The sequence below is a fragment of the Dipodomys spectabilis genome, unplaced genomic scaffold (genome assembly GCF_019054845.1).
Source record: "Dipodomys spectabilis isolate Male_0828 unplaced genomic scaffold, ASM1905484v1 ptg000001l, whole genome shotgun sequence".
Classification (NCBI taxonomy): Eukaryota; Metazoa; Chordata; class Mammalia; order Rodentia; family Heteromyidae; genus Dipodomys; species Dipodomys spectabilis.
Window position 1 is genome coordinate 18,324,177 of NW_024870678.1, and position 123,086 is coordinate 18,447,262.

Consider the following 123,086-nt stretch of genomic DNA (forward strand, 5'->3'; position numbering starts at 1 on the left):
TTCTTCCAGAAAATTTGGAGGAGGAACAAAGTCTGAGAAGAAAATGAGGCTCCAAACACTGAGGACAGAGACAGCAAAGGTGGAGTTCAAGGTTAATATTCCAGGGTCAAATGCTGGTGGCTGGGGAGGTAGAACTAACACAAAGAAAGATAAAGATAAGCTTAGGTTTGGAGTGACTGCCTCATATAGAGAGAGGAATTCTAGGTTGAGGAGTTCATTGAAAATGTTATTCATTTCCTACTTAAAGATTTTTTTTCAATAAAAATAGACTCATTGAAATTTTTATGCAATATTAGAAGTGCAAAGAAAAAACTTAAAAGTCACAGCAGGGAAACATCCCTCTAACCATCTTTCTACACATGTATAAAGGTAGAACCATCTACACTGTCATACTGCACTATTCTACAAGTCACCATTCCTATAGATTGTAGATGACTGAATGGATAAGAGGATGGATGCATGGATGCATGGATGGATGGATGCATAGATGATGCATGGATGCATGCATGCATGGATGGATGGATGCATGCATGCATGGCTAAACTTGTGTTATATGATCTCAGTGGAGAGAGGAAATATGAGTGAAGTCATAATATTAAATGTGCATGCATGGAAATGGAACCAGGTAAATTCAGAGGATGTGTGAGGTTGGGATAAATGAGGGGGACACTAGAAGGCTACCACCGATCAAGATCCATTAAACACATGCATTATGTTGAACAGAAACACTCGTTTATAACTACTCCAAGATAAAACATAATTTTGATTTTATTTAATAAGAGAGAAAAAAGAAGGTATAGTTTGACCTTAAATATGTTTTTCCATCATAAAATACATTCTTTAAAAAAACCTTCACACTAAGTGTAAAAGAGAATTTATTTTTTAAATGAGGCCAATGCTATATTCTTTTTAATTTCAAATAAATGTTTTGGTTTTCAGCATTACCAGTTGGGTGAAGATGGGGATTGGGGTGCTCATGCATCTTCTTACCTGAAATTTTTTTTTCTCAATTTTTCCATGTTTGTTGAGTATTTATACTTTTTGCCTTACCAAGGCTGACTGTTTGCACAATTTCCCAGTGTTCTATCAGGAAATAGATTCATTGCCCAATTTGTATTCTTTTGTCACTACATACTCATTCTTCATTTAAAATTTTTGATTCATTTCTTAACCAATTAGATGCTGTCATTAAATGTCTCTCTCTTGGTGAGAAGAACTCATTGTGTCTTATTCCCTGAGGTCTTTATTATGTGTGTGTGTATATATAGTTTTATACTGTGTATACAGTGTTTATACAGTGTGTATGTGACTTTTTCTAATCTAAGAAAATCTGAGTTTTGTCTGGTTTTGTTTCTGACTTTGATGTATGGAGACAGGGCCTTGTCACTATAGGCCTGGCTGCTCTCAAATTCTTGATCCTGGCTTTTTTTTTTCTTTTTGCTTATGTGGTGCTGAGGAATTGAACCCAGGGCCTCATTCATGCAAGGCAAGCGCTCTACCACTGAGCCATCTTCCCAGCCCCATCAAATTCTTGATCCTGCTGCCTCAACTTCCAGAGTGCTGGGATTACATGCATGTGCCACCTCATCTGGTAGAATTTTTTTGTTCTTTTTCTATTTTACCATCATCTCTGGCATTGAATAGTGCTAGAGGGAAAATGGGATGATGGTATTTTCCCTTATTTTTCTGCTTAGACATTCTACTTTTCCATATTGACATCGAAATATAAATTCACATACACGAAGGGAGGATAGGACTAAGGTTCTAGAATTATATCAAAACCTCCTGAGCCCTGAGCACCTCTGAGGTACACGTCTGGTAGTTTTAGTTAAGAGGTTTCCCCTCCCATTCCTAAAATGTGACTCTAGAAACTGACCAAGTACTGAACAGAGAGGCCATGGCTGGCTTCCCTTGCCTGGCTTTCCTTCACTTTGAGGTTGCAACATCTCTCCTGGGCTGGTATTTTTGCCTGAATCAATGTGAAGGTTTGAGTTTCTGACTCTATAACGGACAGAAGTAGAGAGCAATGCCTTCCAAAGCAAGCCTGTGCCTCTCACAGTCTTGAGTGGGGAGGGGTTCCTATCCTAACATTCTGAGCTCCTTTAACTTAGTACATTAACGTACATGTAGTTTATTTTCCCTTAATGGGGAAGTCAGCCTTGGTTGAAAGGAACTACTCTGATGAAGAGAAATGGACCAGCTGCGTTAAAATCCTTCTCAGTGCCCGGCGCCAGTGGCTCACGCCTGTAATGCTAGCTACTCAGGAGGCTCAGATCTTAGGACATCGTTCAAAGCCAGCCTGGGCAGGAAAGACCACGAGATTCTTATTTCTAATAAACCACTAGAAAACCAGAAGTGGCACTGTGCCTCAAGTGGTAGAATGCTAGCCTTGAGCTGAAGAGCTGAGGGACAGCCCAGGCCCAGAGTTCAAGCCCCATGACCGACAAAAATAAAATAAAATAACATCCTCCTCAGCTTCAGAGGGTAGACATTAAGATATTAGAAAGTTAATTTAGATTAGAGAGGTCAAGCTCTCAGCCTGTGATATGATGAAATCAGTCCAGGCCCATGTTCTATGGCCAACACACTATGCTGTCCTTAGGGTACACAGTGTTTAAAAAAGTTTATTTTTTAAGGTGAGAAATGTCCTATAACAACCAGATTGCCACCCTCTCTTGTAAAATGAGAGACAACAGTCACACTGAGTGTACAGTCCTCATGGCTGCAGAAGATCCTGAACTGTTAAAGAGAACGAGGAGCCAGGTGCCCTTTGACATAGCCTGTGTTCTCTAGCTCACTGGGAACCCCAATACTTCTAATTATTCTCCTGACACAGAAGCCAGCTGTCAGTTCCTATTTATTATTACACCTGAACTTTTGTTTTTCTTAGGATAAAGTCAAGAGGAATGTGACACATTTGCTTTAACTCTACCTCTAACCTGAGCAGAAATATGCCACATACATAGTGTGGCCAGCAAGAGTCTTTTCCTTCACTGGCTTTTCTTATTAGTCTTGCCTGTTGGAGGCTCTCAGTTTATGACTATTGGTTTACATGACAGAAGGGCCAGATAAGTGAGGCAGGCCCAGGTTAGGATGTCTTCTAGTTTATAGGAAAGGGTAATTCCTCCCAAGATACAATTCCACACAGCTGTTGTTTGAACCTATTACTTTGGGGATGTGGATGGGAAGTGTGCCTTGTGGGGGGCGGGAGGAAAGAAGTCAGAAATAATCAAGGACTATTGGATCTTCTTTTCTGTTGTTTTGTTTTTGTGCCAGTCTTGAGGCTTGAACTCAGGGCTTTAGCCCTGTCCCTGACTTCTGTGCTCAAGGCTCATGCTCTCCACTTCTGGCTCTTTTGGCTGTTAGAGATAATTGTCTCATGAACTTTCCTGCCTGGGCTGGCTTCAAACCATGCTCCTCAGATCTCAGCCTCTACAGTAGCTAGGATTATAGGCATGTAGCCACTGGTGCCTGGCTTGGATGTCCTTAATCTTTTGCAGTTACATTAAAGTTTATTTTTAAAAATTTTCCTTCTCAGGTTGTATTATCAAATTAGGGTTTGATTTATTGCAAATTTCTTGCTCACTCACTATGCTTGAATTATGCTAACTAGCAGTTTGTATGAGATCATAACCAATGAGTCTAGGCTGAGCATCCATATGAGCCTTGGTTCAAAAAATCATCTGAGCATTGTCCCAGACACACATTTTGTTACTGTGCAGAATATTATTCATGTATAAAATATAAGTTAACATCTCATTTGCCTTGATGCAGACTGCAAGATACTTATATGCTACAATCATATTAAAACTAATTTTAGAATGACCCTTGGTTCAAATTTAAGAACTAAAAAAAGAGCATATAGTTGAATGTCTTCCTCCCACTCCTGACTCCAACTATCCAGTGCTATTTACTGAAAATAATGTTTCCAGCTTCCATTTTATTAGAACAAAATTATTTTATGTCAATGACTTTCAATTTGTGATCCTTGGATTCTGGGAGGCCATAAGGCATTTTGAGGGAGTCCATGAGATAAAAGCTTTTCTTTTCTTTTTTTTTGGGGGGGGGGGTCCGGTTGTGGGGCCTGAACTCTGGGCCTGGGTGCTGTCCCTCAGCTCTTCAGCTCAAGGCTAGCACTCTACCACTTGAACCACAACGCCACTTCCGGCTTTTTTATTTTTGCTTATGTGGTGCTGAGGAATCGAACCCAGGGCCTCAGGCATGCAAGGCAAACACCACCACTGAGCCACCTTCCCAGCCCCATAAAAACTTTTCTTAATGACAATAAGATATCATGTCATTTTTCAATGTTGGCATTTGCACTGGTGATACAAAAAATGTTGGTGAGTGGTCCTTCATGGTACATAAGTGACAAGAAGCGGTACCAGGAGTCACTTCATTCTTTACCACCAGACACAAAGATGAAGACATGGAAATTTGACTTCAGAGTAATTTTTGTTGTTGTTGTTGGTCGTGGGGCTTGAACTCTGGGCCTGAGCGCAGTCCCTCAGCTCTTCAGCTCGAGGCTAGCACTCTACCACTTGAGCTACAGTCCCACTTCTGGTTTTCTGGTGGTTTATTGGAGATAAGAGTTTCTCGGAGTTTCCTGCCGGGGTTGACTTTGAACCGCGACCCTCAAATCTCAGCCTCCTGAGTAGCTAGGATTACAGGCGTGAGCCACCATCACCCAGCATTCAGAGTATTTTTGATGTCTTAATTCTATTAAGTCTTGACTTGAGTAACTGTGTTGAGAACTCTGCCTGATATGACAGGAAGTAGATGGGAGGTACTTCCCATGCACACCCATGCTGCTGTGAGCTCAAGGAAAAATCTTTGTGCGACTGAGGAAAACTCAAAGAGCTCAATATTCCATGGACTATGGTTTCCTTTTGAGAAAATGATAGACACTCCATGGTTAGGTGAAGGTTTGGCAAATGTCTTTTGAAAAGGAACAAAATAAACCTGTTACCTAAAAATATAATATGAATTGTCATTGATAAAGATGAAGTTTGAACTTTTTATGTGAAAATTAGAAACTTAGAAAACTTGTCTTCACCATGTGAGTTCAATTGCTTCTACTGCAATCTCAGACAACTGTGCTCAATATTTTATCTATTTGTATCTGAAGTTATATGTAAAAAAAAAAATACTTACAGTACCTGTAAGTACCTGGTATTGAATGACATAGCTCTGGTTTGTTTTGTTTAGTTCGCAAGGCTGAAGATTGGACCTAGTGTTTCACATGTGCTAGGCTGGCTGAGGTACCTGAAATCCAGGCCCAATCCAAGTTATAGTTTTGAAGTGAAGGGTTTTTTCTTTTTATTGAAGACTACCACTGGTCAGGACACCATTCCGAAGGCCTGTGCATCACGTGTTGTCATTTGTGGCCCAGAATATCATTGATGGCTGGAGTTAACTTCCATTCCATTCTGTTCTACTCTACAAGTATTTATTGAGTTCCCATTATGTGCAATGAACTGTATTAAGAGCTTTGATAGATTAAAAAATGAATAGATAAGACAGAGTTCTTGACCTCAGGGTATTTTATTATCGCAAAAGAGAGACAAATGTTAGAAGGACCAGACACAATAAGGCTATGATGAGTGTTAACTTAAGAACTGAGAGGGAAGAAAGCTCTAAATTTCAAGCTAATTACCTGGAATTTTCCTGGGAGAAGTAGAATCTGAGCCCTTACTAATCATAGGTGTCTCTCTAGAATGAGAAGTGTTTGTTTTTTGTTTTTGTCTTTCTACTGCCTACCTTGGTCCCTGGTCCTTAGTATGAGCAACTAAAGATGACTTTACAAATTGTTTAAATTGTGGTAAAGCACGACATAACATTTCCTAATACAACCATTTTTAAGTATACAGTTCAGTGGCATTAAATACATTCATATTGTTATACGTCATTTATCCAAAGAATTTTTTTTATCTCAAAAAACTGTCTTAGCCATTATCTAGTGACTCCCTATTCTCCTTCTTCCCTATTTCTCCTCCCTTTTTGGCTCTATGAATTTGTTTATTTCAGGTACCTCATTTAAGTGAAATAAAATTCTACTTGTCCCTTTGTGATTGGTTTATTACACTTACCACAATGTCTTTAAAGTTCATTCATTTTATAGTAAGTTTTTTTTTCTTTTTAAGGCTGGATTATATTGAATATGTGCTCAAGTACACAACACACATATGCACACACCCACACACACAAAAATACTCCTTTTGTTTATATAGTCATCAATCAGTGAACATTTGGGTGGTTCTCATGTTTTGACAGTTACAAATACTGCAGATATGAACATGACCACACAATTTTGTGTTTGAATGAGCTAAAACTTCAAAGGTTGAGATACAGGCAAGAGAGGTCATTTCAAGCTTAGGAAATGAACCAAAAGTCAATGTGACAATGCACTGAGCTGGCTCCCTATAAGTTCTTTTTGGGTTTGTTTGGCATGGGGCTGAAAGTGGAAAAGTTGATCCTCACTAATACATAGGGAAATAAATATCATGCCAGGAAGCAATTAGGAATCATTTGGAATTGAGGCAGGTAACATTACTGACTCCATACTTAAGGAGTAGGATTGTACCAGTAGTTATCAGGACCATCATCCTGGCAGGAGACTACAGAGGATTGAGGCAAAGGAAACAGTTAAAGGGAAGGAGGAGAGTAGAGATGTTACAGAGGAACAATCAATATGATAGCTTGAGTGGCAGGAAAAGGAAGTTGTTGTCATCTGTATCTAAGAGCACCTGGAAATTATACATTGAATATAAATTGAGTTGAAGAATTCAGAAGGATGGAGATGCAGGTAAAAACATCTATTGAGTTTTTAGTGTATGTGGTACATCACATACGTTATCTCATCTAATGCTGACAATGGCCCTGAAAAGAAGGAATTATTGGAAGTGGTGCTGTAGCTCAAGTGGTAGAGCGCTCGCCTTGAGCTGAAGAGCTGAGGGACAGTGCCCAGGCCCAGAGTTCAAGCCCCACAACCGACAAAAAAAAAAAGAAGGAATTATTGCAAGTGGTGCTGTAGCTCAAGTGGTAGAGTGCTTGCCTTGAGCTGAAGAGCTGAGGGACAGTGCCCAGGCCCAGAGTTCAAGCCCCACGACCGACAAAAAAAAAAAAAAATAGAAGGAATTATTGAATATGGGAGGAAATTCAGTTCATGTAGACGAGAAGTTAAGGGTTGGAACTGGTACTCTAAGCCAGGTGTAACTCCAGTGTTTAAACACTGTTTTTAATTTCTACACTAGATTATTCACATGGGTTTATCTTTTAAGAAATGGAAAAGCTATTTTTTTCTCTTTTTTTCTTTGGCAGTCCTGGGACTTGAACTCAGAGTCTGGCATTTGCTAGGCAAATGCGCTATCACTTAGGCCACAACCCCTAACCCATTATGCTTTAGGTATATTCTTTTCCTTGCTTTCTTTTATTTAGCAGTACTAGGGTTTGAACTCAGGGCCTCATGCTTGCTACGCAAGTACTCTACAACCGGACCCAAACTGCCAGCCTCATTTGCGTTGGTTACTTTTGAGACAGGGCTTTGTGCCAGCCCTCCTCCTCTGTGTACCTCCTTGTACCCCTGGGATGACAGGCTCACACTGCCATGCTCAGCCACTGGTGCAAACAGAATCTTGTGAACTTTTGTTTCTGTTTTGGTTTTTTTCCCACAAGATGGCCTTAAACTACAATCCCCTACCACCAGAAGTAGCTAGTATGAGAGGCTTGAATCACCATGCCTATGTAATTCTTGAAGCTCAATAGAATGCTCATAACCAAAGTATAGTCTAGTTCTTCACACAAATATGAATTCAAATGATGCTGAGGAGGTTTATGTTCTCTTGGGAGACAATGTAATGACACAAAGATTGGAACTTAATTCCAGAAACATACTGTGTTGACTCAGGGTTCTCCATGTGGATAAAACTGATAGATGACAGACAGACATGTCTAGTTAAGAATTTATTAGGTGAATTGCTTCACATGATTTTGGAAGCTAAGAGGCCTCATGACTGGCTATCGTCAAACCACAGACACTGGATGTTGATGTGTCCTCAATCTATTTACAAAGACCTCAAAAGCTAAGAGGCCAATGAAGTAACTCTCAATCTGAGACTTAAGGCTTGATATTGTGTAAGCCTTCAAAGATTAGAAATCTCAAAGTACTTATGTCCAGGGACAAGGGAAAAAAGAGTTTATAAGAGCTCCATGAGCTAGAGAAGTTGCTCTTTTTTTCTACCCAGGTCTCTAGCTCCAAGGCACTGAGCCTTTGGAAACATCTTGTAGACATGCTCAGAAACAAGTATTTGCTAGCTCTCTAGGTAATTTATAATCTAGTCAAGCGGACACATAGTTATCAGGTGAGATGAGAAAAAGGGCCTGAGTGTGAAGCACGAGAGAACAACCTGAACAGCAGATTGACAGAGAAGCTGCATGAAAAGCCAGTTTCAAAGGAGAAATTAGTCAGTGCTGTCAAATGTTTGTCACATCTTAACTAGGGAGTTGACTGTGGCCACCAAGTTTGGCACATAGGAAATCACTGGAGATTTTATTCTGCAGAAAACACAGCAGTGTCCCGGAATCAAAGAATGACTAGGAAGTAGGGAAATAAAGAAAGTGCTTCACAAGATTGGAACCAAAAGGAAAAGGGAAATTACTGAACGTTATTTGAAGGCATGTACAGTTGAGGAGAGGTTCTCATCTTTAGGACTGAGACAATAAGAGAAAGTTGGAAGCTGTGAAGAAAAAGCCAGTGGAGAATAATAGATGGAAAATTGAGAGAATGATGAAAATCAATGGTCTAGAGAGAGTATGATGGAAAATGAGTGTGAAAGCCTGGCCTGTGTAGCCTGGATATAGCTCTATTATTTCCCTGAAGACTAGAAGAGCTTGGAAGTGGAATGAAAGAGCCCAAGGAGTTTCCCCTTTGTGAGGGATCTGGATCTTTCCATGCTGGTTAGTCTCCAGAGTAGTCAACAGATGGTCTCAAGATGAAACGAGTCGACTAGGATCAAATGAATAGTTAATCCACAATATTGAGAGCTCCTCTAGATTATTACTTTATTTTAATCTATAGGGATAGTGACCAACATTCTCTCTTTTTCAAACCAATACATTTTCAGACTTTCCTGAAACTCCACAAAGATACTTGATTGGATTTGGGTATTTCCCATATCTCCTTAGCATATGTATAGCCACTTAGGTTAGACTAGTCTTGGCTGATTTCATCAGTGCTATGCTGATTTTCCCATTTCGTTTTTCTCTGTTGACAAAATTGAAGAACATATGTGCGTCCAGAGGGGACCCCTCCCCACCACAGTTATAGACACTAGGAAAGACTACTAACGTGGCTATTGTAAGGAAATATTGGGAAATTACAGAGGTACAGTAAGTATTTCAGTTTTGAATCATAAAATTTATTATTATTTTTTAATGTCAAGAGTTATCAGTTGGGTCCTGGTAACTCATGCCTGTCATTCCAGCCACTCAAGCAGCTGAGATCTGAGGATCACAGTTCAAAGCCAGGCTGGGTTGGAAAGTCTGTGAGACTCTTTTCTCTAATTATCCACTAAAAAAGCTGGAAATGGAGCTGTGGCTCAAGTCGTAGGATACTATCTTTGAGTAAAAAAAGCTAAGGGAAGCCTGGCGCCAGTGGCACATACCTATAATCCTAGCTATTCAGGAGACTGAGATCTGAGGATCACAGTTCAAAGCCAGCCTGGGCAGGAAAGTCCGTGAGACTCTTATGTCCAATAAACCACTAGAAAACTGGAAGTGGCGCTGTGGCTCAAGTGGTAGAGCACTCGCCTTGAGCTGAAATGCCCAGGGACAGTGCCCAGGCCCAGAGTTCAAGCCCCATGACTGACCAAAAAAAAAAAAAAAAAAAGCTAAGGGATAGCTCTCAGGCCCTGAGTTTTCAAGCCCCAGTACTGGCACAAAAAAAAAAAAAAAAAAAAAGAATAGTCAAGCCCATTGACTATAGAAATAGAGCCAAGTGGATGGCACTGATACACAGCAAGTATAATTTAAAGTAACAGATCATCATCTTCTGACTTTCTACTCAGCATTCTATGTGAACAAAGTCATGTCCCAGACTTTATTTTTTATATACAGTTACATTTGCTGTATTTATGTGACAAATTCAATTCCAGATATAGGTATTAGCAATGGGAACCATGCCTCAGTTACCTTCTTTATGAAAGATAATGTAGGAATGTTATAACAAATATTTAGTTAAAAAACTGAAAGGGACTTTGAAAATGGAAAAGTGTAATATAAATGCTAAATAAAGATAATATATTCTGAACAGCAGGCTTCTTTGAAATAGGGCCTATGAATTGCATTAGCACTCTCTGTTTACATGCTTTTAGGAACTTTTAGGAGGATGTAGCCTGGGAACATGGCTGTGACATGAAGTGTGGCCCAGTTACCAGGAAAGGGGCAAGAAATACAGCATATAATAATGTAGAATTCATATAATAATGTTTTTCTTTTTCTGGTCCTGGGGCTTGAACTCAAGGTCTGAACATGGTTCTTGAAATGCTTTCTGCTTAAGGCCAGCACTCTATCATTTGAGCCATAGTGCCACATCTGGCTCTCACTGAGTAGTTTATTGTAGATTAGAGTCTCCAGGACTTTTCTGCTTGGGCTGGCTTTGAACTGTGATCCTTAGATCCCAGCCTCCTGAATGGCTAGGATTATAGTTGTGAGCCATCAGTGTCCATCTAATAATATTCTTCTTTAACTTATGTAATAAGTGCTTATTGCACACTTTCTTCATGCAGGTACTGTCCTGGCACTAAGAGTGAGGGAGATAAAACTCTTGCAATGCACTTGAACAGGCAACTTTCTAAAGAAGCCATGCAGATGGCCAATCACTAAGCAAAACATGCTCAACATTACTTGTCAGGGAAATGCAAACTTTTGCCACCCTGATGAATAATTACCTCACACTGTTTAGGATGGCTATTATCAAAAAGATGAAAGAGAAGAGTGGACAAAGATATAGAATATCTATCCCATATATACTGTAGATGGGAATGTAAATTGCTAAAGCCCTTATGGAAAACCATATAGCGGCTCCTCACAAAATTAAAAGTGAGGCTGCCATATACAGTGCAGTGATCCAGAGCAGTTCTCACACCTGCACCTTTTGCTCCACCTGCCAGCTAAATGTGCTCTTCCATGTAGTGACTACATTTTGTTTTATGGGCTTTGTTTTGTTTTGTTTTGTTCTGGTCCTGGAGCTTGAACTCAAGGCCTTCAGTTCTTTGTTTAGCTTTTTTGCTCAAGGCTGGCCCTCTACCAGACAAGCCATCCCTCTCTCCTTTTGGCTCTTTGCTGATTAATTGGAGATACAAGTTCCCGGAGGCTTTGAATCTCAATTTTCAGATCTCAGCTACGATTACAGATGTGAGCCACCAGTGCCCAGCCCTGTGTTTTTTTTAAGTATAGTATTTTTTTTTGTTTTGTTATTATAAAGGTAATGTACAAAGGGTTACATGTAAGTATAGTTTTTAATACATCATTCGTTTTCCTCCTCTTCCATGCTAGGAATTAAACTTAGAAACCCCAGCATCTCAGGCAAAGGCAGGCAATCTATCATTGAGATACATATATCTCCAGCCCAACCCCATCCTCTTTTTTTTTTTCTTTTCTGTCAGTTGTGGTGCCTGAACTCAGGGGCTGAGTGCTGTCCTGAGTGCTGAGCTTTTTTGTACTGAAGGCTCTACCACTTGGGCCACAGGGCCACTTTTGGTTTTTGAATGGTTAATTGGAGATGAAAGTCTCCAGGGGACTTTCTCCCCACGCTGGTTTAAAACCAGATCCTCAGATCTCAGCCTCCTGAGTAGCTAGGATTAGAGGCATGAGTCACTGGTGCCCAGCTCAATCCTGTCATTTTTTAGAAACAGTGTTTCACTGTCTTACCCAGGGCTGGGCCTGAACTTTCATCAGGGTACTGGGATTAGAACTGGCACAATACCATTTTCTCTCTTATGAATTGTTTACCTTTTCTGATTTCTTACAACCAACGTTGCCTCTATTATCTCCTGCTCATATGGCCAAATGTGTGAGTGTGATTGGCCTTTTATATAAGCAAGCTTTGTTGACTCATGTGCTACTACTACCCATGTTCAGTTCTTGTGTAAATGCATATCCCTAAACCAATCAGTTGTGGCCAGGCCAATTTAAATGGGTGAACATTCTAGAGATAAGGGAACTGAAAGCTATTGTCTCAGTGCCCACTAATACTGTATAGTTATAAGGCTTCTAGATTTTAATTGAGTGTGTCATGGGGAAAATAGTATTTTTTTTTGTTAGAAGCCAATTTATAGCCCAGTATTATTCCACTCTTCTGAATATGTCAGGAATATTTCTATCTCTACCTTCTTTTTTGTATCTAAATGAAATGATAACATTCTCATCTATCCAGAGGCTTTTATGTATCTAATTTCCTTCAGCTGATACATACACATTTACTTACTTGATAATATATTCTTTTTTTGACCCTCAGCATTTCTCCTTTCTTCTTTCCCTTCCCCCTCTCTTTTATCTTCCTTCCTTCCCTCTTTCCTTCTTTTTGTCCTTCCTATTCTCCTTTAAACAGGGTTTTGTCATGTGTAGCTTGTAGTCTGCGTAGCTCAGGCTGGCCTCAAACTTGAGATCCTCCTACTTCACTCTCAAGAGTTCTGGCGTTACAGATGTGTACCACCATACTCCTCTTGCTCTCAGCATTTCAGTCACATTTCATTATCAAGAGTACTGTGTGTTACAAGATAGTGAATTATGAAACCAGGATTCAAATTAAAGTATCTACATCACTCTTTCACAGGAAGATCAAGCTCAGCTCTTATAAATATAAGAATCTTGGCCAATCAATGTTAACATTATTTTATACTTTGAAAATCATGAGGAGACCAGGTGTTGAAGGCTCCAGTCCGTAATTTTTGCTACTTAGGAGGCTGAGATCTAAAGATCACTATTCAAAGCCAGCTGGGGTAGGAAAGTCCGTGATACTCTTATTGCCAATTCACCACCAAAAAACCCACAAAAAACCACCACCAACAAACAAACAGAAGTAGAGGTGTGGCTCAGTGTTAAAAGTACTAGCCTGGAGCAGAAAAACTCAAGGATGGCTCCTAGGCCCTGAGTTCGAGGCCCACAGCCAAAATAAAATCGTAATTATAAAGGCTGAAGAATGTGCAAGTTGACTCACACTTAATACATTAAAAAAGATTGATTTTAGAAAAAGTTTCTAGAAAAACATAATTTTACCTTAAGACCAACAACACGCATTATAACATGGGAGTTATAACATGGGGTTGGGGAAGCAGTTGGAGGCTCTGAAAAATGACCAAATCTAACTAGCCCCCAAGGAATGGAATTCATGACCTTTATCTCATTAGCACTGACTTAGCTCAACTGAATTAGCTATTCATTGATAGCCCTTTTTTATTTTTATTTTTTAAAGATAGGGTCTTACACAGTCCTCACAGGCCTTGAAAGTCCAACTCTAGAGCCTCAGCCTGATAGCAGATGGATGAACCTTCCCTTCTTACTTAAACTTTATTCCCCGGTTCCATATTATTCATACTAACATTTGAGGTGTTCTCCTTATATGGAGAGAGGCAGGGAATGACACAACTTTCAAACAGACATAATAAATTACTGATTGTTTTTATTGTCCAACTTGGGAGAGAATTGAAGTCCTAACAAGTGAGGCGACCTGCTAAATGTTTCCCCGTAGAGACAGGAGAATTGGATCAAACACCAATTCCTTGGACTTCATTCCTGGGCACTTTCTATTTGTGTGAGCCTGGCGCATGGAAGCCATCCCTGAATTCACCCATTACAGGAGTGTGTCCTGTCTGTACAGAACAAACTTGCTACTAGGAACAGAAAGTTTGTGAGTGGGGTTTATGCAGAGTAGAGTTACAGGTTAGAGTACAGTAGGGGTTTTAGATGACCTTTCCTTGGGTGCCAAAGAGTAGCTTCAAAAAAAATCTCTGAAGTGTGAGTACCGTGATTTATTTACAATATTTTCCATGTAAAATGACATTGGCTTTTGCATATTTAGGGATGGAGTAACTTAAAATCATTTTAAGGTGTGCGGCAATTTGGGAATACATACATAACACATAAATAATTAAATAAATAAATAAAGGGATGAGCCACTTCTTCTGGTTGAGATCAGAGAAGATGCAGGCCTGGATGTGAAGGATGAGTGCAGAACACAGGGTAAAGAAAGGTGAATGGGCACGGGTGGGAAGAGTGGGGAGAGATTGTCCAGATGAAGTGATGCTATGAAAGAAGGTATTCGTAAAGACTCATTAACCACAATTGCAGGAGGTTGCAAGCTTCTAGTAGTAAATCACCATTGCAGAAAGATATAGGGGAAAATACCCATTTATATGAAGAATAAAACAATGTTACCTGGATTCTAATGCTATATTCTGCTTCTGCCTCAGACGGTGATGTCAAAAAATTCTTTGTAAAAAATAGTCATTGGTACCCACTTTGGAATTATTATTCTTATGGCTGAGTACCTTTAGGATCTCCATGACCATAATTCACATCTTGAAAACAATGATCTCTTGAGGAGAAAGACAATGTATTGCAGACAGCATCAGGTCATCCTTCCTTCTGTTAGTGAACCTCAGTCAGAACAAGCATCCAGGCAAACATTGTTCTCTAAACCTTTGGGCCTTCTCTGATTGGTTCATTTTCCCAGATATCTTCTGGAAAGGGGAATCACACATCCTGGTTGCTGCACTTTTAGGAATCAGCTGGACCATCATATCTGAAAAACACTTTTCTCTATTGCCTCTGGTGCTCTTCAGTCATCGCTGCTACTATAATATTTACTACTATAATATTCATCATATTGGGCAATAATGACCAGTTCAGTACACTGTCTCTGTCACCTGATTACTTTTGAGACAAGGCCTAGTTTTGATCACTTTATCCCTCTCAGTGTGCGCGGACAGGCAGGTAGGCCGTTCATAGTATTTATAAACCCTTCCCCCTCCCCCTTTGGCCAGTCCTGGGGCTTGGATTCAGGCCTGGGCTCTGTCCCTGAGAATTTCTATGCTCAAGGCTAGTGATCTACCACTTGAACCACAGCACCACTTCTGTTTTTTTTTTTTTTTTTCTGAGTAGTTTAGTTTGGAGATAAGAGTCTCACAGACTTCCCTGCCCCATTGGTTTCAAAGCTTGGTCCTCGGATCTCAGGCTCCTGAGTAGCTAGGATTACAGGCCTGAGTCACCAGAGCCCCACCATTTACAAATACTTAGAAATAACATGCATAAATTATCTAAAGAGAATAAATGAGATGATTTTTTTTTTTTTTTTTTTTGTTGGTCATGGGGCTTGAACTCGGCCTGGGCGCTGTCCCTCAGCTCTTCAGCTCAAGGCTAGCGCTCTACCACTTGAGCTACAGCGCCACTTCCTGAGATGAATTTTTAGAGATAAGAATCTAAAATTAATTTTAATTTTTTTAGGCGGATGGCAAGGACTTACTTGAACAGAAAACTCATGCAAAGACTTTCCTGCTCCCATTTGTAATAGTCTGCCTTTGGCCATTTGGCTACTTATTATTCAAGAGCTAGGAAGAAGAGAGTAGCTGAAATTCCTACTCTTTGACAAAGCTGTTTGGAAGCATCTTTGAGAGAGGTTGGATGTAGGGAGTGAATCCATAGTTAAATGGTGGTGGTGGGATTCTCTACATCTCTAAAGGGAACTCAGCCTTCTTCCTTCACACCCTGAACCAAGGGCTTCCCAACACACAAATTATGGTCTATACATTCATTTCAGCTTTGCAGGGATGGCACCTTTGTTTCAATGTGCATATCATGCCTTGGTTTTTTGTTTTTGTTTTTTTTTTGGTTTGAGGAATTTGGTCACTATACCAACCTAAGAAATAGTGGAGTGGTCTGCTTCTCTAGGGTAATTTCATGGTCCTAGGGAAGAATTTCTAATAGTTTATTTTTCTGAAACCAGTTCAAGGAATATTCTTTAAGTGAAAAAAATTCAATCAAGAATAATATTACTTACATTTCAGAAGAAGGATTTTTAATACAGAATTTCCATCTGTGATATATTTAAATTCTAAGCCTCAAGCAATAATTTCAGCAAAAGGCCTCCTTTACCTTTTATTAGATACAAAATAAATATTCCAATCTGGAGGTGGTAGCATCTTCTTATCTTCTCACCCTGAAAAGTCTAAGATTTGCTCAACCATTTCTGACACCACACATGCTACTTAAAAAAAAAACAAATTCTGGCAGAGGAAGCTCTCTTATTGGCATCAAAACGTTCATCACCACTTTAATTGACTTGAATTATTTTGTCCACACTCATATCTAGTAGAAAAGGAGATTGGTGAGTTGCCCAAAAGACAGTTTGCAGTCAATACGTGGAAAAGCTGTCAATACTGAGAAATCCAATACTCTCTTGATCTAGTTTTGACATGTTGACAAAGACAGGTTTTGCTATTTAGGACCAGATTCTTGACCCTTTAGACCAGATTCTTGACAAGGTACTTTCACAATGATTTTCAAGTGGAGGTAAGGACTCGCAGAATCTCACAACACAGGCCTAACCCCTTGAAGATATAAATACAGATCACACTTAGGAAGTGTAGAACACACGCGCAAGTTTTATTTGTATAGTTTTTAATGCATTCTTCCAGTCCTAAAAAGGGTGTGTGTGGGGGGGGGGGGTGGAAGAGGGAGGGAGGAGAGGATTGAAGTCTATAAAAGCTTGAAACTTTATCTCCTGTGTTTCATGACCTGTAACATACATTTAGCCTTTGGGTAATAGGGTTGGTGTAAAAGTAAGGCCCACTCTTCTAATGGCTGAATACATATATTTAAACAGCAAGCACACCGTGGATTATCTTTTCCGAGAAGAACTGCCTTGGGGAGGAGTAGAAAAAAAAAAGTAAAGTGAAAAATAGACAAAGAAATCTATAACCTTAAAGCAGTTCTTTCACATTTGTTTATAGACTGTTCTGGAACCAGCTTGGAAACGAAGACCAGGAGAGCGACAAGATGCACCTGAGACAGTATCTGCGGGCGGCTGCATTTGCCAAGCGGCTTTCTTGCTGCTGCTTCCCAGCGGCGAAGGCGCAGCAGCAGTAGCAGCAGCAGCAGCGCAGCCAGCGCGAGCCTCCCGGCAGCGGCGGCGGCGGCGGCGGCGGCGGCGGCGGCGGCGGCAGCGGCGGCGGCGGCGGCACCGGCACCAGCGCAGTTTCCCCTCTCCCCAGCCCTGACTCTACGCGCACATGCGCACTGCGCCCGCAGCCCTGGACCATTTGTCAGGACTACTCGTGAGACGGAGAAAAAAAAAAGAGAAAATTTGGGGGTAAGAAGCGGTTGATCGGATCTAATCTGTAATTAATCCGCAGCTCTGTCCGTGCCCCAGCCATTCGTGGGTTTTTTTTCTGGGTGCGGATGAAAGTTAAAGAGCCCTAGAGAGGGAAGGAAGCGCACCCTCGTCTTGTGAAACGGATCAGGGGAGGGGAAGGACAGAAGGGGTTTCTCCCCCACTTCTCTGCGCCTCTGGGAAACAGGAGAAAACTTAATCCCGGGGAAAAAAAGTGGGCAAGTGACTCGGAAACGGCTGGAGGGGGAGTCTCTGGCATCTCACTCCCAAGTAGTGAGTGCGAGTGTGAAAGAGGAACAAAAGAGAGAGAAAAGAGAAAGGAAAAAATGGGGGGAGGAGAGACTTGTATTTTTTTCTTTGCGCGCACACGGGGAAGGGTGTGGGGGGCCGTGCGGAAGGGAGCCGGGGCGAGGCGGCCGCACCGGGCTCTCAGGGGCGCGCAGGCGGGCGGGATGCGTGTGGGCCCCCTCCTCCGCGGCCCCCCTCGCCCCGGCTTGTCACTTTGGTCGCTTTCGTGACACCGGGCGCGGGGTGGGGGGGGGGAAGGGAGCGCGGCGGGCGCCGAGGTGCGTGTCCGAGTGGGCGCCGCGGAGCCCGCAGCCCGGGGCGGGTGAGCGGCGGCGGCGGCGGCGGCCGAGGCTGGGGCGCCGGAGGGGGGCGCGGGGGCGGCCGGGGCCGCGGATCGGTGCGGCGGGAGACGCGAGCCCCGCGCGCCGCCCCTGCGCCCCCCCCCCCCTCCGCCCGTGTGGCCTTTGTGCCGGGCGCGCACCGGAGAGCGAGCCGAGCGAGCGCGAGAAGTACAAGTACGGGAGACCGAGGCAGTGGGAAAAGAGGCCGGGCCACTTTCTTCTCCGCTCGGGCTGCGGAGAATGGACTGGTTGAATGTGCAGGCGCGTCTCCCCGGCGTGTGCTGTGTGTGTGCGCGGCCGAAAGGCCTCCCCGACTCCCACGGCGCACACGCACACTCACACGCACGCACACACACGGACCCGCTGCGGGGCTCGGCGGCCGCCGCCGAGAGTTTGCGTGTGCTTCCTCGCCGCCTGCCCCCCCTTCCCGACCGAGTGTGTGAGAATTTCATATAGATCAGCTCCAATTTCCGCCATTTTGGGAAAGTTGCACAAAAATAAACCCTCCGGTTTATTTCTGCCCGAGGCAGGAAAGTGCTTCGGGGAGCGAGCGAGGCGGCGCGGGCCCGCGGACGCCGTCCGCGCGGGGGAGGGTGCGGGCCGCGGCTTGGGCCGGGAGCCCGCGCCGTCGCGGCGTTCGCCCCGCGCCGTGCCGTGCCGTGCCGTGCCGCGCCGGCTGGGCGCGGGCGTGTGTCGGGAGGTGGCGGCGCGGGGCGGCGGGCTTGCGGTGTGGGGCGCGGGGTGGGGTGGGGGTGGGGGGCTGGAGGCAGGCGGGCGGGCGGGCGGGCGGGTGGAGGGCGCGGGGCTGCCAGCCCTGCAACTTGTTTACGCCCGCCTGGTCTACTAGGCAGGCCGGCGGGGTCGGGAGACGGGCCGCCGCCCGCCACGCACCGCGTGCGTGTGCCATTTCGGAATAATGGGTTTTGCACACTCGCGTCCTGGGCCCGGCCGCGGCGGCGGCGGCGGCGGGTTGGGGGGAAGTAGAGGCCGGCGGGGGTGGGGATCGGGAAGCGCAGGAGCAGAGGCATCCGCCGCGCGCCCCGCGAGCTGCGGGGGGGGGGGGGGTGGGGGGAGGGAGGGAGGAGGGAGGAAAACTTGAGATCCCCGGGAGGGGAGGGGGCGCGGTGGCACGGGCGGGGGCAGGGCGCAACTTCGGCACTGGTGGTAAAACTTTAATTACCTTTAAAGAAAAAAAACAAAACGGGGGGTGAGAAGGGGTTACGCTTTCAATCAGCCCCCCGATTCCGGCCAGAGCTCGGCCCACCGCGCGACCGTGAGAGAAAGTTTAAACGCGGGCGGGTTCCTCCTCGCCTTCCTCGCTCAGGGGTGGGGGTGTCTGGCTCTCCTATCTGCGCCCCGAGAGATTTGGGGGTGCCGAGCCGCACTCCCGGGTCGCGTGGACCGAGACTCTGGCCCCACCCTTCCACCGGGAGGCGAAGGTAAACGGCGCTTTGGTTTCCCTTCTCAGTTCCCCGGCCGCCACCACCCCGCTTCCTTTTCCTCCTCCTCCTCCCCCTTCCCTCTGATAATTTTTTGAGGGGGGGAACCAAACCACCCCCCCAAAAAAAAACCCCGGAGTCTCTTTCCTTATGCAACTTCCTCGGGCGCCTGGAGCCCAGCCCTTCCCCCTCCCGCATCCCAGGCCCGCTCCTTGGCCACCTCGGGGCCATCGCCGGAGGAAAAAAATGCAGACGAAATCATTCAAAGTGCACGGAAGCAAAAATAGATTAAAAAAAAAAAAGGCTCCAAGTAAGGGGCAACTGAGATGAGAAATAAAGACATTTGGGGTGGTGGGCGGAAGGGGGGAGGGGGCGTCGGCCGGGGGTGACGTGCGTCGCCTCTCCGCGCTGATCTTCCCCGATCGTGGTCTGAGCCACGTCTTTATCGGGGTGCGGGGCCCCGGAGTCTCCGTGGCGAGAGCTATCTTGGTCGCGTGGATTTTTTTTTTTTTTTTTTGCGCAAGTTTTTAGAAAAACACTGCCTCGGAGTAGTGAGCATTTCTCCGGAAAGTTTCAAGTGCAGCCACACAGCGAACGTGCAAAAACTGGCCAAGGGGAGACCTCTAGTGGTTAGACGCATCGCAAGTTCGCGGGGCCGAGAGCAAAGTTTGGCCTTTTTACTTGTAGCTACGTAGTCCCTTCGGACGTGGAAGTCATTAGAGGACCTGAGCCGCGAGCAGCAGCCAGATGTGGTGGGGAAGGATGCTGCTGCTCCGCAGAGTTTGGGAAAGAATGAGCTCCGGTGAATTAGGAGCTTTGGGGACCCTCTGATTCTCGCTGTTGTTTCGTGTGGCATTGTGTTGCAGGCCTTCGTGTTGCTTCTGTGGGGGAAGACACTGGGCTTCCATTCTGCGAGTGGCGATTGGGCACTGTCAGAATCAGAAGCAATAGTTCGATTTATGTATTTGTCTCCCTCGGTGTCTTTCACCGAGTTGTCAGTCACGAACAGCAGCGGAGGACTCAATTGTAAAGAGTGTTAGTAAAATACAAAGCAAAATGTGCCTAAAACTGAAAAAAAAATGAGATACACTTTCAAGATTGGCTTTTGATGTGAGCTGGTCACTTTGTTCTGAGGTATTTAAGGCTAACCTTTTGTTTCTTAGCTGTATGACATATATGTATATATATATATGTATATATGATCATACATAAGTAGGCCCTTTTAGTTGTGTGTAATTTTCTTTCATTGGGCAAAGATTAGTTCTGAATACTGAGTACTTGATGTCATCTGTAATTTAAAACACTTCATTATGTGGGTTAAAAAGCTGCTTACCTAACCTACATAACACCCCCCCCTCCCTGTTTTTGAAACAAATCTTTTCAAAAAGTAAAGCATCTAATTAAAGATAAAAACAGCAAGAGAAAGAGAAGTTGTGTCAAATGGTCCCCATAACTAGTTTCACCTACTTGTCATTCAATTCACATAATGGTGTTTTGTTTTGTTTTTGTTTGAGACAAGCCCTTATGAAGCCAGGCTGGCCTTGAACTTCTGATCCTCCAGCTTCAGCCTCCAGAGTGCTGATATTGGCAGCTCTCTCATCTACAATAAGGGATTTTATTGAGTAAATTTAGGCTATGGGAATGATATAAGTGATGAAAATTTCACCTCACCCAGAGCTAGTTCATTTTAATATACAAAGTGATCAAGTCAATATTTGAGAATGTAAATTTATTAATTTTGGATTGCGGATAGAACTTTTTGATGACAATTCTTTTTTTTTAACCCCTACCCCCCTCCTTTTTAAATGAATGTTAGATCCTTCAGAGAAGTCTTGGGGGGTGTTCACCAGTTGTGAAGTCCGTCCGACTGTTCCGACTTTCATTACAACTACAAGGTAAGATCGACTTGTTGATGTGAATCACTTGACTTGCCTTAAATTTTAAAGACCTCATTTGGAAATTAGGATGGAGTATGGGACGGAGTCAGCAGAAAACCCAAGTTTGTGGGGGCTGCTTGGGAATTATGTGAACCTATTGACACCAAGTCTGATTAAGGCTTGAAAAAACCATTAGGAAAAAGGAGATTGCCCTGGATAAATCTTTAGAGTGACTTCTTACTTGATTCTTCATTAGCATTTCAGCACCTGTTTTCTACTGAAAACAAACTGGAATTCAGTATTAGTTTTTGGAATTGAAGAAGTGGGGGAACTGGAACAAAAGAAATTGTAGATGAATGTAACTTTCAGAGATATACAGTGACTGGGAAGATTCTGGAATTTTAAATGTCTTTGGAGTCCATGGTGAGACTTAATAGCTAAAATTTGCAGTGAGTTTGTATACGATTCCTGGTACCTAGCAAGTGCCAGATAGCATGTTGTGTCATAAGGGTAGAATGAATCAGCATAGATTTGTTAACTTTTGAACCAGTCTCCACAGGGAAGATAGCTGTTGTCCAGTAAGATCTTATCAGTAATTTTAGAATGTGTTGGTTTATCCCCAATAATCCAGGACCCATTCACAGACGTAAATAAATCTCTAAGTACCTTTGTGTCTCTTCTTCCCATCTCTTCTGCTTGTTTTCCTACCTTTTCTGTCATGAGCATTAAAGGGGCTGGTAATTCTTATTTGGCAAAAATGAAAAGTAATGAAAATTAGCCTTCCTTTTATGAGCAGGACTAATAATCCTGTTGACTCAGGTATGACTGAGAAGTCACATGGAGTAGTTTTCTAGGCAGGCAGTTTGACCACTTGAGCCATGTTCCCAGTAAGCTTGTTATTTTTCCATCTGGAAAATGGGAACCACAATACTTGCCACGCTTGTTAAAAATTTCTTTTAAAAATAGTTATTATTGTTTTAAAGGATCAAACAAAATAAGATCTTGAGCACTATAAAGAATTACTCATTTATGGCTGCCGTATTATCATTTCACCTTAGTTATGCTTTGTGAAAGGCAGGAGCTAGATTTTCTAGGGCAGAACATGGTGCTTTAATTCCTGGCTAAGATGTTTAGATTGGTTTTGGGCATGTGTATTATATACTCTTGTCAAAACATTTCTAGCAGTATTTTTCTTTCTTGAGAAAAAGTAATTTATCTTTGACAGTAGTGGTTCCTAAGGGAGGGACTGTGTTCTAACGTGGTGCTGGGTACAAAGCCCACAATTCATCTCAAATCAATCATTTAATAAGTAGAAGAGGTAAATGAAAGAAATACTTTAACATGAGGCCTACTTATGGAAATGGTCAGGTGGTGGAAGAAGAGTTGTTGCGAGGGGAATTCATGTGCTGTAATTAAAACTTTGGTTTCCTGAGTCTGCTGGGAGTAGAGGATAATAAAATAGGTAAATGGGATAGTGGTGATTTAAACTAGTGGGAGACCAAGGAAATGATTCTGGTGAATGGCTGAATTTAGGGAAAGATCCACATAAGACTTTCTCCAGCTGCATTTTTAAGTCTTTTTCTGCTATATTCTGTATATAAATATAAACTTATTTACATACATGCATATGCTACATATTATAGCCAACACTCTAAACTCTAGGTAAAAAACAAATCACAAGTACTATTTGTCATGATGATATTGAACTTGACACTTTTTTTTTTTTGCCAATGTACAGTGGGACCCCATTTGACTATTTTGCTCAAGGCTGGCACTCTACCACTTGAGCCATACCTCCACTTCCACCTTTTTGGTGGTTAATTGGATTTTAGAGTCTCATGGATTTTTTTCTACCAAAGGTGGCTTCAAACCATAATCCTTAGATCTCTGCTTCCTGAGTAGTTGGGATTATAGCCATGAGTCCCTGGTGACTGGATATGTTTTGGTTTTATTTCATCTCTCTCTTTTGTAGTTTATCCAATCCATGTTCTAAAAAAAGAAACGTGTCCTATTCAATTACTCCTGGAGGATTTTAGAGTTGGTTCTTGGACAATTTTGACTGGCTTGTTACTTTTAAGATCTATGTTCTATTTCAACTAATGCTGGTTATAGTAATATTATAGTTACTTCATGAGGTGTGGGAAAAGGATACCTTTTAAAAAGAGTTCTAAAGATGAGTATCTGAGTGATCACTCCAGCAGTGTTTCTGATTATTTAACTGGGGTTTTCAGAGTCTTCCTTTATAGCCTCTAACTCCTGATCCTCCTGCCTCAGCCTTATGAGTACTGAGGTTACAGGTGTGCTCCAGCTAGCTGCTGTAGTGCTAACTTCAGTGCCCTTGTGGATTTCCTAGATCTTTACCTCAGGAGCGGACACAATTCTGAGCTCTGCAAATAATACTAAAACTGTTGTGCATTTTGTCAATAGGAAAGATTAAGGGCTTAGTAGTCATGGAATCTAGTGGGCCAAGAAATGATGGTTCTATAATGGTAAACATAGGCATTCCATTTTAATGCCTAGCTTTCAGAAATAAGTAGCTTTTTAGCCCTTATCAAAATACTTGCCCTGCATGATGTAGCAAGGGCAAGGGGTTCAGACTGACCTTCTCTTTGACCCATGTGTTCACATGGAGATGACTTTCTGGTAAAGATCTGCAATACCACTGTCCCTACTTGATGCTGTCCAGGGATTCATCCCTCACATAGATTTTGGGGTTATTATGGTATAGATGCAGATACTATAGAGAGAACTACTTATGTGATTGTATGTGTATATTTTTGTATTTGCTGTCTTCAAGTTCAAGAAATCTGTACAAAATACATTCTGAAAAGGGTTTCATTATCTAGTAAGAATATTCTCAGGATTTCTGTTTATTGTGTTACATTATTTCTTTAACATATATAGATATGAGTCAATAGTGAAAGATCATGAACCGAACTGATTTATATTGATTGTGGCTATTATACCGCAAGCAGATGAAAGGAAAACACCAGGAATATTTCTGTGTACCCATGACATATAATTAAACTTGATTTATAAGGTCTAGGAAATCCCTATTTAGGAGTGAGAAGAATTGGAGGAAAGAACAGAAACATTTGAAAGGAACTTTAGTGAGTTTTGGGAGTCTTGGGCAAGAGACTTTTTCTGATGAATCCACGTTTCTTCTTCTAAAGTAGATTTAGGATTAAGGACCAGGATTGTGATTGTAACATATACATGTTATATGTTATATGTTACATAGTTAAGTATCTTCTGTGTTATACTTTCTCACATATACTGTAAATGAATACTTTGTGATCAGTCAGCTCATACTTATTGAAGCTCTGTTGCATGTAAGTCAGTATTATAGAATGCTTAGAACGGTGTTAGAATGAACCGGTGTACTCTGTCTACAAAGGGATAAAACATCAGTCCTTGGCCTAGTGTTCTCGTAGTCTGGTTGGGTAAGTAAGCCAACCATATAATGGTAATTTACAAACAAAGCCATAGTTCAGTGTGAGCAAATGGTAAAGATAAAGCCATAGGTTTCATGTGGGTGTTAAACTTGCTCCTGTGGTAGGGTGGGGCAGACAGGGAGCCCCCGGCAAGAAAAACAGTTACGTTGTTAAATTGAGATGCACTGGAGTGCCTTCTGAATGAAAAGCATTGAGCTTGTTTTATGTTTTTTAAAAATTTATTTATCAAAAAAATGCTTCATATCTTCTACATACCAAGGTATTAGTCTGTGTGCTGAGTATTATTTCTACTGCTTTCATTAGCCTTGACTAGTTAGTGTATTATTTCTGAATGGTTGATTGAATGACTGTATCCCAGGCTGGCCTCCAAGTGATTGTGTAGCCTAGGTTGGCTATGAACTTTTGATCTTCCTGCCTTAGCCTTCCAAGAGCTGGAATTACAAGTGTGTGCCACACTGTCAACCAGTGCTCAGAGCTACTTAGTAACTTGTCTCAATTCATATTATGCAGTTTGAAAAGGCTAGGACCAAGGAAAAATGATACAGTTCTATCTTTGGGTTTCTGATTTTCAAAACAATAGTTCTTAGCATACTTCAAAGAAGACGAGTAATGTGTTTGCTCTTATAACTTTGCTTTGTACTATAAGGAGCAGCAATGCACATATATAAGAAACATCGATGGGACAAAGGGTCTTTTTACTGTAGTGTTTTTACTCCCTAAACCAAGAATTGAGAAAAGACCAATTATTTTATTATGCTAAAAAAAAAAGACCTCACTTTTTACTGTGAAAAATGCAGTTAATAGCAAAGAATGGTAGAGGTAGTTCATTGGTAGAGCATTTTCCTAATACATAGAAGACCATTGGTTTTATCCTCAACATTAAAAAAAAGAATGGAATTCAAATCTGCCAAAATAGACTTAAAAATGATGGAATTTATTCAAATGCCAGGATTATGAAAAGAAAGGATAAAATTAAAATAAGTGATAAAGATAATAGGTTAGAGAAACTGGAAGCATAATGACCTCAATTCAAAATCAAAATCAAAATGGAGCATAGCTAAAATGATTTTCAATAACAGTACTTTAATTACTGGTGCTTTGTCCTGACCAGAAGGCCATCACCTGTATTTGCATGAAGAGAAGAGTGTTGGGTGGTTTCTGGTATAGTATTACAGATCTTGTCTAGATGAATTGTTAACTGAATCTTTACTATGAGTTAGAAGGATGTCATCATAAGGTAATGGATGGCCCCCACATTGATTGCAACTCTTCCTTTTTTTTCTTGAGAACCTACAACATACCAGGTCTTCCTCAGGTAGATCTATAACTTCATATATCTTTTATTTTAAGGAATAATATTAACTCAGTTTCTACAACATTTTGAACAGGATTGTATAGTCACAAAGATCAGATGAGTATTTTTATCCCATCTCTTACACTGTTGAACCTTAAGTCATGAACTGAAAGGCCTTCGTGGTCAATCTGATCAGGTTACTAGATAATCTAAATAATTCACCTTGTGGGGTTGTGGTTTTATTTGATGGACTTAAGACTTAGCTGTTCAATCTATTGATAAGGAGATTGGCTACAAATTTTATCTAGATAAGCCTAGTGGCATGACTTTGTGGGAGAGGAAGGAAATCTGGTTAAATCTAATTTATTACAAGTAAAAGAGAAATTGAGTGTAAATCTTTTAATTTTATCTTTATGGTCTATAAAAATGTGAAGCAGAAAAAGATACTACTTTTAGCATTTTTAGAAAATTACAAAGTGAAATAAAAAATAAGACACTATTTTTAATTCTTTTTAAATTTAGGCTCATGCATATGTAGTAAATGTGCAGAAATCTGTGTCAGACAGGTTCTTTTTATGGCCTTCAAATCTCTCTAATGGGTGTAAAATTTCTATTATTGCTGTTCTAGTATAGTATGTTGATAGAGACGATAACACTTTTAAGGACATGTCTGCCTCCTATTGAAATATCTTATATTCTGCATGTTGAACATGAACTTCAAATAAAAGCATTTGATGAGAGTGTATTAAATAGGCCATTGGCTCATTAATGTCAGTTAACATGATTTTACTCTCTGTACAAGTTTTTTTTTTTTGTTCTTGAAAGATGTTTTTTATTTTCTGTTCCTCTTCTAGAGGAAGTAAGTAGGTTAGGCCACAGAATCTCAAATTTTTCATCCTTACAGTAACAAATGAGAGGCAGGAAGTTGAGATTTTTGTAAAGGTTACCTTCTGTGGCTTCTTTGCTCTGTGGCAGAACAGAGGGCAAATCAGATAAAGCATTACTAGATCATAAGTAGAGTTGTTCTCACTAAAATACCACGGTAGGGAGAGCGGGAATGTTGAAAAAATACCAGTAAGATGGAACCACTCTAGTAACTGATTTCCTGTATAAAGGACTGATGGATTATTTGACACTCAGATGTCTGCTGTTCAAGGACAATTGAGAACAGAAGGCTCAGATTTTCAAGGATTTGTTCTTGGTTATACTGAGGTTTCACTTGTCACATTGAACTAATCTAGAATTTTTCTTGCCTGAAATCTATGAACTTGGGCCCTGGGGGCAAGACTTTACGTCTCTGAACCACAGATCTCAATTCTAATATGTGTGCAATTCAGAGTTCTTATCAGGTTGGGTGAGTAGAATATCAAAGCTGGTATCTGTCATGCTTGATTTGAAAGGAAATTTTTTTCTTTGTAGCAATATGTGTTTGTTGAGAGGTGCTCAAGTGCGAGTTTGGGTTTTTCTCATCCTTATTGAATAAGTCCTGTTTAAGAGGTTTGAATTTAACTTCTTTTGATGTACTCTTCAGTGATGCTTATGTGAGGAGGGTTTCTTGGAGTGGTAATGTTATACTTCTGCCAAAGAAGTAAATAAATACTTAGCAGATTAGTTGTTAGCTGGGGAATTTTTGCTGAAAATAGGAGATAGGTGGACAAATGAATTTCTTTCTCTGATATTTCTCTCTTTCTCTCTCTCTTTCTCTTTCTGTCTCTCTCTCTTCTACTAGTCTCATTTTTACCCTTCTGCTTTTGGTTTGACAGTGTTGGGGATCAGACCCATAGCCTGGCCATATACAGGGAAATACTCCTACCACAGATATACATTCTCAGCCCTTCCCCCTTCATTTTGTAGAGTTTATTGATACCTTCTATGACTCTTCATAAGGGAGAAAACAATGACTAAATGAACATTTTCTTTTAAGAGAGGAAGAATATTTTCATAATAGTCAAAGTACATATGTGAAAATGGAACCAAATTACTTGAGAGGATAGATGGGAGAGATGGGGTAGAATGATGGAATCGGTCACAATAATCAAGGTGTACTGTGCTCACAAATTGACATGTTGAGTTGAAACCCTTTGACACAACTACTTAAAAAAATAAAAAAACTATATACAAGACCTTCTATTGAAAGAACTCTTTTAAGTAGATGATCTTGACACAGTATAGTAGGTGTTTTAATCAGAGTACATTAGTGATATCTTCCCAGGCTGTCTTCTGGCATTTTATGTGCACATACATATTCCAGAGCTCACACAGAGAGACTCTGGAACCCCTTTGGGAGGTCTCCTAGCTTTTATCTCTCCTTCCCATTGGCTTCTCGCCGCAGTCTGGGCAGCACTTTCTGTTCACCTCTGTAACAGCCCTCTTGAAAGCAGGTCCTGGAACTAGCATTGGTATGTGAGGAAAGTTTTATATTTCTTCAGCACAAATGGCATAGTAAGGTTGCCAGTGGCCTAGTTTAGGATAGTTTTTCAGAAATGGTGTCCTATTTATTTATTTATTTTTGTTGTTAAAACTTTTTTTCTTTCCCTCTTTGGAGAGACTTGGCAGTGTGAACAGTTACATGTGGGAGAGCTTACAAATTCTCCCCAATCTATTTCACAATCCACTTGTCCATGAAATCTCAGAGTCTTACCATTGTCGGTTAACTGCCATTTCTATCCCCTTTTCTGGACTCCTGAAGAATTCACGTTGGGCATTGTGATGTCCGTGTCTGGTCTTTACACAGGTCTCACCCGGCTCCTGCACTGGCTGCTTCAGATACCTGGCAGCCTGATGCTTGCAAGGGTGTGGACGTGAAGAACAGTTTGTTTTCTTTGCTTCCAGTGACTGTAGCTCTTATGAACTGAGTGTCCACTGTGCAGAGCACTCCAACTTGCATATTTTTTTTTAAAGTTCTTAAGTTTCTTGGAAGTAGATATTCCTATCAGTTTCCTAGCTGAAGGAGCTAAGGCTCAAGACAGGTAATTGTACAGCCAAGGTAATTGCACAGCTTGTAAATTGTGAGACTGAGATTTAACTCTAGTTGCCCAGGCTTCCGAGCCTTTGCTTCTCACGATTACAGTTTGCTCTCTTTTCTGTTGACTAACATACAAGATGCTGAGCACTGTCTTGCGAAGTGTAAGTCTTGTTTCTTTGTCTAGGTGATCTCTATTATTAATATTATTATTATTTTATTTTATTTTTGTGAGCTCAGGGCCTGGGTGCTGTCCCTGAACTTTTTTTTCTTTTGTTTTTTTTATTTCTTTGTTTTTCTTTTTTTGTCAGTCATGGGGCATGGACTCTTGGCCTAGTGCTATCCCTGAGCTCTTCAGCTCAAGGCTAGTGCTCTACCATTTGAGCCACAATGCCACTTTCAACTTTTTCTGCTTATGTGGTGCTGAGGAATCAAACCAAGGGCCTCATGCATGCAAGGCAAGCACTCTACCACTGAGCCACCTTCCCAGCCTTGTCCCTGAACTTTTTGTTCAAGGCTAGTGCTCTCCCATTTGAGCCACTGCTCCACCTCTGGCTTTTTGGTGGTCATTTGATGAGATAAGAGTCTTACAGACTCAACCTGCCAGGATTGGTTTTGACACCTGATCCTTAGATCTCAGCATCCTTAGTAGATAGGATTACAGGCATGAGCTACTAGCACCTGATGCTCAGTTATTTTCTTTTATCCATAAAGTGACAATAATAGTCCTTTTCACTCTTAGAAGAAGAGTTGTGAGGGTCAAACAGCTGGTATTGATGGGATCTTTTAAAATGGAAAAGCACTGAAGAACCCCCCCTTTTTTTTTTTTAATGTCAGTACTATGACTTGATCTCAGGGCTCAGGCACTGGCCCTTAGCTTTTTCACTCAAAGTTGTCATTCTACTTGTACAACCACAACTCCACTTCCAAGAAGTACACCATTAATGTATGTTAGGTTCATTGGCTGCTTTTGATTACCCCAGGTGACCTTGTATTGCTGGAAGTAGGAATTTTCTCAGCAAAGGCAGGGAGGGCAAAGAAGTGGTGTTAAAGAAGAATGTTTTATCCCTATTCAAAAGTTAGATGCTTGACATTTTTGAGGAGTATGTCCCAAGTCAATTGAAATCACTAAAGTTAGTTGGACCGTTTCAGTGTTCTCTGTAGACCCCTTATTACTTAGCTCAGTTGACAAGTGATTTTTGTACTGTCTGGAGCACGTCCTGAATCAGATTCACATATCTCATCTACTTACTTCCTTTCTGAGCATTTTGTTCACACAGTGTCTGACTCACCGTTGCGTTTGACATTTCAGTCTTTAATTTATCTGAAACTTCTGTTTTGTGGCTAGGGCTTATAACTTCGATAAACATTTCCATATACCCCGCATTCTGACATCAACACTAGACTCAACTTGAAGTTAATTTTATCTGTTTCACGGTTTAAAAAGAAAGAGTTTTATCACTTTATTTACAGTGTTCACAGCACTAAGTAAGTACTATGACTAAGAGACTCCCTGGACTTTGGCCAGGCCTGACGATGTGTCCCTGCTCCTCAGCTTTAAGGCATGTGTGATTCAGAATTATGTCTGCAAAAGGACAAATTACTAAATGTCATGAGAACTTCAGGTGTCACTCAGGAATTTGAGAAACCATAAATATCACTCTGGGAATGCATACCTTTTGTGAAGTAGCAAGCCCTGCACTTCTTCCTCTCCTCCATATGTTGCGTGGAGACATGTGCGCTTATAGTTAACACCTTCTAGTTAACTTACCGAGAGGTTTGCGTAAGTTGACTTGCCTCTGTGACTTCTAGGCTAGAGTTTCAGTGGTTGACATCAGGGACAAATTATACTTTGTTTTCTTGAGACAGAATCTCGCTCTATAGCCAGGCTGACTATATTGATCATCTTTCTGTCTCAGCTTCCTGATGCTGGATTATAGGAGTGGACCACCATGCCCAGCTCTGTAATCAACTTTTAAATAAGCCTGAAATAGATTCAGAAATTTCTTATTTTTATTTTTTTTAAACTATGTTATTTGAGGGCTGGGGGCATAACACCCAGTTATATGCACATATATGTATGTATGTATATATATATATATATATATATGCACACACACATACATGTTATTTGAACACTCAACAAGTGCATAAGAATGTATAGACAGAAGGCTTCCTTTCTCACAGGGTTGTCTTTTAGCAAATTATTTCCCATTCTTGGACATAGAACTACCAATTTCTGACAAATCTTTACTGAGATTTATGCATGCACAAGCAATCCAGACTTGTGTATACATACATATATATATATATATTTATATTACATAAATATATATATATCCCCTTTTTTCCAGACAAATTGTATTTTCCTGTTTCATAAAGTTAGTAGTATTAGTACAGTACTTTGTAGCTGTTTCTATTTCAGAATGTGAGAATTTCCTTTTCTTTTATGTAGCTTCATGTAGCTTTGTGTTGATCTACTACAGTTGTCCTCCATTGATTGACATCTGAATATGTAATAGTCTTTTATATATATGGTCAAGTATCTACAAGCTAATTCTGTAGTAGTAGAATTGATAAATTGGAGTATACATTCTTGAATATTAACCTCTACAATGGTTGCCCCATTAGGGGTCAAACCCAGGGCCTTGTGCAGTCTGATTACCAACTCTACACGGAGTGGTAATAAAATAGGACGTTTGAATAGATGATATTGATTACCGAACCTAGAGGTCTGGCCTAGGGGAAGAGCATTTTGCCTTGCATGTACAAACCCTAAGTTTAGGCCCTAGCCCTGGAAAAAAAGTGACTCATTTTATTAATACCTAATGGAAGAAAGAAATGTTAGACGGCAGCTACCAAAGACTTATTTACACGATTTCATTCAGTAGAATATCTCAAGGAAGTGTAAAGTTACCCATCTTTGGTTTGGAGAAAAGGAATTCATGCCGGAGAGACATTTTGGATAGGCAATTTGGAGCATGGTGTCCTTTGTCATTTAGCTTGCTCTCTAGCCCTGCTGGAGAATGCTTAGGCCAAGATCATTGTAATCCAAGTAAGTAAAAGCTGAGGGGAACTATTGCATAGAAAATGCTTGAGTATATCTGTGCTGATGCCAACAGTGATGACCCCTGATTTGTTGAGTTGAAAGGATTTTGCCTACAGGTTTGTATGCTGGTGTATACACTTGTAGAGGATGAAGAGGGAGGAGGCCTTGGACTATGGGATCCTTATCCTTCATATAAGCAACAGCTCTTGTTAAAATAATACTGGTTGTTGGGTGTTCTACACGATTAATAGCTAGTGGAAAAATATTTAATTTGTTTTAGTCATTCAGACTTCTTGTGAAAATGAGTTTTGCCAGTGGCTTAAAAATTGTATGGTGGGAAAGACAATGCAGCAAATGTTTTCTGTGATACATGTGTAATATATTGATATATTTTTTGATCAATACTGGGATTTGAGTCCAAGCCCTCACATGCATCCTAAGCAGGCACCGTACTGATGAACCATGACTCCGATTCTTTTCTTGTAGCTTTTGAGGTAGGGTTCTGCTTCCTGTCTGGTTGCATACCTAGACTGTGTTTCTCCTATTTTTCACTTCCCTCCATAACTGGGATGATACTACATGCCATTATGCCTGGGTTTTTCTGTTGAGATGGTCTGAATTATCCTGGAACCATGATCCTCTTGATTTCCGCTTCCTACACAGTTAGGGCAACAGGTGTGTTCCACTATGCCCAGCCATTTTTTTTTTTTTTTGGGTCCGGTTGTGGGGCCTGAACTCTGGGCCTGGGCGCTGTCCCTCAGCTCTTCAGCTCAAGGCTAGTGCTCTACCACTTGAGCCACAGCGCCACTTCCGGCTTTTTTCTTTTTGCTTATATGGTGCTAAGGAATCGAACCCAGGGCCTCAGGCTTGCAAGGCAAGCGTTCTACCACTGAGCCACCTTCCCAGCCCTGCCCAGCCATTTTTTGAGATGAGGTCACGACCACTTCTTCTCAGGCTAGCCTCAAACTATGATTATCCTGATCATCGCCTCCCAAGTAGCTAGAATTATAGTGTGTGGCTTTGTGCCAGTATTTTATACAAAGTATCCACCTTACCTTAGAGTGAAAAATAGTTAACTAATTTTGTTTTTTCTAATTTTAGGTATGGTTTTCCAGGCAGAGTAGACTTTGAAACGTTTATTATTTTGTGTACCCAAAGCATATTTTGCTATTTCCTAAAGGATGTAACATTTACTGCAGGTTTTGTGTAGTGGTAACTTTTAGATTTCTCATCTTAGACATGGACAGGATTTTACTACGAGTATGCTTTTTACATAGGAAAAGATGAACCATTCAGGTTTCATCAAGTTTATTCAGCAGGGGAAGTTACTCTGTCATGGTTTGGGGAAAAGTTGCTACTCCCATGTAGCTTAAGAGGGAGGTAGTTTCACGGCTTATCTTGGCTCACTTAGTTTAAGCTTTAATTTGTCTCATACTTTCACAGTTAATTCTGTCTTAAATCTTAATGTCTAAGTTCCTGTTTGGGGGATTAAATCTTTTTTTTGGGGGGTGGGGCTCTAGTCGTGGGGCCTGAACTCTGGGCCTAGGTACTGTCCTCAGCTCTTCAGCTCAAGGCTAGCGCTCTACCACTTAAGCCACAGCGCCACTTCCGGCTTTTTTCTTTTTTGCTTATGTGGTGCTGAGGAATCAAACCCAGGGACTCAGGCATGCAAGGCAAGCGCTCTACCACTGAGCCACCTTCCCAGCCTGGGATTAAATCTTTTTGAGGGTGAAATTTAAATTCTTCAAATTCAAACGATATATTTTGAAATGTCTTGATGTTTTCTTGGGAAAAGAAAGGAAGGAAGAAAACTGAAGCACCTAGAAATTTTCAACAGAAGACAATTCTCATTCAAAGAAATAGATACTTTTTTCCTATTGATGATTTTTAAATAATTGCATATTTTATGTGTAAGGAAACAGCACTTCAAAAAATCCTGACCTAGTACGGTGGTGCATAGCTATAAGAAACCCAGGCTGAGTGGGGAGGAATTTCAACGCCAGCCTGGGCTACGTAGTCAGACCCAGCCTCAAAAACAATTGAGTACATAGTGTTCTCCTCTCCCTCTCCCCCTCTACCCCCCCTCTCCAAAGCAGTGTAAATAATTTAAATAAATAATCTTTAATAGTTTAAATTCGAATCCAGGCTATCTGTAAATTGTGGTATTGTGATTGGCCACGTGCTTCTTAAACTCCTTTACTCTAAGTTTCACATTTCCTCTTATGTTTCTTACTTTTTTTTTTTAATGGAGGAAGCAAGTTTTATGTTGTACAGAGTGACTTTTAGATATTTTTGGTCTCAAATTTTGTTTATGCTTAAAAATAATGGAAAGTCCAGAGAGATACTGTATTATGGGATATGTATTTATATTATGGTATATATAGACTCATATATGTGTATCTATATATGCACACATATATTGAATATGGTATATATATGGTATATATACATATGTATTGACATTTACTCTTAGAACTGATCATTTGAATGATTGATTTAAGAACAAATGTGGTGCACAATAGTATATATAAGCATAAAGCTTTGAAAGATAATCAGTTCAAAAATAAAACTGAGAAAAGACATTGTTTTACATTTTTGCAAATCTCTAGCTTAATAGGAAATAGCTGGATTCTTAACTGTTTCAGCATTGTCTGTTGCAGTGTGTTGTTTTGGTTGAAATATGTGAAGAAGAAAATCTGGTTTTATGTGTATATGAGGTTGGAAAATAGAATTTTTTTGTTAGCTTTCTTTAGTTTTCCACGGGGGACTTTTACTGTTACATATGCACACTCATTTACAGTATACATTCAAGTCAGACTCACCCCTTCTGTGACTTTCCCTGCCTCTTACTCCCTTCCCAAAACAGTTCTGGCAGGTTTCATTGTTTGCAGTGAATAATCTGTTTTGACCATACTCAATCTCTTTGATCTTTCTTGTTACCTCAAACCTCTCTTGTTAGTACCCATCCCCTGACCATCTGTTTCTCTTTCCCATCCTTTCATCCTCTATTGATCAATAGCTTTACTGAGGTTCATTATATGTTGTTATAGATAGTTACAAAGTAGTTAAAATTATTCCCACTCTATTTTTGTTTTTCCTATTTCCATTCCCTTGTCCTAAGTAGTCTTTTAGTTAGATTAATATTCAGTATTTTTATATAATTATGGATATAAGTGCTGTACATGTCCGTGAGACCTTTTAGGTCTACCTATTTTGGTTTTTCAGCATGTCTTGAGTTGTGTAACATATATCCTCCAATTGCATCCATTCTCTTGTAGATGATATCATTTTATTTCTCTGTAGGGTTGTGTAATATTCCATAGTGTGTGCATGCGTGTGGTTATATGTATATGTATATATGCATGTATATATGTATATTTTTCCATACACAAGTGAGATATCATATGACATACATGACATGATATATGACCAGGCAATCATATATATATATATATACATATATATATATTATGTGGTACAAATATGAGTTATATATGAGAGATGTCATATGATATATATAAGAATCTTTATATATATGAGAAAAAATTTGATATATACATAATGCAAGACTCCATAGTATGTATATGTATGTATATATGTGTGTATGTGTGTGCATACATACATACATACACACATGTATATATATAGTGAGAGAGATGAAGGGAAGGAGGAAGGAAAGAAGGAAAGGAGGAAAGGAGGGGAGAAGAAAAAGAGAGAGAGAGTGAAATGTTTGATTTTTTTTTTTTCCCCCCAGGGCTTTAGCCATGCTGGGCCAAGTACACTCTACCACTGAAGTGTATATCCCAGCCCTATTAATGGATGTTTCTGAAGCAGTTATTGTTTATGGATATGGGATATTATAACCAAGAAAATTAAGAGAAATGAAGTAGTTATCACTAAATGGAACACTGATTTGCATGTGTAATACTTAGTGGTATTTCTCTTTTTCCCTTTCCAGATTAAAAAAGTAATCATGACTGAATCCGCATCTAGCACAAGTGGGCAGGAGTTCGATGTGTTCAGTGTTATGGACTGGAAAGACGGAGTGGGTACATTACCAGGAAGCGACTTAAAGGTAAGCTGTCTTTATCAAATAGAATTGTGTGTTGTATGCATCTTTGTTTTTAAGTGAATGCCTACATGAAATAAGAATTAAAAGCATTAATCCCACTCCTTTGGGCTTTATATAATACTCAGACCTCTACAATAAACTCATTGGACAGTTGGAAATGCAGATGGGTTGGCAGATGCTTTTGTCACCTGGGTAAGAAGTCAAGAGTAATAAGCATGTGCTTATTTTGCAGAAATCTGTCTATAGCTTCTAAGAGGAAATTGTTAGGGATTTTTGTGTCATCAGTTGTTCAAAAGCAGGTCCTTCCTGTAAGTGACTATTTTGGTATGGATGAGAACGCTATAGGAGCTGCCTCATATGTATGAGCTGGCCTTGCCCCTGTTGTCGTCCAAGTTCTGTCCCCCTTCCCCGCCCCCCCCCCCCCCCCCAACCAAATCCCACTTATTTCTGCTGCCCCTTGAAACATGGTTGCGAAAACACCCATCTAGGGAGCCAGCCGCCCCCACTTCTCGTTTCTAATTTGCTTTTGCTCTGCTCCTATCTCTGAGACCTTGAACTGAACTGTGGCCTTTTAGACTTTGTGTTTGTATTCAGTCATTCAGGTATTGGAACTTCCAATCTCCCTAACAGGCTGTCACTTGGCCTGTCTCTCCAAAGCTTGATGTCCTGGGATATCTCAAATAGAAAAAGTCTGTCCCCTCACATAGTCTTGGAGACTATTCCTTTTTGGTGTTTGTTTGGCAAGTATCTTGGCTAATCCTGCTCTATCTCATCTTCAGTGGTATGACTGGGACAATCTTCCTATTGAAACACTGTGAGATTTTTAGTTGGGCTCAATTTAATTAAGTTTAGTGTAACAAATGCTGCAGTAAGATTTTGTGAAATCTGGAGATTTAATGAGTATCAGAATACAGTTAGGAGTATTTAGTTCTAGTATTCTGTGGCCTAGAGCAATGTAGGATATATTTTAATATAACTAAAGGAGAGGATCCCAAAGGTTTCCAACACAGAAATTATGTCAGGAGATGGGAATGTTAATATCTTGATCTGAGTATTATATAACATGTGTATATATATATATATATATATATATATATACACATACATACAATTAACATACTCCAAAAGTGTTCACAAATATTGTGTGTCCATTTAACTCATTGTTTTTTCAAATTGGATTTTTAGTTTCTGTGACTTTGAACAAATCAGTTGATCCCTTTGGGTCAAGTTTCCTCTGCAGTAAAATAAGGAACAGAATGAATCCTGGGGATTTTTGTCTGCCCTGAGAATCCTCCAAATGTCTGTGTGGTTAAGACACAATAGAGATAAAAGACTGAAAATGAGAAAGGAAAACAGTTTCTCCACCTCTGATGATGTCAACCACAGCTTAGCTACCTTGGCTTTGTTGCGTTACTTGAAGTCTCAGAATTTTGGAAGTCTTATTTGTAAAATGGGCTATTCAAGTCTGTAAGATTCCTAATTGTATGGTGATTATGAGTTTTAAAAAAGAATTCATATGAACACCTAACAAACTGTGTATGTTTTGGCTTTGCAACAAATTATATAAATTGTTTTTTTAATTGTTTCATTCCCTTATTTTCTTCTACATTTTTGTCCTTTCTTTTCCTCAATGGCTTTAAAATAACAGGTGGATGTTGAAAATTATAATTGTTATGGTTCATTTAACTGAACTAACTAACTCTGATAGTAGAGTGAAGTTTCCATCCCTAAGAAATTTGGGTTGCTTTAAGGTATTCTGAGTAATTGAATTTAGGAATTAGCCTATTACTTTTTTTTAAGGTAATCGGGTAATTAAGTCATTTGATGAGTATAATAATCTGGGTTACTTGATATGAATTTTAGGCTCATTTAATTGAGTGTGAGCTAATTGTCAGATGTCAAGTCTACTTCATGTCTTGTAGATGGTTTAGAAAATAATATAAGATTATTTTCACCTTTATAACCTTTTTTTTTAAATCAGAGTTTCAGAGACTACCAGGTTGATCCTGATGCTTAGAATTTCTAATTCACCTGCTCCTTATATTGAAATCTTTGTTGTTTTAAGAGATTGAGAAATTGATTTTTCACAAAACAAAATAATGGAACCTTGACTAAATCGTGAAATTTATTGCCTTGTATTTTTTACCTATTGTACACTACCCAAGCCTCTGAATTCTAATGGGTATAGGCATGGGGGGTTTCCAGCAGTGAGTAAGCAACCAGCTCAAGTTCATGAACTTGATGGTGTCGGCTGATGTGTAGAGGTCCGCCTCCCACCACAGGAGCCAGCTTCATATGCTTTAGATTTTGTCACTTAGAACTTTCCTCTGTGAAGACCTTACCATTGCTGACCAGGCATGTTATGTTAAGTCTTCTGCCTAAACTCCTTGAGTGGTTGCCAGCATCTTTCACAACCAAATCCAGGTCTCTGAAGTGTGTGTGTATGTGGGTGTATCTGTCTGTCTGTCTGTCTGTCTGTGTATGTGTGTGTCTATTTCTGTGTTTACTCTGGCTCTCACTTCTCCATACACATCACTCTACTCATTCTTTCTTTTTTTTTTTTTTTGGTCCGGTTGTTGGGCCTGAACTCTGGGCCTGGGCGCTGTCCCTCAGCTCTTCAGCTCAAGGCTAGCGCTCTACCACTTGAGCCACAGCGCCACTTCCGGCTTTTTTCTTATGTGGTGCTGAGGAATCGAACCCAGGGCCTCAGGGCCTCAGGCATGCAAGGCAAGCGCTCTACCACTGAGTCACCTTCCCAGCCCTCATTATTTCTTTTCTACTCACCTCCAACAATTAAAGACTTCATGCCTTGCTCCCTTTTCACTGTGTCTTGTTCCTGGAACACACTTCCATTCTCCAAACTGGATTAACATCCTATGTATAAAAAACAAAGCACAACTCTTCTCAGAGTGCAAAGTGTGAGGAATAATGAACTTACGTTCTGCTAGACTCTTTGCTTGTAGTGTCTTATTTATCCTTTAGTTTGGTATTGTTGAGGTAGTAGTCTTACCTTTTTTTTTTTTGTTGGTTGTGGGGCTTGAACTCTAGGCTTGGGCGCTGTCCTTGCGCTCTTCAGCTCCAGGCGCTTGAGCCACAGCACCACTTCCGGTTTTCTGAATGGTTTATTGGAGACAAGAGTCTCACGACTTTCCTGCCCCGGCTGGCTTTGAACCGTGATCCTCAGATCTCAGCCTCCTGAGTAGCTAGGATTACAGGCGTGAGCCTCCAACGCCCGGCTTAGTAGTGTCTTATCTCTCTTGTAGGGTTCTAGATGGAGAAACAGTGTTCTAGAATGGCTGATTGATTTGCTCAAATCTAACAATTAACAGACAGAACTGGGCCCTCAGCCTGGGTTTCTCTGGTATAGAATTTGACTTAACCACAGTACACTAAAGACAAGATGTTTTCAAAAGAGGAATGAAGGAAATTGCTACAGATGTGGGAGAGGCAAAAACCTCCTTTCAGCTAGAGGGATCTGGAAGAGCAGATACCAATTGGGTCTCCAGTGCCTGTAAATACGTAGGCGTTTCTATGAAAACTTGGGGGAGGATGAGAAAAGAGCTTTCAGAAGTAAAGAGCATCAGCAGGGAGAGCAAGCAGTCTTGAAAATGATCATTAACAAGACATTTCTTCCTGAAGAAGCTTTTAAAACTTTGCTATTGTTTAATTCATTATTTTAAAATGCAAGCGTTTGTCGATTAAATGGCTCAAGAGTTGCTCTGAGGACAGGCAGGCACAGGTGACTGAGTGGTAGTGGAAAGGTGCCTGGTAGTTTCTGTGCCTGAAACTTATTCAGACAAGAATTATTCCTCTGAGTAATAAGGATTTAGTCTTTCCAAATGCTTCAGTAAAATGCAGATACCCTCCAGAGAGTGGTATCCTCTTATCTACTAAAAAATACTGCAATTGACTGAGAGCAATACCAGCAACAGCAAGGCTGAAGCCCAGATGTAAAATTACCACTCTTGTAAGTCTCTCTGGGCTGGCATGAAACCAAGATCCTCAGATCTCAGCCTCCTGAGTAGATAGGATTATAGGTGTGAGCCAACCACACCCAGCTGCCTTATTTTCATTAGTACTTAAAATAGTTTAGTTATCAATCCTCTCTGCCATTTAAACACATTGGGAATTAGAAATCAGATTTCAAGATTGAACATAGTAAAAAAAATGATCTCAGTAGTATCTTTTAATGATCATTTCAGTAAAGACAGACTTTGCAAAAGAGCATTTACTCTTACAAGCAAAAATAAACAAGGGAATTAAATCTGTTAAAGGTAATTCAAGTCAACCCAAACAAACCAAACCTTTTCACCATTGTATATTTCAGACATAATTGTTTTCTCATTGACTGGATATATCTACAGAAGAAGTTGGACATGTCAGCCGATGTGTTTGTTTTGCTTAATAAATCCCTTTTGTGAAGTTTATAATTTGGTTATTTCTGATTGTGGAATGTAACAGTTGACACGTTTATACTGTTTTTAGATGTCTGGGTTGAAAGACTTGATAATTAAAATATACAGATGAAGTTTACATTATCCCAAAGCCATTCATAAAAGAACATTAGCAGTTTCAGAACCACCCACACTGTTTTAATTGGGGAAAAGAAGGTTGGAAAATATATATGTCTATCTGAAATTTCATCACTGGGGCTTCAATGACATTAGCAGTACTTAAAAACATATTCTGTGTAATGTTTTCTTCATAGTGGTATTGTGTAAAACACAGTAAATTAAATCCAAATTGAGAAGTCCTTGAACTTTGGAAATAGGTGGAGGTTATTAATTTTTGAAATAAGTAACTTTGGAAAGAGCAGATGTGCTTCACTTGTTCAGGGTTATAGGGTTTATGATAAAATGTATGAGTCTCCCCACCCCCACCCCGCCACCTCCATCCCCCAATATGTCTATGTACATCCCCTGATTTTTCTTATGTTTTACGCACCAACCCTGGAAGTCTTTCCATGGATCTCTGGTTTAGAGTTTTTCACTGTGTCCCCACGTGATACCATCTGCCACCTTTGTACTTAGACAATGAATTTTAGAAGAAGGAAAACATGATTGATAATAAAGATTGTACTGTGCAGATATTGCCTTTAACTTTGAAAAGGATTGAACCAAATACTTCCAGGTGTCATAATTGTGCATTTTTACTTGGTGATTCTGCTCAGTGGTTTTCTTTCTCTTGGACTCTGCTAGATGGGATTTTGTAGTGAGGAGACAATGTGGACCCATAAGTCACAGGATGCTTGCTGTTTCATGGAGATATTGGAAGCTGCTTCTCACACTTTGTAATTGTCAAATAAGTATTCATTAGAATCACTATAATATCATCAAGGGAAATTTGCTCACCTGAAGTGAATTACCACACTTGCGTCTATTTCTTTTAAAAATCGAAGTTTTCTATTACATTCTTTAATATCATTAATTAATAATCTTGATGGCTTGTTTTTTCTACTCTTGCCCAGTAGATGGTACTGTCAGCCTTATTTTGAAATATTTTGGTTTCAGAGTTGATTCTTAAGAAGAATTTTTATTTTATTTTTAGCTTGAGGTTTCTTTTTTTCCCCCAAGAGTGAAATTATCTGTAGTTCTTTTCCATATAATGTAGACTATATCCTAGTCAGACACATCATGCTATGCAGAATATATAGTAGAGAGAAAACATTGTCACATTTCTGAAAGTCTAGAAAGCATTTAATACTTGTAGAGTATATCTGCAGAAAATTGTTTAAGGCACTCAATCTTTATCTGATGCAAAGAATAATTGTTATGTATTTTATGATTTTTCTTACTTGGAGCCTGGATTTAATGTGGTAGAATAAATAGTTCTGTTGGCATGCTGACCAAGTAGGCCTTGCTTAGAGACTAGATGTTTATGTACTTGTAAGACCTTTAGACAGATCTGAAAAGTTTTATTGACCTTTAACATCTTGAGCCATCTGTCCATTATTGGTTAAAATTGGTGGACCCCTCATGCCATCCATTTATTGGAACCTAGAAGAAATACAGAAAACCTTTGCATTCACAAGTTTCTAAATAAGAGAGTAAGCTATGTGTTTCAGAGAACAGGAAATCTGTACATAAGTAATGGTTAAGCCTTCAAACACACACACACACACACACACACACACACACACACACACACACACACACACACGTATAGAAGGTTGTTACAAAAACATACTTTCCATGAGCTGGGAGGAAATTTTTGAATATTAGAATTGTAAAAGTCCAGTGAAAGCAACCAGAAATTAGGTAGCAAGGATAGATGGGGACATCACTTGGCTCAGCTTGGAACACAAGAAGGGTGGGCAGGCTGTTGGTTCTTTGTCTTGGAACTAGATGATTTTCAGGAGAAAAAAAGCTGATTCCTGAAAAAGCAAAACAAAAACTTGTTCTCCTGTTGCTAGCTTTTATTATTAAATTAGCAATAATATGAGAGAAAGAAAAAAAAGTCTGAGTAAAGAGTAGTGTGTTTGAAGGGCTGGGAAGGTGGCTCAGTGGTAGAGCGCTTGCCCTGCATGCCTGAGGCCCTGGGTTCAATTCCTCAGCACCACATAAGCAAAAAGAAAAAAAGCAGGAAGTGGCGCTGTGGCTCAGGTGGTAGAGCGCTAGCCTTGAGCTGAAGAGCTGAGGGACAGTGCTCAGTCCCCGCGACCAGATCCAAAAAAACAAAAAAAGAGTGTGTTTGAAATGACAATATAAGCAAAACTCAAGTCTGTGGCAACATGGTCTGAGAGCACACGTTCAATGGTGGTTGCTGTTTTGTTCCATTCTCCTTCCTCGATCCCCCAAACCAGTAAAATCCAGCGATTTCACCCTTGGCAGCTTCATCCAAGATGGAATTGTGTAACTTTCAACACATGGTTAATTTGCTTTTAAAGATTGCCTCTATCAGTTATGAAGTAAATACTGTCCTGACCTTTTTGTAAGTCCTGCTCTTCCCTTCTCTGTTGCTGTTAGTTTCGGGTGAATGAGTTTGGAGCTCTGGAGGTGATTACGGATGAGAGTGAGATGGAAAGTGTTAAAAAAGCAACGGCTACGACCACATGGATGGTACCAACCGCTCAAGAAGGTAAGAAAGAGTCAGCCACATGGGATTTCTTGTGAAAAGATTGGAGATAAGAATATCTAAGGTTTTTATGATAGGCTGGCACATTGAGAGTCCTGGATGCTTTTTGTATTTCATGTTCTTAGGTAAATTTCTGTAATGAGCCCAACTGGGGCCAAATGTTAGATTTTAAAATAACCATAAACTGTCTTCTTTCCTAAAGCCAGATCTGTAATAGCATAAGGTTAGTTGGAAATGATCAAGTTAAATCCAAGTTGTCATCACCTGCTCAGGTGATTTAGCCAAAAGCCTGCCACTATTTTTTCTTATCTACTCCGATGGTTGTTAACTAACACCTATATGCTGATGACTCCTAAATCTATATCTCCAGCCCCGACCTCTCCCCCGAGCTCCAGGCCCGTATTTCCACCTGCCTACTGGACATCTCCACCTGGATGTCCCACAGGTACCTCAAATTCCACATGTCTGAAATTCAGTTCATTTTCTATTTCTTCCTCCCTCCCCACCCCGAAAACCTGTTCTTTCTTCTGTAACTCACACTTCAGTTGATGGTAGCACCATCTACCCAGTGGACAAACAAGAAATAGAGGAGTCATCCTGAGTTTGTTCTCCCCATCCCGTATCCTTTCCTTAAAGCTCTTGGTTTTTATTTCCTAAATAATGTCTCAGATCTGGCCTTTCCTGTACTTACTACTACTGCCTTAATTTAGGCCTATATTAACTCCTCCCTGAACTATCTCAGAAGTCTCTTTAAATAAAAATCACTTAGCTTCTAATTTCACCCCCTTCCAACTTATCCTGCCCTCCGAAGTCAGAGTAACTTATGTAGACTGCTTATCTGACACTTTGCTGATTCTCTGTTGCAAAACACTCAAAGGTTGTGTACCCACCCACCTGCTTGCTTTGTCTCCTCACCTTCTGTTCCCTTCTTTGTGTGTATGTTGCAGCTGTGCCAGCAACACGTAATTACATGTCATTTTCTCATTGTATGATTTCATGCTTTCTTGTCTTTTCTCATGCTGTGTTCTTTTTTTCCTCTCCTGGCTCAAAAGCTACTTTTCTCTTTGTCCATTTCTCTGTGGCCTTCAAAACCCTGTTGAAGCTTTGTAGCAGAAAATCCTCTGACCTCATTCTTGGTAGAAGGAAGCATTTCTTCTGCACAACTTCTGGAATGTGTCCATCTTTCTATTATTGCATGCATCACATTTTATTATAAATATTAGTTTTCTTGCCTGTCTTCTCTTCTAGAATGTGAGCTGTCTTGGGCAAAGGTCTGTACTATCAGTATCAATGTCTAGTATAAATTGGTGCTTAATCAATGTATGCTGAATGAATGATTAGTCTAGCAATTCAGACAAAAGGAAATGTGAGTTCCTAAGACATTGAATTATTATGATTCAGGACATCTACTACATTAAAATAGAAATGTTGATTTATTCAGTTAAATCAGAAGTACTCATTAATAGGCTTTAACATTAAATAATATAAATCTTCTCCACCTACTTTTTTGACATAGGGTTTTGCTGTGTATCTTGTGCTGGTCTTATACTTGTAATTCTCCTGTCTCAGCCTCCCAGGTGCTGGGAGTACAGGCTTGAGCCATCATACTCAGCTGTTTGCCATTTTCAATTTTATCCAATATCCACCTAAAGATTCAAATACCGTGGACTGATAGTTGTATTTGAATTTACAGATTTTTTTTCCCTTTACATGGAATTCTGCACAAAAAGCCTGATGCCAGCTTTTCTTTAACCTTTCTGCAGGTTTTTGTTGTTGTTACAGAAGTGGTTTAAGTAATTTTTTTATTTCATTCATTCAGCAAACATTACTCTTTATGTGTGGCTAACAAAAATTATTAGAAAAGAAAGTTGATGCGTATAGTGGAATACCTTCTGACATGGTTTTAATTCTTTTTCACTTTCTAGTCTTTTCAGAGAAGACTGGGGTACCCTTCAGGTTGAAGGACCCAATGAAAGAAGGGCTTCAATTCTGTGAGAACTGTTGTCAGTATGGCACTGTAGATGAGTGTCTTTCTGGAGGAAACTATTGCAGCCAGAATTGTGCTCGGCATGTGAAAGACAAGTAGGTTCTTGCCTCATTTCATCTATAAAATGAGTTTTAGAATAGAAAGGCATGATATCTGAGGCTGCAGAGGGTTAAATGCACTCACTGACATCTGTAACCCTCTTGGTTCTCCAGAGCTGTCCCTCTGGAGACCTATGGACCTAGAACTTGTGTCACGCCAGATCTGAGTTACACTGCTAAAGTTCTTCCCCAGAGTCAGCTTCTGCCTCTGTCTACAGCCTTGTATTCACATTAATTTGATTACTTCCCCCAAAAGAGTGTTTAGATGTTTCTGGGCTCTGCATGTATTTTCATGATACTGATATTTAGGGCAACCCACTTTTGCTTATATTTTGGGACTTCTTGGTAACTTGTTTAAAACTCCACATATAGAACAAAGCTCCCTCACCTTAGGTGATGGGCACTTAACTGAACACAAATGACTGTGGTGGTTAATTTAATGATTGGTACTAGAATGATCTCAGAGTGCCGATAAAGGTCACCTGTGGCTGGCAGTGTTCTGTGGCCTTCACACTTGGGGACTGTCTGCCAGAGTTCAGTTTACGAGCAAAAAGATACGTTTCTTGAATTTAATTACTACGATAAATAACTTAAGCTTTCCACTTCAGTGGAACTCTTCAGATATTTCAACCAGTATAGCCTTAGAAATTGTCTTTTTGGCCTGTTGATGCTTTAACAAAGTTGTAGTTGGGCTCTTCCACTGGATTTGCCATTTTTTAACAATTGCTAGATCCTTTACCTTCAGAATTGCTCCAAAGACAATTATCTTAAGTAATTGATTATTTTATTAGTGTAGATGGCAGAGAGTAGTTATAAACGTGGTAGAACTTATTTCGCATAGATTGCTTGTTCCTTGTAAAATTTCCAATTTTTGCCTTGACAAACTTTCTGTGTAACAGTGATTTTAAGTATCCCTATATACAGTATATCTAATACCCGTGGATTTCTCCTGGTGATTAAATTTTTTTTCCTTTAGAGAGTGATTTTTAAAAATAATTTTGGCATTGACAATCAACATGTAGATGTTTGATAGGTATTGTTTCCTCTCACTGTTTTGGGGTTATAAACACAACAGAGATCAGAAGGAAGAAAGGGACGTAGGAGAAGACAATGAGGAAGAGGACCCTAAATGTAGTCGGAAGAAAAAGCCAAAATTATCCCTGAAAGCAGACTCCAAGGAAGATGGAGAAGAGAAAGATGATGAAATGGTTAGTACTTCTTGTCTGCCCACCCAGGAGCACAGGGGTTCATGGCGGGTGGCAATTCCCAACTCTGCTCTATACCTGAGATGAGTTGCTTGAGTTCAAATGTGGGTTTGGGGACAGGTAGAATGGGAAAATTACCTAACCTTTCCTGGCCTTTATCCCCATATCAAAGTGGTAATCATAATTATACATATCTCGGGTGAGGAAGTTGTGAGTGTACTGGAATTCACTGATGGGCTAGGAGGCCATAACACATTTCATAGATGAAGCTTAAATTCCTATTACCTGCAAAATGCCAAACCCAATTGGTTAAATTACAGACAGATCTCATAAAACTATGTGTGTGGGTGGGAAATGATATGTAAATAGCAAGTATATTTGAGGAAGATTCATTTAAAATGTGCGGTTTAAAAAATAAAGATCTTGAAAAGTAGTATTCCTGGTTCTCTGTGAACAGAGAACTTGGACATCTTGAAGCATTTCACTTATGATCAATATATAACAGTTGTTATTTGCTAGTCACTGCTCTGCGAGCTGGGAATGTAGACATGAGTAAAGCAAGTAAGGGACAGGGTCTTCCCCCAGAGACATGTTGTTCTGGGAAAGGGGATGTATAATAAGCAAACAAAATGAACAGGAGAAATGTCAGCTCATCTTAAGTGCTATGTTGAGACTAAAAATAGGGCTCTAGGATTGGATGACTCTGCATTGAGTTTTCAGGGAAACCTCCCAAAGAAGGTCACCTGACCACTGTAGTCTGAACAGGAAGGAGGAGCCTCCTTTGTGCAGTTAGTGAGGAGCCCTCTGGACAACAGAACTTCTAGAGGAGGGTCCCAAAGGTGTAGCAGGTTTAGTTGTTGGAAATATAGAAACTTGAAGGCAAGGGAATGCTTTGATGTAGTTTATGTTTTTACAGGAGCTAGGGGCTTGTGAGCAGAAGTAGAATCACAGAAACCAGTTAGATGGTTCTTAAAATAGATTACGTAAGAGACATGTCAGCTACAAATTCAATTTTAGAGGTAGGGATGTCAGTGTGTAGGAGGGCAAGAGAAGAATCGGCGATGCTATGTCTTAGATTTTAGGATTGAACAAGTCTGGAATTGGAAGGAAGAGGTGGAGTAGCGGCAGTGTCCTCTTTTAGGCATGATGAGTTTAGCATGGTCACCGGCTACCCTTTGACATTATCATATTAGGTAATTTTTGCTTTCTTCTTGGACACATAAATAACAGTGGTTGTTTCATTTCTATGACTTTCTAGTGCTTAGGGATTTCTCCTAATTGTTAAACATTATTCCTTTGGAGAAAGGCTTTTTTTTTTTTTTTTTTTTTTTTTTAAATGTCAGTCTTGGGGTTTGAACTCAGGGCCTGGGCACTGTACCTGAGCTTTTTCACTCAGGGTCTCTACCACTTTGAGTACCACTTCCAGTTTTCTGGTGATTAATTGGAGATAAGAGTCTCAGATTTTTCTGCCCAGGCTGGCTTCAAACCATGATCCTTAGATCTCGGCCTCCTGAATAGGTAGGATTACAGGCATGAGCCACCAGCACCCAGCCTGGAGAATGATTTTTTATTTAATTTTTTTTTTTTTTTTTTGGGGTCCGGTTGTGGGGCCTGAACTCTGGGCCTGGGCACTGTCCCTCAGCTCTTCAGCTCAAGGCTAGTGCTCTACCAATTGAGCCACAGCGCCACTTCCAGCTTTTTTCTTTTTGCTTATGTGGTGCTGAGGAATCGAACCCAGGGCATCATGCATGCAAAGCAAGCACTCTACCACTGAGCCACCTTCCCAGCCCCTTGGAGAATGATTTTTAAAAATAATTTTTGCATTGCTAATCATCATGTTGAGTCCAACTGAATATCCCAAATAAGCATTGGATGCAGGCATTTGGAGACAGGAACCAAGAGCTGAGGTTGGAGGTTGGGACTCTTCAGCACACGAATGACTTTGACAACTTAAGGACCAGACAAACAAATTGTTAGATGGGCAGTTGTCAGCAGAGTGGCCTGAGAAAGGGGCTAGTGAGCTCTGAGGGAGAAGAGTGGTGTTAAAGGCAGATGTGGGGGTGGGAGGCACATCATCCTCGTTCTTGCAGAGTGTAGCTCTTGGAAACATTCAGTCTTTTTTGCTAGTGACCTCAGGCCAAAAGCAACACAGTTCTCAAATGAAGACAGAACTCAAATAGCCTATATCCTTACTTTCCATAAAAGTTATGAAGTGAAATGGAAGAACAAAAAACAAAAAGCCTTCTGACAGCCCTCTGATTTCTATTGGTGCCAATTTCATGAACTTTCAAAGTCAGTATTTTTCTTTCTTACTGCAGGAGAACAAACAAGATGGAAGAATACTGCGGGGCTCTCAGAGAGCCCGGAGGAAAAGACGGGGGGATCCAGCTGTCTTAAAACAAGGTGAGCTGATGAAAGCAAGGGTGAAATTGAAAATGGTTGATTCAAGTAGAAGTTGTAGTTTTCATTGTCCTGCACCTTGTCAGCATGACAATGTTGCTTCCGTCTCCTCTCCAATTCCATTTTGTCAATACTAATGTAGGTTTTGGAGAAAGACTTGGGATTAGTAACTTCTAAATGCCTTTAGGATAAGTGTGGGACTCTCTTTGTTTATTCATTAAGTAGGTAGTGCCTGCATTTAAACCTTTACCAAAACATCTGTTCTTGTTCCTTTCCCAAAGTTTCAGGTGTTTTGTAAGTTTCTTCTCACAGGAAGTACAGCTCCTGACTTGGTACCTTCTCTTCTTGCTTTGTTCCTCAGGCAGCATTTTGTTCTCAGGAGAAAGCCCACCCTCACTTTCATACTTGGATTGGTAGACCTTGGGGCCTTTTCCCAGCAGCCTCAGCATTCTCCCCTTGGCTTTATCCCCAGGACCTGCTGTGTCTGTCCTGGTTGGCCTTGGTTCTAGGTCATTCTGCTTTGCCCAGCTAGCACTCAGAAAGTGGTCGATAAATCCTTCCACCTGCCTCAAGCATACAGTGGAAACTTGTGTGATTTCTTACGGAAATTTACTTTCCATCTGAGATCAGAGGAAGTCAGTTATATTCCTAGTTACTCTGTATCAGAATGTCTCTTTTGTTTCTCGATTTTTTTCCCTTCAAAGTCTATTCTAGATGAAATTTCAGACCCTGAATCTTTTAGAAGTTCCTTTAGTCATTTCCCCCTTAAAATATTCTACTTTTACTTGTCCTGCACATTCCCCAAGTACTTTAACCACCTTTGCTACTGCTAAAGCTCTTGTGCTCCTCTCATTTCTAATATTGCCAAATTAATCCCAAGCAAAAGTGTTAACTAACTGCTCCCTCTCCTTTTTGTTTTCATTTATTTTGGTAGACAAGGCCTCTTTGTAGGTAGGCTAGCCTTGAACCCACCATCTGCTTCCCTTACTTAGTTCTCTAGTGCTTGGATTATAGGTGTATATCACCATGACTTGCTTTCTTCTCTGTTTTTATTACTTATTCTTTTTACATTTAAAAAATCTGACAAGACAATGTGGTATATATACACAATGGAATTCTGTGCCTCTATCAGAAAGAATGACATTGCCCCATTTGTTAGGAAATGGAAAGACTTGGAAAAAATTATATTAAGTGAAGTAAACCAGGCCCAAAGAAACATAAGTCCCACGGTTTCCCTTATTTGCAATAACTAGTATATGTCTGAGACAAGCAGAAATGGTCAGATAAGTTGATGTTAAGCAAAATGAACCACAAGTTAAGGACTCAAATGTTTTTTCATTCTTGCTATTGTGTCTAACATATTTATAAGATATTTCTTTGTTGCTTTGTATGTCCCTCCTCCACGATATAACCCCTGTTTTCACTGTATTTGATGTTGGTATAATTTGTGGAGGGGAAGGGAAAAAAGAAATTGTTTAAATAGGGATACAGGTGGACCCATTGCAACAATGAGATGTACAAGTCGTTATGTCGAAAAATGAACTTTACAACTTTGGGGGAGGGGTGTGAGATGGGAAGGGATGGGAAGGGGAACCAAAGAAGGAGGCAAAAATGCTTGATAAGAAATGTACTCATTACCTTGCCCATGTAATTGTAATTCCTCTGTATGGTATTTTCACAATTTTAAAAAAAAGAAAGAAAAAAAATCTGACCTTCACTACATTGATTTATTTTTTTTTTCCTTGCCAGCAGTAGCAATCATTTTTTAAACATTCAGTGTACTAGTCTTTTCTAAGCATTTTAATGTCATAGGAAAATGTTTTGAGCATCCTGTTTCTGGAATCTGTTGCTTCCATGATGCTGTTCTAAGTTGGCTTCCTGCTCATCTTCATTTATTCAAAGTTCTGACATTTCTTTCTTGGGGCCTCCTACTGTGGTTATATACCACAGTTCATTTCTTATTTTCCTGGAGGAGGGGCCAGGACAAGAGACACACCAGCCATGGAAGCAGAAGGGCCAGGCAGAGCAGTAGTTGGGGGAAGTGTAAACTCACAACCATCGATTTCTTCCATTTAGTTTCACTTGTCTTTCAGGTTTGCCGCCAAAAGGCAAGAAATCGTGGTGCTGGGCATCCTACCTGGAGGAAGAGAAAGCTGTGGCAGTGCCCACAAAGCTGTTCAAGGAGGTATGGCATCTTCCAGAGAGATTGTCTATGAGGGCAAAAGACAAGGAATGCGGGTCTCAATAAGTATTGCTATTTCTACTATCTGCTTAGGAAATGTGACTTGGGATAATTTCTTATTCTACTTTTTGCGTGTGGGTCATGTGGAGGAGCACTTCCACAGACAGGATAATGCATGTACACCTTCCCCAGGTCATAAACAGTCATATAAACACAGAAACACATACATATACACAAATTTCTCTCAACATTTACTGGGCTTTTCACTCTTAATTTTGAACAGGAATACTGATACTGTTATTGAGATATCAATACATTAAAAAATAACTGGCATGAAATTTAAATTATCATGGTCTTGAGAGAATAAAGATGAATGAATTACTGGTTTTTGCATCCTATTGGTAACTTCAAATGAGTTACTTTATGATATTAGTGAAAAGAAAAATACTTCATCTAAGTAATTTAGAATCAGTTACAGATGTAGATACCAAGAATAGTTTGAAGTAGGAATTGCTGTCCCAGGATTAAAACAAGGCTCAGTAAACTTTTTTCATAAAAGGTGAGATAGTGTTGTAGGTGTCTTTTGCAACAATGTAGCTTATTTGTATAACATGACTTAAACATTTTCTGTAGCCAAGAGCTTTATTCCAGTTTTTCTCAGCTTTATTCCAGAATGATGGTGGGCCAGATTTGACCCATATATTGTGGTTTGCTGGCCCAAATCTTGATTTGTTATTAAATTATTTTGTCATAATCCGTTGTAAACCTTCCATGGATGTCTTTTCTTCTGTGAATGAATGTAAGGAAAAACTTTTCAAAGTAATGAACAATAAATGTTAGAATGGTTACATCCAAGTAAACAATATTTAATATAAATGTAATAGTAACTACATCTGTTCTTGTTCTAGATAATTTAGTTGCACATGTGTGTATGTTTGTGTGTGTATGTGTATATAGAGAGGTAGATATAGATATTGGTTGTGTGTATATAGATATAGATATAGGTATCATTATCTCCTTGGTTCTTGACAGAATAAACTTGTTAATATTTTTTAAGACATTAAAGTATAGCTGATTATATGAGTCTGGATGCATTCATATGACTCAGGCCATAATGTAATTCAACTGATTCAGATCATATGTCAAAGAGTATAATGGATGTTCCTCCTACCCATATCATCCAAAGTATCAAGTTTGCTTCTCCTCAAGTAGCTACACTTATATGTACATATAAACAGCCTTCATTCACAAATCCTCTCTTTCTTTAACCAGTTGGCATTTTAACCACGTGCCTTATACTTTTTGGACTTCATTTTTTTTTAACATGAAAAGTCTGAAGGTTATTCCATTTCAGTTTATCAGAGTCCTCAGACGGTTTGAGGCTTACCAGTCTGACAGGTGAAATACATCTTACTTTTGTGTGACTCTGATCGTAATGTTGACTATCTTTTAAAATATGTAAAAGATAAAGGCTCCAAGTCATTAACTTTTCTTTCTATGACTTCTTTATAGACTTGTCTGTTTTTATTGGGTTGATCTTGTAAGGTTTAGGGGTAGTTTGGCCCTTTGTGTCCATACTTAAGCTGCTGTCATCTTGTATTATAGCACCAATCTTTTCCATATAACAAAAATGGATTTAAAGTTGGCATGAAGTTAGAAGGTGTGGATCCTGAGCATCAGTCCGTGTACTGTGTCCTCACTGTGGCTGAGGTAAGTAGTGCTTCATTTTATTTTTAAGATAGAAGTGATGATGGGGAGTATTATAATGAGACAAACTACTGTTGGTGGAGTATTTACTTCATGCAATAGTGCTTAGTGTTACCGATACGTTATCAACCTGAACTTCCACCTTGTGCAGAAGTCTGACTTGTTCAGGCCATGGGTTTTTTTTGGTTGTTTGTTTTTAAATCCCTGATCTAAGGAGGAGAGAACTAAGACTCAGAGGAGTGAAGTGATATATACCAGGCCACAGAGCTGCAGGATAGGCTTGAACCCCAGTCTTTCTAACTGCAGATCTTGCCATGGTCTCTAATGTAAGGAATGGAGTAGCAGATAGGTTTTTTTTAGTACTTAGGATATTTCTGAAAATTTCAGGCTAAAGTGACGAGGTCACATACAGATACTTTCATATATATTACAAGTCCACTGTAGTACTGAGAACACTTTTTAAAATACTTCTTCCTCCTATGCTGACTTCCCTACTCCTTCCCTTGAACCAGGGTAACACATCTTTTAAAAATTCCTCCAAAATGGTTAAGAAGGCCCTGGACACTGGTTTTAGTTATTATAGTGATTGAGTGAATTTGTAAGAAGCATGATTCCTACAGATCACATAGCATGTACCCCTGGGTGCTGGTAATCACAGGGAATAATGGTCACAATGCCTACCAAGTGCCTCCCATCTCTTAGAGCATATTACCTCTGAATGCAACAGAGTTTTGAAATGGAGCCCAGTCTCCTATCGTTCAGGTAGCCCAGTCTCCAATGCTGCTTGTATGAATGAATATGTATAAGTATATATAAATGTATCTGTTGGGCTGGGAAGGTGGTTCAGTGGTAGAGTGCTTGCCTTGCATGCATGAGGCCCTGGGTTCGATTCCTCAGCACCACATAAGCAAAAACAAAAAAGCTGGAAGTGGCGCTGTGGCTCAAGTGGTAGAGCGCTAGCCTTGAGCTGAAGAGCTGAGGGACAGCGCGCAGGCCCAGAGTTCAGGTCCCATGACCGGACCCCCCCCCCCAAAAAAAAAATAAATGTATCTGTATAAAATGTCTATATCTTGTGTTATATGTATGCAGGTATTAGGGCTTGGACTTAGGGTCTTGCTTTCTCAATTGGGCTTTTGTTTCAGTCAGTGCTAGCTCTCTACTACTTGAGCCATGCCTCCAATCTAGCATTTTGCTGATTAATTGGAGATAGTATCTCAAGTACTTTTCTGCCTGGGCTGGCTTGGAACTGTGATCATCAGATAAACTAGGATTACAGGCATGAGCCAGCAGCACCCTTGCTGAATGTGTATACTTTTGATAATGTATATAGACAAGTATATAACTATACACATGAACTTCCATAAATATCATTTTCCCATAAACTGACTCATCCCGAATAATCTGTTCTGCCACTTGCATTTTAACTGTGTTTTAGAGGTGTTTTCTTGACAGTTACTATTCAGCTCCCTTGTTATTTTGGGATTAATCTCACTGGCTATGCATTCTGTGTCGAACTCCTTGTGTGGGCTTCTGCAGAACAGACACTCCTGGAGTGGGTAGAGGTCTGTGTGAGCAGGTCATTTGGAATTTGTCTGCTCCTGCTAAGAAGGAAGATCACTGAGAAATTGCCTTGTGACCCAACTTCGGTCCCATAAACACAATTTCTCATGTATAGCATGTGTTACAAAGAGTGAGTTCTTACTAGCATTCCAGGGATCCTGTCTAGCCAGCCTGAATAGCTAGAGAGGGTGCTGGACACCTGAGCTTAAGTTCTTTGCAGTACTGCTTTTAGATACTGTGATTTGTTAACTTCTTTTTGTTGCTGTTAAGTTTGGTTTGATGGACATAGGCAGCATTATGCTCAACCTGCTTACGTATTTCAGGTTTGTGGATACCGGATAAAGCTTCACTTTGATGGCTATTCAGATTGTTACGACTTCTGGGTAAATGCAGATGCTCTGGATCTTCACCCAGTCGGGTGGTGTGAGAAAACTGGTCATAAGCTCCATCCTCCCAAAGGTACTGCTGCTTTTGTTTCATGTTTTAAGTTCAGTGAAAACTTAGTTTCCTGGATATTAGTTGGAAAATTGTAAGAATTCAGGTTTTATGATAATTCAAGTAGCCTCAGATCCATGCCTTTTTTTCCATAATGAAAATTACAGATTTATTAGAGTGAGAGAAATCCTTTGATTTTAAATTAAAAAAAAAAAAAACTTCGTGGTGGTTTGTATTTCCAGATAGCTGAAGGACCTAGAAACAAAGTAAAAAAGGAAGAATGCAAGTCTTTTTCTAAATTAACCTCTTATATATCTGGTGAATTATTAGCTCTTCTTATTGCCTTTTGGACTTTAATGATGATCTAAGAGAGGGCTCATTAGCAGATAAAGTAAAATGCTCAATTTCTACTTCTAAGAAAATGTTGACTTGTATGAAATTGTGAAAATTAGAGCAGGAATATTTCTCGAACTGCAATTTGCTGATGACCTTTTTTGCAGTGACCAGCTGAAGAGATTTACCTGCTTTATTACTATTGTTCCAACTTCCCACTGGATTCCATTAGTTAGCCCCCTAATTAGAACAGGTGAGAGAAAATAATTTAACTACTGCCCTTCACTGTCCACACTGCCCAGGAGTTCTACCAACAGACTGATGAAAGGGTTCTGATGATTAGAAGTACACTGGCATAAAATATATTTGTGTTTCTCACTTCTTTTCTTTGTAAACATTACTACTTATTTATTTATTTTGGTTCTGGTCCTAGAGCTTGAACTCAGGGCCTGAACACTGTTGTTTTTTTTGTTGTTGTTTTGTGGTGGTGGTGGTTTTGTTTCGGTTTTGTTGGTTGTGGGGCTTGAACTCTAAGCCTGGGCACTGTCCCTATGAGTTCTTTTCCCCAAGGCTAGTGCTCTCCCACTTTGAGCCACAGCATCACTTCAGGCTTCCTAGTGGTTAATTGGAGATAAGAGTCTGATGGACTTTTGTGCCCAGGCTGGTTTTGAACTGTGATCCTCAAATCTTAGCCTCCTGAAGAGTTAGGATTACAGACATGAGCCACCAGTGCCCAGCTGTCCCTGAGCTTCTTTTGCTCAAAGCCACAACTCCATTTCCAGGTTTTTTTTGATAGTTTAATGGAGATAAGAGTCTCATAGACATTCCTACCTGTGATCCTCAGATCTCAACCTCCTTAGTAGCTAGGATTATAGGGGTGAGCCACCAGTGCTCGGCTCATTACTATTTATTTAGAATTGGAAAAGTAATAATAAACTTCGTTGACAGAAAAATATACCTGTGCCTAAACTACAGGTATAGTTATGGGTTAAATTTTATTTACCAAAGAAATCATGAGATTGCTTGATTTTGTCATGTTTGAATTACAGATAAAAGTAGACATGGGTGATAAACTCAATGTGAAATCCTTTGATATTTTACTAAGCCTGTTCAAATCTGGTTGTATTCTAGGATATAAAGAAGAAGAATTTAATTGGCAGACCTATTTGAAGACATGCAAAGCCCAAGCTGCGCCTAAGTCATTATTTGAAAATCAGAATATAGTAAGTACCTTCAAAATACTTCTCTCTTCAAAGGAAGTGAGTTTTGAGTGTCTCACAGGATGAATTACAAATGATAACAAGGCACTGTGATAAAATTTTATTACCTTGGTAAATAGACTTCTCTTATCTTAATTAAACTTTAAAATTAGCTTAAAATCTTTATGAGTGAATATCTCCAGTCATGGTTGTCTTGTTATAGGATGGTAGAAGACAACACAGTACAAAAGCTAGGTGTGATTTGCAATTAAGATACATAAAAAATAAATTGCCTGGGATATTTTATTGTTGTCATCATTTAATTAGGAGTGCTGTTCACATGGGATTCACACAGTGAGATGAATGTAGTCCCATTGGAGCATGTAGGCAGGAGATAGCGGGTGACTATGTGCTCTCTCCAGCTTGTAGCCTTGTTTGCCATGCAGTGGAGGCAAAGGCTGCATGTATGTGCCTTTTTCTCTAACTTCTTGACTTGCATTGGCATGTCTGAGAGGGCCTGGTACTATTTTATACTATATGCCTCTTCCAAATTCTGATCTGACTAAAAGAATGGTGGAAAACCAAACTGATCAGGACAAGGTTGGAGATCAAGAAGACAAAGGAGCTTTGGATTTGGGGCCTTACAATCAAAGGGATTTATTGCCATCAATCCCAAGACCATGGAGTGCTACTCCCTCAGCAGCAGAGTAGGAACCATGCATCCTGTATCCCAGCTTGCACTCTGCCTCTAACCCAGTTCCTCCTTTCCAGATTCACTTGTCAGCTTAACTGCAAGTAAAAGGTGAGAGTTGGTGATGTCACCAGCCAGGGGCCCCTCCAAATGAAAATAAATATCAGGAGTGGGAGGAAAAAATACCCTGCCACTTGGCAAATGATGCTAAGCAGTTGGTTTGAGGGCATACATCTCATAGATGAAATATTCTCTCATTACATTGAATATAAACCAGCTTGACTAAAAAAACTGAAGAAGTGAGTGTGTCTGGGGGGGGAGAGAGAGAGAGAGAGAGAGAGAGAGAGAATATGCCTTATAGATCTAAGAGCCAGCTTATTACTTTCTAATATGTATCGTAATTAGGAGGATAGCTTAATTGCTGAAATGTAAAGACTGACTTGTCAGAAGGTATTCTCTTATAAAATGTGCCCAGGAGGAAGGCCTTGTAGGTGGAGTTCCACCACTCTTTGTCTGCTCCACCCACATTGCCCCATGTTTCCTAATCCCTATCAAATTCTCTGATGATGACTACTGTCTGGGCTTTGATTTAACTGCCTTCAACTCTTCATGGCCAGCATACAACTTACCTTACCATGTGTTTTGGTATGAAAGAAGCATTTTTTCTGTTTCTTGGTTGTTGTTGTTATTGTTTCTAGATTGTCTCCCTCAGAATAGTCAAAAATTTATTGTTATAATTGATAATTTCAGAATTGAAATGTATGGTGAATTTTTCTGTATTATTTATGCTTGCTCCTTCATTTCATATAGGACTTCTAACATTTTCAGATACATGACTGTCTATAGTGATAACTACATAATTATAGTAAAGTGAATAACATTTGTTTTTTTTCCTAACACAGAATAATATCTGTGTGCTTCAGTCTGAATGTAAAGGTATTTTAGAAGAGGAGAGAAGATGACTTAGTGTATTGTAATTGACATAATTGCTATCTTGAGTGCCTTGCTCTGAGACTAGGGCATTTTTCCTCACAAAATACTGTAGTCAGAGGTGTTTCAATATTACTGCCATTCCAGCACTTACTCTTCAGTGAATTTTCCTTGCATTTGTTTCAAGTCCCAAATAGCTGATCATCTTTAGACTTTCTTTAAATGCAAACTCTCTTGAGTGACAATGTATATTAACAATGTATATTATATCCTCTGCGGTGGATTCAAAATAGCTAGTGATAAGTAAGAGTTGTAATAATTTGCAGCCCTTCATACATGATGACCTACTTTCGGCAGTACTCTGGAGAGAGCCACTCAGAAGTGGGAGTGCTTTTGTACTGACTCAGGCACATTTTGAACTTGATTAAGTGCATATTCTGTGGGAAATAATTCTCATCGCTAAGTCTGTAATCAAGGAAAAGAAGGCCAGAATGTAAACTGCCTGGTGAATATAGCTTGCCTACCTAATGTAGCCTTCTACCCAAGCTAGCAAAATGCATTCAAATTTTCTTAAGCCCTGCCAGGGTGTGGATGTTTTAGTTTTGAGGCTCAGGTTGTTAATTGAATGTAGCCATAAAGCCTTTTTTAAAAAAAAAATATATTTTATTGCTGCTTGTTGGAAAGAAACCCTGCTGTGAAACTGGCACAGGATTTTTAAATTATGTGACTAGAGGAGTAGCTGCGGGGCCTTGGAGCAGGGGTGCAGAGTGTGCTGGGTTTGGTGTGCTCTTATCTCTAATTAAATCTGCATGTTTCTGTAGACAGTGATCCCATCAGGCTTTCGAGTTGGAATGAAGCTTGAGGCTGTAGACAAAAAGAATCCTTCATTCATCTGTGTTGCTACGGTAACAGATATGGTGGACAATCGTTTCCTGGTCCATTTTGACAACTGGGATGAGAGCTATGACTATTGGTAAGACAGTTTCCATTTATGCACGCTTTTTTAGAAGTTAACGTCTGTCTGGGTAAATTTAGGTACACATTTTTAAATTAGTGACAATGCAAAGCTCATAACAAAAAATTACAGCGATTGGCCCTATCTCAAATGTTTTTTTTTCCTTATTGTTCCATTATGCATATATTTCTAAATAATACCCTTCAATGCTACTTCATGATTTGTATTTTTACATGACTTTCTCCCGTGGTATTAAAATGTACATATCTACCGTTCCCAACATGCACTCACGTGTACACAAAGACATTCATTTTGAGTGTATCTTCCATCAGCTTTTAGGAACTTTGTGTGTGTGTGTGTGTGTGTGTATGTGTATGTGTGTGTGTTTGCTGGTCTGGGGGATTGAACTCAGGGCCTGGGAACTATCTCTGAGCATTTTTGCTCAAGGCTAGTGATCTACCACTTGAACCACAACTTTACTTTGAGCTTTTTGATGGTTAATTGGGGACTTTTCTGCCCAAGGTGGTTTTGAAACATAATGTTCAGATGTCAGTCTCCTGGGTTGCTAGGATTACAGGTGTGAGTCACTCAGCTTAGGCACTTATTTTTTATCTCCGGTTTTAGTTTTAAATCTAGTAGCCAATTTACCCATTCTTGCTAGCTGAGTACAATTACATGAATTGAGGAATATTGCTTTTAATGCTTACTATTATATAATATATGTAATATATTATATAATATAACAATATATTATATAATATATAATTGTTATATAATTATATAATATATAATATAGTATGATAATATATTATATAATATTATATAATTAGTAAGAGCAACATAGGATAAAATTATATAATTATAAAAATAGTTGTAGCTGGGCACTGGTGGCTCAGGCCTATAATCCTAGCTACTCAGGATCTGAGGACTGTGGTTTGAAGTCAGTCTGGGCAGGAAAGCCCGTGAGACTCCTCTCCAGTAAACCACTCAGAAAACTGGAAGTGGCCTTGTGGCTCAAGTGGTAGAGTGCTTGCCTTGGGCTGAAGAGCTGAGAGACAGTGCCCAGGCCAGAGTTCAAGCCCCACAACTGACCAAAAAGAAAAAAAAATAGTTGTAATAAAGCTGTCAAGTTTGTTTGTTTGCTGGAAGGTGAAACTCAGGGCATTCCTCTGGAGTATGCTACCACTGAACTACATCCCTAGCTTCTTTTGTTTGTTTGTTTTCAATGAAGTCATTGATGTCTTTATTTACAAAGAGTTAAAAGGTCGTTTGGATTGCTAGAGCTCAGCAAAATATCCTGTGTATGCAAAAACAATCCAGTTTTTCATAGTTTCTTATTCCCTCCACCCAACTCTCCTTCCTGCCAAAATGTAAAGTTCATTTCCACCACAGTGTCTTGTGAGTGGTGCTGTGGCATTGGTTCACCCTTTGTCTTTTGTCTCACCATTTCTGTGATTCCCCTTCCCATCCCCAAATCAGATAAACTTACATACAATACAAAGGGTACGGAAATAAAAACGGTGACAACAGGGTAAAACCAAAGGAAAAAGAAAAAAAACAAAAGAAAAATGAAATAACAACATACAATACACTAAAGAAAAAAATCTCTTGTTTTCATATCTTGCGGTTCATTTCGATTAGCATCATTTTATAAGGTCATATGTACATAGCATAGCTATTGAGCTATTGTGATCCTCTGCTAGATCCTCTACTATTTTGCATTCATATGTTTAAATATTCAGCAGACTCTTCAATAATTCCCATTATTCATTGAAGTCGATTCTTTGACATTCATCAGTTTTAATTGGATTGTTTTACAGTTCAAAGCCATTTACTATTTAGATTTATAAATGTTTTCTACTATTTGTTTCTATGATTTATTTAATTTGTTACATTTATTGTAATGTGTTAAGACTTGTGGACAAGTCATTTTTTGATTATATTACAAAAGATCAAGTTCTTCAGAATATTTAATAATTTCCATATCTTTCTGAAAAGCATAATTTTTTCTCATAAAATGTGTTTGTATTCAGTTTGGAATATTTTTTTTTCTTTTTATCAGTAGTGGCATTTAAACTCATAGCCTTCTGCTAGGCGGATACTCTACCACTTGAATCATGTTCCTAGCCCTTTTTTGCTTTAGTTATTTGATCTCAAACTTTTTGTCCAGCTCTGGCCTGCATAGTAATCTTCCTGTCTGTGCCTCCATCGTAGCTGGGATGATAGGCATATCCCACCACACCAGGCTTGTTGGTTGCAGTGAGATCTTCATAATTTTTTGCTTGAGCTGGCTTCAAATTGTGCTCCTCCTTCTTACCACCTACTATGTAACTGGAATTACAGTTATGAGCCACCATGCCTGGCTGTAATAACAAGGAAAAAAACCTTTTTTTGAACATAGGCATGTACAAAATCAATGACAAATTTGTCCCCTTGAGACCTTACTCAGTACTAACAATGATGAATTTACAGGCAGTATTATTTCCTCTGTATTTCTATTCTCAAAATCCCAACCCTAAGATACTTTGGCAGTCAACTGCATATAACATTTTGTATGTGACTAATCACTAAACATGTGAATTATTTTTTAAAATTACAGTCTAAATTATTTGGGGAGAATTTTTTAAAGCTTTTATGTGATTTTTACAAAATGAGCAGATATTAGTGTATTTGTATGATTTTATAGGTATTACTGTGTTTTAAAGGCATACATTGCTGTTTTAAAATAACAGATATTGCCTTTTAAAATATTGTCCTGGGGAAAATGAGAAATTGTGAGAGGATTTGGCACATCTAGTTTTCTTTGATTCTGAATGCCTCAGGAGAAAAATAGAAAGGGTCCAAGGTTCTTTCTGAGAAAGAACTTAAAACTCTGCACACTTTTATGAGCACAACCTGAGCTATTGTTTTTTAGGATGGTGTGGCTTTGAGGATTATTTACACTTCTAACTATTGACACAAAGTCATATTTTGTTAATTGTCAGAAATCAAGTACAGTGTATTCTTTTCCTTCATATGAAATAAAGGCACCTTGAAAATTGTTTACATATACTGGAACTTCTCTAGTTTTATTAAATGTTATATTCTTTGATATTTGAAGTGGTTTTTATCTACATCAATTGCTTAGGTGTGTAATTGAGGTTGCATATTGGCTAGCCTTACTCTGTTTAAAGTAGCTTTGAAATGAGATTGTTTTTTTCGATTTGAATTGAACAGCGATCTTACATCGCTTTTTATATGCACTGGGGATTGGAGAACATGTATCTGTGTTCTACGTGTTTCGTTGTAATGAAATGTGTACCTTCTACAAAGGAACATGATGAACAGTATGTAGGATTGAAAAATTTGTTTTGTGCACGGGTGTGTGTGTGTGTGTGTGTGTGTGTGTGTGTGTGTGTGTGTGTGTGTGTGTGTGTGTGTGTGTGTGTGTGTGTGTGTATGTGTGTGTGTGTGTGTGTGTGTGTGTGTGTGTGTGTGTGTGTGTGTGTGTACGCGCGCTGGTACTGGGGCTTGAACTCAGGACCAGGGCTCTCTTTCTTGGCTTTCTTAAGCCTAGTTGGTGCTCAACAACATAAGCCACACCTCTACTTCAGGTTTTTTGGTTAATTCGAGGTATGAGTCTGACAGACTCAGTTCTCATCCTCCTTAGTAGCTAGGGATTACAGTTAGAAACCTTTGTTTCCCCTTTGTGTTTCTTCTGAGCTGGTTGATTAAGTTCCTTGGATAGCCTTTGGACTTAGGAGTCATCTTCTATGTTACAAAATATTGGAACTAGAAAGAACTTTGAATCCAGGAAAGAAAGAGAGGAATGAAGGGAGGGCCTTATATCCCCCAGCCTCTGCACACAACCTCTTTTCCCTTCTTCCTTCCCTTGACTGGAGGGTTGGAGTCAGGGGCAGAACATAAAGAGATCAGTCCCCCCCTTTCTCCTTTAAAGCAGACTTTATTTAAAGAAATATTTCTTTCATGTGGCCTTGTCCTTGAGCATCCAAGAAGGCAAAGCAACAGGACTGGCTGGATGTTTAGTACCAAAACCTAAATGAATGAGATTGCAGCTTCCTCCAGTGCTAGATCTGTTTCATTATAGTATATTAATGAGTAAGGGTACCCATCAGTGAAATGTATGCCCATGAAGAAGAGCAGCTTCGAGTTAGTGGTTTAGAATAAACCTGATTGTCTCTACATGTACTGCCAGCTGTTTTCATAGAGGGATCTTTTTTGTTTTTATAAATTGAGCGTGGTAGTTATTGTGTTTTCTTAAAATCGTACTAAAGCATTTGGAAGTGGGAACATTATATGGTAATTGACTTAGAGTGGTCTCAAAGTCAGCAGACTGGTCATCACTGCGTTAAGGGAGAGAAGCTCTGGGTGTTGATGTGAGGGTTCCAGAGCGAAGGGAACCCAGGAAGCTTTCAGCTTAACACAGAGGCCTTATAATGTGGGGTAGTAGAGAAATACAATTAGCTCTGCTTTGGTTGGGTGTAGTTGCTGGCTAGTTAGTGCCTAATTATTAGAGGCAACCACTTGTGGCTTACAAAGATGCATGGAATGAAGGATTGGCTCACCCTCACTGGAACATTCATGGGGAAGGCTTCTGGAAGGACATGGGAGTGAGGTATTCTGTGAAAGAAGAAAGGAATTGATACAGAGATAGGGATGAACTGTTCCTGGCCAAAGAAAGCCTTAGCTTGTGTTGTGACCCACGTGTAGGATATGTATGGACTGGCAGCAAGCTGTTGTTTTGTTTTGTTATTTCCAGTATTTGCTTCACTCTTGTAGGCTTCAGTTGCTTCCTTTCCAACAGGTAGAACAATAAGATCTATATCATCACCTGGCATCAGAAATAAAGTAACTTTTAGGTGCAGAAACAAATGAGAAAGAGAAATCAAGCAGAAAAGTTTGACGCTGGAAGCAAACGAGGATGACTGTTGCCTGATGGGACATCTGCTGCCACGGATAGCTCCCTGAGCATGGCTTGTGGGGCAAGCTATTTGGGGGCAGAAGAAGGTCTCAGCACGTGGAGGGGGGAGAGTGGAAGTATCTGAGACTATGGGTTATCTCAGAGAAAAAGGAAGAAAGGAAAGTTCAACACTGTTGACACCAGGGAATTTAAGATGGTATTTATCACTTTTGTCTTTTTCAAGTCACTGTGGGGTAGAGCTTCCAGCAAGTTAGTTAATGTGCTACTACTAGGGGGAAGGGATTGTCTGTGAAGTAGGGATGGCAAGGAGAAGTAGGGAGCTCACCACAATGAAGTGTGGTATTTGTGGGTTAGTGGTAAAGCAGGGATATTTCTCTACTATGGGGAATCACAAGAGGTGGGCACTGGATCGAAATCTGGCAGTCATGTTGTAGGGTGTGGAAGAGGCCAAGTGGCATAAGGTTCTCCAAAGAAACTCAGCCATTATTATGCAGGTCTGTGGAGCCCTGTATGTGTGCATTAGCTGTGGAAGTGAAACCCCTTTGTACAACTACTTAAAAAAATTAAAAACAACAAGGGGTTGGAGGGCAGGGAGAGAGAAAGGAATAGAGAGGGTTAAATTCTGATTAAAATAGGTTCACAATTGAAATACCATGGTGAAACAACTTTGAAACTTAAAACACACCACCAAAAAAATGAGTGACAGTAAAGTAAAGCAAGTTCTGTGGTTCAGGGTTATGTCAGTGGAAGAGGGGGGACTAATGAAGAGGGTGAATGAGGATGAATATGATTCAAGTTCTGTTTCTTTGCAGTTACATTTCTGCCTTTGAACACTAGGTGGGACTAAGAGATGACTTCTTAGTGTCTGAGTAGAGTTCACAGCCTTCTAACTTTTGAATGAAATAGTGGAAACAGGAAAATAGATAACAGTAGTACTATTTTTATTTTTCCTATTGGCTTATTTTAAATAGAGACTTTGACCAATATGTATTTATCTTTAGTAACAATAATAAGCCAAAGTGTGTTTCTTAATTGCAATTTGTAAAGGAATCCAGTACGATCAAGAGTATAAAGAATATTTATTATTGGGGCTGGAAAGATGGCTCAGTGGTAGAGTGCTTGCCTCACATGCATGAAGCCCTGGGTTCGATTCCTCAGCACCACGTAAGCAAGAAAAAAAGAAAGCCAGAAGTGGCTCTATGGCTCAAGTGCTAGAGCATTAGCCTTGACCTGAAGAGCTGAGGGACAGCACCCAGGCCCAGAGTTCAGGCCCCACAACTGACAAAAAAATATTGTTATTGTTTTCAAATAATCATCATGAGTCTGGCAGATAATTATAAAATATTACTCTACAGTTGTAGTAGACTAAGGAGGAAAGAAATTAAAGAAGTGTGTATATATATTTGTGTGTGTGTGTGTGTGTATATATATATATATATATATATATATTATTCATTGGTTTTTTGTTTTTTGCTTTATTGGTTGAGAAAGGATTTCATTGGGCAGCTCAGATTGGCCTAGAGCTCACTATGTATCCTTTTGCCTCTGCTACCCAAATACTGAGACTACAGGAATATTACCATGCCCAGCTGTTTTTACATTCTTAATGAAGGCATATGCAATCTTTTCCTAAAATACATAATACATAATAATGTATAGTTAGTAACAAGCCATGGTATAAATGATTGTCTAAAAAAATTATTAAAGCAAATAATAAAGCTTCATAGTTACATATAGCCATTTTAGAATGATGCATTTTAAGGAATAGCGCATTAAACCATGAAGATGTATATTGGAAGAACTGTAGTGATTGCCACATGAACTTAGCACTGATAGATTTGTGCTTGTTTTACTTTCATATTTCCCAACTAGTGACATCACCCTGTAACCTTAACAGATAAAAGTAATTTGGGGAAAGAAGGGTTTGAGATAACAAGTCAATGAAGGAAGAAGCTTTTTAACTGAACATCTAATGGTATTTTCTTCTAAAGTAGAAAATGTTGAGTTCCTATGGTTTCCTGTACAAGGCTGTTTTCATGAGAAGGACAGAGTGGAATCTGTGAGTGGGCTGATCTTATTCGCCTAAATTTTTGTTGTCTAGAGAGTTGTTTCTAAGTATCTATGAGACTTTTTTATTTACTAGAAGCAACAGCCATTGTTTCATCCGGGCCTTTTACCTTCTCTTTGCCTACCTGGAGGATTCTGCTGAGGTTTCCAGATCCTCCGTTGTTCTAGAGCAAGCCAAGCCTTTTGGACTAACATTTCCCAAACTGTGTTCTATAGAACACTAGTGTTCAGTGTGATGTTAATAATTTGCTGAATATATGGTGTTTTATGATTAAACTACTTTCAGCAAAGGCTAAGTTACACAACTCAGAACTCGTTTCTTCACAGTCTTGAATATGTTCATGAGTACACTGGAACTCTCTCCTATATCCTATTTTGTTCTGAAATATTTTGACTGTGCCTAATGAGTAGTTTAGCCCGGTACATACTTGTATTTATGTATTTTTAAAAAGTTCAGAGTACTTATTATGTTTGAGAATACATATGGGGAAACGTTCTAACCCGTTTTTTTAAGATGGTAATCTGATATGTCTTTAAGTGCCTATGTATTTATATTAACTACTATATTTTCCTGTGAGTTTCGTCTCCATTTACTTATACTACATTTGCCTGGCAAAATTTCAGCCTGATTGAATCCAACATTCTGTCTACCATGTGCCTGTCCCTGAGTAGTTGAATGGAAATGGAAATAGTCAAATGTCATGCTGACTGGTTTGAATTCCCATTTGTGGCTGCTAAACTCCAATGGACCTGTTCTTTCAGACAATTGAACTTTATTCACCTGGTTCCCAGGCTTCTGCCCTCTTCCTGGCCTTCCTCTCAGTTGTCTTCTTTCCTATTTCAGTCAGAAGGGACTTCCCTGTGTCTGTACCTGTGTTGCCCTCCTTCCTGTCTCTACCCAGTAACTGACTGGGTAATGGGCTCTGCAGGGCCTGCAGGGGGGAGGTAGGGGAGCACTTCTTCAGGTACGGGTTCCTCGCCTCTGCCTGAATCAGTAGGCTACGTTGCTAGTGCATAAAGGGGAGAATTCTTACTTGTCTTAAACCTGCTGTGTCTTGAGCATCTGAGAACCTCTGATCAAAGGATTTGCTTAGCATGTATTTCTTGCCTTAACCAAGGGAATACTTCTCATCTGGTTAAAACTAAAATAGTTTTATTATTTCTGAAAACAGTCTAATTCTCCTGTATACCTTACCTTGCCTCCTGCAACTCCCCAGATTCAACAATAAAACCTCCCTTGTGTCCTAAAAAGCTCCATTAAGCATGGTTTCATAGAACTGTCTCTATAACTTCTTTCATTTTTTTTAAACTTGTTGTGACTAGTTTGTATTTTATGTAGTGGAAGAGCTCTTTTAATCTATATTAGAGATTCTTTTATAAAACTCATTTCCATTGGCATATATTAGTTACACGGGAGGTCTCATTTTGTTATTTCCATACTTGCTCTCCCTCATCCCATCTCCCTTCTTAAGACAATTTCAACAGGTTCTATTGTTGTGTTTTTCCACATGTGTATATAGCTTTAGTCACATTCACTGCCCTTTACCAGCTCCATTCCCCCCACACTGACCCCTGTCCCCCAACAGAACCCGTTTTCCTTCCTGTCATACATTGTTAAGTGTACATTAATTGTATAAAGGGGTTTCACCATGGTATCTCACACATGCATGTATTACATCTTAATCAGATTAACTCGCTCTGTTGCTTTCTCTTTCTTTCCCTGTCATTTCCCATTATCCTCACCACCACCCCTGTGGTCCAGGCCACCAGGATCTACTTGCAGCGGCCTTCTAAATACCCTCTCTCTTGCTCCCTATATGCTGAGCAATTACTTTAAAATATAAATCAGATTAAGTGACTCTTCTGCCTAAACACTCCCCCCCTCCCATCGCCATGATGATGTTCTAATTCACTCAGTAAAACCCCAAGCCTATGGCCATCATGGACCTTTCTCTTCTCTCATTTTCCTGCTTCCTTCTGTTGGCTTTTACTTATGGTTAGCCAGGACTGAGGTTAGAACTCAATACCTTGTGCTTGCCAAGCTGGTGGCTCTACCACTTCGCGATGCCTCCATCCCTTTACTATGCTGGTTATTTTGAGATAGAGTATTCCTTCCTGTCTTGCCATGCACTTCAACTGTTGATCTGCCTACTTTAGACTTCCCATTGTAACTGGGCTCACCACGTCTAGCTTTCATCCGTGAAAATGGATGGCCATGGCTGCCCAGATGGTCTGGAATCACAACCCTCTCGGTCTCAGCCTCACCTGTAATTTGGGATGGCAGACTAAGGATGATATTTAGCTATGGATTGAGCAGAAATCTCTGGAACTTTTCTACCTGATCTGGCTTCAAAGTATGACCCTGTTCTCAGCTTTTCCAAATAGCTAGGGTTACAGGCCCGAGTCACCTGGTGGCTGGCTCTCATGCCTTTCTATTTCTGAGACGATCTTGCTAGGTTACTTTCCATAACCTTTACACTTGCTGTGTCCTCTTCCCAGAATTGATTTTCTTTATATATTTGAGTTGTTCATGTCTTTCTTTCCAGGCTGGGCTCAAATGTTGCCTTATTGAAGAGGTAGCTTAATCATCTTATTTTATTGTTTTGTTTATGGCACTGGGTAGTGAACTCAAGGCTGCCTTACTGTTGTTGGTTTTTTGATAGAGTCTTAGCAATTTTCCCAGCTGGCTGTGGACCACAATTCTCCTACTCAACCTTCCAAGTAGCTAGGATTATAGCTGTGCACCACCATGCCTACCTGAGGTTGTCTTAAAAAAAAAAGATAGGGTCTAGCTACATAGCCCAGGCCAGCTAGAAGTCACGATCCTTCTGACTCAGCCTTCACAGTGCTAGGATTATAGACTTGTGCCACCACACCTGGTAAGAGGTTGTCTTGACTAGGCTGTATGAAGAAATAGACTTTTGCACTCACTCAGTCTGTTCAGTTATTTCCTTTGTCTGCATAGCATTATGCCACCAAAGTACATACACAGTTTTTTTTCAGTACTCATGGGCTCCACATTAGCAGATCACAAACATAGATCAAAAATACAGTTAGGCCAGTAATGGTTGCACCTGTACAGAATATGCACAGGGTTTTCAGGAGTTTATTACCTTCCTAAACAGTATAACAGAATAACAGTATAACAACTATTTTATATATTTGCATTATGTTATACTTAGAAACTATGATCTAGGTATTATAGATAATCCAGAAATAGTTTACAGTGTACAGGAGGATGTCCATTGAGATTGTAGGCCACTGCTACTCTATTTTACATTCTCTGCCTTTGGTGACTGAAGGGATTGTGGACCAGTGCTCCATAGACATAGAGGGATGGGGGGGTGGGGGGAGTCCATTACATTTTATTCATTTCCTGTCTCTCCCTGCTGTACTAAGTGTCATGAAAGCAGGACTCTATCTTTCTTATTGGCTTCACCTTCCTCAGGGTCTGTCCCAGTGTCTGGAGCATCATTTTCAATGAGTGAGCAAAGGAATGGATGAAGTGCATTATGGTTAGGAACATATAGAACAAATATGCTTAAGGGCAAGGAATCATATGCACTCAGTTTGCATGTTGATAAAAAGGCTCTGGAAAAATGTATGCTTGACTAGAGTAAAGATGACAGAGCAGAGAGGGAAGAGAAAAAGAGGCACCTTGTTTTAATACATTCTCTACCATCCCAGTGGGTAATAAAAATAGCATGTGACTTTCCGGGAAAGATTGAGCTTCCTGTCTTTGAACATGCCCTTAGAGAGGCCAATATAATTTTAGCCTGCGTATGCACACAGTCTGTTTTCCCACATGATGTTTATGAATGGAAATTCTGAATTTTAATGATGCTATCTTTGTACTTGGGCTATATGTGAAATTTCAAATATAGCAAATATAGCAAAAGAAAACTGCTGGGTGTCAGATCCATGTGCTATTCTAAAGTAAAAAATCTAGCTGGTATATATATATGGGGACACTGCAACATCCTTTGGCTTAGCAGTTTTGTTTTCCAGTCAGAACTCTGTAACGTGTTCATGGTATCCAGCCTTGTTAAAACATTTACTTTTATTTGTGAGTTTTTCTGATAATTGCAACTTTTTAACTTATATATCCTACAGGTGTGAAGCATCTAGTCCACACATTCATCCTGTTGGATGGTGTAAAGAACACAGAAGAACCCTTATTACTCCACCAGGTTGGTGCCTGACACTGTTCATATACATAGATGCTTGGTGCCCCCAGGGCTTTGGTTCCAAGGAGACTGTTGTAAAGGAAAACAGTGTGCTCAGGATACATGGGTTTCATTGCACATGCTCAGTTCATTTTTCCCATAGTTACACCCAACTTCTGCACAAAACATGCCACCTTTCAACAGATCTAAAACTGACCCTTCACCCCATAAGCTCATAACATTTCCCATGTTTTGGGGTTACCATTTGCTTCTGGGGAGGAATATTTTTACAAAATTAAGGGCAAGGAAACACTCGGTGGATCACACAATTTAAACATAACTGTGATAACACAAAATCAAGGAGTTCTCATCAGATAAGCTGAGTATTGTGCACACAAGCCTTAGTTTCTGAAATTTCCTTTGATTCTTTATTCACTCATTGATGGATTCTTTCATTCATTCATTTTGACCGCTTGCTCAAAATCAAATGTAATAATATTTGAGAATAAAGCAGGCCTACTGTATTTTAGGAGTTGGCAAAGTTTTTCTGTAAAGAGCTAGGTTGTTTTTTTTTTTTTGGTCCGGTCATGGGGCCTGAACTCTGGGCCTGGGCGCTGTCTCTCAGCTCTTCAGTTCAAGGCTAGCACTCTACCACTTGAGCCACAGCGCCACTTCCGGCTTTTTTCTTTTTGCTTATGTGGTGCTGAGGAATCGAACCCAGGGCCTCAGGCATGCAAGGCAAGCGCTCTACCATTGAGCCACCTTCCTAGCCCAAGAGCTAGGTAATAAGTACTTTCAAGTGTTTGTTGTTGTTGTTGCTGTTGTTGTTTTGTATTTGTTTTGTGAATTGGTCATGGAGCTTCAACTCAGGGCCTAGGCACTGGCCCTGAGCTTTTGCATTCAAGGCTAGCACTCTACCTCTTTGAGCCACAGCGCCACTTCACGTTTTTAGGTGGTTAATTGGAGATGAGTCTCATAGAGTGTCCTGCGGGGGCTGGCTTTGAACCATGATCCACAGATCTCAGCCTCCTGAGTAGCAGGATTATAGGCATGAGCCATTGGCATCTGGCTGCTTTTAAGTTTGTGTGCCAAAGTCTGTCACGACCACTCACCTAGTTGTAATGAAAAAGTAGCCATAGACAGTGCACCTAGCAGAATGTGGTTATGTTACAGTAACACTTTATTATACTGTGGCTACGTGTGGTCTTCTGACCCTCATTGTTCCTTCAGTCATTGTCCTAACTTTCCACGAGAGTCTGAAGCATTGTATTCTTTGGGAAAGCAAATTCTGTTTAAATAAATCTTTTATGCTTCAGTTTGAGGTTCATTTCTAGACTTGATTTTATTAGTGTAGTTAAGGATAATTTTAGCCTGCGTATGCACACAGTCTATTTTCCCACATGATGTTTATGAATGGAAATTCTGAATTTTAATGATGCTATCTTTGTACTTGGGCTATATGTGCACCTGCATTGTTAAGCTTGGACAAGTACAGACAAGTGCCTACAGGGGACCTGGCACTGTAGGTGTAGCATGAACAACATATGTCGTGGTGGTTCTGACAGAAGCGAGAAGCTCACCTTCAACTGAGAACCTTGAGACTTTCGATCTCTTACTTACTTTAGAGCTTTCCTGTTTGCTGTCCTTTTTTTTTTCTTCTTTCTGTTGTGCTTTTTGGTTCCAGATAGATTTTGCAGCTCATGTTAGTGCTGTCTCTGTTGTCTGAAGTTTCTGGGTGCTTTAGCTGTGTGCCTGTGGCCATGCAGCCTTCTCAGTTTTTCTTCTGACAGGAAGCAGTGTAACTGCTGATGAACAGTGTCCTTGTGGTATGTCATTTTGAGTTATTCTCATATGCTCAGGGCATCTTCTGTAGCAGCATCCTAAGACTGTGAATAGTTGAGCATGTCACTGTGGAAGGTGTTACGATCTCTGCTGATCGGAATAGATAGGCAGGGTCAACGGCTTACATGAAGTCTCGTTGGTTAGGAGGATTGTTCTGTGGACAGGCACACAAGTAAAACAGGTTTCTCAAATCACAGGAAAGAATGAGTCCTTGCTTTACTGCCAGCTGTTTTGTAGATGGAGCTCCACAGCTTGTAAGAGCAGAGACTCCTTGAGGAGCTTCAGAGACTAGTCTTCATTCCACTGTAACAGCTGGCTTTATTGTATGGCTTGTCCCTGTTCCTTGACACAATGCCTCATTCAGGGTGTGTGATAATTTATTCATTCAAGGACTGACCATTCCTGTGATATGCAAATCTAGTACCTTCCACTTCCTAAATTTTCTTGTATGCTAAAGAGAGTAAGGGGAAACTGGTGGCCTGACTAACATATAGATCTGTTTTAAACATAAAAGAGACAAAAGTCATCCAATACTAAGACAAGTTATTAATAATGACTTGGTGGCCCAAATGTAGTTCTATCCAGAAGATTTCATGTGTCCACTTCTTCCACATCTGGTGGCTTATAGAACACTCAAAGCTGGGAGTACATAGTTGACTCCCTCATTTGGTTTCATTGAAACTACTGTGAGGATTCTTGGATTTTTCTTTCTTCCTGTTACCAGCTTTTGGTAATGATGAGAGACCTGGTGAATAAACATTGACATTCTGTAGTGGTTCCTGCTGATACTGCTGCGTAGGGGTGGTAGCATGACCGCTGACTTCCTGGATGAGACAGAATGATCCCTGTCTCCTTTTAGGTCCTATTGCTGAGCTTTTCCTGTCCAATGCTAGTGCTCAGTCACTTGAACTCTGGCATTTTGTGGTTAATTGGAAATAAGAATCTCATGTACTTTTCCTACCCAAGGTGGCTTCAAACTTCAGTCCTCAGATCTTAGCCTTCTGAGTATCTATGATTACAGGTGTGAGCCACCAGCACTTAGCTTTCATTGGTTTTAATAGAAGAAAAAAATACAACTTCTGGCAAAATTTAAAAAAATTCAAAATTGGGGCTGGGAATGTCGCTTAGTGGTAGAGTGGTTGCCTAGCATGCATGAAGCCCTGGGTTCAATTCCTCAGTACCACATAAGCAGAAAAAGCCAGAAGTGGCTCAAGTGGTAGAGCACTAGCCTTGAGCACAGAGAGGTTCAAAGACAGTGCCCTGGCCCTGAGTTCCAGCTCCAGGACCAGCAAAAAATAGAAATAAAAATAAATAAATAATTCAAAATTACATGTTAAAAATAGCCAAATATATAATAGTTTTTGAATGTTCTTAATGCTATTGAACTGTTTATGTAAAAATGGTTCAAATAAACATTGTAACCTCAATTTTTTTGTATTGGATTTTCAGAAGATATAAGCTGATTTCTATGTTTTTTGGACATGTTCTTTCATTTTTTGAGGACAACTGTTCCTACCAGATTTAGGCTTGCCCTATGCTTACCTTACCCACCCTACAGTTGTCCATTTCCCTGAGAATCCATGTTCTTTTCTGCAGAGGATGATACTTACAAACTAAGATCTTGTAACTACTTATACTTGTTCTACTAGGATCTGTCTGCTTCCAGTCCTCCCCCCATATATGTGTGTGTGTGTGTGTATATATATATATATATATATATGTATATATTTAATATACAAATATGTAAGTATATGTAAATATACCTAATTGTATGTTTATATGCATGTAAATACACCTATTTGCATATTTGCATATGCCTACCTATATGTAAATGAATTAGTCCCTAATGCACAAAAATTTACTTCTCTCTCTACCGATGGATCGAAAGCTATTTGTCTGATTCATATCTAACATCATTAATACCATCCTAGTTTTCCTACGGGCATATTCTCTGTCAAGGAGAAACCTGATTTCCATTGTTACCAATATATTTGCAGATTTGTTCAGTCATCTTCTGTAGCAAATTCCTACTCTTCTGGACCCCCATTAATTCCTGCTCATGCCTATCTAATAGACTTTGAACTTTGAAAGGCAGTGGAAAGGAGCAAGTAATAGCTATTTTTATATATAATCTATAATTTCGGTATATTTCTATATTTCAGCCTAACCATACAGAAGATAATTGAGATTTTTCATGTATTAGTATATATAATAGTTCTATATTCCTTTTAATAAATGATTTCTATTTTGTACTGATTTTTATCTACAAAGAAATCATGGGGCTGGGGAGGTGGCTTAGTGGTAGAGTGCTTGCCTAGCATGCATGAAGCCGTGGGTTCGATTCCTCAGTACCACATAATCAGAAAAGGTCAGAAGTGGTGCTGTGGCTCAAGTGACAGAGTGCTAGCCTTGAGCAAAAGCCACCTAGGGACAATGCCCAGACCCTGAGTTCAAGCCCAGGACTGAAAAAAAGAAGAAATCATGGTCAAGATGAAAAAGTCAATATTGTAAATAATTCTGAACATTGAGCAAGTTTCAAGTTATATGTGTATGAATGTTAATTCCTAGATTATAGCTATAACTATACCTCATAATTTTTTAGAATAGCTTCTTGTTCTCATTGTCATTTAGGTTAAGTTTTATAGGATTTATATTTTTCTTTGTTTCTTAGGTCATCCTAATGTGAAACATTTTTCTTGGGATAAGTACTTAGAAGAAACCAATTCTTTACCTGCTCCTGCAAGAGCTTTCAAAGTGGTAAGACAATGCATTTTGTACTATTCTAATTTGTGTTGATGATACTATTTGTTCATAAAATTTAAGAACAGAAAAAGATGATACTGGCAAACCAGAACAGGAATGAAAAGAGAAACCAACTAAGACATTCTTAGAGTTTCACAAAGTTTTTTCTTTTTTCCAGTTATTTTACCTCAGGTCCTGTGCCTGAACTTTTTTACTCAAGGCTCTCTCCCTACCTCTTTGAGCCATAGCTCCCCTTCCAGTGTTCTGGTGGTTCACTGGAGATAAGAGTCTCAAAGACTTTCCAGCCTGGGCTGGCTTTGAACAGTGATTCTCAGATCTCAGCCTCCTGAATAGCCAGAATTATACCGTTGCACCATCAGTGCCCAGCTTGAGTTTTCCTTTTTTTTTTTCTTTTTCTTTTTTTTTTGTCATTGTAGGGCTTGAATTCTAGGCCTGGGCACTGTCCCTGAGCTCTTCAGCTCAAGGCAAGTGCTTTTCCACTTGAGCCACAGTGCTACTTTCAGTTTTCTGGTGGTTATTTGTAGATAAGATTCTCAAAGACTTTTCTGCCCAGGCTGGCTTTGAACTGCAATCCTCAGATCTCAGCCTCCTGAGTAGCTAGGATTACAAGTGTGAGCCACCGGCACCTGACTGAGTTTTACAATTTTTAAAGTCATAATTTTCAGAATTGTTACCGTAATTTTTGCTGTTGACATATTAAAAATACTTTCATTTGGACTTTAAAGTTTTCTTGAAAAATAATGCTGCTTGAGACTTGAGTGGTTGAAATCTTACAGCTAACCTTTTTTTTATATGCTAACTATTCTGAAAGTCCAAAGACAATCAGGAAAATACTTGCAAGCAAAATTGTATTTGTAATTTCTTCAGATTTGATTATGGCAAGTGGAGATGCTGTCTTTGGTTTTATTGCCACAAATCGGCATATTTAATTCCTAAGTTGCAAGGCCATTTGTGTTTAGTACTATAGTATCTAATCCAGAGTCATTACTTTTTGAGTCAAACGTAGTAGGATTCAGAGTAAACTTTGTTTCTATTCAAGGGACGAGTAGGAAATAAAAAAATATATATATGTATATATGTATATTACCTTAAATGACTATCGAATTCTTAAATAGAGTTTCTCTTCATGCAGCATGGTTTTTGCTCTTTACAGTCTTGATTTCGGTTTCATCCATATCTAAACCCATACCAATTCTATCATTAAAAACCACCAAGTGTTATCAGTTTAAAGAAAAAAATATATCTTTATCATTTATATTTTCTCATGAATTTAAAGGAAAACAAACAAGTTTTAATAGCTAAATGGGGTAGTGCCCACCTTTAATCTTACAAATCTAGAAGATAAGACAGGAGGATGATGAATTCTAGACCTGTCTAGGATATATATGTGGTAAGACCTTGTCTCAAAGAAAAGAAGAATAGATTTGAATAGGATAAAAAAATAGAATGGATAGAAAGGATAGGGTAAAAATATTTTCTTAAAAATATAGCCACATCTATCATAAACAGTAATTTTCTTCAAATGATACTTTTATGTGTATATAATTTTTAGTGATAAAATTCATAGATTTGGGTTCAAGTATAGATGAAAAGAGCATCAAGAATATGAAAAGCAAAATACCATGCTACATGAAGAGAAACAGAATATTTACATGTCCTACCCTGATAGTAAGATCAGGATTTAAAGAGGAATAACGTGAAGAGTTATGTCATATTTACTGGTTTTTATCTGCTGTCTCTACTGTGAGTGGGTCTAATGCAGTACAGAGCTGGCTTTGCCGTGCACAGCTGCATTACATGTGGCTTTAAATGGGATGAAATTGTGGCAGGATCAGCCTCTGTGTCTAGTGACATCTCAGAGGGAACCATGAAGATGTCTCTAGTGCTCCTTTTCCAGGTGGCTTGCATTGATAGTTCTTTCAATTAACTTGTACAGCAACATTTTTATTATATTGCACTCTTTACAGAAAACCAAACAATCACCTTGCCTTCTGCAGCCTGTCACTTATTCACGGGTTTATAGTTCTGTTGACTATTCAGCTCTCTTATCCCTAAGATCTGTCTTGTTTATTTTGATAGCTCATTTTCTTTTTCTAAACTGTCTTCTACTTTTTTGCATCCATCATCTCTTCTAACCTTGGTATCTTGTTTCAGCATCTTCAGCGTTTTTCTTCTCTCTCTCTCTCTATTTTGTGGTTATGGTTTGAACTCTGGGCCTGGGTGCTGTCCTTCAGCTCTTCAGCTCAAGGCTAGTGCTCTACCATTTGAGCCACAGTACCACTTCTGGCTTTTTCTGCTTATGTAGTGTTGAGGAATTGAACCCAGGGCCTCATGCATGCAAGGCAAGCACTCTACCACTGAGCCACCTTCCCAGCCCTTTTCTTCTCTTTTTAAAACTGAATTTCATGCTTTTATTGGCTTTTGCCATGTCACCTCCAGTCAGTGCGAATAATTTCCTACCTTCCCTAATCAAGTGACTGTCATATCTTTGCATCGGTGTTTCTGTTGATTCCTTGGTGAGGTTCTCATGGCATTCTCTTGCATGTGTGTAGGGATTGTGCTTTTTGATTGGGAAGGTGCCATCCAGAGCCAATCTGTAACTCGAGAGTAGTTGGAAAGGTTGGTGCCCTAAATAGCTCATCTGTTTATTATTCTTTGTGCCATGGAGTCCACCTGCTCTTCCCCTAAAATCTCTCTAAAATTTTTCTGTTGTGGCAGAAACCTCCACATGGATTCCAGAAGAAAATGAAGCTTGAGGTTGTGGACAAGAGAAACCCCATGTTTATTAGAGTAGCCACTGTTGCAGACACAGATGATCACCGGATAAAGGTAAGTGTTTTCTGTTTTGGTTTGGGGAAGTGGCGCTGTAGCTCAAGTGGTAAAGTGCTAGCCTTGAGCTGAAGAGCTGAGGGATAGCGCCCAGGCCCAGAGTTCAAGCCCCATGACCGACAAAAAAAATAGAAAAAAGAAATGAAAACTGTTGTGGTTTGGTTTTGGCTTTTCTTTCAAGACATTTTAGCCCTACAATTAAATTAGTCAAGCCATAGGAGTATGCAAAGTGGCTGTGCATAGTTTGAAGTAAGCATTCTTCCAAGATTTTCCTTGGAAGATAATTTCTGTGTGTGTGTGTGTGTGTGTGTGTGTGTGTGTGTGTGTGTGTGTGTGTGTGTGTGTGTGTGTGTGTGTGTGTGTGTGTGTGCGGCATGGCTTTATTTAGTACACATATTTTGAGCCCTTTAGGTTAGACACTAGGGGCCAGAGAATAAATAGAATGTAGCCATTTATCACTTGATAATTTCTTTTTAATTATGAGTGACAATTTAGTGTTTTGAATGTGTACTTGGAGAAAGTGGAGATAGAATGTCTTATTATATTCAGTTCAGAATAAAATAAAATATTTCATTCTCTAATACTATGCTCTTTTAAAAAAAAAATTTAACATCTTAAAGAATCTGCAAAGATAAATTCTCAATGGAAAAATGTAGAGCCCTGATTATAGTAGTTGACACTGAGAATACCACAGTAGCTTCTACTGTATCTACAGTATATCTGCATCATATTAGAATTAAATATTTACAAGAATATTTAATACTGGCAAGTGAAATATCAGGGTATGATATTTTGTTCTTTATTTTTTCTCAAAAGAACAGATGCATAAGCAATTTTGTAAGGAGATACAAAAATATGTAACAAGACCATCAAAACTAAACTCAGGTTTTTTTCTTGTTAATAGTTTGGTTTCTGGAGCATATATTAACTTTGTAATAAAAAATTTAATTAACTCTCAGATTTGACATATGGGATTTTGACACAGAGAGGTCACATATTGTGATAGGCAGTTCACTGAGCTCTTTACTTACAGCTGAACTCTTTCTAAAAAAATAATATCCTGGCCAATCCTTGACATTCAAACTGGAGCTGGCCATAGGCCTTGCAGTGGACATCTTAGTGCAACTATTGGAATGTCTCACAACTGCTGTGCAAATACGTTGATATTTATGATGTCCTTTAAATAAGGTCAGTAAACAAGGACAGCAACTCCGTTCCAGCTTTACCAGAAGCTTTTGAGAATAGAAGATGCTTCCAGCCATATAAGAGAAAGAGGGAAATAATTCATGTAGCTTTCGCTTTATATTTCAAGTTTCTCAGGAATAAACTCAACTCTTCAGCTGAATGAAAACCAGCTTTTAAGTTACATAATGTATAATATTTCACATCTTGAACTAGTACAATAAAAAGTTTTAACTTTTTATAGATTGTACCACATGTTGTTGAAGAAAAATGACCAGAATATGTTTGCCAGAATCTTGCAGGTTTTGGCAACAAAAGAATACAGTCTGCCCCCTTCCTCCTCAGTCCTCCTCCCCCTGGTCTGGCTCCCCAGTGGCAAGAACTTTTATGTCTTCTAGTCATTACTTATATTTTGTGTCCTATTTTGTAAAATATTGCCTATGTTCTTATTTATCTTCAGCTTATCTATTTAAAATTTATTAAATATTATTTTAGGGCAGGTCAGGATTTAGATCTTGCCATTGTTTTGCCTAATAGCCTTCCAGTAAAGGAATGTTGGTTTGCTTTTCTTCCAGGTTATCATTATGAATAAGTAAATCTGTTCACTGCTGAACAGTCTTTCCAAGTTATTTCTCCCTTATTGCCTTTCGTATTTCCTGGAGTCAGTAATTATAGCTTTTTTTCTTTTGTATTTCTGTTTTCTTATTAAAATTTACAAGGTCTCCAATTGACCTGATGTGTTTTGAGTCAGAAACTACAGTATACGAATTGTAGTTCTTAGCAGTTAGTCTTAGTTTCTTCTGTTCTTTAACTCTCTTCCTCCAGTTCAGGCAAGTACTTGTATTCGCCTGAGAGGACAGACGATGCCTTTACAAAGCTTCCATCCTGAGATTTCTTTTTGCTGATATATTCCTATGTATAACATTTTCCTCAAAAGCACGAAGTATAATCATATACTTTCTTTGGCCTGGTATACTCTTACTTTGCTGAAACATCTCTTTTTGTGTCTTCCTAAGAACAGGTGTTGGAGAAACATATTTTTTTGACTCCATGTTTGAAGATGTCAGCAGACTGGCTTTACATTCACTTCATATTGTACCTAGGTCATACATTCTAGGTAGAGAACGTTTCTCTCAGATAATGTCAGCATCATACCTCTGCCTTCTCACCTCTGGCATTGTTTTGCACTTCTAAGTCCATTCTGATTCCTTTTATCTGGGCTGTGGGCCTCTGGTCTCTAGAATCTCTCTGGCAACTGGTTCTAGCCCTGTTTTATGATGGTATGTCTGTGTGTTGGCCTTTTATTTGTCAGGTTCAGTGTCTTTTCACTCAGAAGCCTCGTATTCAGTTTCAGAAAATGTTCTGTCATTGAGGCTTTGATAATTTCATCTTCTTTTTCCTTGCTTTTTGGAAGTCCTGCTACTCTGCTGTTGTCTGTTGAGCTAATCCTCTTACTTTCTTTTCTTGTGCTTCTCTCACTTTTTTTCCCCTAAGTACTATTTGCTTAGGGATACCTGTTTTAGTTTCCAATCCTTCTGTCACATTTTCTGGTATGCCTGTGATTACTCCCTGCCAGCCTCATGTCTTTTCTCTCTCTTTCTCACTGTTTAGTCCAAGATAGCCTAAAACTCACAGTCCACCTAACTTAGCCTCTCTAGTGCTGGAATTGCATAGGTATGCAGTCCTATACCTTGTGAGGATTGTTTGCTTATTATAATTCAGTTTTGTAAGATTTAGTTGGTTATCAAAAATTAGAAAGTCAGAAAATGTAGATTTTTATACTTCAAGTGACAGAATTGTGCTTTACTGTGATTAGTTGATAATTAGAATCATCTAAACTGACTTTAATGCCAAAAATTATGATTCATTGTTATTGGTAGCATTGATGTCACAATCTCATATTTTCAGAAAATTATTGTGAACGTCACTCTCAGTATCTCTTTTAATCATAGAAAAAGAAAGAGCTACTACTTAAGCCAACCTTTTTTTTGTTTTGTCAGTTGTGGGGCTTGAACTTTGGGCCTGGGCACTGTCCCTCAGTTGAAGGCTAGCGCTCTACCTTTTGAGCCACAGCGCCACTTCCAGTTTTCTGGTGGAGACTTTCCTGCCCAGGCTGTCTTTGAATCATGATCCTCAGATCTCAGCCTCCTGAGTAGCTAGGATTATAAGCATGAGCCATCAGTGCCTGGCTAAGCCAGCTTTCTGAAGTGATGTTTTATATTCAATGTATGTGAATGATGAGTAATTTTATTTCCAATTCTTGGATTTTAGGCCTGGTTACTTCTCTAACTAGCTATATGTAAGCTGGCCAGTTACTCTTTGTCTCTTCTCCTTTTTAAGATTATATTCATGATAGGTTAAAATCCTATGGGGCTTTGACTCCAAGCAAATGGATTTCTAAGCTTGAGAGAGTATATTCAATATATCTTATTATATGTACCTTCAATAGCTGCATACAATTTATCGTGTTAATGTAGCATAACTTCTGAAAGTCAGCAGTCTGGTTACTTCTTGTTATTTTCTATTACTGTGAATTATTTTAAGTGTCATAATAAAGTATATTTTAAGTGTTGATTATTATTGTCAAATAGCTCTTTAGAATTATCTCATCAGTTCCTAATCCTCCAATCAATAATCATTTATTCTCTTTTACCAACTCTAAGGATCACTGAAATGTGGGAATTTTTTTTGCTGGCTGATAGGAGAATAATTGCATTTTGTGGTTTTTAATTTTTTGTTTTTTTTTACTTAAAAATAAATGATTTCTTCATATGTTTATTGGTCATTTATATTTCTTTTTATCTTTGGGTTTTTGTTTGTTTGTTTGGGGTTTTTTTTTGAGAAATGGTCTAGCTTTAATAAAGTCCAGGCTGGGGGCTGGGAAGGTGGCTCAGTGGTAGAGCATTTGCCTTGCATGCCTGAGGCCCTGGGTTCGATTCCTCAGCACCACATAAACAGAAAAAGCTGCAAGTGGCTCTGTGGGTCAAGTGGTAGAGCGTTAGCCTTGAGTCCAGGCCCAGAGGACCCAGACCCACCAAAAAAAAAAAGTCCAGACTGCCATAGAATTCATGATCCCCTAGATGCAGCTTCCCAAGTGTTGACGATTACAGGTGTACACTAGTACACTAAGCTCATATTTATATCTTGATAATGAGCCATTTATATGTATTTGTCATCATTCTGTTGGGTTTTCATCCATGGTGTTTAATAAGTTAAGGAATGTCTTGTCACTTATGGTAACTATGTTTATTTTCAAGTTTCTTGTGGGTTTTTCATCTTGCTTTGGTGATATTTGTCACTGAAGCTTTACTTGTTTATTTAATCAAATCAGTCAGTCTTGTCTTTTATGAGTTAAAATTTGATCTCTTGACATGATTATAAGTAAGTTCACTCATGCATTCTTCTAGGTTGTTTATTGTTTAGCTTTCAATGTTTGAATTTTATCTATTTGGCATCTGTTGCCTTGTGTGTAATGAGAGAATCACAGACTTATAAAAACTAATTGGCCAACATGATTTAAAAGCAATATATATAAAGCATTTCAGTAGATCTTTTTATTAGAGAAGGTGAAAAAAATGTATGTATGTAATACCTAATATCAGGTAGCTGGTGCCTGGTAATATTGACTAATAGAGCAACTGCCCCTTTACATGATGTCCATTAAAAATATTAATAGTGACCATCTTAAAACCTGTCTTTGAGAGATGGTATAATTACTTACAAGAATATTTTACAAATTGAATGTTTCTAATAGGGTATTGGATTTTTGTTTTTAAAGCTTTGCTTTGTATTTACTTGAAAGCACTTCCTGTCCACTCCTCCCTCTAATCTCTCCTCCTTCCTCCCCTGTTTTTTTTTTTTTATTACCTTAGCAGTATTTATTGGATGTGTGGTGTTGATTGTTTGAAGATGTTATAACTCAGTTCTTCTTCTCAAGTTGCTCAGTGCTGAAAGATACTGACCCAGCAGTGCCTCCGTAAGGCAATTATTGATGGTTAATTTATTGTTGGGATTCAGAAGTGCCTTTTATTTTGTGCTATGAGCAAAATATTTTAAATAATTGAAATTGTTTACAGAATATTAAATTTTCTGTGATAAGTTAGAAGAGAATACAAAAGATAATACTGTGAGCCCAATGTTAATGTTACTGTAGGCATTTTTATGAGTGTTGTTGTTCCTCTGGTATCCAGGTTCACTTTGATGGCTGGAATGCTTGCTATGACTACTGGATAGATGCAGATTCTCCTGATATTCACCCTGTGGGCTGGTGTTCCAAAACCGGACATCCTCTTCAGGCACCTTTGAGTAAGAGAGACACAAGGATAACTTGACAAATGCTTTTCATTCTCTTGTGTAAATTTTCCTTTTCTTTCTTTTTTGAGAGATGGATATAAAGCTTTAATTAACAAATGTGTCAGGAGTTCCTGGGCCACATACCATCACTTCCTGTTTTCTTCTTTTAACAAATAGAAGTTTTTTCCATTAGATTACATTAGTTGTACACGGGGAAGGTTGGGTTTTATTGTGACATTTCCCCTTATATATGCAAGGTATTCTGATCAGCCTCACCCCTTCTGACATCATCTTTTATCCTCTCTCCTCCCATCTTAAAACAATTTCAGTGCAGTTTATTGTCCTATTTTCATATAGAACAACAAACTACTTCAAATATATTCATCTTCAATTACCCTCGTTAGCCCCATCTCCTTCCTAGTTTTTTTATACCTTCTTTCTTTTCCTTCTACTCTATGTTTTTTTCCTGTTAAACTTCTTACTCTATGTTTATAGTCATAATACTTTTAGAGTCACAAAAATGGAAAAATTGCCACATGGAAAAGTAAAGCATGTGTAGCCATTTGATTACTTTTATTTAGAAGTAAACACTGTGTTCATAAATAAGTACTTGATTTTTTGGAAGATAATTAATGAGACTATTAAAAGTTTAATGTATTAATTTCACGACCCTTACAGTAACTTTCTATTGTAGCTTTGCACAGTAGAAACTGAAAAGAAAGCTTGTTTATTTATTATTGCTAATACCTGTATGTGAACCTATATCAATAAAAACTTTAAATTTAATTTTAAAATAGATGTACAGAGAATCTACCATGTTCTCAATTTGAGGGAATATTGATTTTATAATAAGAAGTATAGTAAATGCAACAATCTGTCCTTAAGTTTGAACAATTTAGTGTTCTTCCCTGTCTAGTGGCCTCATTTCTGTATGTTATGTGCACACTGGGTTTGGCACAATGACACATGCACATAGCAGCTAGTGCAGCACATCCAGGAAACAAAACAATAACCCAAAAGCCCTTGAAACCAATTGTAGGCAAGTACAAAGTATCCCATAAAACATACACTACCCAACAGTCATAAAGCATATTGAAATTGCAATAGATAATATGTAAGAGGAGGTAAAAACCAAGGGAGACTGTTCCAAACACAACATCCATGTTCATTTTTATGTTTGGCAAAAAAATTTTAAACCAAAGCTTAATATATGTGTAAACATAAGTATATTTGTGTAGCTGACTGCTTAGTGCCACTTCCGAGGGCATCTGCACCTGCACAGTCAGGAAGAGGGAGGTAAGGGCTGGAAGGAAGAGCCTGCATGCACTCGGTCCATGTTTTCATAGTACTTGGGTATTCATATGCAATTTGTGTCACTTGACAAAAGTTCCTTACAAATTTCTTGTTAATTCAAATTTGGCTTCTCTAATTTGTGTGGATTTTTCGGGATTATTCTGTGTGTGTGTGTGTGTGTGTGTGTGTGTGTGTGTGTGTGTGTGTGTGTGTGTGTGTGTGTGTGTGTGTGTGTGTGTGTGTGTGTGTGTGTGTGTGTGTGTGTGTGTGTGTGTGTGTGTGTGTGTGTGTGTGTGTGTGTGCGTTTAGTCTGTCCTAGGATTGAACTCAGAGCCTGGGCACTGTTCCTGAGGCCATGGGAGGGTACTCTAGACTGGTGCTCTACCACTTGTACCACAGAACCACTTACTGCCTTTTTTTGGGTGGTTACTGGTGATAGGAGTCTCATAGATTTTCCTGCCTGAACTGTCTCCAAACCACAGTCCTCAGATCTCAGCCTTTTGAGTAGCTAGGATTACGGGCTTCTAATTTATTCCTGCCTGAACTGTCTCCAAACCACAGTCCTCAGATCTCAGCCTTTTGAGTAGCTAGGATTACGGGCTTCTAATTTATGTGTGTGGTTTTTTTTGTTTGTTTTGTTTTGCCAGTCCTGGGACTTGAACTCAGGGCTTGGGCACTATCCAGCTTTTTCTGTTGATGTGGTTCTGAGGAATCAAAACCAGGACTTCATGCATGCTAAGCAAGCACCCTATCACTAAGGTACATTCCTGGCCCCCAATTTATGTTTTGAAAGAAGATTATATCAAAGTTTACTATTTCACTATTGGAAAAAGGTAAATTATGTGAACAGAGTTAGTGAGATTCTTTAAAAATAGAACATTTAAGATTGTTTTGATTTTTACAGGCCCAACTAATTTTTCTGTTTATTTTCTTTTTTTTAAATGTTTCTGTTTATACGTATTGATTCCAAAATTGAATATTTAGAGATTCTTTTCCTTCTTTATTCTGACTCCAGATATTTAACTTGTACAACCATTTGCTTAACTTCTGGCCCTTTCTTTCTCTTTTTGCTTTCCCATAGGCTCTGCAGAATTAATGGAGCCTTCAGAAAGTGGAGGATGCTCAACTCTAGGGTGTAAAGGGATTGGCCATTTTAAGAGAGCAAGGCACCTGGGCCCTAACAGGTATGTGCTCGCTACCTCTCACAGAAGGATTTCATACATGGTGATGGCGGGAGCCTTTGCCCCTTATGTCTAGAACACGATTTTCTTGTATGTAAACAGATGGGAGCTGATTTTACATTCAGATTCAGAAGAAATATGGTTACCACGGAGAACATTTAAAATGAAGGTTTTTATCTAAAGTTAAATCTTCCTAGAAGAAAATGTATTCAAGGTTTAAAATAGATTTACTCTAGCTCTGCCTTTCTTGGCAGCCCTGACTAGTTTTACAGATATGTGGCTTCTGAAATGATTAGTTTGAGTTGTCCATTAATAGTGAAAAGAAATTAAAAATTACTGGCAAGAGTACTATGTGATCAAATGACTGAATATGTTTTGAATAGTAATGGATGAGATAATTGTCAGTTAATAGTGGGGATATTTAAATAATGGTTATACTTAGCCATAAACATGTAATGGTCAGAAAGAATTCCCTTTCTATTTTTTTCTCGTACTCTTCAGTCACTTGAAAAGGTAGCAAAACACATAGGTATGATGTATTATTTAGATTATTTGGAGATCTTTGTAGACATTTTAAAAATACTAATGAAATTACAATAAATCACTGTAATTTAGCTGGAGTTTTTTAAGGAACAGAAGCATACCATTTGGTTATGTATGAAAACAGTAATTTGTCAGTGCAAGTGTAAACATGTTAATTGGATTGCCCACTAAGAAAAAGAATGACTTCTCAGTCGTCCAGTTTTATAGGATGGGAATTTAGATCTTTAAAAATTCTGAAATTTCATCCCCTGTTGCTCAAAAAATTAATAGGAACTGCAAATTAGTGTAATTGCTTTCTCTGGAGGTAGTTGTCCCTTTCATTTCTTCAGCCTCAGTCCTGCTTACCTTCCTTTAGCACTGTTCTTCCCTCGCTGTTAGGGGATTCAGTAGATTCCAGAGTAAAAAGACATATGGTGGTTGCACTTAAAAATCCTTATTGCAAATGGAAAGTTAACAGGACTCGTTAAAACTCGTTCAAAATATTGCCTCTTTGACATTGCTAAATATTGGCTAGTGAAGGCAACTGGGTTCTTTTTAGATCAGTAAGTCTAAGTGTAAGAAATACATCATGAGTCTGTTAAGTTTCCATGGCATGTTCAGAAACCATGGAAAATAGTCCTCTGTTCAATAAATATTTTTGAAGAGCAGCTTTTTCCACAAGTCAGGTAACATTGAGCATTTATTTACTCTGAGTTAGGGATTATTCTAATTGCTTTCCATGGGCTGAAAAGCTTGCAGAGCAAGCCTGTGATGCAAGAATTATTACTTCTTACAAGCTTTGATGAGGCCATAGAAACACTGGAGAGGTGTGGGGAGCCTGGTATAGCTGAGCATCTGATCTTTCCTTTTCTTTTTTCTCCTTTATTTTTTAGATTAGAATATTAGTTGTACAGAGGGGTTTCATTATAATATTTCCGTACATACTTCGATCAAAGTTATCTCCTCTATTGCTCTTTCTTACCCCTTTTTTTAAATGCTTAGAATGCATTTCATACATCTATTTTCATACATATGTATAAAATAATTTGGTCATATCAATCCTTCACCCTTTTCTCTCACTCTCCCTTCTCCCACTGATTCCTCCCCCAATTCTCCTTTCCTCTGCCCTCAGTTTTACACTGAGTCGCTCTTTTTATTTTTAGGTACAGATTCCACATATGACAGTGAGCATGGGATATTTCTCAGTCTGGTTTTTTTCACTTAGTATGATTCACAGTTCAATTGTATTGCAAAAGACTTTATTTCATCCTTTTTTGGCTGAATATAATCTTCCATTATATATATACATATCCAACTATATTTACAATCTGTGTATGTGTGAATATGTATGCATATATATAGTATATGTGCCATGTTTTCTGTGTCCTTTCATCAGTTGGTAGACAGAGGCTGACTCCATAGTTTTGTTCTTGACCTCTCCCTCTGCCTCTCTGTACTTTGCTCTATGAGTTAGTCACAGCCTCAAATTTCAGGCTCATGTGCTTACTTATAGAATACATAATTTAGCTAAAATATAAGATAGAAAACAGCAACTAAAACTAAAGCTTTGCACATGGATCTTTTCTCCTATACAATACTATCATGTTGATTAGACTGGAGATGATTTGCTCAAATTTTGATGAAAAGGAATTTAAAAACCCTAGATGAATGGTGACAATATATTACTGGAATGCAATTGAGTATTTAACAATTGGACTTGGTATTCTGGGGAAAATGAGTCCAGTTGGTAGTGATAAGCTTAGCGTCTCTGAGTGGTAAAGTTTGCCTGTGATAGCAACGTCTTTGGTGATAGCCATGTCCCCTCCCAGTGTCCCCACCACTCTTCAGGCCTGCCTTCCCCCCGCATGTTCAGGTGAAACCTCAAAGGTCTTCAGCTGGGCCACTACTTTTTCAGTTTCAAAGGTTGTTTTTGGGGCATTTCTCCATTAGATTCAGTGTTGTTCAGGAAATGGAGAAAACTATGAGTGATTCAGGAAGGAGTTTGTGGGGAATGTTTGTGGGGCAAAGAAGTTCTTCTAGAGTAATTGGAGACATACTAGGGAATTCCTCATTTCTTGAAGGAAATTAACTCATATATTTATGGCTGGAGGAGGAACACCGATGAAGAAGCAGTGTTCATTGTCCCTTATAGGGCATAGCTAGTTCAGTCTGTGACTTGGGCAGTTTGTGGACCAGGGTCTCTGAATAAAGGAATACTATTCACAGAGCTAGTGGCAGGTTCCGCCTTCTGTCCAACTGCTGTCTGCCCTTCTCAGCCATTTTCTTAGACTCCGTGGCCAGCTGTCCTCTTTACAGCCCTCAACACTCCCTTTCTGGCAGGACATTAATCCTCAGCAGGCCGAGCCTGTTTTCCATTTCATTAGCAGACTTGTGGAATTGCTTGCTGCATCATGGATATTTTCTGAAAGGTTCATTTCACTGGACTTATTTCTGTCCTTGCAAAGAATGCTGTGTTTAGGAAAACATAATGAGAAAATTCTCTTTGGATTAATTTACTGGGAAACTGCATACATCAAAACATGCATTCTTTGCTTAGATAACAAGGAAAGTTGCTCTTTTGGCAAGAACAGTCAGTTTTATTTTCACATAAGCAAAAGACTATGTTTTGATGAGCATTTGTTATTACTGCCCCTGAAGATTACAAATCGAATTTGATCTAAGAAGTGATAGAAACTTCACATGTACCTCCATAATGGAGTCTGGGAATGTGACCTTGTAAAATGTGATACAGATGATCTGTGAGAAAGCAGGATGTGGATATGCTCTTCTCATTGCTATGGATGGATGTTCAGTGGCTGGCATACTAATCAACTGGCACGAGAAGCCATGTGGTTGTGTTGTGTTGTTTATCTTTGTCACTTCCCACTCATTGGGCCTTTTGAGAGGACAAAGAACAGGAGAGGGTTAAAAGAGAATTATGGTATATATAGAAGTACATACTCAACCCAGGGCCTTCAGAAATAAAATTTATCTTGGCGACATAGAAAAGAAAATGCAACAAGTCAGAGCATTTCCAGCAACCTCCAAAAAATATTTCTGAGGTCTATGGAATGTTTTATAAAAATGTCTAGCTCTGGGTGCATGTACACCTGCAAGCTGTAAGCAGGTATTAATTGAAAATCCAATTTTCCAACCCACACAGTTGGAGTGCCTGTTTTGTTCCCCTTTCTGGGTTAGGTGGGCCTTACTTCTAAGGAGGCCCCTCTGGTGTAAATAGAGTCAAAATAGGGATATATATTGAGTGATCCTCAGAAAAGGTTTCTCCTTGGAAGTGTTTGTTGTCTCTACAAATAAGGCGTGTGGTGGAATTTTTAACGCTGTTTTTTGTTTGTTGATATTTTGCTAGTATTCTTTACACAGTAGGGGTTAAATGTCACTCTTCACCTTTTGAAGCCATAGTAATGTGTAGGATGGATTAATGACTTCCTATTTTGGAGGCACTCAGATGTGACTCACACGTGTGACTCACATGTGTGACTCATTGAATCCTCTCAGCAGTCTGAGAATTGAGCACAGTTTGCAGATGAAGAGAGGTCTGGATGGCTGAGTCAGTGCCCGGGATCTTATATTGGCAGAGGCAGGATGCGGCGGAGCTCTGAATGGCCCTGTAGCTGTGGAAACTCTTCTACAGAACAAGGTTGCCTGATAGAGCCTGTCTTTTGTTTTTGTCAAGACTGAGCATGAGATTGGCTACGTGAACAACAAAGCTGGAGGTGTTCCCTGATTGCATAAGAAAATATATTTACAGTCAGAAGGTTTTTTTTTAAGTGGCAGTAGAGAACCATGGATAAAATTATCCTTTTACTATCTCATGATTTTAACAAGTGTTTCCTAGATAAAACAGCCTCCTGAGAGGGAGTAATGAGGCAAGTGATTCTCTAAATGGCTAATATTGAAGAGTTTGTTAATGGAACAGGGTACAACCTGATAAAAGAAAATGTAGTCCTATCTATAGCTAACCCTCTGCTCTCTGAAGAACTGCAAAAGTGTGTGTGTATACACACATCATAGAATATACACATACTGTGAAAAATCAAGCCTTTCTTGGAAACAGCACATGAAAACCCACTCCTTTGCATAGATGTTTCATCAGCAACATTTTCTTAATGATTCATAGCCAGTTTTAAATGTTAATAACCTTCCATACTAGAAGAAGTATTGAACAAAATAATCAACATTTCCAGCCACATCTTCTCCTCTGCTCTTTTAAGTGATGATGAATACTGGAGGCATCCTAACACCTCCAAAATGAATGTCTTGTGGATTTTACTTATCTTAAAGGGTATTTCATGGGGAGGAATGAGATAGTGACCACTTGCCCTGTACCTGTAGGTTGGCTTGCTTTAAAGGCATCAGGTAAGCATTGTTTTACAAAGATCTACCAAGACTTCACTTCCCTGCACTGGAAAATTGGTGATAGTCGGTTTTGATTATAGAAAGAATGGGATGAAGGGGTTAAGTCATCTAGCTGCTTTTGGCACGTAATATAACGTACAACCCACATAAACCGTGTGTGGTACAGGAAGCAGCTCGCAGCTCTTTTCTAGTAGGTGATATCCAGATCATTTCCATTGCCTTGGATTATGAATAAGGAAATTTCTTTTTTTGTTTTGTTTTTTTTTTGTGTGCCCATAACTGAGTTTGAACTCCAGGCCTGGGCACTGTCCCTGAACATTTTTGCTTAAGGCTAGTGCTCTACCACTTGAACCACAACTCCACTTCCAGCTTTTTTGGTGATTAATTGGAGATAAAAGTCGCACTTTCCTGCTCAGACTGGCTTCAAACCATGGCCCTCAGATCTCAGCCTCTTGAATAGCTCCAAATACAGGTGTGAGCCACTGATGCCCAGCTGAATAAGGAATTTTTTGATATTGTAAGCTACTGTTTTCCCAGATTGTGTAGCAGTAAAAACAAAGGAGAGTTCATGATCTAATTTTGCCAAGGACTAATTGTGTGACTCTACAAATCACCCTTAACACCTCAGTTTCTCCATCTGTAGAATGAACTTCACCATTTGCAAGAATTACGATATGGCAAAGCAAGGAAAGCATTTAGCCTGGGTAATAGGCTCATTATGCGATCACTTCTGTTGTTTTCACCCTCATTTTGCAAATGAAAAAACCATCTCAGACATTGTGCTTGCCTAATGCTGAGTAGAGAGCAAGGCTGCAGGGGTCTGCACACTTTGGGGGACTGTGTATCTCCTTTTCTCGCTAAACCCTTCAGGAGCTAGCTGGCTGTTGCTTCTACCCTTTGTAGGTGTGAGGTTGTGAGGCATGCAAACCTGAATAGGTTTTCTCAGGATTCAGACAGACAGAGCAGACAGTATAAAACTACATTCTCCCTTGGCATGTATCTTTACTTACTCTTTAGGGTTGCAGTGGTTTCCTCCTATTTTAAGTTGAGAATTTGAAATCCTTCTCTGGTTGGGCAATCATAAACGGAGATGATATTTAGACCATAAATCCCCCCTGGCCAGCATTTTGCCTCTCTCTAAGCTACCAAGTTTATACATGGTGATCTAGAGAAACATTTTTCATTCACTTTCTCAACAAAGCACATGCAAGTCACCATCATTACTTCCACTATTAAATACTTACCAGGCACCAATTCTATCCCTTAGAAATCTTTCCACAAAACATCCTCAATGATTGCCTTCATTTTCTTTCTTTTTATTCTTTTTCATGTATTTTAGTCTGTACCTGTCTTTCTCCTTTTTTGAGATGGTCTCAGTATATAGCCCCTGCTGGCCTTGAATTCCCAATTGTCATATGTCAGCCCTTCTGAGTACTGAGATGACAGGCCTGTACTATACCATGTCGGGCTGATTCTGGGTGGGCTTTTTACATTGGGAGACAGACCTTCTCATTCTCTTAACATGCAAACTTCCTGGTGGCTTCACATAGATGCTGAAGTGAAAAATAAGAACTCCTGACTGTGCCCTACATGATACTTTTCCTACCCCAGTTTCTGAGCTCATCTTGTTCCCACACATAGCCAAGCTGTTTCTATCTCATACCAGGCCTTTCCTCTCATTTTCTAAATGTGAATGAGGATGGGTTTAACACCATCTTCCTTACTTTCAGGACTCTACCCAAATCCTTCTCCAGGGAGGCCCTTCCTTCCCATCATCAAAGCATCCTGTCCTTCTCACTGTCCTACTTTGTTCATGACATTGATCACATTTTGAAGTTACATGATTCCTTATACATATGGTTATACAGTGCCCATCTCCCCTTTTAACCTGTAGTTTGTCACATAAAATGCCTTTTTATGGAAGTTGGGAAGACTGAAATATTATGTGTCAGTGAGCCCACTGCTTAATGTATAGCAAATGCTCCATAATTTTTAGTAGTTGTTTGATATTGTTTAACCAACATTATATATATTGATGGCAACATGTAATCAGATGTTATTTACTTTTTCTCTTACTTAAAACACAAAAATATATGGTAACATGTAGTTTAAAAGAAGATAAATGTTACATTTTTTGCTTAGAAGATATCTGATAAGCCGGGTGCCAGTGGCTCATGCCTGTAATCCTAACTACTCAGGATGCTGAGATCTGAGGATTGTGGTTTAAAGCCAGCCCAGGCAGGAAAGTCTGTGAGACTCTTACCTTCAACTAACCACCAGAAAACCAGAAGTGGCACTATGGCTCAAGTTGTAGAACAGCACTTGCCTTGAGCTGAAGAACTGAGGGACAATGCCCAGGCCCAGAGTTCAAGCCCCACAACCAACAACAACAAAAATTTTCCCTTGGTGATTATCAACATTGTATCACTAATCAAAGGAACACATAAGAAGCAAATATACTTTACCTAAGGTCCACAGCATTTCCACGTTTAACACTTTCTCTAAACAGAGAGCAAGACAGTATGTTGAGAAATATGGAGTATGAAATGACTTAGACACAGTGGCCCAGTTGGAATGTTGAGGCTCAGGCCCAGACATGTGCTACCACTGCCAACTTAACACCAAGTGCCTCTGCCTAGAGAAGGGTCTCATCATCTGAATTACCCTCCTGTAAGCACAATTGAAAGGAAATGAGTTACATGGATTATCCAAGTTGGCCCCTGTCCCTTTCCACATAGGGGCAGGTTGAACTATACCCCATGTATATTTTCCCTGGACATCAGCTATAGGTGCAGTTCTGGAGACAGGAGTATTCTGTGGATGGCCTTTCTTTTATTGGAAGGCAGCAGCTGTAAAAAAGGAAGTTAAATAGCCTATGACTGACCTGCATGTGCAGTAGAAGGTGAAATGGTCATCTTAGGAAGCAGATCTGCTCTGTTGATCAGATCATTCTCTCTTTACTGTTTCTATCACCAACCTTCCCGTGATGTTTTAGCATTTCTGGTCTGGGCTGATTATTCCCAGTGATTGCTACAAGTCCTACCCATCCATGGACAATTCAAATATAATCATCAGTTCCCAAGATCATAGGAGGTTACCTTTTAAAATCTAGTGCAAACACATATTTCCTATCAGAATAGACTTAAATTATGTTTTAAACATACATTTCATATTTGATGTTTGATCATACACACACACATGTATATATAAACATATCAGAATGGACTCAGTTCAATTTTGGAGTTATATATTCTGTAGTCTGTCATTTTAATTGCATGAAGTAAATATGGTTTAATGGAAGTGTTCTCTTTTTTCTCTCTCTCTCTTAATCTGTTAGTGCTGCCAACTGTCCCTATTCAGAAATCAACTTGAATAAAGACCACATTTTTCCAGACCGCTTAAGTGGTCAGATACCTCCAGCTGGTCCAACATTTCCAAGAACTAAAAGAGCAGACACAAATGAAAGCTCCTCATCTCCTGAAATCAGGTAATTAAAACCGATGATATTTGCGTCATTTGACAGCACTCTGATTGAAGAGGCTGTCCGTCTCGCTCAGATGTTTGCTTGCGGATTGCTGAAAATGCACTTGAATGAATGTGAAGTGAGATGATGATGGTAGCAATTAGAACTTGAAAGCTCCACATCTTCTATCCTGCCTCATCTTTTCCTGAAAAACTGGAGTCTTTTTATCTTATTGGTGGTTTTCTTACAAAGCTTCATGTGGAACCAGCTAGGGTAGTGGACACTTTGTACGTAATTCCAGCTGCTTGGGAAGCGGAGACAAGTGGATTGTTTGAGCCTAGGAGTTTGGTTAAGTAAGATCCCATTTCACTGAAACTTAAGTGTAACCCAAGGCTGGAAACATTGTCTTAAGTAGGTTAAGAAATGGTCTTCCACTTGTTTCCCAATGCATTTCCTTCTCAGAAAAATCCTGTACCTGTTACTAGTAGTAATGTTAACTGGTAATCTTTCTTTCTTTGTTTCTTTTCTTTTCTTTTTTCTTGTTTTTTTTTTTTTTTTTTTTTTTTTTTTTTTGCGTGGGGGCGGGGGGGGGCAGTCATAGGGCTTGAACTCAGGACCTTGGCACCGTCCTTGAGGTCTTTTTGCTCAAGGCTGATGCTCTACCACTTTGAACCACAGCTTTACTTCTGGTTTTCTGGTGGTTACTTGGAGTCTCACAAAGTTTCCTGTCTGGGCTGGCTTTGAACCATAATCCTCAGGTCTCAGTCTCCTGAGTAGCTAGGATCACAGGCATGAGCCTGGCTTGGTATTTCCTTGTTTATTAAATATGTGCATTTTAATATCACTGTGTCTTATTTATGACAAAAGTGGTTAGAGATGTCCATATCTAATTCGTGAAGATACTGACTGAGTCACGTGCTCTGCCTCTGTCCCTGGAGGCTCTTTGGAGGAAGTCTACTTGTCATAGTATGGAGAAGACTAGGTTTTCTCTGCAGAGCATCTCAGGAATTTGCCTTGCTATTTAACACTGAACACTGTAAACTTTTTTTTTTTTTTTTGGGTCCGTCATGGGGTCTGAACTCTGGGCCTGGGCACTATCCCTCAGCTCTTCAGCTCAAGGCTAGCACTCTACCACTTGAGCCACCTTCCCAGCCCCCGAACACTGTAAACTTTTGCTTTAACTACATCTTTTCAATTCTCACTTTTCTGCCTCACCTGTGACAAAGCTATGATTTCAATATGTGAAAGAGTTGCCAGGTAGATTTTAACAGCTGGTTATGTAAAATTCTGCTTCTCATTTCCAGTTCCATCAGTGGACAGTCATTATGCCCAGAGGTTAGAATAAAAATGACTTGGAGGATTATGAACTTTCTGCTTAATTAAAAGAAGTTTAGTCCGTTACAACCTGAGGGTAGTAAGTAATCCTCATATTATTAAAAGCTTCAGTTATTCCTGGCAGAAAAGTAAAACTTTTCTAAAAATAAATTAACACTGATATATGAAAATTCATTATTAAGCAGCTTTTGGTGCTATAACTAGGTTTTATACAAGGATAATTCTTGTTTCTCATACACATATTTTTCTGAAATATTATTTTCCTGGGAAAATACTGTTGAAGGCATCCTTTTTCTGTTAGTAGTGCTTCCTCACAATCTTATAGATGAACTGATGAGAACTGCTAAAATGTTGGAGGTAGAAGTCTGTGATTAACTGAAACTCCTTAGGTGTTTGTTTATTTATTTTTATCCTAGACAACTTTAACACTTTGCCTTGTGTCACATTCTCTGAGTATGGACCTATGATGAATTAATCAATGTTTTTCTTTGTATCTCAGTTTATGAGGCTTTATGAGATGAATATTGTAAATGAAAGCTCTTAGAATAGTGGATAGTACATAAATAATAAATTAACATGATAATATTTCTATTCATATTATTCAAAGTAATATAGATTTATTACTTGTTTCATAGTACAAGCTCAGTGTTACTTGTCCACAATGCTTGGAAGCAAAAGTGATTCAGACTTGGATTTTTTCTTGAGTTTTTGTTTTACCTTTTGTGGCTGGTGGTGGGGAGTGGGTATTAGCAAGCCATTTCTAATCAGAATTGCTAATCATCACTCTGTTTCTGCTTTTTGGAACATGTGTGCGTTACTATTTTTTTCATTTAGAGATACTCAACCTGTATTTCTTTTGTTTCTTGAGAGCAAAGGAATGGTTGGCCAATTTCATTAAAATTCTCAGGTTAAACTTTGAATGGATTACTCGAGTATCATGGTTCTTACAATGAGCCATTGTGTTGCTCTTCTTTTCTCATAATATTTTGGTTGCTTGAGTGAAATTTTTTCACTCAGGTTCTTACAAATCTTATTTTCATTTTCCTTAATAATGGGTTAAAATTTGAGTGCCTTTCTCTGTGTCCTTTTTTTCCCCATGCATTTTGCACCGCAGGAAGCAACCCCTGAACCAAGGGTTTGATTGAAGGTGGTTTGCTTGGAAGCTAAATAAAAAACATCCACAGGGAGTGAGGGAGGAAAGATGAAGGGCAGGACCGGAGCTAGAAGAAGCTTAGTTGTCACACCAGCTACCTTCTCTACATCAGATGTAGAAAACCACTGGGAAAACTCTGGGATTCTATGTAAGCCACACATCTCAGAGCTGCCCAGCATGGGCATGAGAAGCTGAACTATTCACATACCAGTTTTCTTCAAACCCTGCAGGAAGGCAGTACACATAGGACTGGTGGGCATTAGATAGGCTGAAGTCGTAACAGGTGACTGGCAATATGGATAGAATATTGATAGTGGTTACTGTACCATCCCATCATTCATTTACCTGTTTCAAGTGCCAGACAGTCTCCTAAAGGAGTGAAATGCTGGTGTGGCTATTGTTTCAGGATCTGATAGAATGTAGCCAAGAAAAAAATAAAAATACAAAAAACAAACAAGGCAAGCTACATGTATATCCTTTTCATACCATAGCATCATTTTAAGAAACACCTATTCAAGACAGGGGTACAAGTAATGTCCTGTATCCTATAGTAATAATTCCCAAACTTGGTTTTACATCCCATTCTCTACAATCTCTTTAAAATTCAGACTTAGGAATCTGCCTCAGACCATCAGAATCTTCTAGGCTAAAACTTGGAGTTCACATTTTAAAAATTCATTTGCCAGTGTATCTCTCTGCTTAAACTTTCGGTAACTTCCCTTGATGAGGACTAAGACTTTTTATAAATATATATTTTTTATTGTAAAAATGCTGTATTGAAGGGTTACAGTTACATAAGTAAAGTAACGAGTATATTTCCTATCGAGCATTGTTGCCCCTCCTTTGTTGTAAAGTTCATCTTCAACATAGTTTCTTACCGTGACTAACAGAAATCCTTCAATGTCTGGCTCCTGATTAACTCTCCAGCTTTAGGCCTACTAGGCTCTTTTCATAACCATATGATTCAGTCAGCCTGATGCTGAAACCTCACTTTTCCCTCTTCATAGAACCTCTGCTGGTTTTTCATCTTTCAGGTTGCAGACTTACTGTCCTCCTTCAGAAAGCTTAGGGAGCCTCCACACTATAGATTGAGTCCTCCATCACTTGTTTCATAGCACATACTGAAGTTGTGCTATTGAAGCTGTGCAAATACTTCCTCGGTCTGTGCTCTCTGCTTGGTTATCAGCCTCGTGAAGCTAATGGCTTCAGAGGCATGGCCTGTCTAATCCTCTGACTGCCCCTCAGCATAGCACACAACAGGCACCAAGGGTGCCACCAGTCTTCCAAGGAGTCATGATGATTGATGATTGTACAGGCAATACAAATCTTCTTCATTTAAAACTCTTCTTACATTTTCCTTTGAAAGGTCACCTTACAAAGGAGTGATTGCTACGCCATGAGATAAAATATCCAAATACACATTTACACTCTTTTATAAAGTTGGGTGATGTTTCCTTAACCTGTTGTTTACCGTCCTGGCCTCCATAGATAAAGATACTACAAAGTAGTAACAGAGTTATGGCATATATCTGCTCTCACTGACCAAAGAGAAGTGGAGAGCCACAAGGATCGGTGTCCTAGAACTCTGGTGCTTGGGATTCAGGGTGTTCTCACTGACGAGCTGTGGCCCACATCTGCATGGCTCCCCCTTCAGAAATTTTCTAAAGTGCTGAAAAACCTTAGACCTGTTTTTCCAGCTACTTGTCGAGTGGGTATGAGCAAACCACTGTGCTTCTCCCTAATAAGAACATGTGTATCTCTGTGTGTCTTTATAAAACTGTGCATTTCAAACTTAGAGTTGCATTCTAACTATTTGTGATGCTTGTTTGAAACATGGCTTTGGGACACCATTGCCAGAGATACCAGTGAGGAAGTGGCATGCAAGTTAGCTCTGTGTTGGGGCTTTGGGAATGATTCTTGGCTGTAAACACCCATGTGAGTGGAAGCATCAGGCATCTCTCTTACACAGTCTATGGAGTCGTCTTCTCCTGAAGTCTGTTCTGCAACTGCTGTACTTGTGTTCTGATTTAAGTGCTATCTCTATTAAAGCTCACCTAACATGCCTGGAAGAAGCAGCGATTCACACCTTTTGTTCATAGCTACTTGGGAGGCACAGATCAGTAGGACCAGAAGTTGAGGCTAACCCAAGGAAGAAAAAGCTCTGGAAACCCTTTTCAACTAATAGTCGGGCATGATGGTGCATGCTTGTCAAAATCTTAGCTACATGAAGTCTGCAATTGAGGAGATTGTGGTTCCAGGCCACCTTGGGCAGAAAAAAAAATCCCTGAGATTCCATCTCAGTAGAAGAAACAGAGTGTACTAGCATGGATGTGTTGGGAAGCCTAGTATAAGTGGATTTCAGTCTAGTGTGTAACTGGTCAGGAAGCAAGGCTGTCTCAAAACATAACCAGTGCAAAAAAGCACTAGAGACACGATTCAGCAGTAGAGTGCCTGCTTGGTAAGTGCTAAGCCCCAAGTTCAAACCCTGCTACTACCTAAAGAAAAAAAAGGCAGGCACCAGTGGCTCACACCTGTAATCCTAGCTACTCAGGAGGCTGAGATCTCAGGATCATGGTTAAAGTCAGCCCCAGCAGGAAAGGCCAAGAGACTCTTATCTCCAATAAACCACTCAGAAAACCAGAAGTGGTGCTGTGACTCAAGTGGTAGTGTGCTTACCTTGAGCTGAAGAGCTGAGGGACCGCACCCAGGCCCAGAGTTCAAGCCCCACTACCGACAAAAAAAAGAAAAAAGAATAAAAGAAAAGAAAAAAATCACTTAGTGTTTTAAGCTCCTATGTTGTTTAATTCTGCTTAAACTAACCACAGAAATACAATAAAGCATCTTTAAAATGCTTGCTAAGTAATTGTATTACCTTGTAAGACTTTTTGCTAAACTAATCTAATGAAGTGCAGTTTGTTGTAAGCCATCAAAATGGCTTCTCAGTTGTAGGCCCAGTGTTCCCACTACTGAGAGATGTGGAGATCTCATTGCTCCCATCAATCTGATTTATGTTTTTCATGCAAATCCAATTTTGCCAGTCACACCAAGAGCCCATCTGTACCCTATTAAACAGATGGGAAAGTGAGCTAAAATAAAATACGGAACTACCATATAAATATATACACATATATATGTATATATGTAAATATATATATTTATATATATATATTTACTTGGCCAAAGTATTGCACCAAGCAGAACAAAATTAATTTAGAGCCACAGTTCTAAAAGATTGCAAGACTTAATTAGTTGTCTTGGGGAACCTGGCTTTGCCTCTGGAGGCTTTCCAGGCCTGAGGGGTTGGAGTGGAAGACTGGAGAAAGTTATTTCATAGGCTAGGCTTTCCCTGGCTTTGCAGAGGCTCCCTCTCTTGTGTCCAAGGGCTGCCAGGTATAAATTAGGAGCTGTGGGAGTTTTGAAATACTCCAACTCTTGGAAATCTGAGTCTAATCTGTGTAGCTGTTTGTGTGCACCAGAAAGAAACTCAGTTTTCAGTTAAAGCACTCACAGTTCGGCTGCCAACTGCTGTGACACCAAGGCAACCATTGAAGGTGTCAGGAAAGGGATGAGTGTTGTTAGATGCCTGGGAAGTTGTTGAATAGTGTTGTAACAGGGTTTACTTTATCTCCTTGAGTATCACTAATTCCTGCCCAGGAGGACTCTCCCACTTACGGTAACATCAGTTCTCTTTTGTACAACAGAAAGCACCACAGCCTCCATCTTTCCTGTGCAGCGCCATCTTTCTCTCCCAGAGTTCACCTTCCTCATAGGAAGAGTGCTTAGTTCGTTGCTGAATGAGCTTTTCTGGAGAGTTTTTCCCTCGGTATCGTGATGATACCCACTGTATTCACTCGTTATATTCCTTTTTTCCCTTTACTAGCTGATGTTCTCCTTGCAGTTATATTTTAAGAGGTTTATTGATCAAAATGTCTTCCTCTTAAATCACCAAAGAGTCTCTTCTGGATCATGTTTGTGAAAAGATCCTTAATAAGTAAAGCTCTTGCTATGGTGTAACCTCAAAAAGAGTTTAGTTTTCAAGACTCTACTTTAGAGTTCTTTTCTGAATTTCCCTGAAGGTGGTACCTTCCAGGTTCTGAGGCATTTCATATGTAACAGGCATTTTAGGGGCAGCTAGTATCCCTTGGATCCTCCTGGGAGTCTCCATCTCCAATCTTTTTTCCTAATGAGTGTGTTCCGTCCGCACTGGAATTTAAGAAAAATAAAATTGAGGGTGTGCAGAGACATAACCCTTTTGACATTCAAAACAGGAAAGCCTACTTTTAAAAATGTGTTATCTTTAGTTGATCACAGGTGTTTCACAGAGGGATAAAGGGTGAATCATTTCAGCAGTGATATTCACTAGACACTTTGTTGGAAGTGAACTATACAACTTGCAGGGGTGGGAAACAGGAGAGGAAAACCGGGAGAGAACAGGGAGTAGGTGATGCTGTTCAGAAGGAATTGTGCTCATTCCCTGACTCACGTAACTAGAACCCCTTTGTACAAAAAAAACACAAAGGGGTTTCAGTTCAACATGTTAATTTACTAGTACAATGAATCTTGGTCAATATCACGCCTTTCATAATTCTCCCCTTCTCTCTCAACCCCTTAGTTACCCATTTTCACATCTATATGTTGAATATTATGACAGCATTTTTTAAAAATAGCTCTCCCTCACATTTATTGTCATCCTGCTTGTTAGTGAGGGCAAGTCCTCCTCAGCCTTGACAGCCCTTCGTGTGACGGGGTAGTCCACCTGGAAAGAGAAGGGTGGGGCTGGAGTTAGCATCTTATTCTCCTGAGAAGTACCTGAGAGACTTAAAGGGATGAAGACTTCAGTCACTTGGGCCCATTGCTTCTGAGCACAGTGTGTTCATCCTGGCAGGAGTGAACAGACAACAGACAAAAGGAGAAATGGGTTGGTGTCCTACTGCCCCCTACGCTAACTCCTTTGACCAGCTCCACTTCCTAAAGCTTCCACCCGGCCCCAGGAGCACCTCAGGCTAGCAACCAAGCCTTTAACTCTTGGGTATTCTTGGGGACATTTGGAATGTAAACATTCTAGCCAGGCCACAGAATCGGGCTTTTCTGTGTGAGCTGTGGACCATCAGTGTCTGACACCGGCCCGCAGTGACTCTAGGTGCAGAGCTGCTTCACTTACACTTCATAGTCAGCTTCCCTTCCATCTGATTTAGACACGTGTCTGAAATTAATGCATCCTGAAGTTGAGGCAGAATAATGGATGATTCAATACATTTTCAATATATTTTACCGTCTTTTAAGTAGTTGTACAAAGGAGTTGCCATTTAGCAAAGCAGTTTATGAATATAATGCATCTTGATCAGTGTCACCCCATTCAACATTCTCACCCATCCCTCCCTCCCCTCACTTTTTTAAATTTTGTAGGATGGATATATATAACTTTTAGTAGCCTGGGCCTGGTGGAGACATAATTGGTAAGGGATTGCTTTTAAATAAAAAAAAAAATGAACAAACTTGAGGAAATGCAGGTGTGGGTATTCACACACTGTCTTGTTTCTAGACATTGGCTCTTCTCTTGTTTGTTTGTTGTTTACCTGAGGCATAATTAGAAAAGGATAGTAAGACATCTGTCTACACCGTGACATGTAATTACAGAGAAAAAGAGCCTGCTATCCTGTGCTGCATGTGCTTCTCCAGCTGAGTAGATTCCATGGCTTACTTAGAAGCCAAAGGAATTTCCTTGACTTAAGATTTTGCTGTGATTATATTTCAGTTTAAGGTTAAAAAATGTCAAACTGGTTCTTGGAAACACTAAAATCCCCAAAGACACTGCCAGGTTCAGGGCACTTTTCTGGGTGCTTTTCCCTTCCTTTGCTCATTTAGCCCTTATGGCACCTTATTTAGATGGTACAGGAGCTCTGTTATGCCGACTTTTTACATGTACAAACTTCTCATGGTTACAAATTGCACAATTAGCCATAACGTGGAAAGTGTAACTATAGGACCTATTAACCTAAAAGTTGTGCTATTACTTGAAAGGAAATAGCTTACTTAAATAAAACAGCTGGAAATAGGAGAATCATGGTTCAGGGTCAGCCTGAGAAAAAGACTCTCTCAAAACAACAAACCGGGCTTAGTGGTATACATTTGTGACTCCAGCTATGTTGTGTGTGTGTAGGAAGGTGGACTGTTGTCCAAGGGCCTGCCATTGCAAAAGGCATGAAAACTTGTCTGAGATCTAACTAACACGGAAAAGGCTGGGAGAGTCATTTATGTGGTAGGAAGCTTGCCTAGAAACAAAAAGGCCTTAAATTTAACTGCCAGTACTATCAAAAGGAAAAACAATTTTTTTATTTAAGAAAAGGGAGAGAAGGGATGGGAAATAGGTAAACAGGTATCTGTAGGCACCTAGTAAATAGTAATAACTGCCACGTGTCCTGTTTCTGCTTACACTCCTAGCTCCGTGCTCAACACCTGTGTGTTATTTTATGCAACCCTCACAATGCTGTGGGAGTCTTGATTACACTCACTTTTTAGAGGAGAACTAGGGAAGTTAGGTCATGCTGCTAAAGGTCATGTAAAACTGTAAGTGGCAAGCTGAAATTTGAACCAAGTCTGCTGCCACCAAGGACCGCATACAAACCACTATTACCTGGCTACTGTGGCTGCTTTGTCCATGGAAAGTCTCACATTCAGGCTCAAGCAGTCCTTGTCCCTACCTCAGGGAAAATGGTGATAAAGAGAGCTGTCTATCCTAGAGAGCAGGTCAGAGTGCTTCTGTCACACAGTATAGTAACATTTAAAATACAGCAGAGGGCTGGGAATGTGGCTCAGTGGTAGAGTGCTTCTCTAGCATGCATGAAGTCCCAGGGTTCAATTCCTCAGTGCCACATCAATAGAAAAAGCAGGAAGTGGGAGCTGTAGCTCAAGTGGTAGAGCCCTTGCCTTGAGCAAAAGCAGCTCAGGAACAGTGGCTAGGCCCTGAGTTCAAGTCCAATGACTGGCTAAATAAATAAAATAAAATATAGCATAAACCTTGTCTAGTTTTAGGAAAAAATGGCGTAGGAGTGTATATTGTCCTAAGCTCCAAAGCATATAATAATAATATTCCATAGTGTTCACATTCCCATGTAATCATATTTTGTGTATAACTGGAAGACTAGCTAAAGTAAATTTGCTAAGGAAGTTGAAATCCGGAAACAAGGATTTCAGTTTTTTGCATAGAGAAATTCTCATAATACTCATTCAGCCAGAATTAGGGTAATGAAATTTCTAACCTGCTAGAATATGGAGTCAGATTCTTTGTTCCTGACCTTATTGACAATTTGAAAATAAGATTATGGCCCCAAGGGCATGTTCTCTTTCACTTCATAAAACAAAGAGACATAATACACTTTGGAAAAACACAAGTGTAAACACTGAAGAGTAATTGAATCTAATTATGCATTTGGGTGTTGGGAAGACCTAGTTAGTTACATTTGCCTTCTGAATCTTGACTTTTTTATGTGTGAGTGGTTATAATAGCAGAACCGCGCTCCACGGAGTGCTGTGTAATTCTGAACTCAGCCAGCCTTTGGCTTGTGGTATGTGCCTAAGAATGCTGACTTTTCTTCCTGTGATTGGCCACTTCCACACACGTCTGGATGTGCTCGATTAGGATTCTGCTTGCTTCAGTGTGCCTGGTGGCCCATCTGTTTCACAGTGCTGGTTTTAATAGACTGCAGATTGACCCCATTCTGCCGCCTCATTCTAGTTAAAGGAAACGGCGTGTGGAACACAGGACATCTTGTCACTTAGTTAATTTTAAAGAATTCTATGAATCAATTACTCAGAAATAAAACAGGCCATAAACATGTCCTGTGGAGTCTTTCATTTGAATTGTGTTTGGAAAAGATAAATATTCATGCTTGTAATATTCCCAGGTTTACCTCGGTTCAGTTAAATGAAATATCCTGATTTAAAACCGGGGAAGTAAAAGCCGATCATGCTTTTGTAAAGAAGAGGTGAATAATAGAAGAGCACATAGCTTCCATTTTACTTTTCTTTTAGGGTGGATTTTGGCAGATCTGAGCATAAAGAAGCTTTTGGTGTCGAAGATGTGACTTTTTCTTTTCCATCTTTGTTTATTCCTGAGAAATGTCTTATTTTCAAGAAAGAAGTAATTTGTGTTATGTTTGCATGGAAGAATATGAAGGAACTTTTCTCATGTTAAATTTTTGTATCTTTATTTGATCCAAATTTCTTTACTAAAACCATATAGGAGGATAGTTGTTGACTATCAGTATGTTATTCCTGATCATGAAAAGTTGAAAACTTGATTTTAGTTTTTAGTCTTGCTTTTGATCATCCATCAAAGTTTCTAGGAAAAGCAAATTCTAGGGAATTTGCTCTCTCTGACTATGGGAAATGCCAGTTTAAAATTCAACCACTATAATAAATGTTTCTGTCTGACAAATACTAAGATAGCTACTCTCAACTAACTTTTTTTTGGCCACACTGCTTACTGAAATGTAATTGTGGACTCAATGTTATTTCCAGGCTAATATAAACAAGGTTAGAAGTTTATGAGTTAATTTTAGTACAAAGTACGTTGTTTTTTTTTTTTTGCCATTACTAAGTATTACTTCAGCATTGTTTTTACAGAGAACAAATTTTCTATCAATACCTCAGATAATGTCTTTTGTCCAATTATCAGTGATATTCTTAGTAACTTCATTCTCTTCTTCCAATGGAGTGAGCACCACCATCCATTGACTTGACCTGATGTTAAATTAAACATGCTAGGGAGAGTCTAAATGGAATGGAGTCATTAAAATCTTAGTTCAGAGCTTTTTCTTAGAAAAATATATTTTCGTTGCATAGTCATAGTAAGTCTTCCCTGCTCTCCAATTAGCATGAGTAGTTTTCAGCCTCTGTGACAAGTTATTTTTAGTTTGGTAATTAAGCCAGAGAACTCAGGCTCAAATGAAGTTTTACATTTACTCTTGGAAATAATCTTCCTGTAAAATAATGAATATGTGTCACGTGTTTACTGTGTTAGTAACATTGTGTTCCATTATCATAATCTTAGATAGAGAATAAATTAGTTTCTAGCTAAAACTATAGAATCCCCACTTTTACATTTTGTTGGGCTATTTTATTTTAAATGTATTTACCCTGATCTTCAAACATGATACTAAATTAATGGTTTGGGTCAAAGTATTGTAAAGCACTAAAGTGTATCACCAGATAAGGTAAGATAGCCATATCCTGGAGAGTCAAGGAAATTGCAAAGTGGCGTTTACTTTGAACCTGAGATGTATTTACTTTGAATGGGATGTATTAGGTTGAAATTCTGTAACCCATCCTTAAAAGTTAGATTAAAACTCAGTGTGTACCTAACTCCTTATTTTATTGTTTATTGATTTTTGGTGCTAGTACTTGTACTTGAACTTAGGGTCTCATACTCTCATTTGGCTTTTTCACTCAAGGTTGGCACTTTACCACTTGAGCCACAGCTCCACTTCTGGCTTTTTGGTGGTTAATTTTGGAGATAAGGGTCTTGCAGACTTTTCTGCCTAAGCTAGCTTCAAACCACAATCCTCAGCTCTAAGCCTTCTGAGGAGTAGGATTGCAGGAATGAGCTCCCAGCTCCCAGTCCTCACTATTTTAAATGTATTTTGTGCCCCTGACTTAAAGGGGGAAAGCTTTGGCTTAACAGTTTTAACTAATGCATTTCCTTCCAGAGCCTCCTGCATGTTTAGTGTTTTTAGTATTACTTGCTCTGTGGTAGATCTCCATATCCTCCCTAACATTTTTATAGCACCATTTGTTAAGTAAAAGTTAAGATGCACTTCTGAGCCATTTTGAAAAATTCTTCTCTTACAAAATACTGAAACACCTGTTTTCCTTAGAGACCAGCATGCTGATGAAGGCAAAGAAAATTCTGAAGAAAGAAAAGAAAGTGAAGTGAGGCCATCACATGAAGCCAAAGGTATCTATAGTAATCTCCTATATTGATGGTTGTAACTGTTAGTATTCAGTAATCAGAACTTAATTACAGGCTGGGAGGTAGCTTGTTGGTACCAGACAGCACAAAATAGGTAAATGAGTAAATATAGCAGCTACATGTTGCAGATAAACCTCAAGCACACTTTATTTGGTTGCTTTATTTTTACTTGTAGGCAATAGAAGTTTATTGTTCAGGTTAAATATAGCATGGAATTGATAATGCTATAGATTCACCTGTGACCTTCACATATCGGTATAGCGTTGAATATGAAATTCAGGAAGGCATTCTCTTTGGGTCTTGTGATACTTTTACTTTTGTGTTATTGATGGTGTTTGCTTCATATCCTTAAACCTCAGTTCAGAATGTATTCTGAAATCCAAATAGAATATGGTCTTAGGGAAAGACCACAAAATGAAAAGAAAATCACTTGAACAAAGGTTTTAAGATGTACCAGAGAAAGTAATTTGTCTTAACAGTCTGGTTAATGATTTAATTAAGCAGTGAAGTCATAATGGCTATTAGTTATAGTATAGGTTATACTTGTAACTCATATATCACTGTATAATTGTTATTTATTCCTATAAGAAATTGCCAGCCTGGTTAATGATTGTTCTTGGACACTTAGTCATGTGCATTTTATCCTCTAGATTATAAGATTCGAGAATGGCACCTAATGACTGTTTGCCTGCTAGGATTTATTCCATAAGTACTGGTTTGGTTTCCATATCTGATTGTCATAAAGCAGCAGTTAACGATTAAATTGAAAGCTGTGTTCTATGCTGCCGTCAGCATGTTTCTGGCATTTAATATATCACCACAGTCTAATTGTGTGGCTGTGCCTCAGTTTGCTCTTGTGTAAAATCGATATGGGGCTATAACCCACAGTATTGGGTTATCCTGAGGTCTGACTATATTAGTGATTATACTTACAATTCCTTGTCATTGATTACTGTGACAGTATTGTGGAATAGGTAATGGAAGGCTTATATAGATTCAAAATAGGATTTTCTAGGCTCTGGACTTTTCTTTTTAGCATATATTAGTTGTATTAGGACAGTTATATTGTGATATCTGCCATGTGTATGCAGTATAGTAGGATCACCTTCACCACTTTTATTAACTCCCCATACTTCTCCCTTTTCAAACAATTTCTACAGGTTTGATGTTCATTTTTCATGCATACAAAAACCTACATCAACCATATTCATTCTCATTCACCGTCTGTCGGTCCTCACTTCCTCCTCTGCTGTCTTACCCCTCTCAAAACTTCTTAAGTAGTAGTAATTGTTAACGTGGTGGTCTACTTAAGTTTTTATTTGCAGAACTAATTTTGATTATTTTTCTGAACATTATCCGTTTAATGAGAATTTAAGTTTTTTTAATATTTGATAGTCACAGTGCACTCCCTTTTTGGTAGTTTTTTTTCTTATTTTTTTTTTTATTTATTTTGTTTTGTGTGCAAAGAAAGAGGTGGAATGCATACACAGTTCTCAGTTAAGTTTTCAAAGTAAAACCTATGGTTATTTAATAAGTATAGTTTCTTACCCTTTATTGATGGAAAGGAGTCTTCTATTGGACATGATACGTTGTTTTGTGAATTTAACTCAGTTGTTCTTATATCAGATTGTCATTTAATTTTCTCCTTTCCTATCACTCCACCTTTAGCTTCCTAAGTGAGTTTGGTAACATTACTTCTTTTTCATATTTTTGAAACACTTTGAATAAAGCTATCCCAAAGAATTAAATTTATCTATAATGAAATCTTGTTATTTCTTTTTTTTTTTAAATTTTTATTTTATTTATCTTGTTATTTCTTAAAGCTGGCTTTTACTTAACATCTTTCTTTGATTTAGACTTTGATCATCTCTTTTCAATAATTGTTTCTTCTCCCAGAATCATTTGGAACAGGAGAGATGTATCTTTTACTTTCTCATCTTCCCATTCAGTAGTTTATTGGCCATCTTACCCTGAAGCCAGGGACCTTCCTTCTCCAACCTGGATTCTAAGGTGACACCAGAGATGTCTCTGGTCCTAGGCAGTGGTTGGCTCTTAGCTTATCAGTTCTTGAGCCACAACCTGAATCATAGATTGGGATATCTGGAGGCTCAGGCTGAGCCTGTTGGGCTGTGGGAGGAGCACTGGTTGGTGAGTATTAGAAGAGTGGCAGGAGCTAGACTGGATGGTGAGAAGCTGAGTTGTGATAAAGTTACACCAGAGGCCTTATGAAGCCAGTGCTGTAAATTGCTTTGGGACTATCCCAGATTTGAGCGAGAAAACGACATCTTTATGTCTTAGAGCTGACTGATCCTCGGGTGCCGGTTGGGAAGGGGAAGTGTCCTGGGTGAGCAAGTCCTTCCTGCGGAGGGATGCTGCTTTGCGTCATTGGCACTCAGCATGCAGAACGAACACCTCAGTTCTGAAGAGTGACCTGAGTCCCTGTCACAGCATCCACTCTACCCAGCAAGAACTTTTGCTTTTTTTCCTTGAAGAAAAATCAAATAGGAAAGAGACTAACCAAAATATCATTTAATGCTTGTGGGATTGTTAGGCCAGCCTAATTCAAGTTCAGTCTTTAAGGTTTTGAAAAGATGGACCTGACTCTTAAATTCAGTCTTCTTTTCCTTTTTCTTTTTCTTTCTTTCTTTCTTTTTTTTTTTTTTTTTTTTTTGGCCTGGGGTTTAATGAACAGGCTTGATTTTTTTTTTTTTTTTTTAACTCATGTCTGTTTTAGATCTGAAAAAAAAAAACAAGACCTAACTTCCTTCAGTTATAGTTAGGCTTATTATTTCTGCCCCATTTGCCTCTTTCTTGACTGGAAATATATTTTTCTTGGAGTGGAGCCAAGGGTTGACAGCTTCGTTTGAGAGCTCACATTGCCTGGAATGGTTAAGCAAACAGTGGTGTTGCACTGGTTCAGGGCCTACAGGCAGGCCGCTGTGCCAGGACTTTCCCTGAGAGGCTAGATCTTAAGGAAGCCCCAGAAGGGGCCAGCTGCAGCTGTAGATGGGGAAGTAGCTCTTCTCGACCAGTATGGAAATATTTCTAGTATTTTTACAGCTAATTCATTTTTCATGTTCTATACATGTTTCTCCAATTACTTCTTATTGCTGCCTTTAACATAGAGTTTAGAAGCATTGTGTTTTATTTTTATCTAATTTTCTACATTGGTTTGTTCCTTTTCATATCCCGTTTTGCTTTTTATTGTGCAGAGTTTCTGTCCCCCCGTGGCATACTGAAATCATAAAACAACTCCTGTCGATAAATCAATGTGCTTCTTCTGATGTTTTGTAGAACTTTCATTTTTCTCAATCAGAGGCCCTGTGGTGATTATTTATGTTTGGTTATTTTTGAGTCCAGGCAAAGTTCTCTGTCTTTTGTGAAGGACGCTGAAGGTCAGGTGGATATGGTCCATTCTGGGCTCATACTCCTGGGCTTTTTAAGTGCTCTGTAGTGTTTGTTCACAATCCCATTCTTAGGGCAGAGCAGCCCTTCCAAGGCTAGCTTGGTGAACTGCCATTGGGGACACCATAACAAAGCTTGAGAAGCAGCTACCCTCAATTTCTTTTCAGTGTGAATGAGATGTAAGACTCAATGAGACCATGAGTGACCATCTTGTTTAAGCTCTTGAAACAATTGATTTATTTTTCCTCCCACAGAATAACTTAGCCTGAACACTGTGATAGTTTCAGCTAATATACAAAATGTGGATTATCTCCTTCCTTTTATTCTTTAGATAAGATTGTGGTATTTGTGTACTTGGAAAGTAGAAGATACCAATGCTGCTGGTGGAGAAGCCTTACTTTTTACAATGCTATGTTTGACTGTGTTTCAAAGTTTTAGTATCTCCTATGGAGCTCTCACTATTCAACCCTGACAGCTTGGGTAAAATGCTTTTAGGATGAGTCTTACTTCATTCGGTTATCATTGTATGCATACAGTGGTTGTGATATGTGTTTGCTTGTTTGCTCTTGTTTTTTTGGGATTGTTTTCCTGGTATTTTAAAACTGTCTTTTTTTTTTAAGGTAATGTTCATGCATAGTAGAAGTTAGATCTGTAACACTAATGAAAGAAATCCTATTTAAGAAAGTACAGTTCTGCCGGGATCAGTGGCTCACAGCTGTAATCCTAGCTACTAAAGAGGCTGAGATCTGAGGATCGAGGTTCAAAGCCAGCCCAGAAAGGAAAGTCTGTGAGACTTTTATCTCCAATAAAACACCAGAAAACCAGAAGTGGTGCTGTGGCTCAATTGGCAGAGCACTAGCCTTGAGCTGAAGAACTGAGGAACAGTGCCTAGGCCCAGAGCACCAAAGTACAGTTCTAAGTTTGGTGCTGGTGGGTCACACCTCTATAATCCTAGCCACTCAGGAGGCTGAGATTTGAGGAGTGTGGTTCAAAGCCAGCCAGGAAGAAAAGTCCCTAAGACTAATTTGCAACAGTTAACCACCAGTATAGCTGTAAGTGGAGCTATGGCTGAAGTGGTATAGCTCTAGTCTTAAGCAAAAAGACAGCACCCAGACCCTGAGTTCAGGCCCAAGGACCAGCACAGAAAGAAAGAAAGAAGAAAGAAATAGAGAGAGAGAGAGAGGGAGGGAGGGAGGGAAAGAAAGAAAGAAGAAAGAAAGGAAAGAAATTTTTTATAGAGCTGTGTCATACCATCCTGTGAGCCTTCTGTTGGAAAAGTATGAGCAAGTCACAAACAGTGCCTTTTCATTATACTATCTAGCATTACAGATGTATGACTGTACTGTGTCACACCTCTGAATGCAGAATACCCTATGCCTGCTTTATGATAGTGGTGACAGGGCGTTATCAAAGCTGTGTTTTTAATGATGTTTCTCTAGAATGTTTTCTTTTTAGATGATTACTGAGAAGCTCATCAACAAAAGGGGGGAACAAAAGAAAAATCTCCCTAATAAAAGCCCTCTGTATGCAGTTAATTCAGTACAGTAGATGTAATTGTGAGGTCTTTGTCTTGGTTCCATTCATTTACTAAGTTTCACCTTCAGAGGCTTTTACTGAACATAAATTTTTATCCATATCCCTTCTACCTGAAAGGATAAAAAGCTTATCCCCACCATTGTGAGAAGGTTCATTCACAAAGGATTCTATAAATTGGGCTTCAAACTTAATTTTCATATTCCTGGGGAAGTTACAGTTTGCTTTTTTTCCTGTAAGCATTCTCTCTGTTTATGAGTGGTTCATATATAAAAACAATAGGATGGTGTTCTGTACTGTGCCACACTCTCAGTTGAAAAAAATGAGGCTTTTTTTTTTTCTGACATACTTTGTAGCAGTTGCTTTGTGATTTTGATCATTAACTGTGAAATGATCTCCACATATTTTTCATGCCTGAATTTTTAAGTCTCTCAGAAGTTAATTGCATCATATTCTTCAATGCTTTGAATATGCTGATGGTACCTAAACATTTATTGTTCATACAACTTAAACAAAATGCTATTAGATGGTGATCCATGCCTAATCGTGGCACCTTCGTAGGTAGAGATTGGAGGATTGTTGTTCAAGGCTAGCTCAGGCAAACAAGTATGTGAGAGTCTCTCACGTCCTATGGTTGTTGTGGTGATCCATATCTGTTAATCCCAGCTGTTGAGGGAAGCACAGTGGCTGGGCACAGTGATGTGTGCTTGTCATCTCAGGTGACACAGGAAGCAGAAATGGGAGGAGCAGAGAATGGGCATAAGAGAAATAACCAAAGCAAAAGGCTTGGGACGCATGGCTCAGTGGTAAAGAGTACTTGTCTAGCAAGCATGAGGCCCTGAGTTCAATCCTCAGTACTGCCATAAATAAATAAATAGTACATTTAAAGTTCTCAGTCAGCACACTCAAGGTTACAGAAGGTCAGTTCTTACCAAATATATCTGTAATTAGTGGAAATCTGATTGAAATCTTAGCATGTATTTTACAGCTCACTTTAAAGTTAGCATAGTGCAAGAGGCAGTATCATCAAGGTAAAATTGAAGAAGACTTGCACCACAAAAATCAGGACACTGATGATAATGATTCATTGGGGCATTGAGGCAAGGAGATAAAAATAGATAACCTAGAAACATACATTGGTGTTTATGTTAAACAATTTATTATAGTTAGGAATTTTAGTTTTTTTCAATAAGCAGTTAGAAATCTATATGGAAAAAATGCTAATATCGTTCTTCATGTCATAAACACCCAAAAAGTAAGTTTCAGATAGATTTAGGTCTAAATGTGAAAGGCAGGGTGTAAAGAATTTAGAGGAAGACAGAATATATTCTCCTCATGACCTTGGGGTAAGGAAATATTTCTTCGGTGGACATATAAAAATACAGTAAAGGAAAAAATTAACAAATTGAAATTTATTACATTTCAATAGTTGCATTGTTTTCAAAAGACCCTGTTAAGAAAGTGCAAAGGAAGACTGAGTGAGGGAGATACTTACATATTTCTAACAAAAGACGTACCCAGGACTGGGAAGGTGGCTTAGTGGTAGAGTACTTGCCTAGTATGCATGAACCCCTATTCCTCAGTACAACTTAAACAGAAAGAGCCAGAAGGGGTGCTGTGGCTCAAGTGTTAGAGTGCTAGCCTTGAGCAAAAAGAAGGTTGGGGACAGTGCCCAGGCCTTGAGTTCAAGCCCCAGGACTGGTTTGAAAAGAAATACTCACTACCTTAGTTATGTAAATGTAACCTCTATGTACACTACCTTGACAATAAAATTTAAATTTAAATTAGAAGATCCCATTTTTTTCCAAAATTTAACAAAAAACACAAAAACTTCTTGCCCAGAGTGTATTTAGATAATATATAATAAATAAGTTTGGAAAAGGTAAGACTATTCAATGGTTAAAAGGAACAAAGCATGAATGTGCACCACAAAACAGGCTCCACAGGCACAGGTAAAAACCTATCAGCATCAGGAATCAGCAGATGCCCTTGAAACCAGCGTGTAATGGCTACAGTGAAACTGGAGATAGGAGCGCTGGTGAGCATGTGCCAGGGGAACCCAGGCTTGGTGACAGTTTGTCTTCATGGAAAACTGGGAGGATTTCCTGGGGCCTCTGACCTCATTGTGTTGTGCTTTGGAAGGAATGTTTGTGTTCAGAAACATTGCACACGTTCTCCAAAAGGCATGTTATATTCACAGTGCACGCTTTTTTGACATGTTCAAAAGTCTTCTGAAGATAATTCTAAATTAGCAGAGTAAATGAGTGGATGCTGCTTGTAGACAGGGAAGTAAGTCTCCACCCAAGATATGGGAAGCGGGTGTGATTAGAAAGATGTGTCATCATTTTCTGTCTGATTCAGCCTTTGACTCCAGAGGTGTATTCCCTTTGTTTAAAAAAGAAAGAAAGAAAGAAACGTGAGCTATATGCTTATGACTTGTACACCTTTTTATATATATTAGTCTCCAGAAGAGGAACACAAAAAGCTTACTTAAATATATTCTTAGATAGAACCCTAAACTAGATAGCCATTTGGCAAGGACTCATGATAGACTTGAAGTATCCTTATGGCTATGCTGTTTATAGAAGAAGTATCCATGTGGAAAAGGTACCTCTCTTCCTGACTTCAAGTAATCAGGAAAAGTTTCTGTGCTAAGGGTCCACAAAGAGATAATCTTTGACAAGCTGAGTCAAGAGTTCCAAGGGCAAATGTCATTTTTTAGAGGGTTTATGTTTGGGGGGGAGCAGCAGCAATATTGCACATAAACACAACAGTCTTCAGTTTTAATTTTGATCAGCATAAACCAAGTAACAAAAAGCATTTTTCTCTTTTCTGTTTTATTCTTACCACATCATTTCTAAACATCTTACTCAAACCATGTTTAACTGGCTAGTCAAATAGCCAATATGATTAGTAAATTGGAAGTGCAAACCAAGGCCTGAGACAAGAGATATAACAATGAGGTATAAACATAGTTGCTTGAGCCTGCAAATGGGCAGCTTCTACCTTTCCAGCATCCCGTTTGCTAAGATCAAAGTTTCTTTCCTTGTCACTGAAACCAAGGCACATTGCTTGTCTGAAACACAAAGGAGACACATGGAACAACATCATGAAGCATGTCTTCAGCTGCATGTAGCAAGCATGTAGGTTGACTATCCTGGTTATTATAGCAACCTTTAGGAAAGACAAAAAGGAGTTCAGTTAATCATTATGATGCTGAGCAGACCAACACTTTGACTTGTACTACCTCTACTCCCCACACCATCTCGTTACCTAAAGGAGATATAAGGAATTTGGGACTTTTCTATTCTCTTTCTGCTTCTAAACAGTGATTTCCCACTTGTTTCATTTGACCAGGTGCCCGAGAAGAACCTACTGTACAGCAGGCCCAACGTCGATCAGCTGTCTTTCTGTCTTTTAAATCCCCAATTCCATGTCTGCCCTTGCGCTGGGAGCAGCAAAGCAAACTTCTTCCAACTGTCGCCGGAATCCCTGCTAGTAGAGTTTCCAAATGGAGCACAGATGAGGTAGGTTTTTTTTTCTTGTCTGTGAGGCTCAAAAAACAGTATTGGATTAAGGAGTGTTGGATTGTGTGTGTATGTGTCTGTCTGTCTTTTTACCCCCTTCTTTTCTTTTGTCTATAATAGTTTAATACTTTTCCGCTTTTAAATACTGTTGTTTGAATGTTGTGACTATAACATGGAAGATCCAACTTTATTTTTTAAAAATATCAGAGCCGGGCGCCAGTGGCTCACACCTGTAATCCTAGCTACTCAGGAGGCTGAGATCTGAGGATCGTGGTTCAAAGCCAGCCCAGGCAGGAAAGTCCGTAAGACTCTTATCTCCAATAAACAACTAGAAAACCAGAAGTGGCGTTGTGGCTCAAGAGGTAGAGTGCTTGCCTTGAGCTGAAGAGCACAGGGACAGCGCCCAGGCCCAGAGTTCAAGCCCCGCGACTGACCAAAAAAAAAAAAATCAGAATCAGGGCTGGGAAGGTGGCTGAATGGTAGAGTGCTTGCCTTGCATGCCTGAGGCCCTAGGTTCAATTCCTCAGCACCACAGAAGCAGAAAAAACTGGAAGCGATGCTGTGGCTCAAGTGGTAGAGCACTAGCCTTGAGTTGAAGAGCTGAGGGACAGTGCCCAGGCCTAGAGTTCAGGCCCCACAACGGACCAAAAAAAAAAATCAGAGTCATAAAGTAACTATAGTTACACTCTACATATTCCCAAGGTACTTACAATGATTGTATTTTGAGTCTGTTGATGAACAATTTAATCATCCAAGTGTATTGTTTGTACCCTTAACTACTGGTTTGTGTAACCGGACATACAACTGATAAGCTAAACAAACCAGCACCGTCTCACAAGAGAATCAGTTCAGCCCAACCAAAGTTCAGTAGCAACTGTATAGTGTCAGTGTATGGACTAGCTGAAGAAACCTAATACGAGGAGCCTGTCCAGAGGAAGGAAATTATTCTGAGAGAAATACTTAAAACACCTAGACCAAATACTTTGAACTTGCAACATTAGATTGACTTTTTTTTGTTTTATAACCATATATTAGTTGTAGAAGGAGACTTTCATTATGACATTTTTATGCTTACGTACAGTGTATCCCCATCCATCTTGCTCTCATTCTCCCTCTCTCTTTCTTAAACAATTGCAACAGGTTTGTTTCACTGTTCTATTTCCATATATGTCTATACATTACCCGGACCATATTCACCCTCCTTTTGCCTTTAAATTTTTTTTTATTATCTTTAAGTGGTTGTACAAAGAAGTTCCCATTCTACAAACCAGTATATGAATACCGTGTCTGATAACATTGTCACCCACCCCTCCTAACCCACCCCTTCTCTCACTTTTCTTTTTTTCTTATTTTTAAATTGAGATTAGGTGATTACATAAGTTTCATATATTTTACAGTATTGTGGAATAGTGATACTTAAAGTCATAAACACATTTTAACCTTCACAAGGCAAATTGTCATTATCATGGTCTATAAAGTTTGTGGATTATATGAGCTTTGACAATACAATTATTTCTTCCACATCAGGTGATACTTATATTTCTTTTTTATATCTAGAATTTTTACTCTATTTTGGCAGGTATCAGAATTCATACAGAGCCTACCTGGGTGTGAAGAACATGGAAAAGTATTTAAAGATGAAGTAAGTGATCTGCTATGTTGTAGTGAGTTACTAAATGAGATAAAGCACTAAGTTGCAGATGTAGAGAAAGATGAAGTGTGTGGGACTGGTGGTCAGGAAGACATGGCTCTTGGGGAATTTTACAAATTGATGCTTAGTTGCCTTGTATAAAAATGTCATGGTAGAAGTGAGATTCAAATGAACAAGTACCATTTGATGATTCCATACATAGTAGTAGCACTAGACTCAAAAAAAGTCTCCCCTGGGGAAAAAATCCTCAAAAACTTAATAGTATATGCACTTAACAGTCTATAGCACAGAAAGAAGCAACAGTTGTTAATAAACTAAATTAGTTCCCATTATTTTCCAATATCTCTAATAATACTGATTCATTTGATGCTTATAATAAGTAATATTACTACTCTTTTAGAAACAATCTCTTTAATCTTAGGCATTTCTCCATTTTATATGTATATATACATACACATACACACACAATGACAGTTACTTAGCATAGATATCTTTGGGAAGATTATCTTATTGGTTGTTCTAATGACTTTTCAGAACTTCAATGTAAGGATGACTAACAGTGCCATCCCCTATACTTTGCATTAATGGAAAATGGATTAGAAGTCAATCAGTCAGAATGCAGCAGGAAGTCTTCATTAAAAATCTGTGAAAATAGGATACTTGCCATCTCTCCTCCACTCAGAGCATTCTAGTACCCCTCTGTATAACATTGCCAAGAGGCAATAAATAGATTGAGTAATCTCAGAAGACTTTCCCCAGCCTCTACTAATTGTAGTTGGTGCAGGTTTATAGACCTTGTTTTCCCTACATATAAACTCAACTACTATGAATAGCACAGTTTCGATCATTACTGGTACAGGAGCATAGGGAAACTCAGAATCTAGTAACAGTAGCTGTCAGCTGCATTTTACTGATAATTCTTCAGATGGATGCCTGTTAAGATGATGATCTGACTTTCAGCATCCTTTCCTGGCTCATGCTCTTACTGCAGAAATGTCTTACCTTTTTTTCTAACTGACTTTTAGTTGGGTTGTTCATTATCCTGCTTTTGGGTTTCTTTCCCTAAGAGCTGAATCCTGAATATCAGTGGAGACCATCTTCCATCAATTTTCCATCCCTGGGTAGATTTAGGTCCACACAGGAGCTGCTGGGCTTTCTTTGAAAGAATCGTGTGTGGTCACTGATTTTGAAAATGATAAACATTTCTGAAAATAGATTTGTGGGGCATTTATTTCATCAGTGCTATTTTTGGTTCTACTAAGAAACAGTCCATACAGATTTGCACTCGTATTTAGTTTAAAGGACAATTTAAGTTCACACTCAAACCAATCAGATTTGCCTAGTATTTAGCTTTCATTTATTATTCTTAGGAGACACAAGACACACATGGACACATAGTCTGTCTGAATGTATCCCTCATCCATATGTTCATTAACTCCTTTATTCATACATCTGGTTAGATTTCTTCCTTGTGTGTTTTCATCTATGAAATGGTTTGGTGAAAAGAATGTGTCAAAAGAAAATACAGCCCTTGTTCTAAAGTATCTCACCAAGTCGGTGGGTATTGGTTTTGAATGCCAGAAGTAAGCCATACAAATTGAACTAAAGCTTTGTAAGTTACCCACAAAAGGCAACAGGGGTGGAGGATAGACTTGTATTTGAAGCCTTTCTTGGCTTCTGTCTTCATATCTGTTGAGAACCCTATTTTAAAAATATGCCCAACACATCCTGTCTCCCTCCACTTGGCTTCATGAAGCAACCTTTCAGCAGGTCTCTCTGCTTCTGTGTTTGCTTCTCTACAGTCTATACTCAGCAAGACCCGGGTGACTGTGCTAAAGCCGGAGTCCTGACAGTCCAACACTCTTTAAGGTTCTCCCCACCTGGCCACTTCAGTAGGCTGCCTCTTATAGTCCCACACCAGCCTGCTAAGAGGTGCAAGGCCCCCGAGTACTGTTAAAAAAAAAACAACAAACCTGTTATGACATGCATGTGGGCACCCTCATTGTTTCTGTATTCTGGACTGGGCATTAATTCAGAGTGGATACAGGGAGGCATGGCTAACTTCCATTTTCCTGTGGGTTGTGTTTTGGGGGGAGTGAGTTTTACTTAGTTCTTAGTCCATGTTTGGATGTGTTGTGTCAGGTAAAGGTCCATGTCAGGAAATGTGCACATGGATTTCTAGTGCCTTCTTTGGGATGTTGTGTAGAAGTTGGCGGATAATGTCAGCTGATATTTCCCATGATAGTATGCTTGATGAATCCACATTCTTTGTTTCTTTGTCTTGTTTTAGCAAATTGATGGAGAAGCATTTTTACTTATGACTCAGACAGACATTGTTAAAATCATGAGCATTAAGCTGGGTCCTGCTCTCAAAATTTTCAACTCCATCCTGATGTTCAAAGCTGCAGAGAAGAATTCTCACAATGAACTTTGAAGGTGGTGAATCCTGAGTCCAATCCGCTTTCTGCTTTAAAGCTCATGTTTTCTCAAAGCACAAGGACCTTTATGACTTCCTAAGTGAGAAGTCTCCAAAATGCAAAAGAGCAACACTATTGGATTATTTATATTCCTTGAAAGACAATATATATGAATTCTTATGAAAGTGCTTGGGCTTTTAACTAGGTACTGTCTAACAACAGTCATCCTTTGGTTCTGTTCACTGAGCTAAATTTATCTTTGTAAATCTTTTTGAGGCTAAGGGGTGGGTGGGGGCGGGGGGGGGGGGTTGAAGGGAACTTCATTATTTATGGATAAGGGGAGGGCAAAGTAAGAACTTTTGGCATTTTGTAAACATTATTGAATTCTCTTTCATGTACACTGTTTCTTTTTCAATACTTTGAGAGACCTTTTTATATAATTCAATTTCAACTTAAACCAAATTAGTCAAAAAGTTGGCTACATTCAGCCAGTGGGACTGTTATCTGTATCAGTTCATTTTGTGCCATATTTTGAATTGCAACATTATGCTAAGTATAACTTTGCAAGTCATGATATTGCCTAACTGCTTGTCATCATTTGTTGTGGCTGTATAGTCTGTAGAAAGTACTTTTTTTTTCTTTTTGAATCAGTGTTTTTACTTTTGCACGCATTAGGAAATGTTAAACGAATTACTTTCACCAGCATCTTTACTCTTATTACCAAAAACATGTATATAAAAGACTGGAATTGAAAAATAAAATGTATAAAGACAAATAAATTAGGTAGTATATTTGAGTGGCATCAGTCTCAAGAGTTGTGGTGCCCTGGGTAAGTAGAGGAGCCAGGTAGCATCAGAAGAATATGAGGTTACCCTCCAGGGGTTTATAAGATCTGCAGCTACTCTCTGATTGTCGTTGAATTAACTGTGGTGCTTTACAGAGATGAAGGGCTTATTCTGTGGATGGAAACACGAATCCTTAAAGAGCTCTGTCTCAGATACTGCATTGTCCTCCAAACCCAAAGGTTTTCTTCAGGGTGGGCTGAAGAACCAGTGTATGGATTTTACCAAACTGGCGAGGTGTGTGAGAGCAACACCAGCAGACACCAAGTTCTCAGTGCTCACAGGTCAGGACATGAGTCCCAAAGCAGTTATTAGAGCACCCTCGTCTGGAAGGAGTCTTTTTTTTTTTCTTCTAGAAAATACTTTGCTTCAATATATGAGTGTTTGGATGCACTTTAAATGAAAACTTTTGATTATCTATAAAATGATAGCTGGCAGTGTTTCTTTGTGAAGAATGCATTTCTAAAAGAAAAGGTAAATTATTTTGTCAGTCTGGTGATGTACTTTCTAATTCCAGGATTAGACGTACAGCCAAGGACTGTTTTTAAAGTAGGAAGTAGGTTTTGTAGCATGCTGTCTAAATTCAGAGGAAAGTCCCACCCTTTCCTTAGTTGCTCTCATTCCTTTGATGTTCCCTGTTAGGAGGCTTTTATCAGTCCTTTGTGATTATCATGGTAAATAGGTAAAATACGGTCAGTGAGTGACATGTACAGGGTCCCATTCATTTCTTTGCATGACTAAGTAAGTTTTTTGTTGTTGGGTTTCCCCCCTTTTTAACCTTCTGTTCATAATTTGTACATTCAAATTGTACTGTTACATCTATTGTAAATAAAAATAAAATCTTGATTGTAGATTCTGTTTTACATATATTTATGATTTATAAGGAAGCTTGTCAAGTATGAACAAGAACAGGACCAGCGTCAAGTGTAAGGACATTATTGATTGAGATAGCTATATAGGGCTGGGGATAAGGCTCAGTAGTGGATGGGGTGGTTTCCTCACATTGGATTTGTAAGGCCCTGGGTTTGATCCCTCATATCACCATTCTTGTCCCTTCCCAAAAAAGAAGGAAAGTAAGGGCAATCTATTAGTCAGTCTACTTCCCAGATTATGAGTGGTTAAAAAAAGGCCTAAATTATATTGTTAAGTAGTATTCATCAATGTAGGAAGTGTTCCTTCCTAGTGTAAACTATATGTTGCAATGAAAGAAAGTTTTAAATCTTATTTGAAATACCCAGTCCTAGCTCAGTGTGATGGTGTACATTTAATCCAAGCTACAGAAGAAGTAAGGCAAGAGGAATGCAGGATTGATGCCCATCCAGGCAAAGATAGCAGTGAGATCCCGTCTTAAGATACACAAAGCCTGTAATTCAAGCTACTCGGAGGCTAAGATCTGAGGATCAGGTGTGAAGGCAACCCAGACAGGAAAATTCGTGAGACTCTTATCTCAAATTCAGCACCAAAAGCCAGAAGTGGAGCTCTCACCTCAAGCAAAACAGCTCAGGGACAGTGCCTAGGGCCTCAGTTTAAGGCCCAGATCTGGCACACATGCAGACATACACACACAACACACACACACACACACACACAGCATGCAAAAAGGCTGATGATGTAGCTCAATTGATAAGATTGCATATTGCCACATGCAAGTCCCTGAATCCAGTCCCTGTACTATCAGAAAAAAAAATAATTACTGCTAAACAGCATATAATGATATGACTTTGAACTGCAATCCCAAGTTCTCAGCCTCCCTAGTAGCTAGGATTACAGATGTGAGCCACTGGCACCCAGTCATCATATTAAGTTTGTTGTTTTTTTTTTTTTTCTTTTTGGGTCTGGTCGTGGGGCCTGAACTCTGGGCCTGGGCTCTGTCCCTCAGCTCTTCAGCTCAAGGCTAGCACTCTACCACTTGAGCCACAGCGCCACTTCCGGCTTTTTTCTTTTTGCTTATGTGGTGCTGAGGAATCGAACCCAGAGCCTCATGCATGCAAGGCAAGTGCTCTACCACTGAGCCACCTTCCCAGCCCCCATATTAAGTTTTAAAGGAAGAAATAGGAAGACCTGATGGGAATCTCTGAGATAAGAGAAGCAGGCTTATGTAGAGGATGAAATGTCATCTTCAGGAAAATGGATGTAACTGGAAATCATCACATTAATAAAACAAACCAGTCCAAAAGGACAAATATTTCAAGTTTTCTCTCATAGATAGAGGTAATAATGAGGTGTGACATAATCGAAGTCCATTATATGAATGAAAATGTCATAACAGAATTATACATTTAATACATGCTAATAAAACTTAAAGATCAAAGTAGATGTGAAGATGGACATGCTAATAGTAATATGATGAATGAATTTAATACCACTGAACTTTATATGTGGAGAAGGGAGGCAGATTTATGGTAAAACAAGGGAAGAGTAGGAAATGATCTCTCCATCTAAAAGGCAAAGGCATTTGTGTTTTTGTGTATGTACATGTGCGTGCATGCACGTGTGCTCATGTGCGCAACTGTTCTGGAGTTTGAACTTGGCCTGTCCCTGAACATTTTTTTTTCCTTTTGTGCTCGTAGCTAGTGCTCTACCACTTAAGCCACAATTCCATTTCCAGTGTTTTGGGTAGTTAATATAAGAATCTCACAGACTTTTCTGCCAAGGCTGGTTTCATACTGCAATCCTCAGGTCTCAGCCTTCTGAGTAGCTAGGATTACATGTATGAGCCACAAGCACCCTGAATAAAAGGTTTTTTTTTTTAAAAAAAAAAACAAAATACTGTGCAAACCAAGTAAAACCTGTCTTGAGGTTGGTATTTGTTACAGGCTACAATGTACAATGCATAGGTTCAGTAGACTCAGGCCCTAAAGAAAATAGAGTATTATTAGTCAAGCATTATTGAAGATTTACCAAGTGACAGTACCAAGCTGGGTACTAGGATGGATACACCAATGGAAAAGACAGTAACGTGGACTTCAGCCTTCCCTGAAGGTCAGTGCTTATCTTTGTCCTGTGGAGCTTGTCTTTGTCATGCTGCTGCTTGGTTATCAACTATCATCATTGTACCCTGCCCCCCTACTCCATCCAAGAGCAGTTGCCATTCAAGCTCAACTATAGACAGTGCACTTGATTTGTAAGGAAGGAAATCTTTAGGAACTTTGCAAATTCACTTGGGAGAAAATGAGTAAGCTAGGCTGTAGACTATTTCTTTTTAAATAGGAGATAATTGGAAGAAGTAAAGGAAAGCTGATAACAAAGGTGCATTGCAGAGAGAGGGAGAAAAAATAAAACTAGACAAATCTTAAGAGTTCATTTGTTAATCTAAAACAGTTAACCTAGCAAACACTCATCTCATGTGGTACAGACATTAACAAGATGAAATCTTTCTCTAGCCTCCCCCAAAGCTTTTTCAAAATTAATTAGAAACACTGATATTTTGATGGT

General features: G+C 39.3%; 1 protein-coding gene across 4 annotated transcripts; it reads left to right on the forward strand.

The window, feature by feature from the left end:
* The first annotated feature begins 17,257 nt into the window (after positions 1–17,257).
* L3mbtl3 (L3MBTL histone methyl-lysine binding protein 3) lies at positions 17,258–120,502 on the forward strand. Of its 4 annotated transcripts, none has more exons than XM_042695032.1 (23): positions 17,258–17,365; positions 21,271–21,349; positions 36,050–36,166; positions 43,129–43,240; positions 43,608–43,682; positions 45,163–45,319; positions 46,398–46,530; positions 48,846–48,930; positions 51,021–51,112; positions 52,715–52,819; positions 54,700–54,835; positions 56,276–56,367; positions 58,786–58,937; positions 70,021–70,097; positions 74,587–74,672; positions 77,397–77,507; positions 82,880–82,994; positions 85,357–85,459; positions 93,693–93,842; positions 106,182–106,261; positions 114,572–114,741; positions 116,321–116,383; positions 118,683–120,502. In XM_042695032.1, the coding sequence occupies exons 3-23, from the start codon at positions 36,065–36,067 to the stop codon at positions 118,824–118,826; spliced, it is 2,340 nt and encodes a 779-aa protein (XP_042550966.1). In that variant the 5' UTR covers positions 17,258–17,365; positions 21,271–21,349; positions 36,050–36,064; the 3' UTR covers positions 118,827–120,502. The 4 variants fall into 4 exon arrangements, with proteins under 4 accessions (XP_042550966.1, XP_042551095.1, XP_042551162.1 ...); XM_042695107.1 differs by lacking the exon at positions 17,258–17,365 and adding an exon at positions 19,239–19,454; XM_042695161.1 differs by lacking the exon at positions 21,271–21,349.
* Positions 120,503–123,086: the final 2,584 nt, after the last annotated feature.

Excerpts from the sequence above, each read along its gene's own strand:
- L3mbtl3 (XM_042695032.1), top strand. The coding sequence starts at position 36,065 with ATGACTGAATCCGCATCTAGCACAAGTGGGCAGGAGTTCGATGTGTTC. Across the intron at positions 52,820-54,699 it reads GTGTCCTCACTGTGGCTGAG|GTTTGTGGATACCGGATAAA; the intron begins GTAAGTAGTGCT and ends TACGTATTTCAG. Across the intron at positions 116,384-118,682 it reads GAAAAGTATTTAAAGATGAA|CAAATTGATGGAGAAGCATT; the intron begins GTAAGTGATCTG and ends GTCTTGTTTTAG.